The sequence below is a fragment of the Pseudochaenichthys georgianus genome, chromosome 3 (assembly GCF_902827115.2).
Source record: "Pseudochaenichthys georgianus chromosome 3, fPseGeo1.2, whole genome shotgun sequence".
NCBI lineage: Eukaryota > Metazoa > Chordata > Actinopteri > Perciformes > Channichthyidae > Pseudochaenichthys > Pseudochaenichthys georgianus.
The window spans coordinates 45,212,771-45,315,586 of NC_047505.1; the positions used below are offsets into that span (position 1 = coordinate 45,212,771).

Consider the following 102,816-nt stretch of genomic DNA (forward strand, 5'->3'; position numbering starts at 1 on the left):
TCGAAAGCCTGCAGATCTTCCTCCTCATTACAGAAAAATGAAAGGCTGTTATGGTGAACTACCAAGGTGAGGCAACTGAACACTAAATAGGAAATTGAGAGAAGCTCTGGTAGCTACATCACTGACTAGCGCTAGCCTTCAGGGCCGTCTAGCTAGTTAGCTGGTGAGCTACATCAGTTCAACTACTGTAGGACCAAGAGTATGTCGCCAAACTTCCAGCCCCCCGCTGTTTCATGTGGACAAGCAAACTTAAAAGTGTGAGCGGCGCTGCAAGAGTAGAAACATGACGAAGATAAAGCTGCATCCGGACTGAGAGTGCATAAAAACATGGTATAAGTCACTGCCTGCGGGGCTAAACACACATAACTTGTGCAAATTAATGAAGGCAGCTGGGAGGAAAGACTTCCTTATCTACGTGCTCCTGCCACCTGCAACACGGCTATCTCGCTGTCTGCCTGTCTGGTGCCAGATTGGTTCAGACAGGCAGAGGTGCAAGGCTGACCCTGAGCTGTCATTGTTTTCCTACTCACACTCTTCTTTCTCACTCCCTCCTTCTCTCCATCTTTCTGCCTCTGTATCTTTTTAGGGATGGCAGGCTGCACAAAGACAGGTGATTGCTGCTATAGGGTAAGACATAGTGTGTGTTCTTTCTCTCCATTCAGAGGCCCGCTATGTCAGAGCAGAAAGTGTTTGGAATCACTCACCTGAAATGTCAGTGACTTCCTAACAGGGTGTCCATCCGTGCTTTTTCAAACTGACAAGGGAGCCATTAGCTGGTGTGTGGTGGGATTGAGATTTTTTTTTAAAGTCCATCTGCAGAAAACTGTTATCCTGTATGACATCCATGCAATAAGGAAAGGAACATCAGCATCTGGAACATATCTGTACATGAAAGCTGTAAGACTTATTTATAGTTACCACACACACACACACACACACACACACACACACACACACACACACACACACACACACACACACACACACACACACACACACACACACACACACACACACACACACACACACACACACACACACACACACACACACACACACACACACACACACACACACACACACACACACACACACACACACACACAGGTGCAGCCACTGTGACGACACTGTATGCAGCATGCGGGCACAATACTTAATCATCCTGTGGTCCGCTGCAGAGGGAGAATGTATACAATGATGGGGATGCAGACAAAAACACACACACAAACACACACACACACACACACACACACACACACACACACACACACACACACACACACACACACACACACACACCTTCCCCCACTCGTATCCCACCACCTGCAAACCTACCATTCCCTGGTCCATGATGTAATGCTATCAGACCCCTCCTCTGCTGTCTCTCCCTCCCTCCGTATCTCACACATTCCTCTCTCTCTCTTCTCCTCATTCTATTGGTGGCTCCCGCCTGCATCTGCTGGATCAGCTCTCACTCCCTGCACACACACATACACACACACACACACACACACACACACACACACACACACGCACTTCCACGCTCCTTCTCACACACTTTTACACATACACTACCAGGGGGATTCCTCCGCCACTGCAGCCTCAGCTCGCTCCACCTGCCTCCTGTCTTGCACCGTGGGGGGAAATCACGGTGAGTCCCTCTTTTGTTTTATGACAGCGGGCGATGGTGCTTCACAATAAGACAATAGGATCAGAGGGGTCTTTTTCTGCAGAGAGTGGTGGACAAACGCCGGGAGGCATTGCTGCAGCCTGTGAGGAGAGGCTCGCCGCTGAGTTGGTGGTTGGAGTAATGAAGTGGTGTGAGGTTGCTCAGTTACTACAGATACCGGTCATCTAGGCGCTGGGTGCCATGGCAATAGATTGCATTCAGTCAGGCTTATTGTCTGTGTGTGTCCTAGCAAGGTGTTGGATCAGGGGTGAGGTGTGTGTGTGTTTTCAGTGATATGATGTTTCTGTGCATATGTGCCGCCTGATATATGCAGACTAAACATGCTCCAGGGTGTTGTGTGGTATCTGGTTTCCTCTTTGAACAATGTCAGTCACTGGGCTTTGAGATACAGAAGTGAATGCATTGAGTCCCTGTGATGGTTTAGTTTGTGTCTCTCCTGCCCGCTGCACAGAAAGAATAAATTGACTACAATAAATCTCTGACAGTCTCATTATGTACGTATAGATTGTGCCTGTTGTGTGTCACTGACAAAACAGGGTGTGTGCATGTGGTGTAAATGTGTGAGCCGGTGACATTTGGACACTTGCGATGCTCTCTCGGTCTTATCCTCATCCATTATATGCACTGGGCTCTTTTACAGTACGGCTCAATGACATTGAGTCTAATAGGAAAAGTAATTCTATTATTGCCACAGCTTTGGACTGCTAAATGACACATTAATAATGATAACAGAGCTGAGGAGGGAATCACTGGTGCGTTTTCCCGTCTGAGCCAGAGGTTGACCAAATTGCATTTGGTGTAGCTATGCACTGCGACCTTTTAGGTCCAGTGTGTTGTCATGTTAATATTTTATAATGGTTGGTCTACTCCTCGTGTAAACACTTTCATTACTAATTCATCCAGATGTTGTCCATTTCTTTATCGCAAAGACCTGAGAGGCTGTCGGACATTTGTATTTGGAAATATTGTGCTTTTCATTTTCAATATAAATGCCTAATTTTATTTCATTTTGAGGTATCTTAGTCCTTTTTACTTTAGGTAATTGTTGTTCCAAACAAATATCTACTAAGTTTGGAAGGTGTAGTCCCAGATCCCACCACATTACTGGCAGCAAACCAAACAATACATTTTCTTACGCTAGATAATTGATGCCATTCTTCAATTAACTAACAAACAAATTAGCTTTGCAATGCCTTTCAACTTGGCCATTACTATCAATGAGTGCTGCGAATTAAGGATGAAACCCACAATGAGATGGAAGTCAGCTGGCCTTGTCCAGATTCTCTGCAGTCCCTCATGGAACAGTGTGTGCAAATATGCTGGTGGATTTTTGTAATCAATGATTAGCACATGAAACAGCTCTTCTCCAAGGCTGTTTAACTCTGACATATACTCTCAGTAGGCCTACGTGGAAAGTAATTAGGTTGGTGGTCCAAAAACAAACAAATCAACCAACAGGCATTGAGGAAGAGCAGTGCATAGTAAGTTCCTATTGGCTGTTCAAGCATTATGTAGGTGCTTAAAAGGTTAGTGTGTGGTCATACTGAGAGAGTGTATTGATTTCTTACTGTTTGAATCCCTTTCCAGCCCTGATTGTGTTCCCCACCGCCCAAAAGACCTTTAAAAGTAAAACCTGGAGCTAATATACAAGCACTCATGCTCTGCACTTTGTGACCCTTTCAGAAAATCTGAATGTTAATATCCTCCCTGAAGCAGCTCCTCTGTTCGTCCCCCTGAAAGACTCTTCTCTCATCTGTTTGGTCCCACATTCTGACTCTGCAGCTTCTTGTGAGTACATTTGAGGATGCACAACTTGTTCTTCTGATGCTGATTTTACCTTAAATGTGTACCTGCCATCACAGGATGCGCTGACGTCAAACCAAGCATTGACGTGCATATGAATATTCGAGTAGTTTTAGACTAGGGAAGTAAAAAAGGTCAATTAAATCACTATTTCACCACCTCTGCCAACTTTGAAACCAATTTGGATTCTGAATACATCAAAGAAACAATTCACTTATCTTTCAATCACCATTTTACACTGTGCACATGTGTGTGTGGCTTGGCACTATAGGCTTTTACATGAACACTGTCAGCTGTTATTTTAATTAAAAAGAGTGTAGTATTCCCCATTCGCTCAACAGAATACCAAGAGTATTACTAAGAATAAAACATGTGACGATGGTGGGCTGTGTACAAATCCACACCCAGGACGCACAGCTGCTCTGGTTCAGATATTTTTCACCATAACTATCCATCATGCATACTCATTTTAAAAGAGATTTAATAGATTTTCCACTTAAAAATGTATTTAATAATCTAAATGTTTTCATTCCAATTTAAATGTGGGTTAAAACAACAAAAAATAATAGACACAATTCAGAGCCTAAGAACATATGTTACAGTGTCTTAACAGAGGTTAAACACAGAACAGAAGAAAGGGATACAAGAAAAATATGATTCTTGAAAATATATTTTGTATGTTGGTTCCTGCACTTTAAATGTGATCTAATCTAAAACGACTAATATCTAAGCAGCTGATGGACATTACATTCTCTTTGAATGAGCTGGTTTTTGGTCATATTCCCAATCCTCAGCAGAGCATTACTGACAGAGGCGGAGGTCCAAGTTTTGATTTTCTGGCTCTTAATTTCAGGAAAAGAACACAAAACACAATTCATGGGAACAACCTGCCATTAGACCGAAGAAACACAGAGGCCATTTCTTACATTTAATGATATTTCATTCAACGCTGGGCTATGTTTAATGTCAAGATTAATAATGTTCTTTGTGCTGATAAATTCATAAAAAATCAGAAACTCATTAATTCATTCCCAGTGCCTGGGGGCTTCCTTCCTCACACTGTGCAGCTGTGCAGGACCTTCACCTATGCCCTCCTACTGCAGCATCCACCGCCTCCCAGCTTCAAAACCACCAAGAAGGAGCCAGACAAAGAAAATCCATGCATTAAACAAACACACACACCGAAGACTTCATTTAGACTGAATTGTCCGTCACTGACGTCACTTCCCCCAAGCTCTCAGGGGAAAACTGGACCATATTAACGTGCATTAATCTAATAACATCCTATTGTGTTGGTATTAGAGCCACATGTCAGCCCTTCCCCCGGTGTGTGCACAGAAGCTGTCAGACAGAAGATATGCTCAGTCATTATAGAAATTAAAGAGGCATCCAAGCAGTTCAGCTATCCAGTACGTTTGTGTGGCGTCAAAGGGTTTTGAGTCCTAACCGTTGCCCAATGTCACTCTCTCTTTGTCTGGTTTTATAGTTCTGGTTCTCAGATTTAGTCTTTCTTATCAACGTTTTTCAACAAGCAGGATGCCATAAAGAAAAACAAAGAAATACAAGTATTGGTCACAACACATTGCAGTGTATTGATGGTAAAAGTAGGCATCAGTCTTGATCTGATCCTGTTTTATATGAGCAGCAGCATGGACACGACATGTTGTAAACCTCTGAGCATTAATTATCTGGAGGAACCAAAAAAAACCTTGAAAGCTCTCTGAGATGATTGAACATGTCAGGAATGAAAGTAAGAGCCAATTTATGCAGAGGACGTGATTTGCATCTCCTGTTTAATTATTTTCCCTGTCACTATAAACACAAGCCTACTTCTGACGTGTGTGTGCATCGGACATCGAGAGAGAGGGGGAGAGATGGGGGGCGGGCTGGAAGGAAAGGATGTCTTTGATATGGACATGAGCTGCCATCTTTTGCAACAATGATTGCTTGCTTTTCTGACTGAAGGTCAAATTACTGAACAACAAATCTACCTGGAGATGTGTTAGATCCTTGGTTACAAAAAAAGAGACTCGAACTTAGTTTTAAAGGTATCTCCAAATGCAGATAGTTTTTTGTTTTATGCGCTGAGATCTTAAGATATTTAGATCTCTGGACTGACCCCAATACAGTTGAAGAGGAATTGTATGTGTGGTGCCCAAAACATAACATATGTAAAAAAAACTCACAAGCAACACGCCTTTCAATAAAATATTTAAAAACTAATTTGGAGCTGTTTTCTTTCCAGACGACATGCTTTGCATCAACATCACACTCAAATATTGAACATATTTAGTATGTATGCTGCTGGATGGTTGCATGCATTGTCAGTTTTTCAGTGTAGACACAATACTAACTAAAAACCTGCTCAGAAACAAGTGGTATGGATTTGGGACACAGCTTTTGTGTTTAATGCTTAAATCACATTTGGTATACATAACATCTGCGAAACAGCTGGAGTTATCATTGTGAGCATGTTAGCTTGCACTGCTGTATGAACTCTTTGAAATATTATCTATGGTTAATGTCTGCACAACTTTCAGTATGAATAGATATTACTAGAGGTCAATGATGAAATGTGATTATTTGCCATTTTGATTGAATCTTTATGAGGGTCCGATGAGTTATGTTGCATTAGACACACGTTTAAATGGATGATGACGGTTTCATACGGCACACCAACTTGAAACACATATGGTGATCCTCTCAAGGTCCAAGACACATTAGTTCACGTCTGTTTCCTAATGTGCATAAAACACATGTTCACATCCAACAACACTTGCACTTTGATTTAAAGTGATCAAAACAGCAAGTCATTCCTTCCAATGATAAATGACTCACCCGTCACAACAACTCAGCCCCGGATCATTTATAGAGGAGGCAAATGGGACACTTTCAGACTCAGGTGCGCGCTGCAACAGTTCATGAATCATCAGCGTGAGGAGAAAAACCTCCTGCGCCGAGAGAGAGAGAGGGAGAGAGAGAGGGTGAGTGACATTTGGGGACATTTTTGGGACTGTTAGTGCAGAACAAGGTGTGAACACGGCGATGAGTCATAGTGCTGTTAGCTCGCAGGAGACACCTGCTGCTCTGACTCAGACTAAACAAGAAGTGGAGGTAGTCACCGTGAAGTCATCTGTTTGTGGACTACTGCTTTCAAGCCTCGAGTTTTTGGATGTTTTGACCTGGCCATCTTGTTTTTTTGGAACCTGAAGTAACCGTACAACCGAAAGCTGAACAAGGCATGTTTCCACCACGAAGAATTTACAATTTATTTTAAAGTTTTAAGACAAAAACACTGACAACACCCAAACCGGACAACACAGCGGTACTTGTCAATCAAAAGGTTGCCACGCCCTAAAGTATAACAGTTTTTGTGACTGTTGACTCTAAATGGAACCATAATTTACTAAATGAACATTATGCAGGACTAGGGGAGACTTGAAGCCTATGATTGAAATGATATACGTGTGTTTACTGAGGAGACTGGACATTTTCTCATAGACTTCTATAACATCAGGGTTATTTTTGCAACTTAGAAACGTGTCCTTTGCTTCACTTTTCAGACCTGTAGCTTATAATGATGGAGCTACAATACAGTACTTTTCATTGTGGATATAAAAGCATCAAAATGGTCTACCTCAATCACTTTAATTCAAAGCCAGTTGTCGATAAACCAAATAAAAACTAAACAGCCATACCATGAGAACTGTTTGGTTCTACTTATGCACACGTAGCTACAGTAGCATGGAAAGCAATTTAAAAGTTAACATTTTCTTTGTTCAAGTATGCCTATTCAGATAACATTTATCAATACACACACAATATAATTTAATCTAAACCAAGAGTGTGTCCATTAAAGATAAAACATGACTTGATCTCATTGACAGAAGCTTTATTTTGGTGAATCTGATAATCTGATGTTGTGTATTATTTACTGAAAGAGTCTGTCATAGGCTTAACCCCAATAAAAGCTCCACGGGTTGCCATGACCTTAATATGAATCGCTGGTGTTTGCTTCGCTGTCAGGACAAGCGGATTTTATTAGGGCGGCAGATTAAGGGTGATTTGATCAACAACCACTGAGCGTTTTTTAAATGCAATCTTCACGACTTAAAAAAATAGCCCTAATTGAGGGTTTTTACACTTTGATGAATTCAAAGTATAAAATGCTACGGATAAACCCTGCCGTGCTCATTACCAGGAGGCCACTTCATTCTTATCAAAGTGCTTCACCAAAAACTGCAAAGTGCTCAAAATCTTGTTTTTGCATTTTCAGTTTGGGAGAGTTAATATCTGACTGCTTTCCACTTCATTCTCTCACTTTTCAGTGTGAGATAAAGACTAATTTACTCTCCTCATTTTTGTATTCATTTGTTTTGGGTGAACTTAATAACTTTGGTTGACTCGGTAGCTTGATGGATTCATAAATTATTGCACCATACATCACCGCCGAACATACAGAAAAGCAATTTAAAAAAAATGGAAATTCAAACTGCTGAGTGGCCTATCTGCACCCTGTTGTCACAAACATGAGTTGCACAAGTTGGATGATTTTAATCAGAGTCATCCTTGATTGAATTTGAGGGATTACTGGTTTCCTGGCAGATAAAGGAGAACAACTTTGATTTGTCGCTGTCTTTTATTTAAAAAAAAATACATAATAAAGAGTGGGAGTCATGCCTATAGTCAAAGAGATAGAAATACAGGGACTGAGGAATTAAGTGTCGTAAATGTAACCCCCACCTGTGACATCTTGTTCCAGTTGGGGGAGGGTGGGCCTTTGCTTCATCTGTGTCACAGTCATGCAGAATAAGTCGGAGAGTGACAACATTTCCACAATAAAGAGGCAGGGTTGAATCAAGATGCAACCTCGAGCGTTCTGCGCCTGGCTTGCTTACTGCCGTCACATCTCTTGGTGTTAACAGTCAAAATATCTGACAAATTCTCACATTGTCACATGTCACTGAAAGCAAGGAGCTGGATACTAATTATTAATGTTTTCTTCTCCCTGCGGGTGTGAAAAGTGGTTTTGTGTTATGCTTACAAATATGTCTCTCCTTGTCAAGGAGAGACATGAGACGTCAACAGCAGAGCAAATGGTGCAGCCAGGCTGTTGTTAGGAGCCTTTCAAGAAGAAAAAGACATGCTCACAGTTCATTTAACTCTTTTTGGGGATAAAAAGAGATTACTTGAATGGCTGAGTCCGGTTGTGTTTAGGTCTGTGCCCTCGTACATAATCCTGTGTAATTCTCTTTGTGGTGGACGCTCTCAGTTGTCATTCATTGTTTGACAGCTGCAGGGCGCTTTAAGAAGAAAGAGAAAGAGGAATACTGATACCAAAGAGAGAAAGAAGACTTTCTCAGCCAAGAAGCATTGCCACAATGTGTATGCTTTGAGATTTGAGTCCCTTACCTGCTGATAGACCATGTATGTCAAATCATATGCTTTTTTTGTCCATGAAAATGTATTTCCCCTCTTTTTGACAACCTTTGCATAGTTTAAAAAAACGTAGGCTACTTGGGCTTGCCATGTGGTGAGACATAGTTCTGTGTGCCATGTGATGTTACACTCAATGATAAAGTGGCAAACAACTATACTGCCATTTATAATAAACAAAAAAGGGCCTTCAAAATCTTTGCATACATACTTTCAGCTCTGCAGCAAATCATGCAACCGTTTACAGAAATACAATCTTACATTACACAGTAGTCATCTTTTCTTTTCATTTCTGTTTTGTGTGTTTTGATGTGCTTTTGTGTAATCCACGATCAGTTGTAGACTACTTTACCCTTTCCCCCTAAGACAACTGCACACTGTCAACCTTGTTGTTTTATAATTAAATGCATTTATAATAATTTTTTCATATTTATTTGTATGTATGTTCATTTTTCATTTTGATATTTTATTTTTCTGTGAAGAAGGGACATTTGGGATGTAGTGTATTCAACTAATTCAGTTAAAATACAACTTTTAAAAAACCCTGCACATCTTATCTGAAATGTAGATTACATGTTATCGCATTATTTAGATATAAGTGAGTTATTGAGGAAATGAGAGGCCATGTGTGTTGCAGGCTGGTTGTATGCAGTGTTTGCAGGCAGCGTGCAGGGGGAGGAGCTAAAGTTCAGAAGAGTGTAGTAGTAGAGGAGGAGGAGGAGGAGGAGGCTCGTCCGTAAATGCACCGTGGATGGACTTCACTTCACCGACACACTAACGGACTATAACCTGCTCAATCTTAGGAACACTGTGGATTTAAAGGGTGTTTCGATTCATGATGCGACAGTTTTTTCAACCATTTTGAAGACTTAAGGTGTGACCGAGTCCTTTCCTGTTTTGCAGCTTGTGGATGGTAAGGTCTTTATGCTCCGTGTTCTCGGTTTTCAGGTTAAACACCTTTACAACGGGAAAAGATGAGGCGTAGTAAACCTGAATTTCGTCTAAATCCAGTACATTTATGTTTTTTACGGGGGAGAATAGTTTGTGGAAATGTTTAGTCCGCCATAAATGTACATTTAAAGTAATTCCGCTGAGGCATTTATTATACAATGGTTGCTTTAAAGTGTAAATCAAGGTTTTTGGAGAAACTGCAATATTTGTACAGTGTTTTGCCTCATTAATGTCGATGTGTAAGCCTCACCTTGAACTTATTCCTACATACAGTTTGGTCTTGTTCACCTCTGAGCTACTTTCATGACATTTCCATCCTTGCTAACCTTGATGTGGGTCTCCTGCACACACTGTCTGCTTGCTCCTGAGCGACATCCACAAACCAGGATGCATAGGCCTACATCTGAATTAATACTAAATAAAGTGCGGCATTTTCAGCCCTGTTAAAAGCAGTGTGTATGTGGGTAGTTGTTTTCTACCCATGTGTTTAAACAGCTGCTATTTGCATTCAGTCCAAAGAAACAAAAAAAAAAAACGTGTTGAATTGGCTCTGCTTTATTTTCAGGAGAGTTATGGCAACATTTGTGAGCCCTGTTAAATCACGGAGGTCTGTGAACACCATTCCGGGATGGACTCTGTCCAATTTTACACTTTCTTTAAAGAAACCATCCTGTTTTCCTTTCCAAATAGTCCTCTTATCTTTGCTTTTATGTTGTAAAATGTGTTGAAATGCCTCCCATATAATTCTGCATTTCTACTAAACCAACACACTCCCACCTTGGATAATTGAGCACCTTTGTATTACTTTTTCTGTAAGGCCCAAACCACAAGTTCTTTGCTAACTGTGTACTTTATCCTCAACTGATGGGCCAAATCTGGAGGTTATGATGCATGAGAGCACTGCAGCCTGGTTCTCTGTTTAGATGGTGCTGATATGCTTAGCTGGAATCTGACTGTAAATGACCGGCAGAGCAGTCTCTCCCCTTCGGGCCTCTGCTGTTCTCCTGCTCCCTTTACCAGAGTGTGATACTGTATCAGTGACTCTAATAACACCCAAAGTCTCTGGCTCCCTTACTGCAAACAAACCTTTTCTCTGGCAGCACTTGCAAAAGCATCTTGCATGCTTTCCCCCAATCCTCCCTCTATTTCTCCAAAAAGCACACACATAAGCACACACAGACCCCCGACCACACAATCACTAACACATTCAAACACTCAAAACAAACGTGCTGACTCCACCCAACACCCCACCCACTGTAACAACTTCAGAGGAATGGTCAGCATGTGGAGAGGTTGTGGTAAAAGAGCTGGAAGGGAAGTGGGAACCGGGGAGGGGAGCAGCACACCAAAAGGTTAGTGATATCCCACGTAGTGTCCAGAGGGCCGCTGGTAGTGCTCAGTACAATCTGATAGGAACGTCAGGGTCCCTGTGCAGCGTCCAATTCAGTACGGGATGTGGGAAAACATTCATTTCCCTGGGCTGAAGCCAGATTGCACCAGGACGCCAACCACGCTGTCTCTCCATCAGCTGAGTTGAGTTAGTGCAGATGAGTTCAAATAGGCTTTGTTGCCCATGCACAATAAAAGAAAATCCCATGTGGGTTTTGTTTTCCTGCAGATGGAACATTTGGCACGGCATTTTGAGGAATCTGCAATAATTCTGGTAGCCGTAATGCAACCTTATCTGTGAAAAGTCACACCTTGCTTTTACACACGGGCGATTCACATTTGCATCCACTAAAACTTGGCTCCAGCCCCGTCTATGCATAGCTTTGTCTGCCAGTTGCAGAGCCATTCATATTCAGTATGACCTACAGGTCCTGTAGAAAAGCTGGCCAGGCCCTGCAGGGGTTTAGATGTTGGTGCCAGAAGAGGGCTCTGAAAGCAGGTGATGTGCCTCTGGGGCCATGAAAAAAATAAACTGAAATATATTTCTAATTTGTATACCTTTTCACTGTGGCTTGCACTTTGCCCACTCTGGCATTACTTTCACAAACAAATCTGTTTTGATATTGAAACATGTGCTCCACTTCAGTTTGAACGGTCTGTATGAGACTTCTGGGATGCTATGTGAATTATTTTAACACAGGACCTGAGTCTGAAGTCTTTATATAACACTGCTCAGCTCAGCAGGCAATAGGCATACTTATATTTGCCTAATGCTGTTTACCAGATTGAAAGTGTATGATGGAGTATACTTTCATTAAAAACAGGTTTCTGCTGTGTTAACTCTGGAGACCTAACATATCATGTATCTTAATAGATGTTGTGCTCTTTAGTTGGGCATTGCATTACAGGATAATGTACTACAGTCGAATAATGTTCACGCAAGTCTGAGATTTAGCAGAGAAAACATCTTAAAGGTACATAAATATCAACTGTGAAGTCCATTTGGTGTTAGAATGTCTCAATAGTAACCATATTATTGTTACAATATAATGAAAAAATCATGTCCATACTTGCATTATGAAGTTGAGCCTGGACAGAGGCTTTGGTTGGGAGTAACCTGCGAAACCAGGTTGGTTTACATAATTCGGTTTATTATAAAAACAGGTTTATATCACTTCCCTGTCAGTCTGACACGTGGAGAGGTTTGTCTGGAGTGCTGTCTGCTTTAACTTGAGGTCTCAGTGGTGAGGTGGCTGTCTTTAGATGGAAATATATTATATAACTTGTTTCTCTCCAGAGAGAAATTAATGTCTGTCCCATTCTCCTTCCCTGGTTTTGAAAGAAATATAGGGAAAAGGATAAACTGTGACTTGTGTAATGGAAAACAGACTCTCTGGAATGTTTTTCCGTGTGGATTGGATGATAACTATAGCTTTTAGTTTTCAATTGGAGTGATATGCATACAATTATTGTGTTTATATTTTCCCTCCAAGATATAATTGAGATTTGGTTTTTACAAGGGAAACTACAAAATAAAACCATATTATTTTACTAGACAGACAAAGAAGTTATATTCCTACATGTGGCTGGGGGAAGAGTTATCAGGACCTTGCAGTGGAACAAAAAGTGTCCTTTATTGCTTAGAAGAGATACGCAGGTCATTTGGAAGGAACACTGCAATTTAACTTCTATGTAAACATCCTATTTAAAGATTATTTTCCAACATAAACAAACCACGTCAACAGCACATACTGCAGTGTGCCCAGCTACTTCATTTCCCACTTGTTGAGTTTCTGATATCAAGTCATTTTTAGTATTGTGATACAAAGCTACAAGCAGGTTTTGTAAAAGAGACTGTATGAAAATGATAAGGGGAGAAAGGGGTCATACATGGGGTAGGGGTTTGTTATTTGTCCTTTAGTTGACCAGAATATTATCTGACTTTATTAAGAGAGCAATGGAGGGTGTATTTTCTACTTTGGATTTATTTTGTATCAGGTTTCGCTTGCCTCAGGGGCTATATTATATTATTATTTGTTAGGATATGAATGTTTAAATTAGGGAACATGATCAAATTAACTGTACAGATCACTGTTTAGATATCATGACATTTGGGGAGGGAGAGTATTGGATTATTTCTATTAATTCAAAGATGGATCTAACGAAAGTATTAGGGACTGGGGCGGGAAACGTATCGTTCCCCAACCATTTCATTTTCTTGCAGTCCCTTCCCCGCATTTTCATTGTAAATCAATGCATCATAATGCCATCCATCTTTCTTATCATTTCTAATTATTTTTCTTTACACGATAAGGTGAATAAATACATTATAGGCGCTTTCACACCGGAGTACTTTTCCCAGGAATAGTTCCGATAGTTCCTGGGATTTTGCGTTCATACCAAATCTTTTTTTTTGGCGAACCTTTTGCAAACCTTTTCACCCCTTTTTAGTCCCTGCTAGAGAGCAGGTACTTTCCTGGAAGAAAAAGGTTCCCATTTCTCATTGGCTGGGCGAATCGCAAACCACGCCCCGTAAAACTCTGAAAAGTTTTGTGAAGCCGCCATTGTATTTTCTGGCATTATTACCATTAGCACATTAGCCAAGCGCACCAACGGAGAGAGACTAACTTATGGCAACACAAAATAAAACGTGGGAGTGGTGGAGATGAGGAGGTGTCGGCGTTCTGGCGATTTACTCGGAAGGCCAGTCCCTAACTCCGGGGACTTCCGGCTGGGGACTTCGGGTGGCAGTATACGCCGTGAAGTTGTTTGCGGCCTGCCAATAAACCCACAGCAGAAGAAGAAGAAGAAGTGACGTCAGCGGCTTCATTTGCCTAATCCTCCCTCAGGGACTTATTCCGGTGTGAACGCGATCTGCTCTTTAGTTCCGGGAACTAAAGAGTTCCGATGAACTAAGTACTGGGACTAAGGAGTCGTGTGGTGCAGTGGGTTGTGCGTTTGTGTTCGTATCAGGGGGTCACAGGTTCAAACACCACTGCAGTCAGCATGTCGTTGTGTCCCTGGGCGACACTTCACCCCAAATTGCTCCTGTGGGGATTGTCCACAGTATTGAGTATGTAAGTCGCTTTGGATAAAAGCGTCTAACATGTCACATGTAAGTACGGCAAAGTACTTGGTATGAAAGCGCCTAAAGATACCATTACTTATCTGTACCATGTATCACCTATTATCAGTGGGACTGTTTCCAGGAAGGACCACGCTGTTGACTTATTACTTCCTTTATTGGCGACGACTGCTGGGTAAGACAAAGACACAGCCCCTGACAGTAATCAAAGCACAAGTACTTCAGCTGTTCCTTTTGATCTCGACATGTTTGTCGAGAGTAAACCGCCAACAGCCTTGAAGCGGCAAACTTGACAAACGACTCCAACAAATTGTATCATGTTTCCACCTGGGATGAGTAATGCCAACAGTTTTGTCGTCAAGGCTTGTCCGTACGATCGTGGACGTACCTGAACGCGCTTATGTTGCAGCAGTGTGGCTCCAACTAGGAGAAGCAGGGGCCAGAAACACAATATTGTCAACTGATACGCTTTTAAATCCCATTGCCCTGCTTGTCAAATCGAGTAAAGAAACAAGTCCTCACTTGGTTTAACTGAAGGGATTAATCGTGCCTCCCCCCAACTCGATGTTTAAGTCATGAGATGAACAGCCTACTATGGATCGCCAAGACTCCAGATCTTATGGTGTAATTAGCAGATGAACTGTGATGCCAACACCGCGTGGTCCAGACCTCACAAAGGCCTCTATTGTGTGATTGCATGACTGTAAATCTTCAAGTGTTCTTTGTCACGCCACAGAGTTTGTTCACAGACTTGACCGACATCATCATCAACCCAGCAGATGAATGAGATGTTGTGGCCATTTGCAGCTTTGATAGCAACAGTGTTCCCTATACATCTTATCTGGAAAGTCACAAGGAGAGCAGAGTGGCATGGAAATAAATGAAATGTTATTTCTTTCCCTTCTCACTGCTGACGTCTTCAGACAGTCATTAAATTAGCTATGCTATAGCCTAAAGCAGGGGCGGGGAACCTCCGGCCTCCGGGCCGTATACGGCCCGTGAGACAATTTGGTACGGCCCTCGAGGTAATTTATAAACACACGCAAAATAGAAAAAAATGTAAGAAATCTAGACAGCAAAAAAATTAAACAAGCGAGTGCCTGTTTTTCCTGGCCAAGGTCAGGGTCCTTGAACACAACACGAGCCTAAGGAGCCGTACACATGCCGCAGTTTCTGCGTGGCTGTGTCTTTATTTGAAAACCCAGTGGCGATCTGTTCATCTGTCATACTGATCATACAGTCAATAGCTTTGTTGTTATTATTAGCATCTGGTTAGCTAGCTATGCTAACGAATATAAGAAGCTTTTTCTACAACCAGTGAGGTAAAGGCACATCTTTATATGATCATTATAGTTATAAAAAAATAAGAGAATAAAGTAAACGGGTATAAAATACTATATCACAGTAAACAAAAGTTGTACAGTTTGAAAGGAGAGTGATTTTAAAAATATTCATAAAGAAAAACAAATCTGCTTACAGTTCTGTTTCATATGGGTGTTGAGAGATGTATCCATCGATCTCCTAATGTTGCTCCCAAAGTGCACCAGATTGATGCTTTTAACTTCAACATTTAAAAACAAATCTTCCCGGGGGAGCATGCCCCCCGGACCCCCCTAGAGGAGGTTAGGTCCCCCCCACTTAAATCATGTTCACATGGATAGGAAACTAAATACATTGGCACACATCTTGTGTCCATATCTTTCTGTTTTGGTGGTCACGCCACACCGTGCACGTGCATGCATACTCGAGTCATGGTGAGATATCTGGATTAAGAGGTTGCTTTTTCTTTGCACAGAATGAAATGAATGGGCTGTGATTTTAGTTTTTCCCTCTGAGGATATTGTAAAAATGGAAATGGCCCTTGAGAGGAAAAAGGTTCCCCACCCCTGGCCTAAAGCAAATGGAAAGTTTTGTCTCAATTTTGTTATATTTCCCACAGGAAGCAAAATGTTTGGCTTTTGTCGTAAGGATTTCCTGATTGGACGGAATACTTCATTACTCTGTGTAGGTCATCAGTTTAAAAGTTTGAAGAGCTTTTGAACCCAGAAGCACGGAAAAAAGCAAAGTATCTATGCTCCAGTAAATTTGTAATCTCAAGGCAATCGTTGTTCATGCAGTAAATCAGCTTGCAGATCTAAGGTGCCCATCGTTTCTGTAACAGGGCTGTGATCAAGAGGATCTCTGTGTGAAATGATGCCTCCGATCACACTGCTTTCTGACTGACACGCACTGCTCATTATTGACGCTTTGCAATGTTTCCAAGAACCGATCTCCCACTGTTCCCTGTCGGGCTTGAATAATTTGAGGCAAGGGCAACTCTGTATCAGAGGGAATAAGGTAACCCCTACTCTCCTTTAAGCACTTATCTCCTCTGCCAGTTCTGTTTCCCTCGCTCGTTTGAAATGATAATTGCTCCTTCCTGCGTGGCAAAGCTGACAAGTATTTGCACAAATGTTAAAAGGAGTTTGAATATTCCTATGTGAGCTTGGGATTACTCTTTAAATGGTCGTATCTCAGATTATAGAGATGTGAGTGTGATTATATAGCATGTTGGGATGGATGTCAAAGCGACACAAGTCCTGTTGCTTAACTGTAGGTACCACAGAGGGATGAAGAGTCGGAGTTCATCACTACATATAAAGACTGCCTTTGACTCACAGACAAGGCCGTGATGGGATCATGGAAACGTTGCACATAGTCTAGTTAACAATTAATACAAACCTGCCTGCGAGGTCAGGGTCATGCAAAGCCAATTAAGGCATATTCAATGTCCAGCCTTGTACCTGATTACCCTGTGAAAAGGCTGCTCAATGCAAAGTGCTGGAACACTCAGTCCATGTTGTATTATGAATTATAATACCGTGATTATGAGCAAAGTACAACATCTGCTTTTCAAATGACCTTACCGTACCTTGATTAACTCATTATTATTTTAAACTAGGATTATCTAAATGTTGTTGGAGTACATTGGTGAAATGGTTTTAAATCCAATCACACACACGACCCATCTCAGTAACAGCGTCTCTCTTCAGGCAGTCGGGTATAAACGGTGCATTCGTAATATGCACCGTGCATTGGTGTAATATATCACCGTCTTTTGTGAGTTATGCTTCCTTTTGTTGTTGTCTGTGGATGTGTGCTTCTATGTGAGGCAGAGTTCCACTGAGCCCAAGCATTACATTTTATTTTTAAGATACATAACAATAAAGTAAAGCGGAACTTCCACTAGTAGAACTTTTCACAAAGATGCTGTTTACTATACTGAATAAAACCCAGCAAAACAACATAGTTTACTTCTCTTTTCATCTTCGTATTTCCTGTTAGCCGTTACAGATACAACTTGTTTCTGGTCTTTGGTGCAGATCTGAATCCAGAAGCAGATTCTATAGCTATCTGTTGCTAAAATAAAAATGTGTAGTAAAGTGCAGCCCTGGCAGAACAATGCCATCACTGAGTTATTTCTAGTTTAATACGTATACTTTTTTTTGTCTGTTACGCTAAATGAAAACTTTGATCCAAATCCACTTTTACCCAAAAGCTGTTTGAACCTCCAGTGAGTGACTCATTTCTGGGTCATGGGAAGTGTCTGGCTTATGACCTGAATTGCCTTTAGCTTCGTAGGAAGTTTGAATGCCTCTTGAGTAAATTCCCTATTTGTCATCAAGTATTTTCCTGTAATTAGTTATTTGAAAGTCATCTCCATTGGGTATTTGAATGCATCAGAGACATACCACAGCAGGATGCATTACAGCCAGTCATCAATACAAAGACGATTCGATGAATTATTAATAATACAGGAAATGTCAGTATCCTCATATTATCACTCTGGGATCACACGTGTTAATCAATAATTCAGGAAACGCTGTTGGTTTCAATTCCCAGAGACTCTCGTATTACTGTCAGGATCTAGATGATGTCCTGTATTGTCTGATTTTAGATATATTTCGTCCTATCTGGATTCATCTTTTTTACCAACATACGTATTGCAAAGGATTGGAAAAATACCGAATTGATGTACCATGTTACGATGTATATAGTACCAGCGGCTTGCTATCATATAGGGTAAAACATTAGCATAAAGGAAATGGAACGTTAAATCAATGGCTCTTGATTAGCATAAGATCTGTTTCTTTAGTGCCAATTGTACAAATGTCCCTCTTTTTAACAGGAAGTTTGCCTTCAGGCATCAGTGTCCTGAGTCTTTGGTGCACAGCTGTCCCATATTATTGATGTAAACGTTGGAACGTGCATATAGCTTTTTATTGTATCGCCCGTTAAAGTCTCTTCTGTTGTGTACTGACACAGAGTTCTCGGTTTGTTATACCTGCGGGGTAGAAATGATATTGGAGAAACAATATAAGACACATTTTGTCTCCGTGGTTTCATTTAGTCTTCCGTGTGTGTTTTTTCTGTAACTAAAAGGTGAAAGTATAAGTCAAGCTGCTTTTGCTCACATTCAACCATTAATGTCCTATTCATTTCTTTACTTATCATGACATATTAAAAAAACACTAAATGTTTACTTTTAGCAATTCATTTCCTGCCGTATATTAATTTGCTTTAAAAAACAAAACTATGCCTGGCTGGAAATATGTTTTTGTTAGGCCTGTATTGTGTTCAGCTTGATATGCTGATGCTGTCGATATTAAAAACTCCTCGAAGGCCTCGGTGAGAGGATATCCTGGAGATTTGTTTCTGATAGACGTATTACCTGTGAGCTGCTGTACATTCCTAAGAAAGCAATGAGCCATTTAAGCACCAGTATAGACACACTGAAGGTTTCACAGTTTATTTTTAACCTAGTCGTGATTTATTTAGGAGTCTGCGTTTTTGGGGCTGGGAGCAGTCTGCCCAACTGAACCCTTCTTTTTTTATTCCCCCCTGTCCCATTTTCTTGTGGACTGGTTGAGAGGAAGTGACCTACCCATTTTGACACAAAGTACTGTATATAGCGCTGTATTTTATAGACGGTATAAAATGTTCGACCCCTGAATTGAAGGTTTAGGATTCAAAAGTTAAAGGTAAGCTAACAATGTATGAGCGCCTGTTTTGGTTGTACATTATGTAATAATGTATTTTTTTAAATCTTTATGAGATTAACTAAATTGTCTTAAGCTTACATTGCACACAGAGTTAAACAAAGATATAACTGTTAGCATAATATACAGTTTTCTGTTCATTCAGTTGAGAGATGGACCCAGGTCGTGCTATAGTTAGCTAGCTCGTTGACACCAGGGCGAGAAAGGTGTCAGAGGTTGGTTAGCATCTCTAATAAGACGATGAAAGTTATAACTTTTTCATGTTGTGTCATCTCAGGTTGCTTGCTTATGCTATCCATGTTTAAAACCCAGTTTTAGTTTCTAATTTGTTCAGAGTTGTGGGTAATTCCTGTGGGAACTGGCTTCGAGCTAGCTATGGGAGCTGTTGATGATTAGCATGGTGAGCACATCCAAACTCGTATCTGCTTGGTAACAAAAGTAATGTAAATATGAACTATCTACTAAGTTGTATGTAATAAGACATTTTTCTGGTGACTTGTTCAACACTGCTTCAATATGTAATGTATCATTCAATACTAATTCAGCACTAGAAATACACTTTTAAACAAGTGAAAGGACAGGGATATTAACAAGCTAAAGTTATTTTATAATAATTATACGTAACATAAAAGATAATTGCTTTTCTAAAATGAACAAACATCTAAGCGTCATTTAATAGCTAAACATTGTAAACATAGATTGATTTTAGATAAAACGGTTTACCTTCCCCCCCTGCCATCCCCTTGTTTGAATTCAAACCAATCATGCACTGCGCTCTCAGCTAAGCAGCCTGCGATAAGTGAGAGCTATAATGGCCGGCACAGCGAGGAGCCTCTGCCTCGTCAGTCACCGACTGAGGTCTTTTCTGCCCCACATAATAGCACCATAAATCTTCCTGAATAGTAACCTACACCCATGTTGTTTTTAGGGTCAGACGTGGAACAAAAATCAACTCTAGCGTCAGACAAGGACAAATATGAGACCCTAGGAAAACAAACCCGGTGTTTTCTTTTTTCTAAATTGGTTGGGAGCAGTTACTGATATATTTTCAGTTGCAGTCTTTCAAAGTCACCCTTAAACTTGGCAAAAACACAGAAGTTTCAAATGTGATTGCAGTTGCTCAATTAAATAAGCTTTTAAAGCTCTTTCACTTTGGATTTAGATGTACTCATGATACTGTTAATGGATTGGACGTCGGCCTAATCTAGCCTCATGTCGAGTTCTCTGATAGAGCTCCCATCACAAGGTCCCGCCGCTGATTATCTCCGTAAGTGCTTCAGTCTGTGCCAAAGACCAAGTGAGAGACAAGTCACTTTGCAGGGATGAGTTATTGGGATCTGGTTGAGGAGCACAAAGCCCCATCGTTTACACAAAGCTAGCCAAATTGTTAACGTTCATACAGTGAACTTGCCTTGACCGGGCCGTGTGTATGGTCCAAAGTGTCCGTCACATCCTCTCTCACTAAACGGATGCAGGTATTAATAGGGAGCCTCTTGGGAGGTTCAAAAGGTTAATTAATCTGTAGCCTTAAGCAATATGGCTCCAGATTCACCCTTCATGGATACAAGAAGCAGCAGACCCTCTGCTAGACGAGCAGATGGGTCCTGTGGCACCGAGCGTCGTGGGTCGCCTGTACTGAAACAGCTCCAGGTGAATAGAGCGCGAATACTAGTCTTACAATATTTGCTTCTAATAGGCAAGTTTAGTTATATAGCACTTTTCTGTACGCGACAATTCAAAGGGCTTTACAAAACAAAATAATAAATACAGTAAAAACACATTATATATAATGGCATTGTACAACAGGCATTACAAAGCAAAGATAATAAAATAATAAAAATAAACACCACAGGTATACAATACATGTTTAAAAGGCATACTGTAGTTTGAATATGATCATCTCAATTAAAAGCAGCGGCAAAGAGATATGTTTTTAGTCTCGATTTAAAAATAGTAAGCGTTTCTGCGGACGTGCATGATTTGGGTCGTTTGTTCCAGAGTGTCGGGCATAACAGCTAAATGCTGCCTCTCCATGTTTTGTTGTTGCTCTCGGAACCGATAGCAGACCCGTCCCAGAAGACCTGAGGCATCTCGATGGCTCGTAATTATGTAGGAGTTCAACAATATACTTTGGTCCAAAACCATGTACTGATTTAAAAACAATAGTACTTTAAAATCAATTCTTTGGCCGACTGGAAGCCAATGTAGAGATTTCAGAACTGTAATAAGATCACTTTCTTTGGTCGAGTACTTAATAATAATAATAATTGATTACATGTATATAGCGCCTTTCAAGAGACCCAAGGCCGCTTTACACGGTAAACAAACAAACAAACAAACAAAGGGGCAAAATAATAAAGTAAAAAATAAAGAAATTCAAAAAATAGCAGAAGGAGTGGATGCAGTCAAATTAAGATGTAATGGTTATTAATATGTCATACTTTCTCCTCAGATCTATTCTGCGTTTTTCTTCAGGATGGATTAGGACACTACATGACTTATTTGACAAACAAGCATGTACTTGTGACATGGTATACAGGGGGAAAAGGGATAGGTGCGTCATTACAGCAGTTTACTTGCCCTTCTTGCTAAGCCTCAGATCTGTCTCTGGGGTTGAGGAACACCCATCTTGTCCTTTTAGGTGCTGGCCTCAGTTATACGAACATTGCAGGCTTCACACCCATGAGTCATCCTGTATTTTGGATTTCCCAGATACCTTTACTTTCCCAGAGTGCTTTTGGGGCCTCTTTATATTGACATAACTCGTATGAGCCAAGTTTTTTGTTTGTTTCAAAGTACTTTGTCACTGTGAGCAGGCACCTGAGAGACGTGTTCAAGTTAAAGAGACTACAGATTCGGTTTCTTTGTAGGACTTGGGTGATATACCCCAAACATGTTTACTTGGGAGCTTTACTTTGGTTTGTACCAGTAACTTCACAACTGAGCGCCAGCCTGTCCTGTTTTCATAATGATCATAACTTTGATATTTTTATAGAACATTCAATTTGGCAAATTATTACGACCAAATCAATATTATGTTTGCCTTTCATTCAACAAGCTGTTTTCTCAGAAAGAGAGAATACAACCCAACTTGAGATTGGTACTCTTAATCAGTGCAGTTTAAAGATGAAATGTTAAACAACTTGTAAAATACAATTTTACAAAAACTATTTCCGCAAACACCACAGTTGACAGTTAATTGTACCATAAGAAAGATATATAAACCTGAGGGCAATGTCTGCACTGGAGCCAATGTACTTATTGCACTTGAATGAATATATTTACGATGTAACGATTATATTTATTTAGGCGTCATGTGGAACTAGTTTAGATTAACTTGTCACAAAAGATTCCATTGGATTGCTTGTGTTTGCTCGTATTGCAAGTGAGTGGGCATTCAAGGCCTTAACACTTTCTGTGGACTTACCCACAACTCATCATTTGTTATCTGGTGTCCATAGTGACCTTTTATAACCTCTCGTCTAGACAATATGGCTGTGTGCATGGCGACCACCATCACTTGGGCACCGAAAGTTCAATGCAGTGTTGAGATATTTATGCATGCAATACTGTTCCACAGATTTGGCCATTCAGTGTCCTAATTTATCACGGTGCTAGCTAGCCCCCTAAAAGCACCCCTCTGTCTTTTGATTAAACATTGAAAAACCTCTAGAGTTGCAGAAGGATAAGCCCTGAAAACATGGAGACCTGGGGAGGGGGGGTCGTGACACACGCTGGGCTGCCATGCTTGTTGTTGCAGTCTCAGCAGGCGTAAAACTGAACAGCCGAGAGGAAGGAGATATTACACGATCATGAACGGGTGTTTCAGCCTCCCACTCAGCGAGAGCAGCAGCACGAACCAAAGCAGGCTCGTAGGGAAGGAAAGATTGACACGGGCATATTGGTGGTTGAGACCCAGGGGGTGGACAGAGACAAGGTTGTGACGGCAAGGCACAGATGCAGAGATAAAAGGAAAAGTCAGTAAAACTAAAAAAACACCTACCTACAAAAATGCCAGTCACCCAGTCATTATGCAAGATGGACAGCTTGCTGGTGAACTACAATCTATGTGCTACCACCCATCAATTCAACAAAACACACCATCTGCTACTTTAGCATGTAGCCAGTTTGTAGGTGTGTTAGCCAACTAGCAAAGTTGTAGTCTTTGCAGTGGAAGGTAGCGGAGAGACACACACATCCCTTTGTATCCTGCATTTTGTTGTTGTACGACCATGTTGTGCAGAAATGGTGTTTCCCAGCAGGGCATTGTCTCAGCAGACAACCTGGGGCCACTAACTGAGCCCCCGTTAGTCTTGGATTTATTAGCTACCGTACATATTTGAATGAGGTCCTGTGGGAGTTGTTGCAGTGATGCAAGCTCTCAAGCAGAGACACCATGTGCTCTCTGGTGTTTACTCTCTAAACGTCACCACCTATGTGGGAGCTCGGGGGGAGGCGTCCTGCGCTGTCGGGAAATAAGGAGTAGTGAGTCGAGCTCTATCACAGGAGCAAGCGATGCTGTGTTTACTGACTGCAGCTGTTTCATGTGTGTGATCCACACAAGTGTTGGTAGATCCACAACTCTGGCCTACAGCTAAATATTAAATACATACTATTTACATGGTAGAGAAGTTCATTTCCCCATCAGAATAAATGTGGCTCCAACTGTACTTTGTGTTTTGCACTAATTAGCAAATGTTAGCACGTTCACATGTGGTTCACATCGTAAAACATTACACTCTTTAAACAACATTTTATCATTGCCATATCATGTTGGTGTATTAACAATTTAACATAAGCATTTAATTTACACCTCCAACTTCACGGTTTGGTTCACTCCCCGGTTTCATAGCATCTTTTTGGGTCAGAGTAAATAGCTGTTTACAGACAAGAAATCCGTACTAAATAGTTAAATAGACAAAGTAACTAGTTGGTGAATATGGATCATTACATAGCTTAAAGGTGAGGCATTTAATTTATTTCAGAAACACTTTGTGTTATATTCCATGGAATGCTCTTAACATCCCGATAGCAATGAATATATTAAATGCTTTGACAATAAATACATACAAAAATATCATCTGTGGAAGCCGTGGCGCTGTAAAAAGCACGACCAATCATCTGAGCCGGCCCGGCTAAAGTAACTGGATGGCCTACCTGCCTGTCAGCCTTCCATCTGTGCACAAACTTATCTCGTGCCCTCATTGGTCATGTGCGCGTTCGTGTGTGTTGGAGGAGGGGCTCTGTAGGAAGAGGCAGATTTTTTCCGGCTGCGTACTTTCAAATTCTAGCGCACTCGAGCTGGTTTCTCCAAAATGACATACCCCACCTTTAAGAGTAACATAGTTTGTGTTGGTGTTGGAGACCAAAAAGGAGAACAAATTGGATCTGCAGAGTGGCCGTAAACATGACTCAAAATAAAGGCTAATGTAGCTTCGTAACTAACTCACTAACTAGTTCACCATACGAACTCAAATCTTTCGATGTGATGTTCACAGCTGGTTTGTGCTTTCTTCATGTGGCCAACACATGTGACACTGCTTGTTTAAGAACTATACCCAAACACAATTTTCCAGTTTATTTTAATCAGAGATATACAGATGATGTACTGTGTCTTTAGCAAAGAGGGATACAGCAGATGGGAGTAGTACCGTTTTCAAGTGTTCTCCAAGAAAGCCAATCCCCTACTTAATAAAATAAAATCCCATTATACGTCTACATGGGACCTTATCTGCACACTCACATTGAGGCCAATACAAGTCAGAGAGCAGATGTGTTCATTGCGCCTCTTTGAGACAAATTACAGAGATGTCTTGGGAGTCACTGTTCTTTCATTTATTTCCACACATAGCCACACAATTAGAGCCAAGCCGCCATATTATCTTCTTAGTAGGGATGTCCCGATCACCTTTTTTTGCTCCCGATCCGATTCCGATCATTTGATTTTGACAATCTGCCGATACCGATTTTTCCCGATCCGATCTTTATGCAATGCATTAAGAGAAAAAAAGGAACAGATAACGGCTGGTCATCCAACGCGATGAATTCTGCTATCTTGGCTGTTATTGTGTTGGCCTTTTCACTGTTCTGGGGCAGTTTCTCTTTCCTTTTAGAAGTTTTGGTTGTGTCAGTGCCGTTACCTGAGTGGCCGCTGTGTACTCGTCGTGTTGTTGTTGGTGTTTGTTTCTCAGGTAGCGTATTAGATTGGTCGTGTTGAACGTAGCTCTGTTCTTTCCACCACGCGGAACCTCCGCCTTGCAAACATTGCATCTGGCTGTTACACTGCCTTCGCTTTCAATTTTATAATACTTCCAAACTCCTGACATGTTCTCTGTCCCGACTCCCGAGTCACCAGCTGAACGTAGCCTCTCGTTAGCTTACTGCTACTATTAGACACTGCGCCCACTCTGTTGCCAGATTTGAGAGAAATAAGCAACCAGGTCTATGAAAACAAGCCCAAAGAAAGCAACACATACATGATGTTGTGTCATTTTAAACCAAAACTAAGGCCTCAGGATGACTTTAAGACGTGAACATGGTCATTTTTGTTTTGTAACATTAAATATTAATAAAAAAAAAATTATAAAAAAAAAAAAATCCCGATCCCCGATTTTTTTCTTCCGATCTTTTGAAAATCACGTGATCGGCTCCGATCCCCGATCACGTGATCGGATCGGGACATCTCTACTTCTTAGGGATCTCTCTCATGATTGTTGATGACAGCGTAATTAAATACAGGGATTAAAAAGGATTCTGACATGTGTTTTATCGCACAGAAAAACTTGATGGGCTGCTGTGCGAGTTGGACGTTCACTTAGTTTTTAAAGATTTGTGAAAGACTGTTTGTTTAGCACATGGTGTGTGTGTTCGTATTGGCTGGCTGGTGGTTTCGGAGTTGTCTTTGGCAGTTTGGTTAAAGAGTAAACAGTTGAAGCCTAAATATTTGTTTTCGTCATCAAAGCTGTAGATGAAGCCATCAGTGTGCTAAAGTTGCAGGACAGAGATTAAACGATGATAACAAATGTTAACTTTTGATTGCTTGATTTGTTGTTCGCAGTAAATTCAAACCATCCCACAGAACGAACCTCGAACAGCTGTATCAGTTCTTGTGCATTTGTAGGTTATAGCGTCAGAAGTTGGCTATGGATCTGTTACTCTAGCTCCATGTCATGCTTTTACATGTTCTTGGATCATACATAACGAAACGACCTCTCTCTCTTCTCTCCGCAGATCCAACATTACTTTTACTAAATGGCCACTGGTCGGAGCTTAGTGCTGACCCGTCGGAGAGCACTATGAGAAGATGACAACAAGCAGGATTTCATCCAGAAAGGATTCCTTATCTCTGTGCTAAGAGTATACTAACTGAGTATAAGGACCGCTGGGAGTACAAGAATCAAGTCAAGGACACGCGTACTCCCCCTCAGCCTGCAGGAAGATGGGAGTGAGAGAATAAAGCTCTGTGGAGTCAAGAGGAGCTTAATGAATTCTAAGGAATCTTAAAAACAGAGGATCAGGCAACCATGTGGACACTAGCTGCGACTGTCCACTGTCTCCTGGCTGCTGCGATGCTATTGGCTAGCTGCCTCCAATCGCTGATGGCCACTGAGGACGACGTCACACCGCGCATCAGTTTCTCCTACAGTAAGTTTGAATAATTATTAACAATTTTTATATTTGTTGTTATTGTCACCCACTAACAAGCCCCTCCCCTGAACACTATTGTCCAACTACAGCTTCAAGACATTGCAGGTTTCTCATACTTTGGTTTTCTTAATGTGGTGAAAAGAATTGCGTAGTAAGAGTGGTATCTTTTTTATAGTTTGGAGGAGGATTTCTTTATTTATCCTTTAAAAAATATAATGCGAAAATGTGAAGACTGGAATTAAGATTGGATTATTCTGCTCTAATGTAACATTCCCAGTCCATCTAACTAGCCAGCTAGTTAAACAAATATCAGTCTGAACTTATAGTTATTGTTCAATGTTCAAGAACTAAGTTCCACACTGCAAACAAAGTATTTTTATTTCCATGTCCTCAAATGGTGAAGGTGCTGACTTGTTGCCTACAAAGTGAAACACCTAATACGCTTGTCAACAACGCTGAGAACATGCCATCCATCAAAATCGCTGTTAAAATTAGGTAGCCTCATTTTGTACTGTACATGCAGCACTTACTGAAGGCGGCTGGGTTTAACAGTCTGTCGCTTCACATTAAATAACAACATTTAGGCCAATGGTGAAAAAAAGACAACAACCACAGCTCCGACACATTTGCATTGAAGCACCCTCTGACATGTCAGAGACCACAGGTGCCTTCAGGCTCACATGTACACGTGCCAACTTGAAGTAACGACAAACTTACAACACAATTATAAGTTTGTGCCCTGAAGGTGTCTGTAAATATTAAAGTAGCTGTCACTATGCATGGAATTCACTGTGTGTTTGTTTCCCCCCCCCCGAGCTATGACACATTATTGGGGTGAAATATGCATGGCCTGGGTGAAGAAAACTATTTGGGGCCCTGTGAGTATTCTTAGACGGCCTTCATGCTTTCAAAAGCATTCATATTTCCCAAATGTTTGACCAGCAATTGAACTTGTGTTTCACAACTATATGCAACAAGTTATCCCACAAATATAAACCTAATGTCTCTCCTGGCAACTCCACTGATTGACTGGAGGACCTTTTTTCACCTGACTTCATCATTGCATGTAATTACTCGCTGCAGCACTCGGGTTATTATAATGACTGTGGATTAGACTTCTATAAGATAACACATTGTGCTGTTTTCACTATTTGCTCAGCTAACAGCTTTCTCGTAATTGATTGATGCATTATGGGAGCTTATGACAAATGAGGGGAGAAAGAAAAAGGTTGCTGTGTGATGCGGCGCACAGTGGGAAATGTACTGGGACTTCTTAACACCTATTTTTTTTACCATCCTTCATTGCAGCTTTTAGAAAAGGACAGTTCACGGATTGATTTTTAAATGAGCTCCGTGGCTCCTACATGATATTTTTATCCCGTCTTGACTCTGTGTTTGCTACACTGCTCATACAAGAAAATGTGCCAATCCAGCAGCAACCAAAGTACAGGCTTACTCGGATGAAGGCGTGCGTCAGCTCCTGTAAACACTACCTGTCTGAATGTGAAGCTCCTCCCACTGAAAACAACAATCTGAGCATGTTTTCCCCTCCTCAGCTAACTCACTGAGACATCATGCATTTATACACATCTCAAATTGGCATCGCTCACCCAAAAAACAACCTTTCAAATACTTGAGCCTTTTAACTTGTCTCTCAAAGAGCTAAATGGATTAAATTGGCCCAAGGCTGGTTCCTAGCAACTGAGTGTTTTGCAAACCACTGATGTTTCTTTTTGCTTTGCTTTGCTCCATTCAGCAGTCATCATCTAAATGTCATGTATTTTGACGGCGGCAGTTTGAGATTCTCTCAACTGGATAGCATAAGTGGTATATTATGAGACTTGCTTTTTCAGCTGATAAAACAATGTAGAAAATCGTATTTAAACGTCACTGACGCTGATTGTAACCTAATTATTAAGGGTACAGCTTTACATAAACCGGGTCTGCAGAATCACGGACATGCTCAACGTAGCGTCAAGTCAACTCGCACCATTGAAGCAACACATGTAAAGCAGGTCGCTGTTTTAAACATCCAGTGTGGTTTGTGTAGTCTGTAAGAAAAGGGCGACCTGGCTGTTTTCTCTCGAGAGGACCCTTGCCTCAACATGGCCTGTTTCCTGGAAAGGCGTCCTTTTTCCTTTGTCCTCCTTCCCTCTCCTCCTGCTCCTTCCTTCTCTCCTAATGAGCAGGCTAATCCCTCATGTGTAGTGAGTGGAGGTTTTTGTGGTTGCTGCAGTGGGAGAGCCTTGTCTGTTTTTCATTATGGCTCTTGTGCAGAGAGACGGCACAAAGGATCATGGGACTTAAAGCAGCAAGCATCGGGTAGGCATGCGGCATGTATCGCTGTTGGTTTTCAAAAACTTTTCAGGCAGGATGTTACTGTCTTTCTCCAGATATGAGTGGAGGAGGTGATTTATTTTTCCTCTTTTCTTTTTCTTTCCCTTGGAACAAGTGGGAGAAATTCAAGCTCTGCACAAAGAACAGTTTACATTAATGAGCTGGTTGGCAGCCTCCGTGATTCCTTCTTTTTAGCACATGAACTGTATTGTATGTCGCCCTGATTCTGGTTCCTCTTAAATCAACAGTTTGACATTTTGGGAAATATGATTATTTGCATTTATGCCAAAAGTAAGATGAGATTATAGATACCACTCTGATGTCTGTGTGTTAAATATGAAACCACAGACAGCAGCTTAGTTTAGAATTAAGACTAGCTGTAGATTTCGATTTACCATACAGACATGAGAGCGTGTTTCCCAAGTATTCCTTTATTAATCAGCTACATTTACTCCAGTGTTGTTTAGATATATAGTTCCTCTGATACATTAGAAATCACCCTATTTTATGTATTCCTCTAATCAGGTGTCTTTGTGTAATTTGGGGTAGAGATAACCTTTTTAATATCCTTTATTTGCTGCATGCCTTTTTTCTTCCATCAAACTGGGTGGATTTAGAACAATCTGCATTAATAATCCCTAAGGTTAATTCATAACTTACTCTGATTTCAATCATATTTAATTAACAGTTGTATAGTAATTGACATGGTTACCTGGAAGAGAAAAGGCATTGCACACAACGAAGCCTGATTTCAAACCTCAGCATAACAATAGGCCTCCTCTGTCAGTCAGTATCAACACGGTATGTATGTAATGTACTGAAGGTATAACAAAGGAAATATCCAGACAATAAGTCCGAGTACTTTCATACTGGATGCGAGCAAAGAAGCAAACCAACGCCCCTTTTTCCGGCATAGCTACCCAGCATGCTGTGTATGCTCCGTGGACCCTGTGTCCTTTCTCGTTTACGTTTGGTTCATGTTTGGAGAATATTGTGCGCTTTCTCTCATGCATGCTAATCCGGTGACCTTGGCAGTGTGTGGGTTTGCAGTGCAGAAACAGAGGAGGGGCAGCCAGAGGGGGGGGGTCAGTCAAAATGCTCGTGACATGCTCCGATGCCCACCTAAAACCCTGCAGAGGACACGCCCCCTGATCCTGAAAGAAAGGCGGTCTGTGGCTTCCAGCAGAGGTGGCACTCACAAGTGCCTGCGTGTAATGCCATAACAGGCGCAACAATGGAGCATAATTACAACACATCAATTCCATCTGTTTCAGAAGCTTTAAGGGCTTCATCACTTGCACGCTCCAGGGAATGTACAGAAAAGTTCAGTCTACGCAGATTTCCATCAGGAGCATTTGATTTGAAGACAATGGCGAGCAGCGAGGAGTAACAGTGTACCGTTAATGAGGATAGGCAGAGAGGAATGTGAGGTGAAAAGAGTCATGTGTTCTATATTGGATTGCTGGGACGCAGTATAGATTTTGTAGGAGACTGAAACATGGTTTGCTTTATCACTGACCTCTGCATCACTGATGTTCATAGTTGTACAGTTACTGTGACACACAAAACTCACCATTTCACGATTTAACTTTTCATGGTGAGATGAGGCATGCAGGATTTATATGGATTCTGGGCTGCTCGCTGTAAATCATTCTAGACAAGTCGCACAACATAACATTTTGCTATATGACACACAAACAAATGCTTTTTGTCACATTTCAGTGTCCACTTTGCTGTCAACAAAGCATCTTCTTTTTGGTATAAAACTCGGCATAAAGAAGCCTTGAAGCCGCTTTTAAGGGGATATCTGGACGGATTGGATAGCTATACAATCTTAAAACAAGCTAAGGGTCATTAGGGTAAATAAACCCTAATGGCAATTCAAAATGGTTGAAATCTAATAATTTGAACCACTTCTTGTGGTGGAAAAAGCTGTAACTTTAATTTGCTTTGTATTGAAAAAGTAATAATTCAGGAGAATCAGGACTAAGGAGAATTACAAGCTGGCTAATATTAAAGGTGGGGTAGGTAAGAAAGGAGAAACCAGCTCGAGATCGCTAGAATTTGAAAATACACAACCAGAGAAAATCTGCCCCTTCCTTACAGAGCCCGCCTCCTCCAACACACGAACGTGCACATGACCAATAAGGGCACGAGATAAGTTTGTGCACAGATGGAAGGCTGACAGGCAGGAAGGCCATCCAGTTACTTTAGCCGGGCCGGCTCAGATGATTGGTCGTGCTTTTTGAAGCGCCACGGCTTCCACAGATGACATTTTTTTTAATGTATTTATTGTAAAAGCATTTAAGATATTCATTGCTATCGGGATGTTAAGAGCATTCCATGGAATATAACAAGTGTTTCTGAAGTGAATTACCTACCCCACCTTTAAGTTTTATTTAACCAATTTTCCGTCAGAATAATGACAAGAAACTACACTATATGGTATTGTTTGTAAAACTGATTTGCATCAAAATAAAACATGATATTGTATTGCCATTGCCAATATATTACACCATTACAAAGTAAATAGCATTACAGTGCTCTTTAAAAATAATCATGTGCTCAGGAAACACTTCAGGTTTTCTGAGTTGAGGCAGAACTGAAATGGTTAAACGCAGTCGTCTCATGTATCTTTCATTAAAAGTCAGAACTTTCCTGATTCAGTTCCAGTATGTTAATGCACTCCACATGCCTTTTATTCCTACTTGTGGCTGTATGTAAAAAGAGAGAGAGAGGTACGTGTCCCAGTGAGGCCCGGCTGAATATACTGTAGGTTATATAGACCCCGCTGAAGGATCCTGTTACACTGTCCCACTTTATACAAATCCTTTATTTAATTGTTTTTTCATTTGACTTGTTCAGTGTACCATGCAGCAGGTATCATGTGTTCCTGATAGGGAGCGTTGTCCTTATCAATATGAATGGCACCTGTTGCAGGGATACAGTTGAATTGTTTTCAAACTATGTCAGGGCAGAGAGACTCCTGAGAGACACCATCTGGAGGCTAACAGTGCAGGTGTGAAGGTCCTGATCTCACCAGGAAATAGATATGTGTGTGTGTGTGTGTGTGTGTGTGTGTGTGTGTGTGTGTGTGTGTGTGGTGTGTGTGTGTGTGTGTGTGTGTGTGTGTGTGTGTGTGTGTGTGTGTGTGTGTGTGTGTGTGTGTGTGTGTGTGTGTGTGTGTGTGTGTGTGTGTGTGTGTGTGTGTGTGTGTGTGTGTGTGTGTGTGTGTGTGTGTGTGTGTGTGTGTGTGTGTGTGTGTGTGTGTGTGTGTGTGTGTGTGTGTGTGTGTGACAAATGTGCTTGATCGTTCCTACTCTTTATCAATTTACTTCATGGTAGATGAGTGGAGAGCAGGAGCCTCTGCCACACACACACACACACACACACACACACACACACACACACACACACACACACACACACACACACACACACACACACACACACACACACTGTGGTATCACTTAAAGGCCTCCTCCAACACATGCAGGTCCGGAGTGAGAGCACTTAGTAACTGCACACAGCTCAAGAGGTGCCTTGACATTTGTGCAAACTAGAAAACAGCAGAGTGGTTCGCGGGCATGTGTGAGCCAGCTGGATGTGACTGTTTGCAGCACCAACAGAAAAGCCTTTCTACTTTTCCTTAAAGTCTTCTTGGCTGAGTCATATCATGTTGTTCATCAAGTGTGTGTGTGTGTGTGTGTGTGTGTGTGTGTGTGTGTGTGTGTGTGTGTGTGTGTGTGTGTGTGTGTGTGTGTGTGTGTGTGTGTGTGTGTGTGTGTGTGTGTGTGTGTGGTGTGTGTGTGTGTGTGTGTGTGTGTGTGTGTGTGTGTGTGTGTGTGTGTGTGTGTGTGTGTGTGTGTGTGTGTGTGTGTGTGTGTGTGTGTGTGTGTGTGTGTGTGTGTGTGTGTGTGTGTGTGTGTGTGTGTGTGTGTGTGTGTGTGTGTGTGTGTGTGTGTGTGTGTGTGTGTGATGCTGGAGCAAACACTCTGCGTGGGCTTTGACAGAAACACAACTTCTCTAATACACTTTCCTAGATGCATCTCTGACGATTGATCGTCGTCAGGGCAACGCATGGCGTTCTTGGGGCTGCTCCTCAATCAAAACAATCTGTGTAGGATATGTTGAGTTTAGCAGTCACTTAATACAGCTTTGTATTTTTGCACATTCAAACCCTGGATTGCACATTTCCTCTGAATCCCTCGTGCGTGTGAATGCAATTTGAATCCAACGTGGTAATGGGGGATCCTGCCACACACAATGAAAACTATTTAGAGGTATTAAATGGATTTGGCTCAGAAAAAGGGACTATAAAATGGGTTTGTGTTCACGGATTGAATTTTTAACCCAAACCCTATTAACACAATAATTGTATTGATAGTTTTTGTTAGTAAAGGCAACAATTAAAGCCTTTTTTAATACTTTTCAAAATCTCCTTCTCTCTGTATCATAATCCTGTGACATCCACTGCCTTTAGGGAGAGGGTAGTGGGAGGATGGAGAGAACAAGAGGTTGAAGAAGCATCCCACACATGACAAGCACAGGCATGTCTATTTGGTGTGAGAAAATTACAACAACTATGTGTCCCTCTGTGTGTTTCAGCCTGTGTTTGAATAACCGCATCGTGAGTGTCTCTCTCGGTCTCACCAAGCTAACAGCCAGGATTTTCTGAGCTCTCAGCCGCCATACACCACTGTGCGCCATCGCTCCGCTGCTCTGAGTGTTGGGTGGGTGCCTGCCAATCCAGAGTGCATCAGGATGACACTTAAGAGCCAATAATTACAGAGCAGGGCATTATGTCAGCGCTCATCGTTCTTTGCTTTTAGAGGTATGCAGCATTTAATAGACCAGCATCATCCTACACCCTTTCTTCAGAGGGTAGCTGGTGCATTTTCCAGTTTGTTTAAGGGTTGTACAGCACACACACACATGTTCCATCAAATATTCGGTCATTACACAGCCCTGATTTTGAGCCTGCACATGTGGCACCATTTACACCCTGTTGCTGCGTAATCCTCTCCACACAGCAAACACTGGACGTGCACACGGTCAGCCTCTGGTTATTATCTGCAAGGTGCAGCTGTCTCTCAGCACGATGGGTACACACTCGCACCCAAGTAAGAACATAGTACACAGCATATAGAGTACACACAAAGTTGCAGCACAGCCACATCATCATTCCCGGTGATAACAAACAACACATCTGTGAGCCTTATTGGCTCTACAGAAACACTCGTTCTCAGACTGATTCAGTGCCGTCAGCTTTTATTTGCAGTCCAGTAAAGTGTGATTTTCTCTGCTCTACTTTCTCCACATCTGTTTGTATCGGGTTGTATAGATGTGTACACACTACTTGGCATGTTTACCCTTTCAAATTTAAAATAATCTACTCATGTATCCCAAAGTATTGCTTTCAAAAATCAGAAATACATATTTTTCCTCTTATTTTTCCCAGAACTATTGAGAAGAATCTGAATAGTTTTAGCTTTAGTTGTCGTGTGATTGAGATATATAACTATAACTCACCTTCAATCTGGCTTTTAAAGTGTGAACGTTTTTGTATTATAACTATATATATTTATTTGTTCTTTTCTTTTCACTATATCTGTAAAGCGTCTTTGAGCACCTGTAAAAGCGCTAACAAAATAAATCTATTATTATATACCGTCTGCTTTTGCTTAAATATAAAGAAACTAGATGTTACTTGCTTGTGGTGCTTAAAACGGCAAAAATATTGATAGCAGATTCATAACGGCAATGTCTCTTTCCAGAAATCATGAACCGCTCTCTTAAAATAGTCCTTGTTGTAAGTAGGACGTTTTTTATTTCTACCAAACTACACCAAATACAAAACTGTGCACAAACCTGTGATCCATTTTAAGGGGTTTAGTGTCCCTTTTTAAGAAGGTAAGGACACATTTAAAGTTTCTCCTCTAAGCCAGTGTGTCCGCCCATCAGGGGCGTGTGTCCTCTAACTGCAGACAAACAGTGTTCCTGTGCTGACTTGGCTCGCATACTATAGCAGCTCCTGTTGCCAATAGTCACCGGCGATTGAATAACCATCACTCTGCCCAAATATCACGAGGATCAGTACTGCGATGACCTTGAGGCGACTCCTGTCAGGAGCTCCCGCGCCGCTATCAGCTCTATTGTCAAATCACCTCAAACGGAGAGCCTTGAAGCTGAGCGCTGTTGTGTCGCTTCGCCTTGCAGAGGGCAGAGATGGATAGTGTTTTATTTATTTATTTTGGATACATGTGTGTCGTGAATGTAAGATAAGCAGAGCTCGGTGTGAGATGAGTATCAGCTCGGCTCTCTTCTCCTTTGGGTTTTCTCTGCCTGACTGCAACAAACCCCTTTGTCCCCGTTGCCCCCTTGCCTTGTGACTTGGCTCACGCTGCTTTAGTAAATCTGGGGCATGTTTACAGTCGGGCTTTTGGGAGTGTCTTGGCAGGCGAACTATATGCCTACCAGGCAGCCAATCAATCGCCCCGCCCTTGGAGTACTATTAAACTTTAGAAAAATGGGATGATGCTGCTCAGTTTCCTCTGAAATATGACGCCTGCCAAAGTGCGGGCATGTATTTTATTTCTCAGACACTCTCTGTCTGCAGGCTGGCACCCTGTGATGATATCTTAGTTACCTCAATGGGGAGCAGGCACACACTGAACACTGTGATGTGAATGAAGCGATTCAGAGGAAGTCTTAATTGATATCTCTGTGCTATTTTGGTGGTCTGGTCACTGAAAGAGTTAGCTATTTGATTCTTTAAGTCAAAGATATGATGCTATTTGGAGAAAGTTGTATTAATGTGTCTGGAACATGAATTATGGAATGATTCATGAGTGTTTTCCCTGAAGAGCAGTCATTTCATATCACTTAAATTCACTTTATTATGTTTATTCTGTGGAAATCTAGATGAGAAAAATGGTATACAACTCATGAGCTACAGCTAGCTTAGCTTAGCATTAAGACGGGGAACACGTTGGAGTGAGGAGAGAACTAGAATTTCTTTATCCAAATTGAACACAATTTGGGTACGTAAACATCTGTAAAGATCCCAAATTAAGATAAGATAACTAATTTAGCTTTTTTTGCTTTTTGCGGGGTATATCAGAGTCCTGCACGGGTCTGATTTTCAAGACCCGCTCCCGCCCCGCACCCGCGACGTGCAATACCGAAGCCGCCCCGCTACCCGCACATATTGCCAATTAGTTCCGCAACCCGACCCGTCGGCACAAGATCCGCAACCCGACCGAACCCGCGTATATATGAGCAGTGAAAACGTGCAATTATTAACACATGCAGTTGCATATTTGTCTCAAAAAGCGTGGGATGTTGGTTATTTCCTCCATCTAGGAACCAAAAGCCTCCCAGACGTTGGATTTTGCTCTTGAGGAAGTGTTATTGAAAATGCTGTATTCTCCATAGAGAGCATCACCTCAGCCGTTTCGAATGTGGCGCGCACAGCAGCAGATTGATGCGCTGCAGAGGTTATGATTATGTGCGGGGGAGAGGTCTGGGGATTTAAACATTGAACTAAATTATTATTATTTTAATATATTTATTATGCAATACCCGCGACCCGACCCGCATCATCTTTGTTTTACCCAGAACCGAACCCGGAAAAAAGCGTTTGAAAAAATACCACCCGCGAATCACCTTTTTTGCGGGTCACCCGATGCAGGACTCTGGGGTAGCCTATATACAAATCTATGTCTTTCTTGTGTGTCTGTCTGAACCTATATGAGTTGCATTAACATTAGCAACTTTCGGTAGTGAAGAACAAGTATGGGTTTGCCCTCGTATCTCCATTTTAATTCAACAAGTGTGCATCTGTTTCTTGTGTGTGCACAGATTTAGTCTGATTCTCTCACAAACATTTTCTTTGATCACAGAACAGTTGCTCACTGAAATCCTCCGTGGGATGATTTGTTCCTGCCATCTTTACCTCAACTCGAAAAAGAAGAATTGAATGAATACACTGCTACAATTCAATCTCAGGGAGAGAAGATGTATTCCCTTCCTAAATGTTGCGAGTGTTGCATGCAGGGGTTTATCATCCATCTGGAAATTGTCCTCCAACGATGCATCTTTTCATCTGTACCAATGCGTTTGGATAGTTTGCCAATTGACTTTGCAGCTTGTAAAGTTATTTTTGTAGTAAAGAATTGAGGCATAAATACACAGTTTGACTTTAAAGAACCTGCTGGACTAACTAATTCAACATGTTAACACTGGCAATAAAGCAGCCATTTTGATGGACGGAGTGATGTGATGAGCATTAGCCGAGGTTAAGGGCCCCGCTTTGGTGACAGCCAACTGATTAAACATGTGGGTGATGAATGGCCTTGGTGCCTGGCTGTGAAATGGCCTGCAGATGCCCGGCATTCTGCTGCAAGCATGTTAAAACACACAGATCTGCATTGGAAGTGCTACAAATCTCCCCAAAAAACCCACAGTGGAGGAAAAAGAGAGAAAGAGTTGCGTTTCTGTTTAAAATAATCAGAGCTTTACACAACCCAAGTTTGTTACTGGCTTTACCTTCTGCTCTTATTGAGAAATCCATCCCAGAGTTCTTTGAAAAATAATATTTTCCTCCCTTGTCTGCATGTTTTTCTCATCGGTCAACATCTCAATCCAATCTTCCTGGACACAACAACTCCCACTAGGGCTGCTCGATTATGGCAAAAATCATAATCTCGATTATTTGGGTCAATAATTGATATCACGATTATTAAAAACGATTATCCATTTACTTTGAAAACATCCATTTATTGGAGAAAAAAATGTGAACAGTATGTTTTTAACAGTTGATTACCCTGAACCTTAAGTATAATTCAACTCAAAAAAAAAAAATGAAAAAAAAAGTAATAATACAAAAAAAAAAATCGTTTTATTTCGATTACGTTTGTTCTCGCAATCGTTGCAAGCCATAATCGTAATTGCGATTTAAAATACGATTAATTGAGCAGCCCTAACTCCCACTTCATACCCCAACCTTAATTCCCATCCGCGCGCACACACACACACACACACACACACACACACACATACCATGTATACATCACTTCAGGGGACATTACATTGACTTACATGCATTTCCTGGAGACTTATCCTAACCTTAACCAACACATGCCTAACACTAAACCTTAACCTAACCAAGTCTTCGCCCTAAAATTAATGATTATCCAATTTGTCCCCATAAGGGAGGCGAGTCCCCACACGTGACTGTGTAGACAGATTTAGGTCCCCACAAGTATAGTAATGCCAGGCCACACACACACACACACACACACACACACACACACACACACACACACACACACACACACACACACACACACACACACACACACACACACACACACACACACACACACACACTGCTAAGTAGCCCCAGACTGCTCTCTGAGTTAAAGTTTCATAAGTTTGCTCTCCTCTGCTCGTTATTCCATTGTCTGTCTAAGAGGATGTCACTGTGATTTATGTCAGAGAGTTTTAATATGCGGAGGGAAGGCTGTTTTTGGTCGCGATGAATGGTTTAAACTCAGGGGAGCCGTGACAGTCGAGCTATGATATGTCCCCCTGTTGAGAGGAGGGATGGCTCTCCTTTGTCTGCCATCGGCGGGGTCCGCTGGGACTCCGAAAAGCTCCCTTTATGAGCATTTAGAACATTTGTAACAGACTTAATTTGACTTGAAATAAAACCAGCTTCCCCAAGTAAGAAAGTGTGTATGTTTTCCTGTCCTGCATGACAATAGAAAGAAAGTCTTTTTAAATTGTGAATCCCCTCCCTGGATTTGAATGTCCTCTCTTCATTGACTCCAGATGTCACAACGTTTTAAACAGAATGAGGGCTGTTGATCTGGAAAGGGCCTGAGACTTGATGTTGGACAGGAAGGGGCTGTGCAGCTGGCCTCCACTCCCATAAGGGGAAAACAATCATGTGCCAAAGTGCCTGCAGCATTATAAGAACCATTTGTTTGTGAGCATATTGTAAAGTTTAACTTGTGTGTTGTAAATGTTTATTGCAGTGTACTGGCTCTATTTGCATTACGCACCACCTGGAGTGCTGGAGATGAACGTGCTGCTGGTGACTTCTTCTTACACTCCAAAGTATCTCAATTTGAATGCAGTGTGCTCGTTCGACACGAGGAAAAGGCTGTAAATGGTTTAACAGCGGCAAATATTAGTGTTGACGACTCCCAGCGATTTGGCTTGGAGAGCACATCCAGTCTGTTTAATATGTTAGGAATGAGAGGCAATAGATAAACATTTACAAAGCTGGTCAAGAAAACTGCAGAGGTTAAGAAGTTTGTAAGCAACGGACTCACAAATATCTGATTGCACATGTCCGATGTCTTTGATGACCTCTGACAGATGTTGTCTTGTTGTTAGATATCAAGTGATAACATCCACATGGTCACAGACAGGATCTCAATGCTTCAAGGACTTGTACAAAAATACAATCTGGACTTCCTGTTGCCTGTATTTTGGGTCATTTGAGCAAATGCAGTTGTTTCTGTAAGGATGTCAATGCTTCAAGGTCTTAAGAAAATTCAATCTTGACTTCCGACTTGCCTTTTTATTTTGGGTCATTTGAGCACATTAAGTTGAACGGAAAAGTGGCCAATTGTCAGTGCTATTGCCTGTTACAAAAATCACTCCAAACTCCACTTATCCAGTCAACAGTCGTAAACAAAACACATGCTGCTGGAAGCCACTGTCGAGGATCCTGACATGTCGGTGATTCCGAGGTAAACGCTCTATAAAAAGTGTACATTTAATCTCTATTTAAAGCTGCAGGAAAGGGAGCGACGTTGGAAAAAGGTAACTGATTTGACTCGTGGCCCGCTGCTAAATGGATCCATTTGAAGAGCGGCAGAATGAAGGAGATTTGGATTGGTGTTAAGTGGAAGAAGCTTTTTTACTCTGCTGCCAGGTCTGAGCACTGTAAAGAGAGGAAGTGTACACGTGGCTCACTGGTGTGACAGGTTCTCATGGGGCTACTGTAGCTGCCGCTGTGCGATGAACGGAGAGGACAGGAGTGAGGGGTGCAGAAATGACAACATGATTAGTGGATTTCCCCCTTTGTATTCAAATTGATTTGACTTCACCACTCTGTGTTGTGCTGCAGTTGGACTTAACGCGATGTCTTGTCCACTTGTTTTCTGTGAGGCTTTGAAGAAGATTTTCTAGTTGAAGTAAAACATGCGAGACTATTTTTGTGGTATTTTGTTGAGTTATAATGCAGTTTGTAAGTTGTTTTTTTCCTAGATTCAACACGGACCACAACTTCAGCGCATAACTTGTAATCTTTTACATTTATATATTAATTTGAATCATTTTTTTTTAATTATGTGTGGCCTTTTTACAAAGAGACAAATGGGTTTCACTGATTACATGGTTAATCCATCATCAGACACATAGACTAACATATTAATATACAATGCTCTCATTTTGTTTTTTGAAATCACTGCATTGGACAAAATGGTGTACTTTTATGTAGATGTTTTAATTATGTGTACTTTATTTAAATAAGGTGCTCTTTTTCTAGCTTTAAAATGAATGTAGGCCAGACCAAGCAGATTACCTTTTTTGTTGTTGTGTTTTGTCTGGTTATACGATGTGTGTCAGGTATTTTGTTTTATAACAGCAAGAAAAAGTTTTTCCCAACATGCATTTCAAATAATTGGCATGTGACATGGAAATAATTGTTTATCTCCGTGCAGAAGGAAAAAACAACTTGACATTGTGAGCAGATTTGTAATTGGGACCTATTTCAGTGTGTTCTTGTTCTTAAGCATGCGAATGTGTTCTGTTCCCGCGTGTTCCTCTCCGTTCTGTCCTGATTTGTGATGATAAGCTCCGCTGTGTGTTTGTTCCTGCTGTTTACCAGATGCAAAAGAGAGGTCGGCCAAGAGATTCTCCGTGGACGGCGTTTTCAATTACACCTCCCTGCTGCTCAGCCAGGAGGACGACATGCTTTACGTCGGAGCGAGGGAGGCGCTGTTCGCCCTCAGCCTGTCGGACATCAGCAAGGCCAAGCTGCAGAAGAACGTGAGTTTATAGAAATGCAGAGTAGAGTAGGAGAGGAAAAAATGCGATGTAAAGATAAAGTTGGCTTGGAGATAATTTACTCATGGTTAAAATGGCATTTCATGTGCTGTTGCACATCTGGTTTGCGATCCCTTTACCCACGTCATCCCCTCTATCTCTTATTTTGTAAAGGCTGAACTAGCCAAATCATCTTTAAAAAAGAGCATTTCAGGATCGATTTAGTTTAATCTATTATTAATCTTGTTTATAAATTCAAAATATGCAAGGGATAATGTGTAACGTTTGACTTAATCCTACTTATTATTACACAACCACATACTAAATAAACCAACGGCTTAAAGGCAGGGTAGGTAAGAATGGAGAAACCAGCTCGAGTGCACTAGAATTTGAAAGTACGCAACCGAAAAAAATCTGCCCCTTCCTTCAGACTTCCTTACAGAGCCCCTCCTCCAACACACACGGACGCGCACATGTAAGGCTGACAGGCAGGTAGGCCATCCAGTTATCTGTTCCAGGCCGGGGCAGATAATTGGACGTGCTTTTTACAGCGCCACGGCTTCCACAGATGAAATATTTGTATATATTTATTGTCAAAGCATTTAATATATTCATTGCTATCGGGATGTTAAGAGCATTCCATGGAATATAACAAAAAGTGTTTCTGAAGTGAATTACCTACCCCACCTTTAATCCCAATCATAATTGAAAAGTATGTTATTGACTCAAAAGATATCTTACTGCTTCCGCTAAGAAAAAATTGTCAGTTTTCTGATGCATAAAAACGAATGTTTGTTGTCCAAAGCTGACGTTTAATCGACCAAACTTCTCACTGCCGATTGATAGGCTCATAATCCCTTGATCCTCCTTAGCATCGGTCGTGTTATGCCTAGCAGCGATGTGTTAGCGAGTATAAACAACTTCTGAAATGTCCAAATAGATCGAGTATTCAACTTAGCCATGTAATAATTTGAGTTAAATAGCAGCTTTCTTCACTTCACATTTTGTTTATTTCTATACCGCACAGTTCTGTGTATACATTTGATATTAGAGAAAGAATCCTCCTCAGTAGAAACAGCAGGGCTCCTTGCATTTGCCATTACTTATTCAGTGTTTCTTCTTTTTCATCTTCAGCTGACGTGGGGCACTCCTGCTGGAAAAAGAGAGGAGTGCAGCTTCAAAGGGAAGGACCTGGAGGTGAGAGGCATCTTTTACTACTCCAGGAAAACGCTCAATAATGAAACACCCCGGGAAGAGAGCTGTATAATGACAATAACTAGAGCATGGGTTCTCTTGTACCGGGTGTTTGTTCTGTGTGAATCCTTTCACTCGAGTCGTGAGAAGATAACATCGGCATTGAGTTATGTGTCGACAAACCTTTCCACCAGTTACAAATAGATTCATCAAGTGTGCACGCTCGCCGGGGAATTGCTCTTTTCCCGTGCACTGCTACTTTCTCTCTGTCTGCCTGTTACCTTGTTGTCATGCCAGCTGCTGTATCCCTAGGCGACAAACCTTGGAAATCTTTACACTGCAGTATACAACTCTCGTCTGTGTATTACAGAGAAAAGCCCACCAGGCGTACTGCATGTGAAGTCTTCCCCACAGCGTTTGAGGAAAAGAGGAGATGTTTCAAACTATTTCTTTTTGGTCTAATAGATTTACTTACGATGCCAGCTTCAGTATCTCAGGCTCAGATTTGAAGGAGCTCTAATAAAAACACATTAAACGGTTAGAATATCTCGTGGACTCATGGACCTCACACTCTCTCTATTTGTTCCCCATCCAGACTGATTGCTTCAATTACATCAAAATCCTCCTGCGGCTGAACAGCACTCATCTCTACGTGTGTGGCACTTACGCCTTCAGCCCAATCTGCGCCTACATAGTAAGTAACAACCTTTCAGTCTACCTTTTTCACCTACAGGATTTAATGTTCCTCCTGTTATCAGGCCTTCAATTCCTCTCCTCTCATTTCTGAATTTAGATGTATTGTTTGTGTGTTCTGGTTGAATCGAGCTCTTTTCATCCACCGTGTCAGTATTGGATTTGCGGTTATCCGTCCGTAACCAAACGCTTCTGAGGCACTTTAGCCAGACAAGTCAGCAGGGGGTACACGGGCTGTGTGGTTTCCAGCAGGAGAGCTGTTTATCTAGCGAAGGAGTACATCTGGAGTGATGGTTACCAGCAGGGACAACGGATGACATTGATTTCAGTGATAGGGAGGCCATCCAGTTTGGTGACATCCTGGCTCTTAAAACTGTTCAGAATCTCCGCTTTGACGTCTGAGGGAAAGACAAACACCAGACAGACTGGAGATCACTTGGCCCTGAACTCTGATTCCGTGTGTGTGTGTGTGTGTGTGTGTGTGTGTGTGTGTGTGTGTGTGTGTGTGTGTGTGTGTGTGTGTGTGTGTGGTGTGTGTGTGTGGTGTGTGGTGTGTGTGTGTGTGTGTGTGTGTGTGTGTGTGTGTGTGTGTGTGTGTGTGTGTGTGTGTGTGTGTGTGTGTGTGTGTGTGTGTGTGTGTGTGTGTGTGTGTGTGTGTGTGTGTGTGTGTGTGTGTGTGTGTGTGTGTGTGTGTGTGTGTGTGTGTGTGTGTGTGTTTGTGTGTGTGTGTGTGTGTGTGTGTGTGTGTGTGTGTGTGTGTGTGTGTGTGTGTGTGTGTGTGTGTGTGTGTGTGTGTGTGTGTGTGTGTGTGTGTGTGTGTGTGCACAAGCCACTGAACTGAAGCCAAGAAGATACATTACACAATCGGATGACAGACATGTATTAAAAAAAAACCTGGCTATAAAACAACTCCATAACGATTAAGCATGGGAAGATTTTCCAGGAAACGGAGGCACTCGACACTGTCCGTCCGATTTGATTTGATTAAATGGAACAAGGTATTGCTATTACTGCAAATTGAACACGTAATCTTTTCTATGTAAATGCGATATTCACCTTCTCATATGCACGTTGAGTGCTTTATTGCTCACTGTAATAGTTCCTCTTCTCTGTACTGGCTGTAAGTAGATACCTTCTGTGAGCAATTTCAATTTAAGTGATGGGGAACGATTAATATACGTTCTAATTTTGTGCAGAAATGCATTCAATCTGGCTGAGTCTGAATACAGACAGTTGTTGAGCACCAAATCCCCACCTTGTATGGTTTGAACAAATGGGAATCTACCATTTCATTTTTAGGATTGTTTTTTCAAGACTTGTCACATATTTTAGATTTTAAACTCTTAAACGGTCTTTAAACAATTGGCTAATCAGTCGAAGAAAAGGAAAATAATTATAATAATAATCGATACATTTGTATAGTTAAGTGTCATGCTTCTCACATTTGAGAATGTGCTGCCATTCTTTTCTTTAAGTTATCTTTGGGTTGTAGACTGTTGGTCGGAGAAACGAGTATTTTGAAGACGTCACCCACACATAATGCAACATGATGACTCTCCCTGCCCTGCTCGGTAACATGTTCAAACTTCCTGCCTTCTGTTTGTTACTCAGACTCCCTTAAAAAGCCAAACCCTGAGATTACGCAATTCATGTCATATTTTCTCAGACTTTTTTCCTCAAAGCTCCCCAGAGCCAAAGAAGACATTATACAGCTGTTCCCAGAGACTGAATAATGACCTATATAATGACATATACACTTGAAAAAACCATATTGTATGTGTATTAACCTCAGGCACCTAAAATAATGTTCTATGGAGTTGTAATTAACACTAAATCTCAGTTTTTATTATCTGTAAAGTCCTATCATGATTAAAGTGTGTTTGCGGTGTTAATCAAATAAACCTGCCTGAATACAGAAAAAAAAGTACTTTGAAAGGCATGTTAAAGGATAAAGTGTATTTGCTTAATCTCAACAAATTAAAATACTAAAGCTAACTGAACTTAAATCTGTCCCTTAATGATGATCTGCTTATCCACTCAGCCCAAAGTCTATTTGTCCTAGTTTATGACATAAATCTTTAAAAACAGGTCACACATTATATCATACAAATGTTTTCAGAGGCTTAGTTAATTCCTGCAACAGCTGGTTGGAAGCATTACATAATGTATACCCGAGTTTGAGGAGTTCTGGGACTTTTTTGGAGCAAAGGATTACACATTAATACACATTATTTAGCATTTATGGGAACAGCATTATGTATGTGTCGTTGATTCACAAACAACTACAGTAGCTGTGTTCGAAGTGATAGTAATCAGTGAAGCCTAATGATGTTTTTTAACAGCAGCTCGAAAGCATTGATGAATAGGATAAATCGGGTTTTGGCTAACCAGGAAATGGGATCAATTCAATGTTGCCAATTTAAAAAAAAAAAAAAAAAAAACAGATCCTTTCATATCAGATCAACAAGGATGTATAAATATGCCATACCCTCTATCTACTGTATGCATAACATAGTTTCCTGTCACTAACAGTATCCTAAATCCTGATGTTATTCAAAGTGACTGAACTCCCTGAAAGTCTGTTCGCGGCGTATATTGTAATGAAGAAGTGCAGGGAAAGAGCCCGAGCTGGCTTTTTACTGTAAGTAGACTTTAATTGGACTGTGCCTGAGGGACATTTTCTGTTTGTGTCTTGTCTCCAGAACACGTCAACGTTCACGCTGGAGAGAGACGAAGTGGGCGAGGTCGTGATGGAGGACGGGCGCAGCCGCTGCCCCTTTAATCCAGAGTACAAATCCACCGCCATCATTGTTGGTATGAAGTCACACACACATTTTTCTACATTTGTGTCACTTTAAACTTTTGCCGTGCGACAAACAAGGTATTATTATGGGCTGTTTCCCAAGCTACTGTAAACTACCACTTTGATGCAGTAATGAGTCCTTGTGTGCCTGCTAATGTTGTTTGTCCGCGCTGGTTCTTCTCATAAATAGCCGGACACCAACAGGCGTTTGTGTTCAACTTCTTTGACGAGCAATTAGCGAATAATCGAGCTGCATATGAGAAGAAATTATTTCTGTAATCCCTCCCTTAGACCGCTCTCACTTTGCTCCAAGCTATTACTGACTTCATCCTTTGAGAAGCCCCCAGCGCACCAATTCTTTGTAATTCATTATGTGTAATTAAAAGCAACATCAAGTTCTTAATTTAAAGTCTTGCAATCCTTTCCTTTTTTTCTTCCAGATGGTGAGTTGTACACCGGTACTGTCAGCAACTTCCAAGGGAACGAGCCTGTCATTTACAAGAGTTTGGGCCAGGGAACCGCTCTGAAGACGGAGAACTCTTTAAAATGGCTGCAAGGTAAACTCCCATCAGATGGCAGACTGGCAGATCTTCCATTATGTCCCCAACAGAGCAGATAAGCTCCAGAAAGTAGCGATCATTAGCGAGGCGCAGTGGCTAATGCATGCAGACTGAGAGGCCCTATCAGTCGCAGCACATGGACTTCAAAACAGCCCAAGTGTCCACAGCTCTCTGAATACATTTTGAGCGATACTAAAGCGTAGAGAGATTGTTTTCCTAGCGTGGATGATAACACGCGTTTCTTTTGTCTTTATCTATTTTTAAAAGATCCCGTCTTTGTCGGGTCGGCTTACATCGAGGAGAGTCAGCCGGTAGGCAACCCCGTAGGAGATGACGACAAGATTTACTTCTTCTTCAGTGAGGCGGGGAAGGAATTCGACTTCTTTGACAACACCATTGTGTCGCGGATTGCTCGCGTGTGTAAGGTAAGACACCTGGGGCCATTAAATAAGACAACCTCGCAAAAATAACAGGCACAGTGCGGGCCTCATGCTTCCTCTCTCTAATCCCGGTACAATTACCTCCAAACAAGAAGGGGCGCTCCCATGTCGGAGCACGTTTGGTCACATTTAGCCCGTGTAGATGCAGTGGAAAATATGTCACGGGTGCGCTAAAACCTTTTCTTTTTGACTGTGCAAACATGTTTTCAACAGATTTCCCCTTTCCTGAATCACCCTCTCCTCCTCAACACACCACCCTCCCTTTTCCTCTGCAGTGTTCCCCCTCTCCTTCCCTCACAATGTCAGCTGCACTCGTCCACTCCTCCAGCTCTTTGCCTTTCTCCACCAGCGCTTTGAGCTTTGCAGGCATTATTAGTATTCAAGGGTGCTTCGCAGCAATATGAAATGCTTTTTCCACTCTACTATATGGCCTGTTTTTGTTGCAGGAACTGTAGAACCTGCAGAATTCACTCGCATCATTTAAACTGCTGACGTCACCCCCTTCCTCCTCCTCTTCCTCTACAAGAGTTTAGTTTTGTTCGATCATCCTGAATAATCAGCAGCAGACTTTATCCCTTTTCACCTGAGATTAGGGCTGCTCAATTAATCGTATTTTAATCGCAATTACGATTATGGCTGGCAACGATTACGAAAACAAACGTAATCGAAATAAAACGATTATTTTTTTCTTATTACTTTTTTTTTTTCAGTTGAATTATACTTAAAGTTCAGGGTAATCAACTGTTAAAAACATACTGTTCACATTTTTTTTTCTCCAATAAATGGATGTTTTCAAAGTAAATGGATAATCGTTTTTAATAATCCTGATATCAATTATTGACCCAAATAATCGAGATTATGATTTTTGCCATAATCGAGCAGCCCTACCTGAGATCAGATCAATTAAACGTCCGCCCGCTATAAATGCACTCCGCATCCGTCCCTGACTGATGCCTCTTGTTCGTGGAGGCAGTGATGCGAGTAATCACGGGGGCAGCATGTAATCTTAAGTGACAGTTTAATGACTTAGTCCTGCAGAACTCTGGCACTCGGAGCTGCGACACCTCTCTCAGCCGGCAGAGCTCCTCCTGGGTTCTATATCTGGAAATCATTGACAGAAAGCCCCCAGACTGTGGCAACTTGCTGCAATAGAGACGGAAGAATGGCTTTCTCTGCGATATAAAGCGCCTTTATTTCTCTGGAATGCAGCAGCACTCGTTCCCCTAACAGGAATCTTTTCAGACGCCGTTCAGTGACAATACAGTAGGGAAGCAGGTGGTTTAATCACCACTTTACTCGGGTAATTCTTACGAACATGAACAAATCTTTGAGATGAGGCTTAGGACTTCCAACTGCTGTCCACTTCCTACTAAGATAAATGCTCTTGTAGTTTGTAATGATGTGCAAATGAACGCCTTGCAAATGTTGTTCTCCAACAGCCTTTTCTATGCATGCAAGCAACCGATATCATAGAACTGCTGCTGGTTTTAAGATAGACTTAAGAAGGACTAATTTTCCAGGGATTTGGGGTATATTAAGACTCAAAGGACAAGTGTCACAAATTGTAACCATGGAAACATTGCTTGTAATTTAAATATAGCTTGTGGGTTGGATAACTTCTTAGGCTTTTAATAAGTCAGTTCTTATTTTTGTGAAACACGCATTACACTAGATATTTTTTAAATCTGACACTGTGCTACCCCCCTCAGGCAAAAGTCACAATAACTCACGCTCAACATGGAACTACAGTTCCCATGATGCTTTTGGGGATGTTAACAGCTCTTATGCTATGAGCTAAAACTAAGCCCCGTGTATAACATTTGGTACCATTTTGGTACCATTTAATTTAGGTTGAAAATAGTGCATCAGCAGTTTCTGTTTGCAACATACCTTTGGAGGTACAGAAAGCTATAACTGGATAACTTTGATATTAAAGGAAACTTAAAATAACAGGATGATTTTCAGGCAAATTCTGGGGTTGTAAGAGGCATCTTTTAACGATTCTTAGGGTGATTTATAGATGCTTGTGTGTGATGGGCATCAGCGATAAAGACATCCTCTAGATATGTAAGTCACACTAAACTCAAAAATATGCATATCATGTCTGTGTTTTTAGATCTCACTGAGTTATATGACTCACAGAACGAGATGCAAATTGCTCCAATCAGGCTCCAAGGGTTTTAAAGCACTGTAATTGCCTTTAAGAGCTGCTGCAGATCTTATTGGTGAGCGAGACAAATCAGCGACCAGCTACAGTAACTCATTTCCTGTTGTTTTCAGAACAGCCGCATGCACCTGCCACATCTCAGTGTCTTTTCCTCCCATCAGACCAGTATTAAAGCCTCACATGCTTTTGAGAAACCCGCCCTATTGCTGCTGGCTCACATCCCCATCTATTAACATATTCATCTTGTTTTTTCTCTCAGAATAGTGTCTCATATCTGAACACACACCATTAGTAGAACACACTCTTGCAGACTGACGGAAAGCATGCTCTCTGTGTACATACCCTAAGGCCAAAAATGTTAATGTGCTTTTATTTTGATATCTGTAATATTTTGAATATGTTCATCTTGCCAGACGTTTTAAAGAAGCCATGTTTCTCTCGTGAGATATCAAAGGTATGTCAGTTTTCTCCTGCTGGCCTCACTACTGTTTAACTTGGGTTTTCCGAGTAATTCTGCTTCCGAAGTAGTTTTTTCTCCCCCTCTTTCCTATCTGTCCCCCTCCCTTCTTCTGCTCCCTCTTTCTTTTGTTTATTCAGGTGTGCACACTGACTGTGGAAAGCAGGCAGATTATCAACGCAGTGTGGCACTACTTTCTTTACCTTCTTTTCATCTATAAGGAATCTGTAATGTTTAAATAAAATAAAATTTAAGAGGGGTGTAATCCAGAACAAAATAGTGAGTGTGTTTTTGTAGAGAAGCTATCGGGGGTGTGGTCGATGCGATTGAGAGTAGCTGCGCAGAGGACAGCTGAGAGCAGGAATGTGGTCTCCTCATTATGAGGAAGGGCTACGACCACAGACTAGTAATTGGCTCTCAGACCGTGCATCTATCGGCCCCACGAGCTTTCACCTCAGCGTTGAGAAGCAACATTTTTTATGTGTAACAACACAGAGGAGAAAGCAGAGAGAGTTATAGTTTTAGCATGTTTTTCATTTCCTCACGGGTCATTCACTTCTGTGCCGTCATGAAGGAGTTGTTTCGCAGGCTCGTGCTCATGATATTTTGGATTTTGAGGCAGGAAAATGTCTCATCGTTTTAGTTTTCAGTGGTGTGAGATGTACTCGGCTATTTCACTTAAGTAAAAGTAGAAATACTACTAATACTGTAAAAAATACTCTGTTACAAGTAAAAGGCCCATTTGAAATCTGAAGTAAAACTACAAAAGCATTGGTATGGAAATATACTTAAGTAAAAGTACTTATTGTGCGAGATGTCCCATTTTAGATGAATATGAAAAAAAAGTGATGCCTTTTTTGATGCCTTAAAGGTCCCCTATTATACTGTTTTTGATTTCTTTATTATAGGTCTCTATACAGATATATACAAAACAGGTCTCTGAAGATCATTGCAGCATTACCCATAATCCCCTCTGTTTCAGCCCTGTTTCAAAAGTACTGATTCTCTGTCTTTTACTTTAGATGAAAATAAGGAGCCCCTCCCCACGCCCCTCTGAGAGATATTTGGTTACAAAGAACACATAAGTGCTCTAGGGGGATATTCAGGTGATAAGGGGGGGGGGGGGGGGGGTTACCTTGGTTGGTGATTGGCTAATGGTTACACAAGCCAAAGAAATCGTTCATAAAGTGGCCAAAATCAGGTTTTTATAGAAATGGATCAGGACAAAAAGAGAGATTCTTTTTTCCTGAAACTTTCAGAATCTCTTTCCACCGAGGGGAAACATGTTGATGAAGAAGAGACATGAACAAGTGCATTTTGCATAATAGGTCCCCTTTAATGTGTTCATCACAGCTGGTAAAGGTGGAGCTAATTTAAGTACTTTACATACTAGTGCTCGATATCTCTAACCTATAGTTATACTGTATATCATAGTTTATTTATTAGTTTGTATTTCGTTTTAGCCAATAAGCTGAATCTTTAAACTAACTAGTAACTAATGTTGTCAAATATATGTAGTGGAGTAAAAAGTACAACATTGGAGAAGTATAAAGTATCGTCAAGCAAAGTACAAGTACTCCAAAATCGTACTTAAATACAATACTTGAGTAAATGTACTTCACTTCATTACACCACTGATAGTTTGAGTCGTCTCCTCACGGGTCATCCACTCCTGCTGTTATAAGGAGTTGTTTTTAAGCTCCTTCTGGTGGTGTTTTGGATCTGAGGCAGGAAACTGTCTTGAGATTGGGCGAGACCACTTGTTTTGGTCATGCTCTTCCACCTCCTCCTCCTCCCGTGTTTTTCAGCTTGCGAGCTGTACTTGGGAGGAATTTCTTTCGGTGTGTGTTTACAGATCTTTGATAATTGCCAGTCCTAGCAGAGCAGTCTGATAACTGTTTATCTTTATCTTTAGTGACGGCTTAAAAGGAGTGAATGCCTCCTCTGTTTCTCGGAGGAGAAGAGAGGAGAGAACCACTGATGCTGATTTCAAAGCTGTAATTAATAACTAACCAATGTTTGTTTTCCATTTCACCACCTCCTCTACTTCAGAGAGCAACCAATATGATGTGCCGAGGCATCCTCTTTTCATTTAAGCTTTTATTTCCCACATTTTATATGGGGGAAATGTCTTTTTGTAGTTTGGTACGAATGCTCCGCGCAACACCACAGGAAAGGATTGAAATACGAGCTGCATTAAAAGTCCTGGTTTTTATTTGTCCGGTTTATTTCCCCAAAAAGGGTCATTGCTGCCCCAATATCACTTTCTGATCACAACAGCACCATCTGCAGCAAAGACGAGGGATTGCATCTGCAGGTCTTTTCTAACGCTTCTAACTGCTAGATAAATACACCATATCTAATCCTGCTCCACTAAAACATAAGAAGTTTGCTTATTGACAGATTTCTTTGGGATGTTTAAGTCTAGCTTAAGTACGTATGAGAAGAGTTCAAGACACTCGAATGTTTCATCATCAATCTGCTGAATGGAGAAAGTGTCTCACCTTAAAACTACGCCTTCTTTTTTTTTTTAACAAAGTCTTCTACATGCTATAACACACTTGATCTGTCTGCAGGGTGATCGAGGCGGCGAGCGCGTGCTGCAGAAGAAGTGGACGACCTTCCTGAAGGCCCAGCTCCTCTGCTCCCTCCCGGACGACGGCTTCCCCTTCAACATCATCCAGGACATGTTTGTCCTGAAGCCCATGGGAGACAGCTGGGAGAGCACCGTCTTCTATGGCGTCTTCACCTCCCAGTGGTAAGAAACGAGAGGAGGATCACTTAACGTTGACATACACGTGATGAATCGGAGTTGTGGAGCTGTCACCGTTTATGTTTATACACAAACACACACCATCCTGAGCCAGATTTTATTTAATATCTGCACGGAAACTTGGCTAGTTGCCTTTTTCTAACTTGGCTCCTCTGAATTTCGAGCAGCTGTAAGAAGCTCAAACACAAGCCCATGCAACCCCAATGTCTAATTAATGTATCAACAAAATAAAGGTTGCAATACGGGAATCATTCAAGTGCCCACTCTCCACACAGAAGCTGCCAGGTAAAGAATGACAACTGCAGAAAGGAGGGACTCGGTGAATAAAAAGGGTTGCATGTCTTGTGTTGTCACAGGTATAAAGGAGCATCAGGCAGCTCGGCAGTGTGTGCTTTCACCATGGCCCAGGTGGAGAGAGCCTTCAGCGGGCGCTACCGAGAGGTCAACAGGGAGACGCAGCAGTGGTACACCTACAACCATCCAGTGCCAGAACCACGGCCCGGGGCGGTGAGTGGAGCACCAACTACCCTGTGATAAACATGCAATTCAGCTTATTGTGGTTCAGTCTGTGCATCAGATTCTATTGAGTCACATGTTTACCGTGTCAAATATCTATTTTGTTATCACATTTACAAAAAATGTATGCTGCGGTCTCCGACAAAGCATTTCTGGTTGTTACCGAGGGCTGTTTTTGGGTTGATTTAAAGCAGATGTTCTCCTTTCATTTTCCAAATCTGCTTTCTTGCTGACAGTTAACTCTTCAGTCCCTGGGGAAAAACAAATGCCTAAAAGCTTAAAACTAGTAGATATTTGCTTAGAAAAACATGTTTACATCTATTCTTTGTTTCCAATGATACCTCACTCCAATCTTAATGTACTTCTCAAGTAAAACCAGACACCATCTTGTCTCGTGATTTATACTTCTAGGTCTGCTGGGATAAGCAGTAAACCTGGAAGTCATATTTCATTTCTAATTTACTCCGTTACAGTGTGTAACCAACCACGCCAGGCAAATGGGTATCCAGTCGTCCTTGCACATGCCCGACAAAGTACTAAACTTCGTCAAGGACCATTTCCTGATGGACAGTGTGATCCGCAGCGCCCCCCTGCTGCTGAAGCGCAACGTCCGCTACACACAGATCGCCGTGCACAAGATCCAAGGCATGGAGAGGGCCTACGACGTGCTCTTCATCGGAACAGGTGCGGCTCATTACACAACTACTTATTTATTATTTGTGGGTCTTTCTTTAAATCATCAAAAAGAAAAATAACATTACAAGGTATTCCCCCAGTATGCTCAGACTTAAACTGTGATTTCACAACAGTAGAAATGGCTTCCTTCCCCTGCCTCCAGTATAAGTCTCTTCCACTTGTCCCCTGTGTCGCGCAGATGATGGAAAGCTCCATAAAGCCATCAATGCCAACGATAAAATGCACATCATCGAGGAGATGATTCTGTTTCCTGAGCCTCAGCCTGTGCAACACATCGAACTTGATCCTCAGAGGGTAAATCTCACCTCCTAATACTCATCTATAATCATTGTTGTCATACTGGTTTGTGTCAGTTCATTTTTAATGTGTACCTTTTCTATACGTAAACTCTCAAGTAATACAATTGCGGAGCAGCTGGATTTACCGGAGCTGGCTACAGGATTTTTCTTTCCACAGCGGCCGGTCCGTTGAGTTTTCCTGGAAGCTGTAGCGAGCTCTTAGTTTCTGATCCTCCCTGGCTTTTTCCCGGAGCTGCATTTCATTACCTTCCTCTCTTTTATTACATAATGGCCTCTCCCGGGGCGGCCAAACGGAAATCTTATCTAAGATTATGTCATTCTAATATAGTCCAAGATACTTTTGTGAGTATATTCTTAGCTCCAAATAGGGATATGAGGGACAGACGTAATCCTAATCTAATGTACTGGTAGATAACATGGCCTAAATATAGTCTGCACTTTTGGGAACAGGGTGGCGTAATGTACGTCAGCATCACGTTCATGGAGCAAATGCATTTCTGGATACTTGCACGTCAGCACAATGATACATAATGAGTTAAAAGTGAGGTTAATATAATAAAGTAAATGTCAATGCTCTGTAGAGACCATTTGAGCACCGCTGCCATATGTGTTTGATCAGAAACAAATGACTTGGCTGGCATCAAGTAAGAGAACAGCTGGCCAGAGTTAGTTTAGGTTTTATTCTTCTGTTTGTCTTGAGTAATTATTTTGGCCTGGTTTGTCCTTTTTGAAATCAGGATGAGTAACCCGAAGCTGACGTTCTGTTCAGCGCTTTAACCTTTGGGATGAGGAATGAGTGTCACATGTGTTGGTCTCATCCGCAGGGTCTGTTGTTTGTGTCGTCCAACTCTGGGCTGGTGGAGGTTCCTGTGGCAAACTGCTCCAACTACCTGAGCTGTGGAGAGTGTGTGTTGTCCCGAGACCCATACTGCGCCTGGACCGGGCGGCTGTGCCGGGACGTCAGGATGGCTCCACCTGACAGGTGAGCGCTCACACACACACACACACACACACACACACACACACACACACACACACACGCACACACTGTTTCCATCTTCCTTTGCTCATTGTTTGTGTATTTCTCCATTGTGACACTATAATAGATGTAGACACAAGACTTGACCAAAGACTCCAGACTTGACTTTATCTTGCCTGAAATGGACTTCTAAATGTATCTGGCCCGACGTATTAAAACCAAAAGTATCTTTTACTTTGAGTAGTTTATTGACCAGGTGCTTTTCTTTGAATTTTTACTTTTCATAGGAGCATTTGCGCTTTTACTTAAAGGGGACCTAGCATGCAAAATGCACTTTTTGATGTCTTTTATACATCACTATGTGTACTATGTGCGTCGGGGAACTCACTCAGTTTCAGAAAATAAAACCCTCTCTCTTTTCCTCCGTACCCAAATCTCTAAAAACGGGGCTACAACGGAGCTGATCCAGATTTGCGTCCGATATGACGTATTATCGGAAATGTAGGCTGGCTTTACGCCCACGGCCCTATCAGAAATTGCTATCAGAAACATTGCCCAACTGTTTTGGACGTAATATGGTCGGTGTTTACATTAGCATCGCTAACACTCAGAGCTAACCTGTACTGGAGAGCATGTGTGTGAAGAAGCAGGAAATAAAAAGGAACTCACGTTGTGATATAACCGGCAAGAGAGAAAGCCTTTGAGCTCCAGACTGTTTCAGAGATAATCCATGATATGGCGTTTCATCACCGCAGTATGTGCCGGTAGAATCTCCTGCATGAGCTCAGACCCCTCCTTGTTTTTTTATCAATTTTCTTTTGGTATCTGTTTGGTATTTTGAGCAAAACACTTCATAGACATGTTTTGTATATATTTGTATATATCTGAGACCTATGCTATTGCCTAAAAATAGCATGACAGGTCCCCTTTAAAGTGAAGATTGTTAGTACTCATCTCTGCTTTGAAGTCAATTCATTTAAACTTCCAGCTTGGACAGTACATCCATCTTTTCTACTAAGGTATTCTAGTTGAGTATTTCTTTAGGTGATTTAGTTGCAAGTTATCAATTCAATGTCCTTGCTTTGCACCAGCGCACTGCATTCAGGCGTCGACATGTCAATGGCATTTGGTTCCAAATTGAGGAATATTTGGAAAAGCTTTTTTTCATCTGTCAACATTCACATTGACTCATTTTTAAGTACAAGTATTAAAACATCCTTTTCAGGTTACTCAAAAGACCCAAACAAAGTCCTAAACATGCATGCAAAGTTCCTATTGATTTTGTTGACTAGCAAGCTTTTAGAAGAAGCTTGTTTTCTTAGTCATGCTGATGGAGCTGCAGGTGAAACAATGACAGACTTACAGAGGGTTTAACGACTGCAGCAGGTTCCTCTCATTACAGCTGCCATCCCTCACACTGTTGTTGTTGTGCTGTGTGTTGTCTCAGTCACTGGCAGCAGGATGTGGAGGAGGCGGACACATCAGCAATCTGTAACCGGACGATCCCCAGCGCCAGAGCTGCCCGACCAGCCGCTTCTCGTGAGTGGGCGCTCTTTGTGTAGTGCTCTGTAATTAAAGTGTTTTTACCTACTGGACACCACAACACAAATATTAGCTTATTTGTATGAGTGCAGGTAAAAGTAAACACTTCTCGGTGTAACTATTCACTTTAATTATCATCTTAATATGCATTCATATATATACTGTTTAATACAGTAAATCATTCCTTATCCACAAAAATCTTCTTCTCTCTCATCTAAAAAAAATAACACACATATTCTTTATCAGGAAAATGTGTTTATTTGTTATTTTATAAAACAAAAATAGGCCGGGCACATGAGGAAATCTGTGACTGCTGTATTTGAGTCTGCCTCCTTTAAAATGACTGACAGAGTGCTCTACCTCCCCTGATAGTGTGTGATATTTTTAATTGGCACCTATGGGAAATAGTTCCATCTTTTAAAACTGCCGGTACCCCAGGTGGTACGATTGATGTTAAACAAAGTACAACATGTTTAAAGGTGCGAGTAGGCAGGTTGTGTTACCTCTGGATAGAGCAAGACTTGTAACGCTGTGTTGGCTCTCGCTTTTAAAGGGTCACCATTTGAACTGTTCCCTACGGGTTACTGAACTGAAACTTTAGGTCATTTAAAGCTACATTGTCTCCTTTTTTCATACGTATTTATAGGTGGCTCCCAATGCAAGCTCATCACACTCCCAATCAACACTTTCAAAGTGCTGCCCTGTAAGTCGCGGTCCAACCTGGCGCAGAGGAGGTGGAGCTACAGTGACGCGGCCAGCCAGTTCCTGTACGCCACTCCAGAGGGAAACCTGGTGGTGGTGGCGCAGGCCGACAGGGTGGAGACCTACGAGTGCTGGTCCGAAGAGGAGGGTTTCCGCCAGCTGTTGGCCAACTACTGTGTGAGGGCGGAGCCTCGCCAGGAGAGCACCACTCTGATTGGTCACTCGCGCACACCGCACATTGAGCGAGAGGAGAGCATCATCCTGCCGGGCGAGGCTCGCTCGGGGCAGGTCCTCCACACCAAGACGTACTGGAACGAGCTGATCGTGGTGTGCGCCCTGCTGGCCTTCTCCCTCGTGGTCTTCTCCCTGTTCGTCATCTACAGGAACCGAGACCACATGAAGTCCATGCTGAAGCAAGGCGAGTGCCCTAACATGCAGCAGAAGAAGCCGAGGATTGTGGGAAAGCCCGCTGAGAGCTTACCCCTAAACGGTAGCACCATCCCCGTTTCCACTTCTGATCACAAGGGCTACCAGACGTTAAACGACAACTACATCTGCAGCACGCCCACGCACGAGTCCTCGCCAGACAACAGCAAGAGCTTCTCCGAGGCCTCCGACAGGCGGCCGCTCAATGTGAAGGAGAGCCACGTGGAGTATTCCCCGACCTGCCCCCGGCCCAGAGTGAGGCTCGGCTCCGAGATCAAAGACTCTATCGTATGAGAGCACAGTGTTCGCTAAAAAAGAGTTGCCCCCCTGTATCTCCGTGAGGGATACAGGCCGCCGAGCAAAGGAGAGGAGACCCTGACATCCCTCTACATCACAGCACATCCTTTATTTTAGTCATCTTTTGTTCTGTGATCAATGCGGAAGTCATTTCTTTAACCATTTCCACTCCGAGCCAGAGGTTGGTCTGGTGCGATGCAGAAGGCAGGCCCAGGATCAGCAGTCATGGCAGCTGCTCAGAATATAACTCTTTGTCATTCTCACGGCCACTGATGTGTGTGAGGCTGGGCAATATGAGGAAGGAAAACACCAGTAACTAGAAGACCTTCTTCTGATATCAATATTTATCACCATATTACTTAATGTGTGCAAGATCCAACATTAAAATGTCTACTTGATGTCCATTAAATGACATTATAAAATAATTTATGAATATTGATAGGTTTCCCAGCCTTATTTAAGTACCTGTAACACATGCCCTGCAGAAGATGTACTTACAGCTACATGGTCACCAAGAGTTCAGGTTTAGGAGAATATAACATTTTTTGCATATTCATTTATGATCCATCGTTATGGAAGTCAAGATTCCCTTTTTGCTGAATAAATGCCATGAGTGTACGAGGATCGAGATGATGAGGCTGATCAGGAGAAGACGCCACATGCTCTTGGAAAAAACATTAAAAGGACTATAACTAAAAGAAAGATGATCATAAGTTATGCTCCAGGGCCTAAATACTGACATGTACCTCCTGAATGTATGTTGTTGTTCAAAGGATCATTCACACATCACCCCACCATGGACGATGAGGGACCCTGTTGCTCTACATCTCTGAGGCAGCCATGTTCTTCAGTGTTAACCTGCAGGTACCATGATGGCCTCTTAAAACAACTGTGGAAAAGAGACCTGACATTGTTACGTCAGTCAAGGCGGGCTTTACAGGCACGGAGAGCCAAGAAAAAAAGGAACGTCCACAACCCCTCCATCTTCAGGGCAGCAGCAAAATCATCGTGTGCACTGTGCCAAAAAAACAACTTGATTGTCTTATCTAATGCAATAGTGCCATTCTGTCATGACCACTCCATGCTTTGCGTTAGCATTGATCACTGTCGAAGAGCACATGGTGGAGGAACCAGAAGTGGGTTTCACAAAAGTGGCACTAATAATAAACAAATGTGAAGTGCACGGATGGACGTTTCTCGAAGACTGTTAGCTCATGGCGAACTTTTCAGACTGTGTTGAGCAAAATAATTGACGTTCATGGAGAATCTGAACTGGGGCCAAAGGAGGAAGGTTTCTTCATGTGAACACTTGCGGTTATCAGGTGAGAAAATATTCCAGTTTTTCCTTTAGCTACCCTCAAAGGAGTTATTTGCCTTCTTACTATACACTGAAACATACAGCTACAGCTAGTTTGACGAGCGCTAAAAACACAAACTGTTCATCTAAGCGCCAATAACTCAAAATGAACAACTATTAATAACTGTCTCCGTAGTGAAGGGATGATATTTCATGTTATCTTTTCCACACTGCAGCTGCACTACGTCGTGATGTAGTTGCACAGAGCGCTGTATAGGCTCAATATAACCCCCCCGCAGGTTACATTTCTAACATACATGGCGTTCCCCGCACTCAGTCAGATGTCATTGCGATGGTGATGTGAAAGCACAAGTAATCAGGGTCTTGAATACCTACAGGTTTGCACATGTCAATAAAATCAGAGTGTACTCTACTGAGAGACATGAGGTGTAGCTGCTGAGGAAAATGATTAGTAGAAATCACAGGGACCAGTGCAGCCATGACGACGAACACATTGCACCCACATAGCTTGGACTTTTGAGACTTAACAAGCAGAATTTCCCAAAGATGTAGGATGCTGATTGTGTTGTGTAAATCTGAAAGAGAAACATTTACACGGCCATAGAGACGATATGGCACCACATGTCTTAGAATACATCGCCAATTCACTGTATTGATCAAGTAAGCCTACAGTATATATTCCAGTATCAAACAGACTAAACCTTTTTGCTATGAACAACACTGAGCAGATGACGAAGTGTTATGTAACTGCTACAAGTTGACAAAGTAATTGCACAGCATACTGCGCTACAGCGGTCAGTGTTTCCTTTTCGTTCGATTTTGTTGTGTATATACAGTATCTGTGCTTAATATTGTGTGTTTTCAAGGGACCTTGTGCAAGATGTGTTGTAGAGATAGTCTTTAAACTAGAGAGTGAACACTGCTGATATTTTGTTTTCATAGTGCTTTACTGCCTACTTCAGCAAACATTTCCAATCTTGCACACAAGACAGTACATTTCTTACCATGCTGTTGGATCAGCACTTGGGCTGGTTTTCATCAAGCATGTCAAAGCAGGAGGAGTATCTGTTTTATATTTGTCAAACTCAATTAGAGGTGTAGTGTGATATAGTAGGATGAGCAGCATTCACTTTTTTGCTGAGTCAGATGAGAAGATAGATGCTAACCTTAGCTTAACTTAGCATACAGAATGAAAATGAGGAAACGGGCTCTGTCCAAAAGTAAAAAAACACCCAGACGTTGTGTTGAGGTTGCCAGAAAACCTCAACACAACGTCACTCCTCACGGCCAGGAACTAGCCCGTCGGATAACTCTCCGTAAAACCTCAATGCCCCACTTTCTCACAGTTTTGCGGTGACAAACACAAGGTACATTTTAAAGTGGCTGGTATGCACATGTTGCCTCGTTGAACATAATTTCCTAAACGTTCTAGTCTTTCCACTGCGCTTGTTGGCTTACAGTCACCATACTGTGAAGACATCAGTTGTGTCTATCTTCTCATCTTACTCTGCAAAACAAACAAATGCATGTATTTCTCAAACATTCTTTTTAGCTGAGGCTAACCAAATAAACAAGATATATCAGCCTCTAAGAGCCTTGGCCCAGAGCATTGTTTGACATATATATATATATATATATATATATATATATGTCAAACAATTCTCTGGAGACAGAAAACCCTGCTTTCAGATGCTTGGTGGATAACCTCACTGCATATTTTCAAAATGCCTTTAGATGAAGTTGCTCTGCCTTTAGCCACGTGCCACATCGAGCTCTACCCAGCGGTGACCTCACCACCGGAGATGTGGTGAAGGCCGTGATTGTAGCCCTCCGTGGGCACACTTAACTCAACAACACCACACGGGTCAACAGTAGATTTCACATGCCACCATTACCTGCAAACTATAGGACCTGGAGCTGCTCAAAATGTTGTACTATTCTGCGCATTGTCAGACGTTATACTGTGCATATAGGAAACATCTTTCTGGAGAGGTCAATATTTAAGAATTATACTATTTGACCTAATACCAAAAAAGTCAATAATGTGTTATGAATGCATATTTATTAATGACAAGCTTTTCACAAAAAAAGTCAATAATAACCTGGTGAATGATGCTTCATTTTGAGTGGCTCCTCAGTAATGCAACATACTGTACAGGACATGAATGTAGCCAACTATAACATGTTTTTGTAGAGCATCTACAGCGGTGTATTTTCCTAGGAAGGCCGCTTCAGTAGGCAATCCATTGCAACACCATATTAGGATTTTGTTCAAACGGTTCAAACTACAATGAAACGGCACAATAGAAGTAATTCATCATCTGTGCTGCACGATGTTGTGCTGCAGTAAGATGCAAGCACCGCTCCAAACCCTCCGTATCGGCTCAGCCATGAGACACGGCGGCGCTTTGCCTCAGCGTACTGAACAACATAAGCTTAGTTGACTGAATAACTATTAGACAAATGTGGTCTTGCCTGCATGATTTCCTTTTTTATTTGTTGTGTACAAATAACATTGTGAACTGTATTTTTTGTATCATTGAGATTGTGACTGTTGTTTTTATTATATTGTACATAAAAAGCACTTTATTTTAATTTTTTAAGATAAATGAATAAAATACATGTTTTGAAAAAAGTGTGAGTGTATTTTAATTTGTAGTCCTTGAATTTGACATAAGGCATGTTTAAAAGTGAGTATATAGATATCTTACCAATTGTATATAAACACTTTACAGTGCACCAAAACATGCATTCATTTGTATGAATATCTTATTTATGTTACATTAGCATTACCTCAATTGCATTTTTGGAGATGTTGTAATCCAATTGAATCATTCCTGAATATCTAGCTACAATTTAGTAGTTCATTAAATACATTTTCTGGTCTTAATATTTCATTTGTAAAGCCTGTGTGTACATCTAAATTAGGTTATTTAAACATGTTAGATGTATTTATTTATTTGGAACTTAATTGTATTTCCATTTCTCCATAGTGAAGTTGTGCTTGCATTAGCTGATGGGCTACAGCTGCTTCATTGTAGTGTGTGCTCATTGTTAAGCTGCCTGGCTGCCAGCTGCCTTGAAACGCCCCTCCACATCCATGCAGGTGTGCAGTATGGGAATGTATTTATCTGACACACGACATAACGGTGATGGCTTGAGCTCTTCTCACCCCAGTTACAGAGCATTCAGTTTGCTGAACACTGTTTCAGAGGGCAGCCCTGTCATACACGTCAGCTGTGGGAATCAATACATTCAGCCATTTATAGACACTGTGTGTACAGTAGCTGCGTCCAGTGTTGAATGATGTTTACACAGTATGGACATGGCACTGTTTGATCTGCGTACAGCACAGGGTGTCTTTCCAGAGGTTAGTGTCACTTTGGATTTGTTAACATGAACTAGTTTCAGTCAGAGGTTAAACTAATACACATAGGTATAGAAGACTTTTACACAATAATCCAACTTTCTAAAACCAAATAAAACTGTAGCATGAAAAAAAAGTGAGAGCAAGTAAGCCCTTCCAATATAAATGGGGTCTAATAAAGATCAGTTCCGAGATGTTTGACCTTCATCTGACAAATATGAAACTCTGATATAGAAACCACTTTCCCCATCAATTAATTGTAACCTTGAAACCTCACCCTTGTCTGCCAGCACTGTCAAAAATACATCAAGATCAGATTCCATGTTGTTTTTGATGACGGATTCACAATAATCTACTGAAATAGTGATGAGTAGCAAAAGAAGCTCGGGAAATGGTATAACGACAACACAAACACCTTCACTGAGTCCTCTGTCTCGACGTTATGAGCTTGCATCAGGACATGTAATTATAGCCCACCTTAACAACAGCATGAACCCACAGTCATCTGTTCTCAGACCCTCAACATGGACGAGATGTTCTGCAGGAGACTCTGCTGAGACAGGAAGACAGTGCACTGTGAATACATCTCACCTTATTGATGTCCTAACACCCCTGCTGGGACAGAGATCAGCTGCCAGCAGGAATAACAACAGGCCTCCTCCCTCACACACTGCCCATGTGTGTGAAATCTCTCATGGTCTTTAGTTGAGACCCAGAGGCAGTGACTCAGGTTTAATTAAAACAAAAGGTTTCTCTTTTGTCACAAACCCATTTTATTCTCTTTCTGTTCTTCTGGATCTGGCTAAATCTAAATGTATTCTCTCTCTTTTAACGCTCTGTGACAGATCCCATTTACTTTCGACACAAGCCGCTCATCGACTGTCACCGAGCATTTAATGAAGAGCAAAGACGGTAATTTGCTATTCATTATTAACAAATCACTGCGCTGTGAAAAGAGCCTTTTGTTTGCATCAGCCTTGAAAACAATTACAGTCAGCCTGCATTTCATTGCATATTTCATGGCGACGCTTCGTTGATAGTGAAATTGAAAAGCAGATTTCGTTTTCACGGTCAGTGAAAGGATTGAAGATCTTCTAAATCAGACCGAAGCCAACTTCCCGGGTCACTCACCATCTCATCTCTTCAGAATTGTCTATTCATGTGATAGTTCATATTGTTGAATGGATGATTGTGCTTCCCGCCTCTGGTAATAACCCAAAACATCTCCTAATTAAGGAGAATCTTCATCCAGAAATAGAACTGACACGTATTTCTGTTATGTAACAATGTCAGAGCGTACTATAATTAAAATTCAACCTTCTTTTCTATTCCTTTTTATATCACTTGGGGAATAGTTTAATACCTTGGGAAATATGCTTATTCATTTTCTCCCATTTCTATATGATAGATATTAAGTTACAGCCAGCCAGCAGGCATTTAGCTTAGCTTAGCATAAGATTGGAAATGGTCGAAACAGCTGGCTCTGTCCAAACGTAACAAAATCCACTTATGAGTGTTCTCAAAGCTCACTAATTAACATGTTACATCAGACAAAGTGTAGAAAATGGCTATTATCCATTTTACAGGTGATAAAGTGTGGTACTATTTATTGGCAGTAACTTCCTGGGATCTCCAGACAATCAGCAGAGGCCAAAAAAAGGCACATTAGCCTAAAAGTCTATATTTTAAAAATCTTTTTTACTAATAACTGTTAAAAATGTAGCTTTGATTCAGCAGCTACATGCTTACAAACTATTGCATGAACTCCAAGCACTGTGTGTAAAATGTGCTTTTAGGATTGTATTTTCATATGAAACTATTTACAACCATATCTTAGCCAATCAGAGGCCAATTATTTAGCTCTAAAAAAATAATAATGTATTACACTTTTCATGTAGACACATATGCATCATACTGTCAGGTGAACATGCACCAAGAAGCAGTCATAAAAACATGAAGCAGACAAGTCAAATGATTCAATCAGCATACTGTACGGTACCGACTTCAAAGCATTGAATGATGTTATCCTTCTGTTCAATTAAACTTTTAGTGTCAATATAGAATTATATAGACATGTGGTATTAAAATTACGATTGTGCTACTAAATATTTACGAATACATCAAATGTAATTAGCATTGGGCAAAGCTGATTCAAATGCAGCAGAGTGAGACACATTTTAGGGGGATTACAGCAATCTAATCTGTTAAAGTTGATGTATATACCTCCTTCTCCATCATGATTTAAGTATGAAGAGACGGCTCTGTGATAAATATTGTGTACACAGTGGGAGCTGGTTTCATGTTTTATGACATCCAGCACTCTGTTTAAGATTAAGATGAACTTTTATTAATCCCTCATGGGGAAATTATTTCTCTGCATTTGACCCATCCTAGTGTTAGGAGCAGTGTGCTGCCATTTTGAACGGCGCCCGGGGAGCAATGTGGGGAACGGTGCCTTGCTCAGGGACACCTCGGGGACTTGAACTGGTGACCTTCCAGTTCCCAAGCCAAGTCCCTATCGACTTCGCCACCACCACCGCTTCATTATCGAAGTGGTCGCAGCAGAGCAGTGTCACAGATTTATGCTTTTCAGAAACCATCATGACTAAAACACTGTACTGTCTTCACCTTCAGCGCGATGATGAAACTATAATACCTGCCTGTGGTTATATTCATCGTCCACATGATGAACACGATTGGCAAGTCTGGCTTTATTACATTTTCAAAAGTGTGATTCAGATGGGGGAATAATGTGATGATGAAGTGAGAAAAGGCCAACATACAGGAGGATAGTGTTATGTAAGTGGATTTAGGATACCCTAAGGAACTAAATCCTTATCACAGCAGCAGTCTGGAGGAGGTACAATCTGGGGAATTGGGTTTCCTCACACTCTCAGGGACTACTTTATCCCCGGGGTCAAAATGTAGTTTTTTTAACCTTGTTTTCTAGCAGTGGGCATGCAGACTCACACCTGAGCTGCAGAGCACAACCATAGAGTTACACTGTTGGGGACTGACCTCGTAATAAGGGGGTAGCATAGCTGGGTTATGTGTGTGGTGAAGTGTTGGATCTTAAAGAGACCACCAAGGTTGGAACAAAATGTAGCTACCAGATCCATATTTGACCCTATCTTTTTGTGGTCTTTGACTTGAGTTTTTACTTGAAGACCATTTTCGATATACATTGACAGCTTCTATTTGACCTATATGTCTATACCACACAGTAGAAGCTGACTGGATAATGTGCAAATGTTTAAATAGGATTTGACTTTTCTTCGATTAAATAACCGAATGTAAGTAATGTTACGCCATATTTAACGTGTAAAGCCAAGCAGCTACAGTTCATTGTTGTCCATCTTCTCCCCAATTTGCACTTTAACACTTGACTATTCAACATCATAAATAGCGTGGCATCAGCTCTGCTACAACAATGCATGTTCATGCAGCGCTGCTCCCCTATCTCAACAGATCCAGCAGAGAAGGCATAAAGAGATGAGGCTTCTTGTATGAATTTAATTAGACGAGCTGACTTGCCTTTTCTTTGCATTCTGCGTCTCTCATTACCCCTGAGCTCCTCTCTTGGTCTGATGTAAGAAAACTTGCCAGAACCCACAGTCAGTCTGTTAGGCCTTATGCTGGAATGTAAGGGAGATCTAGTCCAAGCTGTAAGCAGAGTATCGTGGATGATAGTGGATAAGGTTTGAATTTTCTTGAATTTAAGCAACTTGCTGATGGTGCATTTGTTCCTCATCACTATTCAGCTTTTCAGCTTCTTCCCCTGGAGTCTGAGATGGAAAAAGGCTACACCGATGACTTAATTATACGCCCTGTAATCTGAGAACTGAGAAAAAACTCACTGGATTTCAGCAAGTAGACACATAGCTTATTGACTAAAAACAGGCTGAGCTGTAGCTTAAAAATGTTAGAAAACATCTGCAATATGCACTTAAACACGACAGTCATAAAAATGTGTACTTCATGACAATGGCATGAAAGCTTTTTCCACTTCAAAAGGCCTTTACATCTTTATTTGAGACATAACTTCAACAGTGTGCTTTTAAAACTGGCTTAACAAATAGGGGACACCCATGACCAAACAATTGATCTGCTTTCTAAAAAAATCCGATTCACTTCAGTTAGAATAACATAAAAAATACCTTGATGTGTGCTTCCCTCTAGTGGTCATACAATGCCACTGGGGTGTTTTTCTGTCTGCTGGTACACTTCTATTTACAGTCAATTTGGCAGACTCCAGTGTTACACAACCCAGACAGACAGAGGACAGATGAATCGTTTCCTAAACCACACGTTGTGTTGGCAGGATGTTATGTCTCGTGTTATTTATGGAAAATAGGACTTCAAATAAGAGATATTCTGTACAACTCTTCACTAACATTTAACCATTTAAGGAAAACTGTTACGTACTTTGTTCTCTAAGGCAGGAACATGATCATAAATTAAACCAATTGAATATGAAACCAAACTGCAGTTGTGAAAACAGGTTTTTTTAGGTTGTCTTTGTAAGGTGTCTGGCTGCCACTGACCCTGATACTGGATGTAAGTCTCTACAGGAGCCCACTTGAATTTGTCTGCATAGTACGGTGGCCTATTATATTTCATGGGGTGTACACAACACATTGCAGAGGCTGACATTGATGTAAGTAGGTCATGTCATGAGCGTACTGTTCTGTACCTGCAGCACTTCACAGTTGGTCCTGTAAAGTCACCATGTGGAGAGCTTCATTTCACAGAAAGACTGGGGGAAAAGCAGTGGCAATCCCTATTAATGAATATATAAACATGCCTATGATTGCCTTGCACTATTTGATTACCTTTATATTTTTATTCTTATAGATGAATATAAAACCAACATATTGTTGGCTATGTTTAAGTTGTCTCTTTTATCAGATCATTGAGTGTATATCTCCAAGTAGCTATTTTGTTATAAACTAGCAAGCTAATCACACAAATTGGATAATGCAGTATTACTAGAAGGTAAAGAAAAAGTAGTTTAGCAATAATATATTGACTTTTTTTTTACATCTACAAAACATTTCTTTATTTACAGATTGGAGATGTTTACATGCAGGGAAAGTCTAACATGTTTCGAGGGCCTGGGAATAATTATATTTTAAATCCGAAACTGCAATTGTTTGTCTTTCTGTGCTTACATGTGTTTTCTTTTACCAGGGACTGCAGATAAAAATTAGTCCCTAAATCTGGCAAATTCACGCGAAGGACTGAAGTGCTCATGTTAATTGATGTGCATTGTCCCTTCTTAAATACTAATACAAAAGCTCCCAAAAGTAGTGCGTGTCATGTCAAAATATAACACCAACCATCAGAATACAAGAAAGCATGAATTAAAAAGATACATTTTATTTGAAACCTGCCGGGGACATGTTTTTACAAAAATACACAAATGTTACGTGGGTGCTTTGTGTCGACAATTGTTCATCTTTCTCCTGCTGCTTATACCACTGGTGCTCCTCTGCATGCTGCACCAACGTGGGACAACCGTTAAATTGCTCCGATATAATATCACCAAGTAAAGATAACAAATCCAACAAGCAATGTCATTTGAAGAATGAAGGATCCTAGATTCTTGAGGATAGACAGAAACGACAGAACCATTCTCATAAATATCAGGAAGAATGCTGAACATGGGATGTTATTGAAGCACTGAGTCGGATCTGTCTCTGAATTCTCTTCATTCTTTACTTGGACTTGGTTTCTTCTTTTCCTCCTCCGGCCCCCTTTTTATCTGCTTTCTGCTTCTCTTGCATTATTTCCGCATCCCTTGGGGAGAGAGGGACATTTAAAAAGAGAGATTTTATAAGGCGAGCTAAATGGTAACACACAGGTACACCTAGCTATTGGTTATCTGGCAAGGATTATACAGCAACAAATAAAACAGCTTGCTTTTTTTAATACAAAAAAATGCTGTACGGTTATTTTTTGCAGCACTGGATCTGTATTCTTCCGTATGGGAATGTTTCAAGAAATTGAATTACATAACTGCATGATCAGTGATCTAGTCAACAACATTCAAGGCATGACCAAACATATCAAAGTCACTACATGTGTTATACATCCAGAAATCTCGAGATACCGTTTATCTCACAGTGTGACATACATAAAACAGGCCTAGATAAACGGGGTATACAATAAAAATGTTGCGTGTGGTGCTGCAAAAATCTATATCTTGTGTTTGTGTCCATCCCATTTCTTTAACGCATGCAGACCTTACCTCTGCTTCCGGGCCGCGGCAGACAGCCCATCATCGGCCTTCTTCCCTTTGTCACCACCTTTTTTGGCATTCTTTGCACGTGCAAGCTCACGTTGGTTACCTCCTGCATGTCATGCAAAAGAAAGAAAACAATGTAATACAACAACAGGCACTTTGATGAGCAACACATCAGGTATGTCAGCTACACCCTTTAAACACTCCTATTACTCAAGAACCCAACAAGTAACAACTTGAAAAGCAGTTGTGTAAAGTCACAAGTACACTTTAGTACAATTTTGAGCTATTTTGTACTTCTAACCCACTACAATTCAGGGAGGTTAATAGTGTACTTTTACGCTACTACACTTAGTTTAAACCTTTAGTTACTTTTCAGATTTGGATTAATAATGTGAAATATAATCAACACTTAAATAAAACTCTAGTTACACCTGGAGTAAATCCAAATGCTACCCTGCAGTGTACACAATAATTCAAATTAGATCCCAGTTTAACAGCTGTGATAAACACAATAATGCATCACTAATTATAATAGAAACATATGATATATATATATTATAATAAAATAGGCCAATCTGCATAAATAGTACTTTTACTTTCGGTACTTTAAGTATATTTTGAGGCCAAAACTTACTTGTACTTTGAGTAACATTTGCAATGCAGGACTTTTACTTGTAACAGAGTATTCCAAGACTCTGGTATTTTTAATAGTACAATATATATAGGTACTTCTTCCACCTCTGTTAAAAGGGGCTTTCTATTAATGTCTACACTAGACTACATTTAAAGAGACAGACCGTCAGTAACAGAAAATGGTGCAAAACGTGCAGCCGACGTGGCAAGGAGGCGCTCTGGAGCTGCTTCAGAACAACAGAGGACATCATATCACGGTGTGTCCAATCGGTTATTTAAAGATGGTAAATAAAGACACAGACGTGTTAAAAGGACACTAAAATTATGAAAATAGCTTCTACAAGCCGCGAAAACAACAGCTGTACGTGTTATGTTTCTGCTGGGGTCGCAGGCCTAGGCTCAGACTAACGCAAGAGCCTGACAAAACACCACCTATCGATGTTGACAAAATGCAAAACGCACTTAATTAAAATAAACACCTACTTGACACTCAGCATAAACCCGTGCACTCTAAGTAACCCCTTAACAGCCAGCACATGCGTAAATAACAACCCATACTAGCGTGAATTCCGAGAAATAACTTTACGTCATTTGCAGCAAATAGACGGAGCCCAGGACAACGGCGGCCATGGCTAACGAGCTGAAAAGATAACAACAGACTACATTCAACCCAGTTAAGTGCACGAATGCCTTACAGTCCGAATATATTTCGATACCCACTGGTCATTTTGGTAATCCTCGCTTCTGTCGCCCAAAATCCAAGTTTTTCTTCTCGTGGCACCAGCCGCTTTTCTGCTTTCGTTGCACCTCGGAGGCTGCCACGTTCTCGCGAGATGTCAGTGCGAGAACTATAACATTCCGTCTCTCTCACACACAGACTGCACTGCGCATGCGCTAGTAATTCATCAATGCAGCCCACTATCAAATAGTTACATATTTAAAGCCTTTGTTTACACAGAGCAGGTGGTAGAAGTACTCGGATATTGTACTTAAGTAAAAGTAGAAGTACCAGTGTCTAGGAATACAAGTAAAAGTTCTGCATAGCAAATGTTACTCAAGTAAAAGGACAAAAGTATAGGCATCAACACAACAGTGTACTTAAAGTACCGAAAGTACTCGTTATGCTTGCTGATAGGCCCATTTCAGAATAATATATCATTATGTTTTGATTATTATTATTCATGCATTAATGTGTTATCACAGCTTGAAAAGGTGGAGCGTGTAAGTCCTTTGTGGTGTTACTAAAGTGTTATTTAAGTGTTGATGATATGTCACATTAATCCAAATCTGCAAAGTAACTAAATGTATTAAATAAATGTAGTGGAGTAAAAGTACACTATTTAGGCTAGCTCTGAATTTTAGTGGGGTAGAAGTACCAAGTAGCACACAAATAAAATACTTAAGTAGCTTAAAATTGTACTTTAGTAAGATACTTAGTTACTTTCCACCACTGCCTTTACATGTATTATACTGAACTTATGAGCCAGAATCCGACATTAGTTGTACAACCTTTCAAATGGGAAGGCATGCATCCAAAATACTAATTTAAGCCTTTCCTAATATTTTCGCAAGGGGTTTAATAAACACTTCCTTACTGTGTGGTTACTTCTACTTCAGATAAAATACTTTAGCCAAGTAGCTACTGCATTAACCTGACATAGAAGATTTCAGTGGTTAAGATAGAGATTCAGAATGTACTCACAAAATGTCATAATTTCGATGGTATGTGTTGTAACTTGTAACGAGGTGCTTAACTATTATTATTTAAATTGTTTACCCAAACAGAAAAAACACTTTGGTATACATACTTTCATACTAAACCCTTATAGGCAAGGCAAGGCAAGGCAAGGCAAGGCAAGGCAAGGCAAGGCAAGGCAAGGCAAGGCAAGGCAAGGCAAGGCAAGTTTATTTATATAGCACTTTTCGACGCAGGGTAATTCAAAGTGCTTTACAAAAAAAAATAAAAAATGAAAGACATTAAGCATTAAAAAAGAAAAGCTAATAAAATAAACATTAAGGAAAAATACATGGATAAAAGTTACAGTGCAGTCTAAAATATGAATAGTTCAATTAAACATTACAAGAAAAAGTACATGGATAAAAGTTACAGTGCAGTTTAAGATATGAATAGTTCAATTAAAAGCAGCGACAAAAAGAAAGTCTTCAGCCTGGATTTAAAAGTAGTAAGAGTTGCAGCGGACCTGCAGGTTTCTGGGAGTTTGTTCCAGATATTTGGAGCATAATAACTGAACGCTGCTTTACCATGTTTAGTTCTGACTCTGGGGACAGAAAGCTGACCAGTCCCTGAAGACCTGAGAGATCTGGATGGTTCATAATTTAGCAGGAGGTCAGAAATGTATTTTGGGCCTAAACCATTCAGTGCTTTATAAACCAGCAGCAATATTTTGAAATCTATTCTTTGACACACAGGAAGCCAGTGTAAAGACTTCAGAACTGGAGTGATGTGATCCACTTTCTTAGTGTTAGTGAGGACTCGAGCAGCGGCGTTCTGAATCAGCTGCAGCTTTCTAATAGATTTTTTAGTGAGACCTGTGAAGACACCATTGCAGTAGTCGAGTCTACTGAAGATAAAGGCATGGACAAGTTTTTCCAAATCCTGCTGTGACATTAGTCTTTTAATCCTAGATATATTCTGTAGGTGATAGTAGGCTGATTTAGTAACTGTTTTAATGTGACTGTTGAAACTCAGGTCAGAGTCCATGACTACACCTAGATTTCTGGCTTTTTTCTGTTGGTTTGAACATTGCAGACTGAAGCTCAGCGCTAACTTTTAAATGTTCTGCCTTGGCTCCAAAGACCATTACCTCAGTTTTATCTTTGTTTAATTGGAGAAAGTTCTGACACATCCAGTCATTGATTTGTTCAATGCACTTACTCAGTGTTTGAATTGGAGCATAGTCTCCTGGTAAAATTGTTACGTAAATTTGTGTGTCATCTGCATAGCTATGGTAACTTATTTTGTTGTTCTTCATTATCTGAGCCAGTGGTAGCATGTAGATGTTAAAGAGAAGAGGCCCCAAGATGGAGCCTTGAGGAACCCCACATGTCATATTTGTCAACTCAGATGTGTATTTACCTATAGAAAACAAAGTTGTTTCTATCCTTTAAGTAGGATTTAAACCAATTTAGAACTGTTTCCGAAAGTCCCACCCAGTTTTCCAGTCGGTCTAGTAATATGCTGTGGTCAACAGTGTCAAACGCAGCACTGAGATCTAATAATACTAACACTGAAGTTCTACCACTGTCTGTGTTTAAGTGGATGTCGTTAAAGACCTTTATAAGAGCAGTCTCAGTGCTGTGGTTTGGACGAAAGCCTGACTGGAACACATCGAAACAACTATTTAAATGCAAGAAATTACTCAACTGTTGAAAAACAACTTTTTCAATGATTTTACCTAGAAATGGCAGGTTTGATATGGGCCTGTAATTGTTCATTACTGAAGCATCTAGATTATTCTTTTTTAAGAGCAGTTTAATGACTGCAGTTTTCAGGGCCTGTGGAAAAATACCTGAGTGAAGAGATTTGTTTACTATATGAAGTAGTTCTGAGGCCATGCAAGGCAAAACATCTTTGAAAAATCCTGTTGGAATAATATCAAGGCAGCAGGAGGAGGACTTCAGAAGTTGTATAATGTCCTCTAGGTTTTTATCATTAATCTGATGGAATTGTGTCATGATGTCTGAATTGATGTTAAGTGGACACAGAGACAACACATTAGCTGTTCCTGATGCAGAGGCACTGACTGCTTGTCTGATTTTCTGAATTTTGTCAGTGAAAAAGGAGGCAAAATCATTGCACGCCCTGGTGGTTAGAAATTCAGAGGCTACTGACACTGGGGGGTTAGTTAGTCTGTCGACAGTAGCAAACAAGGCACGTGCGTTGTTTTTGTTTTTGGTAATGATGTCAGAGAAGAATGATTGTCGTGCGTTTTTCAATTCCAAATTATAAAGGCCAAGTCTCTCTTTATAAATTTCAAAGTGAACCTGGAGATTTGTTTTTCGCCACCTGCGTTCAGCTTTTCGACATTCTCTTTTTTAACGGTCATGGCCTTTCTCCATGGAGATATTTTCTTCCCAGTCACTTCCTTTACCTTAATTGGAGCAATGGCATCTATAACATTTTTAATTTTTGAATTAAAATGATCTACTAGCTCATCTACTGAGATGTTAGCAGGGGCAAGTGTGGAAGAAAAATTCTGAGTAAACATTTCCCTAGTATTTTCAGTTAAATATCGCTTTGTGGTTACCTCTTTTTGAACATTTTTGTGAACAGAAATAGAGCTCTCAAAGAAAACACAGGAATGGTCAGAGAGCGCAACATCAGTCACCACAACCTTAGAGATATTCAGACCCTTTGAGATAATTAAGTCCAGAGTGTGCCCCTTATTGTGCGTGGGCTCCGTCACAAGCTGAGTCAGTCCATAGCTATCAAGAACACAAAACAGTTCTTTAGCCTCTCTGTCCTGGGGGTTGTCAACATGGATGTTAAAATCACCAACAATGACTAGACGGTCAAAGTCAATACACACTATAGACAGCAGTTCAGTAAAGTCATCAAAAAAGCTTACACAGTATTTGGGTGGTCTATAGATATTTAGGAACAGAGCTCGAGAGGAGCATTTCAGCTGAAGGGCCACATATTCAAAAGAATCAAAGTTTCCATACGATGTCTTCCTGCATTGAAGGGAATCATTGAACAGAATAGCAACTCCACCCCCTGTCTTATGCATTCTTTCCTGACTCATACAACTAAAGTTGGGAGGGGTTGATTCGATAAGAACAGCTGCACTGTTATTTTGTTCAATCCAAGTTTCTGTTAAAAACATAAAATCAAGATTGTGCTCAGTGATAAAATCATTGATTAAAAATGTTTTTCCTGCCAAAGACCTGACATTTAATAAAGCTAGTTTAAGTTTAGGGACAACTTTGTTTTCTTCCAGCTGTAGCATGCAATGTGAAGAATGAACTTTAAAAGTCAGCTAATTTCTCGACGAAAGTACTCATCAGTGGATTGGAAGTGTTATTAGGCCTGTACAGTCTGAGGCTTTGATTGAAGGACATGAGGCCTGGTATTGTTGGACTTGAAAGAGTGACTTCTCTTCTCTTCTTTCATCTATCCGGGTCAATGCCAGGATGGAAACACAGAGACATGCAGAGGAACCAGCATGTCTTCTCTGTGCACAATCCCTCTGTGTAAAAATGTACTTCACATTATTTGTCATTCAATTTGTTGCACACTTTGTTCCTTGGATGTCTAAAATCGTTTCCTCTGTTAATGGCATAGGCTACAATAGGCAACGTTTTACTATAAAAGCTCAGTTCCAACAAAGAGACATTAACTTCAAATACATCCACAGCTATCTCTTACGAAAAGCTTACTGCAAATTAGCCAGCAGGTGGCAGACTCAGCTAATGTGCATTTTGAAATAAAAGCAGTCAGACTACTCTCAACAATACCTTTGTCGAAACAGAGGCTAAACATTTACTAATTTTACAATCAAATGCTTAAATAGACATATAACATGTCAAATACTTCAGCAACCCACTGTTGTTTATTAAATTAGACAAAACTCGCACTCGATTGTGTAACTGTAAAATAAAATGGCTTGCAGTCATTAATTGGACATCATGGTGTTGTCTAACAGTCTGATCCATCTCCATAATAAGATTCCTCTGATAGTATTGAATTATAGCCTAGCCCTGAGTGCAACATGGAATTTTCCTAATTGTTTAATTTACTGCAATAAGAAAACCACATGCTGTTTTCCTTGCCGTCTTGGTTGGGTGATTTTATGAACTGTCTGGCAATTAAATAAATTCTTGAGTCATGTCTGCTCAAAACTAAACTCCTACCCAGACACTGAGACTTTAAATAGAAGGCCATCCATGCACATCATGACGCAACGCTATACTCTCTGTTTCTAAAACGTATCGTATACAATCTATCTATTATTTCAACTTTTTTGTATTCTTCATTTCTGTTCCTCACTTTTACATTGCTTTGCCTATTGCTTTATTTCCTCTTAATGTTTGTTATGCACAAAAGGCTGAGTCATTGTAAGTGAAAACCTACACGGCAATAAATGTTTTTTAGAAGAAAACTTAGCTGAACCTGCGTCATGCCACAATCAAACAACTGCAAGGAGAGTTTTCCAACTCTATACTTATGGAAACACATCTGTTGTGCAGCTATATAACATTTGTTTACATGCAAAGATATATTTCAAACGAATCAGCCAAACATTATTTTGGGAATAATTGGAAACATAAATTCATTGTTGCGATATGATAATAACTATCCTATAAAGTCTTCACATTGCATCCCCATTTAAATATGCACTTTTTGGTTGAAACAAGCTGAAGGAAGAGAAGGAAGACAGGGCCTGGTTTCTTTCTGAAATAGGAATACTGTATTTTTAGGACATAAGTACTGTTTGAATACAATAAGCCATCAAACTACAGCTGTGCTTGTCTAGCCAGCTGTCTATGTAGGTGAAGAGCCAGGTCTTCTTTGAATTTAATTATGTGCTGTAAGTTTGCTCTGCTCTGCAGCCTACAGGTTTCTATTTCTTGATGGATGGCCAAACACAGACTATAGCTGAGAGCCCTAAAGCTTACTGACATTACTCAGGTCAAGCATAATGAGCAATCAATTTGAAATGTCCTTTTGTCAGTGGTCACATGTCACTGTCAGGAATACACTAAACACATTACCAGTAAAGGACAATGTTTATTCCTTTGCTGATTTATGGGCTTATATACAGTATATATACAGTATATATATATGTATTTGCACACATTTGACCTGGCAAAAAGCATGAAGCTCAGACTGCTGTAGTAAGTTAGGAATGTATTGCATACTCGAGTCCACAGAGTATGTGTATGTGTTAATTTGAGGACATACTTAATAGGCATCATCATTACCCTGAATTATTTATAAGGAACAAACCCAATCAACACTCAAACTCATATATGGGCTGTTCTAAATTGGAGGAATTATTAAATATTTAACTCAATTATTAAAAAGCCAAAGCAATGCTAGCATCTTTGTGAAGCTGCACAAAGCTCAATGCTAGAATAGTGTCTAAAAGCACTATCTGCTATGATTAACAAAATATTTGGACCATTTGTAGGAGTGCTATTCACATCACCGATATCTGTCCAAAAACACTGACAGCTGTAGTGTAGTCCCTTCCTGATTGCTGATTAGACTGAGTTGAATATTAAGATGTCTATAGCATCCCATCATACATAGATAAAGTTGCGCATTACTTGGAGAAACAAACCATACAAATGGTATGTACAGTAAGAATATAAGATTTCACTGACATGAAAGCAATATTATAATATGTGTATTTTATTCTTACATACCGTTTTATATGGTTTGTTATATTGTGCATCTATATCTGTGTAAATACAGTGATCTTATAGACATCTTAATATTCCATTTTAATTGGCAGTCTCTTATAAGTCCTGATTCCCTCTAATTGTTTGCTCATGAAGTTAAATCATCTTCCACCAGATTTTAAAATGTTTCCAGAGAGGAAATATGTTGTTTTGTATCCTGGCACATCCATCACGAATGGACCCATGAAATTGTGTTATTTTGAGTCCTCCCAAAGTGAGAACTTGTAAACAGAATAAGGAACACCACAGTAAATCGAATGGATACAGAGCAATGGCTTTTTCATGCCACTTGCGTGCTGGAGCATGGAGACGTTAACAGGGTGTCGAACAGCGTGTCGAACACTGTGGTCAGTTTATTGGGCTGCTGGCGACACACGGGACGGCCCAGGATGTCTGCCTTCCACTTGTTTTCCTCACAGCTGCTTTCAGTGACAGCATCCTGCTTAAAGCAAACTATTTCTGTCTCCAAGTGCAATTATCACCACCTGGTAATTTTGACAATGTTGACTGCTTCTGCTTCGACAAAGCCTCTGAATGTTAATGCTGCCCTTGTGTGACTGCTACTGCAGCTGCGCCTCAGTCATATCTGCAATTTAATGAAATGGAGATGATGGGGAGAAAAACTTTTTCCATTAAATTCCATCTAATTGAACAGTAGGAGTCCAGACAGGCTTTCAGTTTGGACCTTAAATGTGTGTACATGTTTTACTAAGTAAGGAGTTTGGGGATAAGAATATTAAAGTATCAGTATTACAATATGAGCTTTGCTTCTTTTAGGGGTTATTGTGTTTGGACTGCCTCTTTATTCACTCCCACAAAACAGATGATTCATGGAGGATGATGTGACGAAAGGACAACCACGATTAATTTCTCCTCCAACATTTCATTGCACCGTCTTCATGTATTGGCAACACAGTTTGGAGAGATCTTTGCTAACGTGGATTATGAAGTGGTGGAGGCACTGATGTGTGGTATCATAAACTTAATGTGACAAGCTGGACGTATTGTGCATTCCTCTCTGTCTCATTTCACCGCTGTCATCCATCACGCTGCCAGAGTCCTGCCTGCTGTCATGAATGATTGATGGGACTTGCTGATCCCGCCTTCTGCATCGCCTTAATGTCCCTCGTGTCCTGATTGTTGGAGCTAATTTTGACATGTGCCTGTAAAATCATTATGTTGTCCATGCGTGTGTTGCAATGCAAACTACTGTACATGTAGTATTCTTCTCTGAAAACGTCTATTTTCTCACTGGAACGCAACTGAAATATATCTCTTTAAATAAAGCGACTGCATATTCTAACCAAGCGTATGTGTTAATGGTTTTACATGTGAGGGCCCGGGTTACAAGGGTTACATGTTAAGTCTTTGGCTATGCTCAGATGTGCATCGCCAAATCTGTGAAGTGATTGTGGTAGAACTTTACTCTATGACAGGGAGGTTATTTTATATTTTAGTTTGATCATTTTTCGGTGTTGCACCTTGTACAGTAGATGGTCCCAGCAGATAGAAGCTGTGCAGCTCGGAGGACGGCGTGGATCGGGTTAACATCTTTTAATTTTAATTTAATTTATTTTTGTCTTTGATTATAGGATATATAATTCAGGTCGACACTCCAATGCAAGGAAGGGTATTCCATTTTTTGGTTTATTTAAAAACAATTTTAAATGTTACAAATGTAAATGTTGTAACCATTTTAAATGATTAAATGTTTAAATTATGAAATGTTAAGATAAAATCTTTTTTCTAATTATCTATTTTATTTATTCATTCATTTTTAACTAATAGTTAGTGTCTGCTATACGTTCCAATGCAGTAGATGGCAGTGTGGTTTGCTTTGCGCTCCTCAGATAATAAACTAAGAAGCAGCAGAGGAAGAAGACCCTCCTCCTGTCCCATGTCCTCATTGTCCTGCTCCAGCCTTTTCTCTTCGCATATTTCTTGCAGGTACAGTACTTCAAAGCAATTTTACTTAAGTACAGAACTTGAGTAAATGTACTTAGTTACTTCCCACCTCTGGTTACTATCAGCTATTCAGTAGTTGTTGAGAGATTTCAATCTTGACCAAATCGGTGGACTGACAGACAAACGTTACTATTCAGAAACTCCACGGTTTTAAATTGGCTGCTTTAAGCTGGCAATGCTGTTGAAGTTGAACAACAAGAGCCCTCATTGTTTGGTTGTTGCTGTAAATCTGATATAACTAATACAATAAAATGCTGTATGATGCTTAGCCAAAGAATTATCCAGTTTGCTTTGCAGAGTTGAATATTTATACTTAACTGTATACAATCATATTTCTTAATCTGTGCATGGTGGGTAGAGTCAGATTAGCACAAGTGAAGTAAAAAATAAGGACACAGAAACAGTGGCTCATGAACAAAAGGATTTCCACTAAAGGGATCTTGGGATCATAGTATGTTAAAGCGTTTGATACCGTCGATCATCGCATCTTGAAGCAGAGGCTTGTCAGTGTTGGCATATCCAGCCATGCAGTGGGGTGGTTTGTGAACTACCTCTCTGAAAGGTCCCAATGTGTTCAGTTTGATGGGCTGGCTTCTGAGTGGTTAAACACTACTAATGGTGTTCCTCAAGGTTCTGTTTTAGGTCCGCTATTATTCTCCATCTATATTAATAGTTTAGGTGAAAATGTCGATGGAACAACCTTACATTTTTATGCGGACGATACCGTGATGTACTGTGCAGGTCCCTCCATTAAGGAGGCTGTTGTTGTGGCGTGTGGCGCAGTGGGTAGAGCCTTGATGTTAGGATCAGGGGGGTCACAGGTTCAAACCCCACTGCAGTCAGCATGTCGTTGTGTCCCTGGGCAAGACACTTCACCCCAAATTGCTCCTGTGGGGATTGTCCACAGTACTGAGTATGTAAGTTGCTTTGGATAAAAGCATCTAACAAGTAACATATAATGTAATGTTGTTGAATTGCAAGCTGTTTTTAACATTATTCAGACTCAGCTCTCTGAACTAAAGCTTCTTTTAAATGTTGATAAAACCAAGGTAATGCTCTTTTCAAAAGCTAAAAAGACACCAGAGCCTGTTTTAGATATTGTAACTACGCAAGGAATCAAACTTGAAGTGGTTACCTGTTATAAATACCTGGGTATCTGGCTTGATGATTGTCTCTCTTTTAAACTTCATGTCAATAATCTGCTTAAAAAACTGAGGGTTACGCTAGGTTTCTTTTTCAGAAACAAGTCCTGTTTCTCGCTTGAGGCCAGGAAAAGGCTAGTCACTGTGACCTTTTTACCTGTGCTGGACTATGGGGATCTGGTCTATATGAATGCACCTGCCAATTATCTGATCAAGTTAGATGCTGCGTATGCTGAGATTTGTGCACAGACTTAAGTCTGAGATCCGGCGCAGACTGAAAACTCATCTCTTTCGACTCCACTTCGAGCGATAGAATTACTAACAAAGAACTGCTAACAGAGCACTTATATACTAATAAAGGACTGGCTTATCTAAAGCCAGTTGAGTAGCACTTGAAATGTTTGGCTCTATGAAACCTGATGTACTTATATGATTCTGTTTTCTTCAAGTTTGTATCTTCTTGGTCGAACGCACTTAGTCACTCTCTGAGTGTTTAGATAGTTAACTTAGTCTAAGTTCTCAGTGGGTCTCAAACGGTGTGGTCACTTTTTGGATAAAAGCGTCAGCTAAATGCAATGTAATGTAATGTGACAAACTGTAAAGCATTAACCCATCACTGTACCCTGTATGCAAGGGCAGGTTTGCCTTCACTAACTGTACGGAGGCTCAGCCACTAGTACATTTTTATATACAAAGCCATGTTAGGGAAACTTCCATCCTACATCTACTCCCTGATCTCACGACGAATTGTAAGTGGCTACTGCCTGAGATCGCATGCTGTAGTTGTATTAAATGTGCCAACTGCTAGGACTGTCTTAGGGAAGATAGCTTTTAGATGCGCAGCTCCTCTGTCTTGGAATAGTCTGCGAATTAAATGGAAACTGAGCAATCTGGTGCCACTAAATGTTTTTAAAGCTCAGTTGGATGCTACTCAATCGGAAGCTGTTGGTACCTGTTTATGTGGATAATTATTGTAAATTGTAATCCCTGTAATGATGCTGTATGATGTCCTTTTTGTTGTTCTGTTGTTTTATGTTTTTATGTTTCATGTGGAACCTACTTGAGCAGGTCTCCCTTGAGAAAGAGATCAATGATCTCAATGGATACACCTGGATAAATAAAGGTTTGAAATGAAATGAAATCTTACCAATAAAACAAAAATAAAATAGGAATGTTCTCATAGCTTGTGGCCCAACATTAGTTTTCAGTTCAGTCAGACAACTCACGTGTTTCTTAATATGTTTATTAGAAGCAGCATATAGTTTGAGTTTGGCGTCTAGGCGTGGGCCTCATCACTCCACAGATTTACAAAGAACATTGAGTGATGATTAGATAACTATCCCCCGAGCCCAGTGGCGGCGCCAGGGTATGGCTGGGGTAGGCTACAGCCATACCAAGAAATGGCTTAGCCCTACCTTAGCCCGACCATGAAAGTAAGCATGTTGAGAACACGGATTGCGAAAATCGTGTCCATAACACACAAACTGATCCTGCTGTAACAACAAGTGCATGTAACAACAAGTGCACGTTTCTGACGCAATATGGTTGAGACCACTCGGGCTTATGCTAGAGGGGTGTAAGGAATAGTCTAAGTAGTGGGGGAGTTGTATACACTAACGGAGCGTCCACACTACAGCTCCAAAAATAGCTTGGAGCTGGGCGTGTCTGGAGCTTGGGGATTTTATTCAAGCAACACGACCAACAACCAATCACATGAATCTCCCGCCCCCGACATACAAAGCAAAAACCCCCGGGGATTTTGTGCGAGCAATATATATAAACTCCCCAAACAGGCGAAAACCTACCAGTTTCCTCCACTGTCTCTGCCACCTCCCTCCATGCCTGGTTCCTCCGGTTTGTATCCCGGTAGGTGAAGAGGGTCTGGTCATACAAAACTGGGTGATTTGCTACGGCGATAGTTAGTTTCTCCTCCGACTTTTTTTGAAATATAGAAATGAACGGCGGGATATCTCTTCCAGCTTAGACGCGGTTTGATTGGCTACGGCTTCAGCTGTCAGATTTTCAGAAACTGGATTTGATTGGCTGGCGCTGGCTACTCCGGCGTCTCAGGCGACAGAAGTTGAACATTGTTCAACTTCTGTCGCCGGAGATGCCTCCAATCTGCCCATTCACTTTCAATGGGGTGACGTCACGTAGCCGCGCTTTTTCGCCGAACTGAATTGTGGGTAGCAGAGCGGTCCGTCTCAGGCGTCTCCGGCGACAGAAGTTGAACATTGTTCAACTTCTGGTCGCCTGAGACGCCGGAGTAGCCAGCGCCAGCCCATCAAATCCCGTTTCCCAAAATCTGACAGCTGAAGCCGTAGCCAATCAAACCGCGTCTAAACTGGGAGAGATATCCCGCCGTTCATTTCTATATTTCAAAAAAAGTCGGAGGAGAAACTAACTATCGCCGTAGCAAATCACCCGGTTTTGTATGACCAGACCCTCTTCACCTACCGGGATACAAACCGGAGGAACCAGGCATGGAGGGAGGTGGCAGAGACAGTGGGGGAAACTGGTAGGTTTTCGCCTGTTTGGGGAGTTTATATATATTGCTCGCATAAAATCCCCGGGGGGTTTTGCTTTGTATGTCGGGGGCGGGAGATTCATGTGATTGGTTGTTGGTCGTGTTGCTTGAATAAAATCCCCAAGCTCCAGACACGCCCAGCTCCAAGCTATTTTTGAAGCTGTAGTGTGGACGCTCCCTGAGACGGACCGCTCTGCTACCCACAATTCTGTTCGGCGAAAAAGCGCGGCTACGTGACGTCACCCCATTGAAAGTGAATGGGCAGATTGGAGCTTTCGACGCTGTCGACGCTGTAGTGTAGACGGGCCGTAAAGGTGTGAAAATTCTCTGGCGTTATAATATCAGCGCGGCCGCGGTCAGATCAAAATGCCTCCGAATGCTATTTGAATAGACCTACAGCCAATCAGAGCAACGAAACGTTGGATCTGCTGCGTCGTGCATTAGTGATACGTCGATACGTCACGTTCACAGTGAAAAGTCCCCAAACTCGCGCTGAGTAAATTGCAGACAGACAGCAGAATTTCTAGGATTAATTGTATATTTCGGATGGATAGATGTGTTCTTAAACGCCCTCCCATTGAGGTACAAGTCGAACAGGTGCCAGAGTCACACGACCCACCTGAAGAGTGAATAGTGAGTTTTGAATATATTTTGTAATAGTCATTTGAAAAAGTGTTTTGTATGACAATAGAGACACAGGCCACCTGTTGTGTACTGTGTCAGTCTCGCTCTGTTTACCTGTGTCTGTGTCTCTCTCTCTCTGTCTCTCTGTCTCTCTCTCTCTCTCTCCGTGTCAATTCTATATGCCAACTTTGCTTGTTTCTGCCGCTGCGTAGCATGTTGTAACAACGTGGAATTAGCAGAATAGGCTATTGTATTGTTTAACTCACACCTGTTGCTCTCGATGTAATTTAGCTGATAAAAGGAGACTAATAAAAGCTAATTAAAGCCTCACGCTTGGCGTTTCACTGTCAAGGGTGGCGATATAGCGTGTATGTAATTACATTACAAATACTGATTTGAGCCCCACCACTGTATGGGTTAGCCCTACCATAGATTACCCAACAAAAATACTCTGGCGCCGCCACTGCCCGAGCCTACAGGTGGAAGCAGCAGCAGCAGCAGCAGCAGCAGCAGCAGCAGCAGCAGCATAGCGAGGCAGAGGCAGGAAGACCTGGCAGCTTAAATAGAGCGGCATGTTTAGGAGAATGTGTTTGGTTGGTTGTTAGAGGGACGAGGTGCGTCACATGTTAATGTATCATTGGTGCTCGAGTTGACTGCCTGAACTAGCTCGCAGGCTTCGCCCCATTTATGGCCCTTTAAGCTTAAAGGGATGCCGTTTGCAGTGGATCATAGTTCAGAGTTGTCAGATTGGATGCAGTTATATTGCAAGCTTGTTCTCCCTCAGTAATACATTTGTAGATTTGCACATATGTGATCTAATGACTGCATGAAATAAAGTAAATAATATACAACAAGAATTGAATAGAAGTTTCAGACACACTGTTTCTTAGGTTAGGCTATTTTCTTCCGCTCTCATTGGTCTCATCCTCTATATTATACAATGCAGTGCTTCATTTCACCTGTCCTTTGTCCTCCTCTGCTGAACAAAACGCCTTCAACAATACAAACACGGTTTGCTTTGTGGGAGAGAACATTGAAGTGGGTTAACATGTCACATTGTTGGGGGAAATGCGGCATGTTTGCCTGTGTGTTGGCTCCTAATCGGCTTGGTGTGTAGGGAAATCCTTGACAAGATAAAGATATAGGCTGGTGGAGAATGGGTGCATATTCTAAAGGGAGTTATTGATTACATAGGAACATGTCTACAGCTCTTATCTTACTTAAGTTTCATGATGTGATCTTCTTTTTAGGCTTTCAGTTCACGAAAGACATAGTCCTTTATTTTGTCTTCTCTTTAGTGTAGCTGAAACATCCAAGTTTTGTGTTTCAGAATTACAAACACATTTTAGAGTCCATCTGTGTCTTGCACTGATTAAAAAGGGAGCTGGAGGAGGGAGGTGTTGCTGTTTTGAGGCATTGTACCCAGACAAAATGATCTTCTCCTAATCTTCTTTAGTATTTTCACCATGTCCGTAGAGCAATTGTTTCACCTTTTATCTGAGGTAAAAAGGCTTTGCCTGAAGGAAGCTATATCAAAAGTAATTTGGGGACAAAAGAAGATACGTCAGCGTCAAGGTAATTTCTCCTGGAGTGCAGATGTTGCACCGGTTGACCCTGAGCCGTGGAAACACTGAGTACAAGCCAGCAGGCGTGGAGATCAGGTTGGGTTGAATTTCACTGACAGGACTATGGAGGTAACCCACTGAAAGCACAGAGGACATTTCAGTCATGTGCAAGAGAACAAAGGAAATATGTGATGTGAGGCTCGGTAAAAAGCAAATAAGTGGTACACACATGAATTGAGCTCAATAATGCGAAATCAACATAAGAATCGTCAATATTTTAAATGAAGAGTCAGACGTTTTTTTTTTGCGTTTGTACCTTAACCTTTTATCAGTGCAGTCACAAACAAAATGCCTATGATAAGAGCTGCAGGAAAAGACTTACACATTTAGCTGATTTACACATTTCCTTATGAAAACGTCAGATTGTGACACTGCTGTGTTGCGGTGTGCATCTGAACTTTACAACTTGTCCTCTTAAAGCTTAACTGAATGTTCTTTCACATGGCGCGGAACAAAAGCATTCATCCAAGAGGAAAATTATGATTTTATTTTGCTAAATTTACCCCTGACATACACTCTGTCTTCCTCTGCATTTGTATCCTTCTTAAGGTCACTTGTAACCCGCCTTTAAATCAAGTGTAAAAGCAACAGGCTGTTGTTCGAAGAAGTCCTTGGCATTGCATCTGTGATTCTGAAGAACATTTATACTAAAAAGAACAAAGCTTCCAGATGAATCCTGAAATATGTTACATGGATTTTCACTGCCAACGTGGTCAAAATGGGCTTACGTCAAGACCGGTCTCATTACGATATGAAATTAAATCATGACATTGTCCAGATGATGTGTATTTCGAATGGTTGCCAAGGTAACAGCCCTTTCTCTGCTAATGCATGATGTCCAGAATATAGGGAAGAGTTGATAACAGTGGCTGGTGTGCTGGATCAAACCAAGTGTATCTGACAAGGTTGCTTAGTCAAATGGATTTGTGCAAAGGGGATAATTGGATCAGGTAGACAAAAGTAGACACAAAAATCCTCAACCGTAAAAAAAAACAGTTGAAAGATGGATTTTATTTGAGCATTTGTTGTCTCTTTTGTCATCTCTGTTTCTTTGCCCTCCTGCTGTGCATGAGCTCACCACTTTCTGCTGGCTGACTCATCCTGGTTGTTTCCAGACGATCTGAATGACGCCCCCCCCCCTCACTCTGCACGTAGAGTACAGAGAGACACTCCATCTCTGTGAAATCAAGAGGAAGAGCAGTGACGTCTCACTGAAAACACTCTGAGCCCATCAGTGCGTCAAAGTGCAGACATCTCTCCTGGAAAGCATTCACACTGTTGTTTGAGTATGAGACGTGATAAATGACACATTTTATGGGTAAAGAATAAAAAAGAGAGCTTAAAAAATTCATTCAAATCTACTTATTTTTTCACTTTCACACATTTTTTTAATTCGTTACAGAAATTGATAGACGACAAAATTATTCACCCCAAACTATTTCAACCATCTTGTCAATGCTCATTTAGAAATGTTGTGCCGACTTTGACTTTCCGATTGCTCCTACTCATTTGCCTTTGATGTATTCATGGCTTTTCCCCTTTCCTGGCTGGAATACTGTTGTTTGGTTCAGAAGACAATATTTTTCAGAACACAAATTGGTAAAGAGGAGATCTTTTTCTGATTTTGAGAAAGAATGTATTGCATTAGAGTTGTCAACTCTTAAAACATTGAAAATTAGGGTCTGCACCCCATTTCTATACTGTCATCTATAGAATAAAGGTAACAGTTCAAACGGAAATAAAAAATTGAAACATGTTCTATTTAAGTCCCTTTTTTATCTTAACCTTTGTAGCCTATGGTGTTCGGGTCTGTGGGACCCGTTTTCAGTATTTAGCTAAAGAAAAATGATATGATCAATTATTTTTTCAAACTCACACCCAATGGCCTTGGCTCATTATCTGTGAAGAACATATCAGAACACATTTTCAATGACCACCCACTGTACACCCCCCCTACACATTTATATTACATACAGGGTAGGGGTGTGGAAATTGTAGGTCCTGTGCACCTGTCTGGGCCGTGTGTGTGTGTGTGTGTGTGTGTGTGTGTGTGTGTGTGTGTGTGTGTGTGTGTGTGTGTGTGTGTGTGTGTGTGTGTGTGTGTGTGTGTGTGTGTGTGTGTGTGTGTGTGTGTGTGTGTGTGTGTGTGTGTGTGTGTGTGTGTGTGTGTGTGTGTGTGTGTGTGTGTGTGTGTGTGTGTGTGTGCCCCTGCCATCCCCACACAAGGTTGCAACATTGTTGATAAATTCAAGCACCCACACCTGTCTGCTCTCACATTCCCGCATTATGTTTTGCGGGAACCAAACTTTATTTTTTTCACACTCTCTCCCAGCTGCAATTTTGGGGCGGGACACAATAAATAAAGCTTCGCCAGTTTGGTCCTTATCACAACTAATCGAGATGGCCAAACGATTCTCTGCTCAGAGGGCCTTGCAAATGATTTTGGAAGAACCATTTGATGATGATGTAGAGGAAGAGGAAGAGGTTTCAGAATGTGAGGACCACATTTCTGAGAATTCTGAGCCTGACAGTGACTTTGAAGAAGAGGATGAGATTGAGCATCAGCTAGTTACAAAAAAAAGACGAGCCACAGGACCAGCCGGTCAGTGGGCAAAAAAACGAGTAGCACTTTCATTCATTAATGTGATCTAACAAATGTAAAAGGGAAAATATTAACCATATGTTGTTTACATTGCGTGTAATTGAGATGAAGTAAACATATGTTGTTTACATTGCGTGTAATTGAGATGAAGTAAACATCTGTTGAGTATTTTAACATAAAATAGTTTGATTGTGTTGAATTGAAGCCCAAAAGGTCCCAGCAGGTCACCCTTGAAAAAGTGACCAATGATCTCCATGGGATCCACCAGACCCACGCACACTGGCTGAGTGACAACAATATGAACACCACACAAGGGTTAAGCCTTTTCTCTGTATGTGAAGGAAAAATGTGAGTAAAGTAAATCATTCAGATGCCAAATTGAAATGTTCTACTGTTCCTCCTTGCAAGAAAAATACATAAACGTTCATCTTGAGTTTGCCAATGTTCCCCAGAGAGCGAGACTAAAAGTAGCATCCCATTTGTGGGAGACTCCTCCATGGCAACTCGCCCGTACTAGTCCTCAATTAGCCGAGTGGCAGGACTCACGGGAACCCTTACCCATCTAGAGAGGGTCTCGTGAGACCAGAGCCGAGGGAAGTGAGTTCATCAGACTGGTTCTGTACAGTAAAGCCCATTACTGTCGGTCCGAGAAGTAACATATATCCACAGGGCCTTTTCCCTGGGAGAGCGCAGGGAGACAAATATTATGAAGGGTGGAATTAGATGTACTTTGCTCCTTTAATCTTGCTCCGTGCTCCCAGGGCTCTTCAGCTTTAAAGGTGTGTGTCATCTCGATAATGATGACTCCTAAACATAGTCTGTGATGTGTGGGAGTTTGTAATTTAATGACATTTTAACCATCATTATTTAAACCCAAATGAAATCCCAAATGATATTAAAACGGCTCATAGTATATTAAACTGTGAAGTATAATTATTAAAATGCGAACACAAAAAGAATCTCCTATAAATCAACATAGTAAACTCAAAGTGATAATTGAATTGGAGCCATGCTTTCGTTTCATATTAACCCTTTTAGCTCCAATCCCTGAGGAAAATATCTCAATGTTCCTTTTTGTTTACCAGCTAGTTGATCATCTGTTAACCCATTGATCTGATTATGTAGTGTACATTCAGGTTTAAAACGTTTTCACTGAAAATAGACAACTGGAAACAATGGTTATGAGAAGTAACCAAACCAGGAAGGTTCCAGGCTATAAAAAACAAAACAATGATCTGAAAGACACTACACTGTCTGCAGAGCTGAGAGAAACTGCAGGTGATACGGAGCTGTGGGTTTGTCATTACATGTAATTGCTTTTAATGGAACATGTGACAAGTTTTTAACATATAAATATTGATAATTGCAGCTTTATTTTGCACGGTTTTACACACTTACGTGACTGGCCATTTTCCATATCTTACATATAATAATAATAATACATTTTATTTATATAGCGCTTTTCACAACTCAAAGACGCTTATATGTTTCATGTATATTCCCTTTTAGGAATATACAGTTGTATCTCAATGATTGATGAAGCTCATTTATTTATTACAGCAATCTGTCATCAGCTGAAATGTTGCCAATATGAAATGGTCAATCAGATGAAAAGTACATTGACCTTAACGACTCATTTATGTCCCAAAATGACTGGAAGAAGAGCTCCAACTGACAATCACATTTAGTCATTATGAAGATGTGTGCATGCTGTCCTTTTTGGCACATTGGCTAGTTGATAAGAGGCACTTTTACATGCACAAATGACTTGTTCTAAACTTTGATAGAGAAGCAATTGTAATTTCTTACACATTTTCCAAATATGAGGCTGAAATACCCTGTCTTGTTCTGTCTTTGCACATTCTTCACTCTCACTCTCACTCCTTCATGGAAATGTTGTGCAGCTGTGGCAATAGGAAGGCACCTGCTCTGAATAAGATGACGTATGTGGCCTGAGTGAGTCATCGAGACCCTAAAGAGCTGCAGGGAAACTCAAGTGAGCTGAATGACTGTAGCCGTCTCCCCCCACCCATGAAGCTCGGGATGAAGCAGCTCCAATCATCCGGCGGCTGAACAACATTCAAAGAATAAGTATAAACTCTGAGATAAGACACTGAGCAACTCTTTTGTGTGTTTCTAGTCCTTTGACTTTCAAGTGTGATTTCCTGCTAGTAAGACATAATGAGGCTCTTGACAAGCAACGACTTTAATCATACTTCAAAGGGAACGTGTATCATGTCATGTGGTTGGGTTGCCAACTTCCAGAAATGGAGAAACGGGACACACGCATGTGTCCCCCGTGCGCGCGAAGATTTTCCGGTTTCTGGCGGATTTAGTTACTTTTTTTTGCTACTTTATTTCGGTTTTAGGGTTAGGGTTATGTTATTTAATTATTTTGGGGGAGCCAGCCCCCTAGGGTTCGAGGGGTCAAACCCCCCAAAACCCTCAAAATGCATAGAAAACTATGCATACCTATAACACAATACAAACACAATGGTCTTACACCTGCATTAGGCTACTACATCACATTGTACATGAGCAAATTCAAATTCAAATCGGATAGGTGGGCACTAGGGACATCTGGGCACCTCGTTACAATTGGCTATTCTGTCCAAAATGTTAAAAAATAAATATTTGAAAAATGGTATTAAGTAATGCAAAGTATACATGATGTGAACATGCACGGTACATCATTATTAGACTTAATGTTATCCTTCAACCAACCATTTCCCCAACATTTTCCCATCAATCAGCTGACTGACTCTCACACACACACACACACACACACACACACACACACACACACACACACACACACACACACACACACACACACACACACACACACACACACACACACACACACACACACACACACACACACACACACACACAGAAGACCCGAGACAGATCTCCACTCACGGGCTTTACCCAACTGTGTTCTTCCACTGTTTGTTGTAAGACACAAGTCTTTTCTTTTTAGAAGGGCCAGGGCCCAGAACCACATCCTCTCTCTCTTCTCCTCTTTCATTACCACCTCCTCCACCGGCAGCGCTGATTTTCCCACACGACTGAACAGGCTGACATGCCACACAAACAATGATGCCGCGCCCGCGGCCCACCGGAGAAAATCTCTCTCACACACGCACGCACGCACGCACACACACACACACACACACACACACACACACACACACACACACACACACACACACACACACACACACACACACACACACACGTGCGAGTATTGTGCCTGCCCTGTCAACTGAGCGGTCCTAGTGCCCTTCTCTACATCACACAAACACACAGGCACGCAGCCAGACACACTGCATTGCGCTTAAACAGAAAAATAATTTGTATTTTCCCTTTACACGGGAGTCCAGGACAAACAAAGTCCCGTACGGGACACGCCCTTTTTGGCTCAAATACGGGACGGTTGGCAACCCTATGTGGTTGACACACACACAAACAAAAAGAACACATGATTTGTGTTAGCTTTTTTTGTTCAGAAAAAACAGAACATCGTGAGTCGGCCAAGGTTTTGCTCAGAAGTTTTGTATATTGACAACATGCTCACACGCCAAAGCAAGACAAGGAAAATGTACAAAATAAGCGACAAAACATCTGCATGCTATAAAGTTGTTAATGGAAATGCTAACATGTTAGCATTCCCATTAACAACTTTATAGCATGGTAACGTTAGCATTTAGCTCCAGCCTCAGAGAGCTGCTGTTTAAGAATCAGAATAGCAGAATAGCTTAAATGGCAAGGAACGTGTGTACATATAAGGGTCAGGGTCAGTAGGCCTATAGCAGTAGCCTACAAAGGTAAATATAACATGGCTATAGATACCGACTCCTTTCTTCCATGACCATGTACAGATATACATATATGTAGAAAGTAGCCTATCTATTAAAATATAAAACAACAACACCATTTTAAAGATCAGGGCTATGGTAAAATGGTGTGCAAAGGGCGCAGGGATAAATATGCAATGATTTATGTCACATGTTGCTTTTTTATATGAGGCAGGAGGTCACAGTACATACAGATGCTCATATTTAAATTGATAGAGGTCATGTGTTCAAGTAAGATATGCTAGAGCCAAGATTGAACCAGTTTATTAATCCTTTGGGACAATAAAATCCTTAAAATGATATTGCAGATGCATTTTAAAGTCACAGCCTGCATGCTATTTGGATTTTAAAGGCATTAGATTCAGGTTCATCAGACTGTAAATGTCTGGTCACTACATTTCCCTGCTCTGTCAAAACACGGTTTCAAAGACTCAGCCTCTTCCTGGTCCCTTGATATAACTGCTTCAGTAGTCTGGTGTCTGACTTTTATTGGATCACTCTGTCACTGTGCCTCAGTTGTTATGGGAAATTGTCTCCTGCTCACAATTACCCAATCCTGTTCAGTGGCAGGCGCCATTCATTGTTGTCTATTGTGTGTGGTGGCAGAGAGCTGCTTGTGCCAGAGCAGACTGATATTTTAATCAGAAATTGTCCAATTATGCCAATTATGTTGTAAAGAAACACACATCAACCGTCCCGCCACTTCTGAGATTTCGCTGTTGGCAAAGTGGTGGTTTACCGTAGTATTTTCACAACTCAGTCTGAAAACAGTGAAGCATGAAATAACAGAGGATATGGATGGTTGGAGATGCATCACGATATCTTTTTCATGACCATTGTTGAAACCCAAACAATTAATAATATCTTGATGCCAACAACTCCCTGAATACTTAAAAGTGTTTACTACGTGGATGCCTAAAAGCTCTGTGAGGATGCTTTCCAACACAGAGCAGCTTTTGTTTGACTGCTGTCTCTTTTCATGCGTGGAATGATAAGTCACCTGTACAGTCACAGAAAAAGTGGTGGCTGTATAAGACCCTGTGATCTCCGTAAAAACACCAAGCACCTGGGTCTGCTTAGCAACGAGTGCATACATGCAAGTGTGAGGGTTGGCACAGACACAGAGGATCACACACACACACGCACGCACACGCACACACACACACACACACACACACACACACACACACACACATAGACACACACTCAGAGGGAATGGAAAGCGGAATCCAAAGTCTGATTGTGTTTCTTTGTGGGAGAGTTTGCGACCACCTTCACTTTGAAGACAGTAAAAACAAATGTGAAAATCTCAGATGTGTTCTTAATCCACAGAATTTGCTGAGTAAACCTGCAGCCTTTGTCCTTGGCCCCAAGTTGAAGAAAACATGATATGAATTGTGTTATGCTTAGCAGAGCAAAAGATAAGCTTTCATCACATTCCTTAAAGGAGAGGTTTGACAGCGCCTGGGGTTAGATGGGAGCATATTGAAACCACTTATTGCACAGTAGATGTGAAGTAAGACTGCACTGGGTTTAGCTTTAGGTTGGAGACTTGCTGACAATCACTGGATCCAAATGCATCCATGTCATGTGACCCATTGCCTCCAAATCAATTCAGAATTGTATAATTAGGATACACCTCTAATGATAACTTTTTATTGCGTGTTCTATTTAACATTTTAATGAGAAAACAGCAGTCTTTTACCTGAAAAATACAATCGCTTGCATAGAATGTGAGCTACTGATTCCAAGTCAATTCAGAATTGTATTACCATACATGGCGAGTAGGGAACACCTATTTTTTTCTTTTAGTTTTTTTAATTTATTTATTCAAATGTATGGTGTTAGTTTATTGGCTTCCATATCATGTGATTTATTTACTCCAAATCAAGGCTGAATTGCATTCCTAGACAAGTAGAACAAACCTCTTTTTTTAAAGGACTTTATTGTTTTAAAATATTTTTGTATGGAGATCGTTTGAAAAATTCAGCATTTTCTTTGTCGAAAAGTTTCATTACTTTTCATTAGATTTAAATTTGTATGACCAAGGAAGTCCATGTGGATGCATGGATCTCTTTTCGATATCTTCCAAAGGAGGTGTACATTTTTTCTTCTGTACGTGGAGAGCTCTTGGGCTGCGCTATGCCAACATGCCTCCCAAGTAACACACAGAGTTGAAATTCCTCCACCTCTGAAACACAGACGCCTTCAGTCTGGCTTTATGCAACCATGATAGGATTCCTAAATCAACTTTGCACTTAGGCTTTATAGACTAGCCCAGTGAATAGCTACATTTTTCTTTTACTTATTTAGTAACACTTAAAACAGAAATGTGGATTTATTGATTTTTGTATTTATTTGGAGACAACAATTCTTTCTTTGTGTCACCTCTGAACTCACAGGGGCACGGGTTCATTAAGGGTCAACAGACAGCGGTGGCTTATCTTGTGACTCCTTAAACACGATATGATATAACAAAATACACCAGGACAAAATGATGAAACTGATTAACTATGGATTCATTGATAACATTGAAAAGCCTACTAGCCGCAGTATTCAGTGTGTGCCAAGATTATGGTCATACTAACCCAGTGGCGAGCCGTGACTTTTATACCTAGGCCCTCTGACCCCCCTTCCCTCGAATTAAAAAGAAGAGATATAACGTCTCAGCATATACTTCAGCGGAATATCAAAACAGCTGCCCGGGGTGCAAAACGCATCAATGACTCTACCACACAAAACAACACCATTTAAATAAACACCTATCATGACAGGGCACCCACAGCCAAGTAACAATTAAAAATGAATTAAGTCGGCACGGCGGCCCACATTGAAAATGGCTTAGCCTCACCATTTCATTTTAATATCAAATGCCGCTGACAAATGCGAATTTTAGCAAGAGAGAAAGATCGTTTTGATTTGGTTAAAATTTGAATTAAAACTTCTTCGTAAAATACAATTAAAGTATACCTTGCTTATAGCATTGGACAAGATAGTGTTTTTCTAATATAGAGTGTTGAAAATACATTTGTTAATCTACATTTTAGTGCACATACATTGAAGAAAACTGGTACCAAGCCTAAATAACATAACTAAATGTAAATACAGTTAAAAGCTTTCTCTATTCTCTAGTCCTTCTAGCGTTGTGTCATGTCTGTTAAAACATTTGATAACATGTGTCATCTTATTTGGTGAGGCTCATTTTGCAGTAATATTTATTAATGAGATGTGAGCCAACATGAGACATGTATCTGTCATATTGAAGTATGACAGTCCGTAATGATAAATCTATAATTCTGTTTATTACAGCTCAGCCTCTAGTTGTATCACAGACAGTGCATCCTTTTTTAACCAGGGAGAACAAGCTAAAGTCATCAGTGTATAAACATCAGCCTTATATGACAGAACCTATTACTGCCTCTATACATCAGCTTTTATGAGCTCATTAAAATAAATGAATATTTATTAGATTATCTGTGAATGCTGAAGTCAGTAAACACTCTAATGAAGCGGCTGCTAGAAAAGGAAATCTTAATATTTTTGCCTGTTTGAGTTTGACACCAGGCAAAGTGCTAGTCTCAAACAAAAGGCGTTAGTGTGTCTAATCCGATACCTCTCCCAAATTCATAAGCACTTTCTCGCTCCGCCGGATACACCATCGCTGCCAGCTGAAATAACAATGCTCTGAGCTTCAGCCTTTGAGTCATTTATTCCATCTTCGGGAACATTTAACTGGGTTTTCACAGTTAAATGCGCAGTGATGCGTACTGCGTGCGTAGAAAAGGTTACTCCATCTCAATGACACATGAACGGAAGAAGCAAGTTGATATGGAAGAATTTAATGCTGGAATCTGTGATGTTTTAACTTTAGGAAACTAACATGTACATAGAAATGTGGTGATGTTAGATGTCTAAAAGGTAACTGCACTGATTTTACACATCAAAGTCAGTTTACAGATATTAAGCAGTAATTGTGCATGTGAGAAACAAATTGAATGATGCCTTTTGTATCACAAAGTCTTTTATTTTTCTCAAGTAATGTCACTTCACTGGGTTAGCTTAGTTAGAAAGTAAAAGTTAGAAAATGAAAAATGAAGAATATGTGTGTGTGAAAATCTTACCAGTCCTCATATCTATTTAGGGATACATCCGTAAGGCTACTTTAGCCACTACTAGCATACCACATCCAAATACATAGCCAAGCTGTCTGCGTTCACGTTGCAATGAGGGTGCCAGATTTTGGCAAAGAAGAAAAGGGTATGAAAAAACAAATGACAATATGTCTGGTTCTACTGCATTGATTTTGATCCTTTTCGTTTCAATTGTTCATTATGTGTTAGAAAATGTTGAAGGATAACAATGCTAAAACGTTAGAGTAGGAAACTAGTTTTTTAAGCAGTTCTGTTACTGGTAATTGATGTAATGGTAGTATCAAAAAGACACAGACGGCACAAACGGCCTAACATGCACATAACAGCCCTCTCCCCATCCGACCCTGGCCCATGTGCGTATTATGTTTCACAGACCATTATGTGTTCCTCTTGATGCTGTGATGTAACCTGTGTATTTCAACCTGATGTTATGAACCCATTATATCTTTTTAAACACATGTTTCTTTGCACCGAAGAAGGCGAGCATTAGGGACAATAGCACAATGTGAACAGGCTGCCTCTTACCAGCTGCAGGTGTCCTGGGAGTCACTGACCTCAGGTGTGAAACGTCACTCCCAGGGGATCGGTGTGCAATAGCGGTTTCCCATGCAGCAGATGGCAAGCCACAGACAATGAGTGGATAAGACAGACGAGCCAGGTAAAGAGGAGGGAGGGGTTGCCAAGGGTTAATCTTGCACTGCTTGGCTGTTGAAGGAGCGACTACAAACCTTTATGCATCTGAGGGGGGATGGAGTGCCGCACTATACAATATCACAGCATGCAGTCACTTCTGGAGCTGATTTGTCCTATATATTGGTTGTTAAAATGACATAGTGGTCAGAAGATACATAGGTTGTTGTTTTTTTTATCTCAGATTCATAGAAGAGCATAACCTGTAGATTCAGCACCACCTGTTCCCTTTTGACCGCAAGTAACCCATCCCCCTCCTGTTCTATACTTTCCTTCAGGGAGTAGCTTAGTAATTTACCTAAATAGGCTTACAAGTCAGAGTCATCTGCTTTGCTAACCTCCATTACACTTGTGTGCTTTCTCACAGTTATGCAAACACTTAAGTTGCTTAGAATTGCCGTCATTCAGCTTGGTCATGTTTGCTGAGACACATAAATCGGCAGGTGGATTTTATTAACAGATAACTGCTCTCCTGTGGAGCCTAAATCAACAAGAGGATTGAAAGCTGGAGAGACTGTCAAAAAAGACAACAACTAAGCCCATTAACTCATCAGGATAAGAATCTTTAGCCTCGTAGAATATTATTATTTTAGCTCCTTGCGTACTTCACCAGACAGTTAAGAATTTGATCAACTTAAAACAATAGATGGTTGAACAATTGCTTAGGTATATTTAAATATGTGAAATATTGAGCTTTGCACATAGCAGCCCCATAATATATTCAGTTGTTCTATTCATTGCTTTTTGACTATAAATGTCATGTGAAACCCGGATGCTAGGACATTTACCATCAATAATTTGTGCAATACTTGCCTGAACTTTGACCTTTCACATTTAGTGATCACTGTCATAACTCAATGAGACTTCTAACCCCAGTAATACTGGATTTTAACAGTGTCTTTCCTTACGCTGGAAGCGAATATTTTATGAGGTTTACAAGCAGGGTGGCCTATGGCCGCAGATGCCCTTTACTGAGTGACTGACGCAAACTGTTGTAAAGCACTGCCCGAGAGCTCAAAATGATAACTCGACACCCTTAACAAGAAACATCCCAGACATCCAATAAAGGTTTGCTGACATCTGTCTTCCCTATTTAGAGAAAATATGTTGCCAAATACAAGCTTACAATTTTACGTTTGGTCATATGGCATCACAACTTTCATTTGTTTTGAATCCACTCCATAGTGCCTGGTTAAATGATATTACTACTATAACTTGCACATGGGCTGGAGGTACAGCAGATACAGTTAGCTATACTGTTGACCATCAATCAATCAATCAATGTTTATTTATATAGCCCAATATCACAAATGTTACATTTGTCTCAGTGGTCTTCACAGTGTGTACAGAATATCAGTATGACAATACGACACCCTCTGTCCTTAGACCCTCACATCGTACAAGGAAAAACTTCCAAAGAAAACCCAGTTTAAAGGGAACATGGGAGAAACCTCAGGGAGAGCGACAGAGGAGGGATCCCTCTCCCAGGACGGACAGACGTGCAATAGATGCCGTGTGTAAATTGAAAAGATAATACATTTGCAACATAGGTAGTCCAAATGTTTGGAAATGCATGTGTGGACCATAACTTGAACATATTAAAAACATTCACGCATTGTGGATTCACATTGTATTCAAATGTTTTTTAATGGTCAGCCCATTAAGTGGTCCAACCTGCATTTTTATCATTTCATTTTTTTTACTTTTAACTCCCATAGCTAGAAAGAAACATTTACACTGACACAGTCTTACCTTTGTTGTGCTTTGACTTAGATAACATAGAAACACGTCATATTTTAAGGCTGGCAAAACAAAATTAGCCTAATTTTGTTTCATTAACAAATCCTAATCCGTTTGTTGGCATGTCATTAAACCAACAAGCTGCTACATTTGGTTGGCATATTTTGTTGGCATATTGAACTCCTATTTATTAAGAAATGTTGATCGGATTGTTACGTCTTTCCTGACCTAGAAGAACAGAGCCTGCACAATGTGGTGACACATTTTTCTGTTGACATGCATCATAATCAGATTATTATTTTTGATTTTGCACAAGAAGATTAGAATAAACGGCAGGCCTCTGTTAAAATGCGTGAAAAAAGACCTTGCTATTTAGCAGCTTAAACCTCCACTACATCTAAACACGTCATGTAGCTCACAACAGGAAATTGTCCATGTCAGACAGGTTCTTACTTACTAGGAAAAGTCTGTTTGGCACAATACTCCTACAGAGGATTTATTGTAGAAACAAAGACTCAGAATCGGTTTGATGCAATAGGGCAACCCTGTCTCCTAAAAATTACGTTCCCACAGAACTAAACTGCATTCTCAATTACGTTTAGCTAGAAACGTATTTTCTCCAACGTTACGTTAGTTATGAACGTATCTCAAATACGTTTATTTTCTACATATCTTCTAGAAACGTATTTTCTCCCACGTTACGTTTGTTATGAACGTATCTCAAATACGTTTATTTTCTACATATCTTCTAGAAGCATATTTTCTTCCACGTTACGTTAGTTATGAATGTAACTTAAATACGTTTATTTTCTACATATCTTTGCCATTTATTGTCTTGCTTATAATAATGATAATTCGTTATTTCTAAATATCATTTTAGAGCACACCTTTGAAATCGACAATCGGGCTCGATATATAGTTACATTAAAATCAGTAGGCGAGGCTGTAATTTCGCTAGCTGTTACTCTCATGAGCGAGGCAGAACATAATAGTTTTAACATGCCAAAAAGCTGCTGTGTCGTTTATTGCACCTCAAACATTAAAACAAATCCAGAGTTACGTGTTTCTGTACTTCCTCTAAGAAGAAAGGACAGTATCAGAAGAGCTCTGTGACTTCAGGCTTGATCGCCGTTCAAATGACAGCGCTGATTTCCCCAAAAGTGGGCGTGGCTGTAAAGTGAAGTAGATTTACTCTCATCTATTATTCAAAACCATTCTATTTATTCTAACGTAAATTACATGCCAGTGTTTTATCTTTTATTTATTTGTTTTTATTTTAAATCGTATAATGTCTGACTTTTTTTCCGTCTGTGAGGAAAAGAAATGGGGCTCAGAGCCTCAAAATACTGAAATCTGTATTTTTTAAAATCTTTTCCTTCTAATTTATTATTCTTTTCTAAATAACACACTGTTATTTACTCAACAATAACACACAATTATCCTTGTTTTTATTTATTCATTTAATTCTATAATCTTGGGCTTTTTAGCCGTAAATAAAGTCACCGGAAACAGACGGGACATTTTGAGCGATACACACCACAAACCCACTAAACTGATTACCCAAGATCCTCAGCTTGAAGCTTGTTGATTGGATGTTTTAGCCGCAATGCACGCTGGGATATGGTGTTGATATTATATGGAGATATGATATCCGACAACGAAAAATAAAATAATACCTAATTCAGAGTGTGCTTGCTTTTCTCTTTGGAAGTCATCACATAACGGCATTGTAATACACGGTTCGGCTGCATTAAATATTACACATCTGCCGTAATTCTTTATTTATAGAGAGAGACAAACAGGAGAACTGCTGCCAAAACTGAATACTTGACGTGGATCATAAATATATCAACAATTAAACAACATCTTCAATTTCTTTTCACAAAATTCGTCTCCTTGCAGTATCAATAGTAATTCGGCTGACTTTTATATTTGATCCAATTGGTATATTGGTTATATTTACACCATAACGGTGCACAGCTGATAAAAAAGGACTTGTAGTTTTTAAAGATATTACTGATTTTCTTTGAATATAAGAATCTAAATACTGAGTTGAGAGAATAGTCAGGGGATTTGGGTGATGGGAGACACATCTATGGAATCACAATTTCAATAGCTTACTATTAAATGAAGGATAGCCTATGCCTTTCTGTCTGTGATGTTTTACAAATCAGATATTAATGTGAAGAAGTAAAACAAGAGAAATAGTATAGCAATATCCTGTAAAATTATGTAAAAACATGAATAAAACTACACATCTTCAGATGTTATACATAAGTGTCTACACTAATAATACAAAGTTATTATTAGTATGCTGTGTGTACCTTGTGTGCACCGCCTAGTGGTTAAAGCATGTTATTGAATTATTTTTGTTGAATAATCTTATTTGATCAAAACAATATTAAGAGTACATACTTTCATAGGGGGAAAGTAGAAGGTCAATGATAGAAATATAGAATATAAAAAGTCAAGAAGATACTAAGTGATCTCTACAATAAAACAGTTTAGTGCTGGATGTTCAAAGATATTAATAGGAGGATGTGCAAAACAGAAAAACGAATTAACCTTTATTAACACATTAAAAAATACTTTAGGTTAAGGTCTTCTTTTAAACAAGAAAAAAGCTCTGGGGGTATCTATCTACAGATGAATATTAAGCCTGACAAAGTACTTAACGTCTAAAATATTGCTTTCCTGCAATGTTAACTATGTTGAAACACTTATTTTAAATGATATTATACACATTAATTATACTCTTATGTATGTAGATAGAATAAGAAATGTGCAGAATATGACAGTTTAATGGTGGAGGTACACACATATTGATAGATGTCTGTTGAGGAACCTGCGACCCAAGTTGTGTATACTGTAAGATCAATACACCTTAGAAAACCTTGAAATCTTGAAAGGGATATGCAAAATAGCCATTATACAGTTTTTAATTAACTATTAGTAGAGAATAACGAGTAATGAATATACTTTATAAAGATCTGCAGATAAATGTTTAGTCTTCTCAAGCACCAACTATCAAATATCTCTCCTGATTGTTGGCACTTGACAATCACCTTCCCTGAATTGTATTCAGGTGTAACTAAAGTCTGCTTTAAGGGTTGTTTATATTCCACATCATTAATCAGAATCTGCAAAGTAACTAAACTAAATGTAGTGGAGTAAAAATACCAGGTTAACCTCTGAATTGTAGTGGAGTAGAATAACAAAGTAACAATGAGCTGTCGTGTGGGTATATATTAATGCTGCCCATTATGGATACAAGCGATTTTCACCCATTTACTAATTACATGTTTTAAATGTGTACACACCAATGTGTTTCCTATCGCCTAAACCTCCAGGGCTGTACACAGTTTAATACTGTCAACTTCTACATTTGGGAAAAAACGTCTTTTAAAACTACAATTCCCAGTAGAGACGTGCCATAGAGAACATGTTGCGAAACACAATAGCCAGCATGTGTAGTTCTGGTGGGGCGTTCGAGTCCAGTTTTGAATAGTCTGCCGTGGTTTCGTTCCATTTCAAAGAGTTTGACGCTCGGCGTAACCTTGGCGCAACATCACGGGGTTTGTCAACGGGACTGTAGTCCCAAACGATAGCTGGGGATTATGGGTAGTGTAGTGTCTTGGGCCATCCTAAATCTCGAAATGTCCCGTCTGTTTCTGGTGACTTTATTTACGGCTAAAAAGCATGCTAAAATGCCCAAGATTATAGAATTAAACGAATAAATAAAAACAAGGATAATTGTGTGCTATTGTTGAGTAAATAACAGTGTGTTATTTAGAAAAGAATAACAAATTAGAAGGAAGAGATTTTAAAAAATACAGATTTCAGTATTTTGAATCTCTAAACCCCATTTCTTTTCCTCAAAGACGACAAAAAAAGTCCGACATTATACGATTTAAAATAAAAACAAATAAATAAAAAGATAAAACACTGGCATGTAATACGTTAGAATAAATAGAATGGTTTTGAATAATAGATGACAGTAAAATCTACTTCACTTTACAGCCCCGCCCACTTTTGGGGAAACCAACGCTGTCATTTGAACGGCGATCAAGCCTGAAGCCACAGAGATCTTCTGTTACTGTCCTTTCTTCTTAGAGGAAGTACAGAAACACGTAACTCTGGATTTGTTTTAATGTTTGAGGTGCAATGAACGACACAGCAGCTTTTTGGCATGTTAAAACTATTATGTTCTGCCTCGCACATGAGAGTAACAGCTGGCGAAATTACAGCCTCGCCTATTGATTTTAATTTAACCATATATCGAGCCCGATTGTCGATTTCAAAGGTGTGCTCTAAAATGATATTTATAAATGACTATTATCATTATTATAAGCAAGACAATAAATGGCAAAGATATGTAGAAAATAAACGTATTTCAGATATGTTCATAAGGAACGTAACCTGGGAGAAAACATGTTTCTAGAAGATATGTAGAAAATAAACGTATTTGAGATACGTTCATAACAAACGTAACGTGGGAGTAAATACGTTTCTAGCTAAACGTAATTGAGAATGCAGTTTAGTTCTGTGGGAACGTAATTTTTAGGAGACAGGGTTGAATAGGGTTACACATACGAGGAATTTGGTTTGGTGTAAATGGTGCATACAAAGACGAAGAAAGAAGAATACTTTTATTTTTTAAGGAGAGGAGCAAAAACATTTGACTTCTAAAATGCTATTTTAAAGACTATTGTAAAACGACAATACATGTACACACAATATGAATATGTAAGAGACTGAGTACAGTAAAAATAAAATATGACAAATATTATATTCAAAGTGGAGAGCTGTGCAGATTTAAAAAGAGGTAGTGTGGAGCAGAAATGTGCAACATGTTCAAATGGTTGTACAGGATTTACATAAAGAACAAGAACAATATATTGTCCGGAGGT

General features: G+C 40.6%; 2 protein-coding genes across 3 annotated transcripts; one reads left to right on the forward strand and one right to left on the reverse strand.

Annotated features, from left to right (window-relative positions):
• Positions 1 to 1,495: 1,495 nt before the first annotated feature.
• Positions 1,496 to 62,124, forward strand: LOC117440261 (semaphorin-4B-like). Of its 2 annotated transcripts, none has more exons than XM_034076569.2 (15): positions 1,496 to 1,651; positions 26,624 to 27,037; positions 41,286 to 41,446; positions 42,578 to 42,640; positions 43,233 to 43,331; positions 46,033 to 46,144; positions 46,574 to 46,690; positions 46,961 to 47,118; positions 52,334 to 52,515; positions 52,887 to 53,037; positions 53,520 to 53,730; positions 53,921 to 54,036; positions 54,866 to 55,023; positions 56,468 to 56,559; positions 57,209 to 62,124. In XM_034076569.2, exons 2-15 carry the CDS (start codon positions 26,917 to 26,919, stop codon positions 57,982 to 57,984), a joined length of 2,517 nt encoding a protein of 838 aa, XP_033932460.1. In that variant the 5' UTR covers positions 1,496 to 1,651; positions 26,624 to 26,916; the 3' UTR covers positions 57,985 to 62,124. The 2 variants fall into 2 exon arrangements, with proteins under 2 accessions (XP_033932460.1, XP_033932453.1); XM_034076562.2 differs by lacking the exon at positions 1,496 to 1,651 and adding an exon at positions 9,686 to 9,842.
• Positions 62,125 to 68,035: 5,911 nt separating this feature from the next.
• LOC117441696 (small EDRK-rich factor 2-like) lies at positions 68,036 to 70,391 on the reverse strand. Its single transcript, XM_034077739.2, has 3 exons — positions 70,273 to 70,391; positions 68,923 to 69,025; positions 68,036 to 68,471 (listed from the first exon to the last, which is right to left on the reverse strand). Exons 1-3 carry the CDS (start codon positions 70,277 to 70,279, stop codon positions 68,390 to 68,392), a joined length of 192 nt encoding a protein of 63 aa, XP_033933630.1. The 5' UTR covers positions 70,280 to 70,391; the 3' UTR covers positions 68,036 to 68,389.
• Between the last annotated feature and the right edge of the window lie 32,425 nt (positions 70,392 to 102,816).

Bases quoted from the DNA above. Each gene is read 5' to 3' on its own strand.
- LOC117440261 (XM_034076569.2), top strand. From the start codon at position 26,917: ATGTGGACACTAGCTGCGACTGTCCACTGTCTCCTGGCTGCTGCGATG. The intron at 42,641-43,232 runs GTGAGAGGCATC...TTCCCCATCCAG, and splicing joins TCAAAGGGAAGGACCTGGAG to ACTGATTGCTTCAATTACAT. The intron at 56,560-57,208 runs GTGAGTGGGCGC...ACGTATTTATAG, and splicing joins TGCCCGACCAGCCGCTTCTC to GTGGCTCCCAATGCAAGCTC.
- LOC117441696 (XM_034077739.2), bottom strand. The intron at 68,472-68,922 runs GTAAGGTCTGCA...TCTCTCCCCAAG, and splicing joins GCCGCGGCCCGGAAGCAGAG to GGATGCGGAAATAATGCAAG.